This window comes from Petaurus breviceps, unplaced genomic scaffold (assembly GCF_028583685.1).
Source record: "Petaurus breviceps papuanus isolate PSGF00001 unplaced genomic scaffold, PetGlider_PUasm1.0 84, whole genome shotgun sequence".
Taxonomy (NCBI): domain Eukaryota; kingdom Metazoa; phylum Chordata; class Mammalia; order Diprotodontia; family Petauridae; genus Petaurus; species Petaurus breviceps.
Window position 1 is genome coordinate 9,327,022 of NW_027186645.1, and position 102,682 is coordinate 9,429,703.

Below are 102,682 nucleotides of genomic sequence, written 5' to 3' on the forward strand. Positions count from 1 at the left end.
TAAAAGAGTGTCATCCTTTGCCAAAGGCTTTTTTCTGCATCTATTGAGATGAGCACATGGTTTTGGATGTTTTGATTTTTCATATCATTAAGTTTGTTTTCTGAATTTTGAGCCATCGTTGAATCCCTGATCCAAATCCCACTTGATTGTAATGAAAGCTTTCTTGTAAAAATTGCTGAAGTCTGTTTGATAAGAGGTCAAGTTTTTTAAATCAATGGCTAAAAATTAGATTGGACTATAATTTTCTTTCCACATTTATCTTTCACTGGTTTATGTAGTAGTACTATTTTTGTTTTTTAAAAGAATTCAGGTAGGGTGCTTTCTCAATCTTTTTGAGAATAATTTGTAAACTATTAATTGTTCTTTAAAGGTTTTATAGAATTCTTCTATGCATCCATTAGATCCAGGTATTTTTTCTGTTGGTAGTTCCTTTAAAGCTAGATCTATTTCCTTTTCTGATAGCAGGTTGATTTCTATCTGTTCTTCTAATAGTATGGGTATTTTGTCTTTTTGAAAATATTCTATTTCTTTTGCATTTTCAGTTTTAATAGCACATAACTTCACAATATGTTTTGAATAGTCTTTATTTCTTCTGGTTTTGTTGTGATTTCACATTGCTCATCTGCTATTTCATTGATTTGATTTTCTGTTCTCTTCTTTTTAATCAGATTAGCTAAAATCTTATCAATTTTATCAGTCTTTTCAAAGAAGCAGTTTTATATATTTTTTTAAATTTATCATTTGTGTTTTTTATTTACAATTTATCTACTTTTAATGTCTCTTTTGTGTTTATTTTAGGTTTATTTGCTAATTTTCTAATTTTTAAAAATCATATTCATTAATCATTAATCTTCTCTTTTTCTACTTTGTTAATGTATGATTTTAAGGATATGATTCTCCCTCTCACCCCGCCTTAGGACTGCTTTAGGTGCATTCCAGAAATTTTGCTATGTTATTTCATTATTATCATGTTCTTTTATATAGTTATTGATGCTTTTTTCCTAGGATTTGTTCTTTGACTCACTCATTATTTATGATTTCATTGTTAAGTCTCCATTTGGAACATCTTTTACTTGTACCAATGTCTATTCTTATTGAATTATGGTCTCTGAAGGATATATTGACTATTTCTGCCTTTTTACATTTGTTTGCAATATCCCTGTTACTTAATATATAGTTTTTGTAAAAGTTCTAAGTGGCACAGAGAAATATATATGTTCTTTTACTGTCCTATTTAAAACACACCATAAGTCCTTTAACTTTGATTCTTCAGAAATTTGTTTAGTTTCATAATTACCCTTTTGTTTCTTTCTTCTCCAAATATTATTATAGTATATTATATGTATTCAAAACCGATAGAAGGAATATTAAAGTTTCTTGTCACTATTGTACTAGTGTCTATGTCTTCTTGAAGCTCAGATAACGTTTCCTTTATAAATTGAGATGCTAATGCATTTGGAGCATATAATTTTATTATTGTTGTTAGTGTGTTGTGTATGGTTCCTTTTAGCATAATGTAGTTTTTTGTTCCTTTTTTTTAATGTTTGTTTTTGCTTTGTTTGATAACAAGATTGTAGTGCCTACTTTTTTGGATTCACTTGATGCATAGTAAATTTTTTTCTATCCCCCCAGTTTTATTTTGTTTATGTCTTTGTTTTTTTTTTAAATCTCTTTCTTTAAGCAACAGATTGTGGGGTTTTGCTTTCTTATCTCATTTGTCACTTTTTTGTTTTATTGGACTGTTTAGATTTATATTTTCCTTCATCTGTCTCTGAAGTTTTTTTATAAAGTTATTATTTTCCCCCTCTTCTGCTATAAACACATTATGTTCCTTCAATTATTTTACTTGAATCTTTTTTTTTTAAGGTGGCCCTGTTCCCACTGGCTCTCTTCCCCTCCCTCCCTAATCCTTTCCCTTTAGGGTTTTGTTTATTTATTCCTCTCTCCTGCTTTTATCTGGCTATATATTTGTTCCTCTTCTTTTTTCTTGTCATACAGATTCTCCTTCCCTTTTTTCCCCATCAGCTAGTTTTAATCATTAGGTTTTTTTAATTTCATTTTTTGTGCACCTTTCCAAAAACGATTTCTCCCACTCTCTTCATTATCCGTCTTCCCTTTCTGTATACTCTAGACCCTCATTCTATTCATGACCCCTATAATCATCTGTTCTCTCTCTTTTTTCTCTGTATTCTTTATATAATCAAAGCTTCCAGAATATCTCTTCTAGGCTCTGCCTTCCAGGGGCTTTCTTCCACTGCCCTATAGTGCTTAATTATCCCCATAGTTTCAGAGAAGACACTACCTCATGGTTGGTCCCTTTCCACCTACCCCTCACTGATCCATACCCTCCTTTGTTGACCTTTTTTCCCCTTACATTTGCCTGGAAATCAACCTGTATCCATGCTCTTCTATTCCTCCAGGTGCCAGCTGCCTCTTCCCAGGACAGATTTTTCAGGCACCAAATCCCCTAGTTTTCGTCCAGTGTGAAGGTCTTCATCTCCTTTTACCCATAGGATTATTTATTGGTAGAACACCCTCTCACTTCCAAAGTTAGGCCTCCTTTCCTTCCCTAAATCTTTTTTTCAATCTTTTCCCTCTCCTCACCCACTTCCATGTCAGTTCTCCACTTTCTAAAACCACAGAGGTCACCTTCCCCTCATTGCTAGCCCTTGATTGGACCTCAGCTCATCACTTACTCCTATCTCCCTGCTTCCTGTCCCTCCTTTCATATACCCTCCCATGTTGTAATCTAGTCCCACAAAAGGAACATTCATAGGCAGTGTTACCAGGTTCTGTCCAAAATGCTCCTGTCTGCCTCTTCTCTGTTACCTCTATCAGATTTCTACCTTCACTCCTGTCTCTTTGTGTATCATTAGAAAGAAGTCACTTACTGATCTTTCTATTGTTTCTCTTTTGCTATTATCTGCTTTTGCAATTCTATTGTCTAAGGTGTTGAAGAAGCAAGGAATATTTTTAGTTCTGGTTTTCTTCCTAAAATGTTTCAAACTCTTCTTTATTATTGAATTTCCATCTGTTTTCCTGCATAGCTAAGCTTGGCTTTGCTGAATAGGTCATCCTGGGCTGTGTCCTGAACTCTCATACTCTTCAGAACATATTCCATCTGCTCCTCCTTTTTCTAGTGGAAGTAGAATAGTCTTGGGTTATTCAAATAACTTCTCCTTTGTGTTTGACAGTCTTTCTTCTAGTGACTTGACTAACTTATATCTGAATTGAATCTAAGAACTATATTTCTTATAGTTTGAAGCTCTGGATGTTTTTCTAGAGGTGATCTCTGAATTTCTTCAATTGGGATTTCATTTTCTGTGTTCAGAAATTCTGGGCAGTTCTCTTCTATTATTTCTGTCATTATGGTGTTAAGAATTTTTTGTCCTTTCATGTTCTTCTGGGAGACATATGATCATTGGATTGTCTCTATGCATGCTGTCTGAAATTCTAATGTTTTTCTTGCATATTGTGAGCATGTACATGTATGTATACATATACATTTTTAACATTCTTGTGTTTTGCTTCTCTTCTAGGCTGTTTTTCACTTCTGTATGTTGGCATTTCCAATCTATTGTTCTCTTTGTTTCTTTGGTAAGACTTGCCATTCCAGAGTCAAGGTTTTTTTTTCCCCTATGTTTTTTTTTTTTTTTTTTGCTACGCAGGACACAAAATCTGCTCTCATGATTCTAATTTTTCTTTTAAACAGGAACATGGTGTTGTGATTTCCACATTCTTCTCAAATTTGATAGGATCCTCTGTCTCATCCAGTGATGAATTGTTTTCGTTAATTTTGCAGCATGTATCCACTGATGTCTGAACTCATTTATGAGATCTAGAGGCCATATTTTCTTCAGTTGTTACTGTTTTCCTTTGATATATCTGTTTATGTTCAAGGTCTTTGAGATTTCTTCTTTCTGAAATTTTTGTTACTTAAATCTTTCCTCCCTTTATGTTGCCCCCCTGCCCCTTTATTTTCCTTATCACTCACTTCCTGACTCCCTCCCTTCGATTGTGGTTTCCTTGTGGACTGGATCCCAAAGAATCTCAGCCTCATTTCACACTGGGCCATTCACAATTCACCAACCTAGGTCTCTGCTCCACCTGACTTTTGGGTAGTCAGAACTAACCCCAGTTGAACACAGCCCTCTTTCCCTCAGCCTTGGTGGAGTGCTGCACAGCTCCCCCATCCCCAACATGCATGGTATCTTGTCCCTGTAACCTTTCCTACTTTATGCTTAGTTATCTGCCCCCATAACAGCACTTCAGAGCTTTGTAGTACTAGTGCTTCTAGTGTTGTTACCTTACAACACTAGAAGGTTGTTTTAAGAAGTTGTTACCTTACAACTATAGCCTCCAGGAGGATTTTGCCCCTCAAGGGCTGTGACAAATCTGGATATCAAGACCTGAGCAAACTTATCCAGCCTAGAACAAGGTTATCTATGGGACTAGAAAGAGGAAGAGTGGACTGGGTGCAGGGTTGGGTTTTGATATAAACCTTTGTCATGTCCTTGGTCTTCTACTGCAGACTTGCTGCCAATAGTGTGTGTGTGTGTGTGTGTGTGTGTGAGGGAGAGAGAGAGAGAGAGAGAGAGAGAGACCAAGGTCAGGGGATGGGTGTCCTAGATATGGAAACAGCTGAAGTTGATTTACCATTGGCACATAATTTCTGTTCTGGAGAGGTTTGAGAGGTAGTGGGGATTGGAAAGAAAATATTTAGTCTGGATCAACCCATAAATGCCAAAGACAAAGTGAGAGTTCAGTGTAGACTTTGTGGGAATGGGGGGTATGGGAGTGATGTCGGGCCTCTGTCGCCGGAGGGAGAAGAGGCTCAGGTGCAGCAGTAATCACCCTGGGGCTGCTTCAGAGCACCTGGCCTGGAGATTGTAGGGGGACCAAGCCACCAATCTGAGGGGTAATTGCTTTTGCTTTAACCTACTTGGATCTGGATTGCTGTCCAGGGTGGAGGTCCTGTGATGTGTGACCACAATGCCAGAGCCAGTGGAGGCTTCTGAGAGGGCACCCAACTAATAGCTCTGGCAGCTGAGAAAACCCCAGCAATTGGGACAAAGCTCTTCTCTCTGGAAGCAGAGTTCTACTGTGGCAAAAAGCTCAAAATTCAAGTAATTGAGTGGCAACATGAGCAAGCAAAGAAAGCAAAGCAAGCACAGCAGTATAATTTTGGATTCCTTTTTTGGGTACAAAAAGGATCAAAGCATGGAACAGGAGGAAGACAACAAAGTCAGAACTCTTGCACCAAAGGCTTCCAAGAAAAATATGAACTGGTTACAGGCCATAGAGGAGCTTAAGAAGGATTTTGAAAACCAAATAAGAGAAGTGGAGGAAAAATTGGGAAGAGAAATGAGAATGATGCAAGAAAATCATGAAAAAAGAGTCAACAAACTGACTGAAGAAAATAACATCTTAAAAAATAGACTAATTCACATGGCAAAAGAGGCTCAAAAGTCAAAATGAGGAGAAGAATGCCTTAAAAAGACAAATTTGCAGATGGAAAAAGAATCTCAAAAGCTCACTGAAGAGAATCATTCCTTCAGAATTAGATTGGAGCACAATGGAAGCTAGTGACTTTATGAGAAATCAAGATGCTATTAAACAGACCCAGACAAATGAAAGAATAGAAGGCAATGTGAAATATCTCATTGGAAAAATCACTGACCTGGAATATAGATCCAGGAGACACAATTTTAAAATTATTGGATTACCTGAAAGCCATGATCAAAAAAAGAATCTAGAAATCATCCTTCAAGAAATTCTCAAGGAAAATTGCCCTGATATTTTAGAACCAGAGGGCAAAATAGAGGTTGAAAGAGTCCACTGATCACCTCCTGAAAAAGATCCCCAAAAGAAAACTCCTAGGAATATTATAGCCAGGTTCTGGAATTCCCAGATCAAGGAGAAAATATTACAAGCAGCCAGGAAGAAACAATTTGAATACTGTGGAAACACAATCAGGATAACACAGGATGTGGCAGCTTCTACATGAGGGAAAAAAGGGCTTGGAATATGATATTCTGGAGGTCAAAAGAGCTGGGATTAAAACCAAGAATCACCTACCCAGAAAAACTGATTATCATGTTTCAGGGGAAAGTATGGTCATTCAATGAAATAGAGAACTTTCAAGCATTCTTGATGAAAAAAACAGAATTGAATAGAAAATGTGACATTCAGATATGAGAAGCATGAGAAGGTAAACAGGGAAAAGAAATCATAAGGAACTTATCAAAGTTGAACTATTAGGAGTAGAAGCATGACCTTCCCGCGGCTCCGGCTTCCACCTTCCCCAATCCATGTAAAAAGGGGACTCTAAACAAACTTTGGAGCTGCAGAACCCACAAAATGACACAGAGAAGCTAACCTCCAGCTGAGGACAGCCCAGCAGGCCGGCAGCAATCGGCCAGCACAGCACTCTGGCAGCCGAGCCCAGCACCACACCGAGGCTTTAGCCCCAGGGCGGGTCTGACCAGCTGCCTGCCAGAGGGACTCCAGATCAGCAGCAGCTGTGGCCGTTTCCCGATTTATCAATACCTAGACACAAAGGACAAAGTGAGAGGTCAGTGCAGTCTGGACTTTGGGACCAGTAAGTGGGAGTGCGTGGCTTCTACCCCTGGGGCAAGAAACTGCTGAGACTGCCGGCACAGCCAGCCAGCGTCACGTGGCGGCTTCAGCTCCTGGCCTGCAGAGTGTAGGGGGACCAAGCACCAGTCTGAGGGGTAATCGCTCTTGCTTTATCCTGCTTGGATCTGGATTGTAGTCTAGGGTGGAGGTCCTGGGGTGTGTGTCCAGCTTGCCAGAGTGTGTGGAGACCTCAGAGAGGGCACCCATCTAATACCTCTGGCAACTAAGAAAACCCCAGCGTTTGGGACGAAAACTCCCCTGTCTGGTGGCAGAGTCCTACTGTGGCAAAAAGCCCAAAAGTCAAATAATTGAGTGGCAAAATGAGCAGGCAAAGGAAGCAAAGCAGACAGAAGATTCCAACATTACACTCCTATTTTGGGGACAAGAAGGAGCAAGGCATGGAACAGGAGGAAAACAGTGAAGTCAGAACTCCTGCACCAAAAGCTTCAAAGGAAAATACAAGCTGGTTACAGGCCATAGAGGACCTTAAGAAGCAGATAAGAGAAGTGGAGGAAAAATTGGGAAGAGAAATGAGAACAATGCAAGAAAATTATGAAATGAGAGTCAACAGCCTGACTGAAGAAAATAATACCTTAAAAAACAGACTTACTCAAATGGCAAAGGAGGCTCAAAAAGGCAATGAGGAGAAGAATGCCTTAAGAATTTGCCAGATGGAAAAAGAATCTCAAAAGCTCAATGAGGAGAATCATTGCTTCAGGATTAGATTGGAGCAAATGGAAGCTAATGACTTTATGAGAAATCAAGATTCTGTTAAACAGATCCAAACAAATGAAAGAATAGAAGGCAATGTGAAATATCTCATGGGAAAAACCACTGACCTGGAAAATAGATCCAGGAGAGATAACTTAAAAATTATTGGACTACCTGAAAGCCATGACCAAAGTAAGAACCTAGAAAGCATCCTCCAGGAAGTTCTCAAAGAAAACTGCCCTGATGTTTTAGTACCAGAGGGCAAAATAGAGATTGAAAGAATCCACCGATCACCTCCTGAAAAAGATCCCAAAAAGAAAACTCCTAGGAATATTATAGCCAGGTTCCAGAATTCCCAGATTAAGGAGAGAATATTACAAGCAGCCAGGAAGAAACAATTTGAATACTGTGGAAACACAATCAGGATAACCCAGGATCTGGCAGCTTCTACACTGAGGGATCGAAGGGCTTGGATTATGATATTCCAGAGGTCAAGGGAGCTGGGACTAAAACCAAGAGTCACCTACCCAGCAAAACTGAGTATCATGTTTCAGGGGAAAATTTGGTCATTCAGTGGAATAGAGGACTTTCAAGCATTCTTGCTGAAAAAACCAGAGTTGAATAGAAAATTTGACATTCAGATACAAGAAGCAAGAGAAGCATGAGAAGGTAAACAGGGAAAAGAAATCATAAGGAACTTATCAAAGTTGAACTGTTAACATTCCTACATGGAAAAAAAAATAATTGTATTTTATGAAACTTTTCTCAGTAGTTGAAGGGATTAGAAATATATATATATATATATATATATGTCTATATATGAGGGTATATGGGCATATGAATACATATGTGAATGTATGCATATATGTTTACAGGTATACATAGATAGAGGGCACAGGACCAATTTAACAGGAAGGGATGATGCTTAAAAGGTGAAATTAAGAGGTGAGAGGAATATAATGAGAGGAGATGGGGAGAGAGATTGGTGCAAACTCTCTCATACAGAAGAGGCAAGGGAAAATGGTTAAAATGGAGGGGAAGAATAGGAAGGCAAAAGGGAATGGGTCAACCTTATTCCCATTGAATTTGGCTTGAGGAGGGAATGAAATACATACTAAATAGGGGATCTCACCCTCCAGGAGAATAGGGGGGGAAGGGGATGAGAAGGGGGATGATGGAAGGGAGGGCAGGCTGGGGGGGAGGGAAGTTGGAAGCACCCACTTTTGAAAAGGGACAGGATCAAAGAGAATAGAACAAACGGGAGGTGGGATAGGAGGGATGGGAATATAGTCAGTCTTTTACAATATATCTACTATGTTATTGTTTTGCATTAGCCACACATGTACAACCTAAACTGAACTCCTTGTCTTCCCAGTGGGGGTGGGTGGCAGGGGGGGAAGGGAATGAATCTGGAATTGAAAGTTTTAAAATAAAATATTCAAATATATATATAAAAAATTAAAAAAAAAAGTAATGACAAAGTTGAACTATTTACATTCCTACATGGGAAAATGATAATTGTAATTTATGAAACTTTTCTCACTATAAGAATAGTTGAAGAGAATAGAAATGTATGTATGTAGGCTATATAGGAGGGTATATAGGTGTATGAATACATATGTGAGTGTGTGTATATATGTGTACAGATATACATAGAGGGCACAGGACCAATTGAATAGGAAGGAATGATACTTAAAAGGTGAAATTGAGAGGTAAGAGAGGAATATAATGAGAGAAGATGGGGAGAGACAGAATGGGGTAAATTATCTCATATAAAAGAGCCAAGGGAAAACTGTTACAATGGAGGGGAAAAACAGAAAGGCAAAAGGGAATGAGTCAACCTTACTCTCAGTGAATTTGGCTTAGGGAGGGAATGACATACACACTAAATAGGGTATCTCACCCTATAGGAGAGTAGGGGGAAAGGGGATGAGAGGGGATGATGGAAGGAGGGCAGGTTGGGGGGGAGGGAAGTTGGAAGCACACATTTTTTAAAAGGGACAGGGTCAAAATAGAGGATAGAACAAGTGGGGGGTGGGATAGGATGAAGGGAGATATAGTCAGTCTTTCACAATATATCCACTATAGAAATGTTTTGTGTAGGTACACATGCACAACCTATATTGAATTGCTTATTTTCCTAGTAAGGGTGGGTGACAAGGGAAGAAGGGAAAGAATCTGGAATACAAAGTTTTAAAATCAAATGTTTTAAAATATATATTATTATTATTTACATGCAACTGGGAAATAAGATATACAGGCACTGGGGTATAGAGATCCATCTTGCCCTACTGGAAAGTCAGAGGGGGGATGGGGAAGGATATAGGAGTGAGCAGATTGGGGGAGGGGGTATACAGTGGGATCTCTGTTTTAGGGTGGTGGGTAGGGAAAAGACAGGGAGAAAATTTATAACTCAAAATATTCTGGAAATGAATGATGTAAACTAAAAGTAAACATAAAATTTAATTTAAAAAAAAGGAAAATATTTAGTCTGCCATCTTGTTGCTCAGGTAATTCAGAAGTCAGAATTGTTGTTGAGTCATTTGAGTCAAACATGACCCCATTTGAGGTTTTCTTGGCAAAGATACTGGAATGGTTTGCCATTTCTTTCTCCAGCTCATTTTACAGATAAGGAAACTGAGGCAAACAGGGTTAAGTGACTTGGCCAGGGTCACATAGCTAGGAAGTATCTGGGGCTGGATGTGAACTCAGGAAGATGAATCTTCTGACTTTGGGCCCAGTACTCCATCTTGTATCTGCCCCAAGAAATCAGATAATTAAAACAGATTACCTCTTTAATAGGGCCTGTGACACAGGCTTTTAGCCAAAAAACAAATAGTCAAACAACACACATTTCTCTATTTCCTGAAATAGTATATTGTCTATGATTTTTGAAAAAAGTTGATTGGTGGACAAGAGAAATAGTACTTTCTCCCAAGCTACTTTTGAATTACAATTATGTATGTATCTTGGGAGTGGCTTTAAAAAAATTATTTTATGTATTGTATAATTTCATTGTCAGAAATAAACATAACCACATTTAGTTACAATAATAAGGACATACCCAAGGATGTCCTTCTTTGCCTATTTCTAGAAAATAAAAAATAGAGTTGGAAGAGATCTCAGAGGTCATCTAGTCCAACCTCTTTCTTTCATAGATGAAGAAACAGGGACACAAAAATCCTAGATTCTGACCCCAAATCTGGCTTTCTCTCCACTATACCACATTACCTCCTTCTGCAAACTGGTTCAACCCTGTGCCTAAATGGACAAGACATCTGTGATTTAAGGGACACCAAAAATCCATTAGTCAAAAAAAAGAAAGCTGTTCCAAATAGTTATATAAATCATAAGGTCTGTTATGATGCCTGAAATTTCCATACTATCTCCTCCTGGGGATGACTTATGCCCTATTTGTTAAAATTATAAGTGTTATTTGAAAGGAGTAACAGATTATCAGCTATTAATATGTAAGCTGTGCCACTTTCAGATTTTGGCAATTTTGCTAATTGAAAGAGATAAGACAAATGTGAGACTTGCATATAAAAAAAGACTAAGAATACAGTCCACAGAGACAATGCACTAGGCAAAGACTGCCTCACTGCCTAGTTTCCCAGCTGCTCATCTGCATGAAACCAACTGGAGAACTTCAGAGTTAAACTGGGGAGCCCCAAACCCCAAAGCTTTTATGTTATCCTTAGATAAATGGGGGGGTGTTGTTTTTTTTTCCTGGTTATGGCCTGGCCTCCAGAGATGAGGTTTTGGTAAATATATAGTTTGATCACAAATATATAGGCCTCTGATTCAAGAAACCCAATCCTGAAACAGGAAGGTTAATCAAAGACAAGAACTTGGAACTTGGCAGAAGAAAAGGGTGGCTATATCCTAGAGGAGTTGCTTGGTTTAAAAAAAAAAAAAGTTATATTGCTCTCCATTGCTACCACATGCCCAAGATGTGAAAATCTTTTAGAAACCATCCAAAGGACCTTTGGTAAATTCCTGGCTAAGGAATCCTATCAGTTCTGAAAAGAAGCTAGTATTATCCCAGCAGCAGAAAGGCCTGGCCAAGTAGAGGAGCAGAGCAGCCTATGTTAGCAGCAGAGATTCCTGCCCCAAGAGGTGCCATGACCTTCAGTGAGTTGTATAAGGACAATTCCTGAAAAAGGAAAAGGGTATCAAAGACCAAAGTTCTAGGGTTGTAAGTTGCTTCATTACTATGTCAGGGTAAGAGTATATTCCCTATTTTTATGAATACTAGGTATATTTGAGGGAATGTGCGCCCAAGTTTGTAGATGGAATGTTTTGTAAGTATTATATTCTTTCTTTCCCTTTTGAGCAAGAGCCTTTGTTAAGAGTTAATAGATTCACTGGTATCAATTGGAAGCACAGAGGTCTTGCCTGAGAAGCAGGCAAGTGTTAGGAATAGCAACCCACAAAATGGGGTTGCTACTAAATGCTGGGAGTAACAGCAGTCAGCTGTCGGGGGACTCAACTTGGTAACATGGAGGCAATCGGAGAGAAAGAGCCCAGAGAAGAGACAATGAGGAGCCCCACTACAAGTGATATTAGTACTTTACATTAGCTAGCCAATCAACTACCAATAGCCTAAGGAAATTGGACAAAGAAGAATTTTAAGATAAATTTTTATTGGCATCTTTTGTTTTTGTATCTCCTAAATTTCTTCCAGTATCCCTCCCCCTTCCCACTCCCAAAGAGCAATCTCATATAACAAAGAATTTAAGGGGGAAAAAAAAAGGAAAAGGAGGAAGTATCTGGGTGGTAGTTGGGGTGGGAGAGAGTGTTCAAGGGTCATTGAAATGACTCTCCCCTGAACAGGAGCTTCTAGATCCTACTTTGGTTAATGAGCCAACTTGGTTTGCTCTGACATGGGACAATTTTCAAATCTTTATCTCTAGATGAGCAGTAAATGTATTGCAGTGCCATTGTCCCAATCCGTATCCCCCCAGTTCCACCAGTCATACCCCATGTTACATTTGAGATCTTTAGCTCAAAAAACCCACTGAAATACAGCAAGAGAAATATGTACTCTTTCCAATTTTCTGATTCACTACATATTGGCATGTTTCAAAGTCATTTCAAATATCAGTGGTAAATTACTGTTGTTCCTTTGACATATGATCCTCAGTGATGCATATCACAAACAAAAAAGCTTTCTTCTTCTCCTCCGTGGGACTTTTTTTTGTTTCTGCACAGTGGAAAACCCATTCCAAATGAGGAATTGTCAAGAGAAACCCAATTAAGGATGCCATCAGAAAAATACATGACCAGAAAAGGAGGTGGACTGGAGTAGCAGTGAAGGATAACCCATGTAAAGTTCACACACTCAGTTATTAATAGGATAATGGTAAGGGACTTAGAGGAAGAGATCACTGCTGATATTTAGTAGTATGTGACTTTTTGTGACCCTGTGTACCATGCATGCCAGTACTGTGTGTGGAGTTTTCTTGGCAAAAATACTGGAGTGGCTTACCATTTCCTTCACCATTGGATTATGGTCAAGAGGTGACTTGTCCAGGGGTCACATAGCTACTAAGTGTCTGAGACCAAATTTTAACCCGGGTCTTCCTAATGTCAGGCCCAGTATTCTACCCACTGAACCATCTAGCTGCCTCCAGAGAAGGGAAAGACACTAAGTCATAGAATGGGAAGGCCTGGATGCATTATGTTATACATACACACATTAGTGAGATCAAAAACCCATTGCAGATCAAAGACTGAATGTTAAATTTTTCTTTAAGATGTGCGATAGAGCTATGATGGGGAGTTTTCCTATTGCTAACTCAACTGACAAAATATTAAAATTACATAATGAATGTTAGATGTTTATAAATGAACATAAGCATTAAAAGTCAATCCTGGATGGTAGTGGGCATAAAGTTAATAGGGTGGTTTATGTTTTCTGGTAACTTTCCCATCTTTTGCATGGCATGAATTTTCCATGAAAGACAGCCTGTTAATCTGTTTTGTCTTCAGTAGTGGTAATTATTTCCCTTAATTATCTAATAATGTGGTGGGGGAGGGGGGAGTCACAGATATTTCTGCATCATATGAGATCATATGAAAACATACAAGAAATGAAAGAGTATTATTGTGTCAAAGGAGATTAGAAAAGTTAAGGAAATTAAATTGAATTTAACTCAATATAAATGTCCTGAAGGAAAATACTTCGAGCAATATATTGCTTTTTCCCATCACCGTCAAAAGAGTTAACATATTTGTTGTAAGTAGATATTATAGCACTCATATTTTGGAAAAGCATAAAAATAGATTGGATGTCATTTAAAAGCAATATGGCTAGAAGATAACCATCCTGTTGGAAGAATCATAGCCAATACCAGGTTCTTACTGGGAAGTAGTACAGGAGAATTGATTAGCAGGTTTGATGTGCTTTGGCATAAATTAGATTTTATTTAGAAATACAACTCACACTGCACTACTCTTTGCTGGAAATAAATGTGTAAATTAGAATGCCTTCCAATGTAATTACACTGTCTTCTAATAATAAATCATTTCAGAAATGAAAACATCACTCTCAAGTAGGAGTGCTCGCTTCAAGCTGAATTAAAGGAAAGGTCATGAAGAAAGCTGAAAGCCCTATTTTGTGATGACAACATGGGAGAGTATGCAAAGAGTACTGTTTCACCATAAAACCGAGTTTCTGGTGTCACTGTAGTGTGCTAGAGCATTGGCTGAGCTTGGTGCCCTTGTTTCAAGGGTCTCTTTCCCACAGCTTGTGACTCAAGTGATTCCAGAAGGGAAACCAAAACAACCACCCAAGATATAGACTCTTTATTCTCATTCTTCCCCTTAAATATGTAGAACTTTGGCAGCCTCTGTAAAAATCATGGCAGAATAAGATGTACTTAAAGCCTGATTCATTACAGCTTACTAGAGATGGCCACTTGGGGCATAGCAACTTGGACTGATTAAATGATTGTTTCCGAGAAGGCCCATATTTGCTGTTGGTTGAGTCTCTCTTCAGTGTACAATTCAGTTCAACATGAAGTGCAGTTGTGCCTGGCATTGGGTAGGTGGGGATACAATGAAAAACGACACCAGTGGTCTTCCCAAAGTGCATGTCTGAATTTGTGCCTTCCCTAATTCAGTCAAATTCCACTGACTCCTTGTTGCTTCCAGGATGAAAAATAAAATTACCGGTTTGACTTTTAAATCCCTTCATAACCTTGTCCCTTCCTGCCATCACTGACCCCACCTCCCACCTCCTTTTACTGCCACTGTGGCCATGTACTCTTTGATCTGGCATCAACACTGGTCTCCTTGCTGTTCTTTGAACAAGACACTTCATCTCCCAACTATGTGCATTTTCAGTGGCTGCCTGGAATTCTCTCATCTCTATCTCCTGGATTTTCTCACTTCCTTCATGCTGTAGCTAAAGTTCCACCTCCTGTAAGGAGCCTTTCTCGATCTCCCTTTTAATGCTAGTGCCTTCCCTCTATTGATTATCCTCCATTTATCTTGTATACATCTCATTTTCACATAACTGTTTGCCTTTTGTTTGCCCCATTAGAACATAGGTCCCTTGAGAGCAGGGACTATCTTGGGCCTTTCTTTATGTCTCCAGCCCTTAGCACAGTGCCTGGAACATAGTAGATATTTAATAAATGCTAAGTAATTGACAATTTTTACCTTTATTGGGGTACCAGCTAGGTAGTACACTGGATAGAGTGCCAGGCCTAGAGTCAGGAAGACTCATTCATCTTCCTGAGTTCAAATCTGACCTCAGACACTTACTGGCTGTGTGACCCTGAGCAATCCACTGAACCCTGTCTACTCCAGTTTCTTCTTCTATAAAATGAGCTGGAGAAGGAAATGCCAAACCATTCCAGTGTCTTTGCCAAGAAAACCCTCAACGGGGTCACAAAGAGTCAGATATGACTAAAATGACTGAGTGGAGGAAGGCAGAATGCAATATATACAAATGAGTATGATCAAGATAGACTGTGGGGGGATGTGGGAGGAGAGATCTAAGTTGTTTTAGAAAAATCTTAGGAGACATTACTTTCTGTTGGGGAAATAGGGTAGAGAAGTAGCAATTTTATGGAGGATGCCTGAGCTAGGCCATGAAGAAAGAGAATCCAACAACAAACAGTTATTAAGCATAGATTATGCTAATCATTGTCCTGGGCACTAGGGAAACAAAGACATAATTTGCAGTCTCTGCTTTCAAGTCTAATGGCAAAGACATGGATATATTTCTATATATCTGTATCTATCTAGAGATATAATATGTGTGTGGATATAACACACTTACACACACACATATATATTTACAAAAAAAAATAAAAGGTAAATTTGTGTGTGGCACTTGCATGGGGTGGAGGAGGAAATGAAGACAAGTCTCGTCTAGGAAGTGACATTTGAACAGAGCTTTGAAAGGAACTAGGGATTTAAATGGATAAGAGTAAGAATATATCCTTGAGCAAGTTACTTAACCCCGATTGCTTTAAAAAAAAAAAGAGTAAGAATATATTCAAGACATGAAGGAAAGCCTGGAGAAAGAAGATGAATGCTGGGTATGGACAAAAGCAAGAAACCCAGTCTGACTGGAGCATGAAGGATGTGATTGACAGTTGTGGGCATGAAGCCTGGAAAAGGTAGCTCAAGGTCAGGTTGCAAAAGGCTTTTTAAAACAGTCTTTATTTGTGCCTAGAGGTAACATGTAGCCACTGGAGTTTATTGAGCAGGGGAGTGATATGGTTAGATCTGTGCTTTATCAGTTGTTTGGAGGATAGACCGGAGATCATTACTCCAGTAGATTATGTTTTCAGAAACCTCCAATAGAGGAAGAGACCTGAGTCAGGGAGACCGGTCTGAAGACTATTTCATTATTCCAGAAATGAGGTCCTGAACTAAGGTGGCATCTGTGTAAACAGAGAGAAGAGGATGAATTAGGAGAGGTGCAGGTATAGGATCAATGAGACTTGGCAACAGATTGGAGATGTGAGATGAAGGCGCAAGTTGAGGCTGACTATGAGGTTACAGACTTGAGTGACTGGAAGGATGTGATATCCACCACAGGAATAGGGAAGGCCATAATTGAGGTGGGCTTAGGAAGGGAAATAGAGTTCAGTTTTGGCCATATGGAACTGTAGATGCCTACCGGACATCCAATTCAAAATGTCCCATAGACGGTTGGTGAGAACAGAACTAGAGTTGAGGAGAAACACTTGTACTAGATATATAGACTTGGGAATCTGATGCATGGTGATAATTAAACCCATAGGAGTTAATGAGGGAGGGTGTGTGTGTGTGTGTGTGTGTGTGTGTGTGTGTGTGTGTGTGACAGACAGACAGACACAAATAGAATAAGAAAAAAAAGGCATAGGATAGGGCCTTGGGGGAATACCTGAGTCACCCTTGTATGGGTGATGTAATTGACCCAGAAAGGAGACTGAGAAAGTAGGGCAATTATAGGAGACCAGAAGAGAACAATGTAACAAAATCCAAAGAGGAGAGAGTATGAAAGATAAGAGTAGTCAAAGATGTCAGATGCTGAAGGGAAGTTATGACAGACGAATATGGAGAAAAGGTCATCAAAGGAAGAAAACTAAGTTTTCAGAAACCATATAAGAAAATATTTCAAATTACTAATGATTAAAGAAATGCAAATGAGAATAATCATCAGATTGGAAAATATTACACCAAAAAGGAAATAAATATTAAAGGCACTGTCAGAAAATAGGCACATGAATGTATTCTTGGAGGAACTTTGAATTGGTCTAAGCCATTCTGGAAAGTAATTTGGAATTATTTCCTCCAAATAACTAAACTGTACATACTCTTAGACTGAGTGGTACAGCTGCTAGTCCTATACCCCCAAAGATATCAAAGAAAGAGGAAAAGGACCCATTTGTACAGATATATATATATGAAGACATAGTCAAGTTAGAATTCTAGAGTGTTAGGATGTCCAAAGTATAAAACTGATATCACATAGCATAAAGGATGGTAGTAAGACCTTCCATTTCTCAGCTCTGGGTACTTTCTCTGGGTGTTCCCCATGCCTGGAATGCTCTCCTTCATTTATACCATACTGGCTTTCCTAGCTTCCTTTAAGTCACAACTAAAATCTCATCTTCTACAGGAAGCCTTTCCCAACCCCTCTTAATTCTATTGCTTCCCCTCTTTTAATTATTTCCCATTTATCCTTGTGTGTGTGTGTATCTATCTATCCATCCATCCATCCATCTATATCTTATACATGTTTGTTTGCTTGTTGCCTCCCCCATTCAAATGTGTTTCCTTTGAGGGCAGGAGTTGTCTTTTGCCTCCTTTACCTAGCCTTAATCACTGAATGGGTGTTGCCTCAGTCAAACTAAAACCCAGGAAAGACTTAAAAAGGCCAAGGTCTCCCACTGCATCTAGGACCATCTCCCATCATCCTGATTTATATCTTGCCACTGGACTCTAGAGGAGATGGCTCTAGAGGAGGAATTGAGCCTGGTGACTTTGCACAGCCCTCCCTCACTTAAATCTAATCCACTTGCAAGTCCTGGCATCACCTTCCTGATACCATGGTCCTCTTCAGAATGAAGGACAAACAACAATCCCCAGCACTTATCACAGAATCTGGCACGTAGCAGGTATTTTTAAAATGTTTGTTGACTGAGAGCCCAAGTGCTCTCTAGTGCTATCTTCAAGTTGTCAGGAGAAAGCCAGGAAAGCCTCTAGTATGCTGGGTAGACTCCCTGTGACAAATTTATGAAAGGACATGGATGGGGAGATATATTTGGGTTGTAATCTGCATCCTTGCAAGAAACATCTAATTCAGTGAGAACACATATCCAGGCACTTGAGATATAGCTTCATTTACTTCTCTGATCAGATAAAAGCATTTAAGTATTCCCTACTGAGAAGTAAGTATCTGTTGTGGCAAAACAAAATGCATCAAGAAATTTATTTTTAAAAAATTAAATGAATGTATGTATAACCCAAGCTCCAAAGCCCATTGGTATGTGACTTTCTCCCCTTTGATATGAGACTTTGCTTTCCATGGGGAGAAAAAAGTGACAGAGTGACTTTTGTAGTTACAGATGTGTCTAGGTGTATCTTATAGCTTTGTACATTTGTAAGTTAATCAGGCCAGAAAGAAGGAAAAATTAAATTAGAGAAGAGTCTTCTTTGAGCTTTAGGACAAGAGCTGCCTGCAGCTCTTACTTCTCAGCCTCATTGGTCCTTAAACTGTTTGTAGCAAGATTACCTCTCAAAGAGAAACCACTTCAGCTTCCTCGAGTAGTTCTAGTTCTGGTTTTGACTATAAATGTCAAGTTCCTTCCCTTCATTATAAAGGTGGGGCATTATGGGATAGTGTGCATGTCAGTGGAGGCCTTTGTCTTGCTTGATTTTATTTAATTTTAAAAAAACTTTTGTTACAAAGGAAATTTAGGTAGGAGAATAGGGAAGGGAACATTTGGAAATGAATGGGAAATAAAAATGAAAGTGATTAAGAAAAATCTTTTCTTTTTTCACGTAAGTGCCCACTTCGGTGTTTTCTTTGTGAGAGGGAAGGGGCTAGAAATTGGAGAAGGGGAAAAACCCAGGTGCTTGAGGTGATTAAAAGCTTTTTGGGAGGAGGGTGGAATTTTTTTTTCTTCTTGTTTTTAAGTCAACTACTGGCTCAACCTGTGGCCACCCCGCCCTGCTCCCAAGGCCTTTACTGAAGAAGGTTGGGCTTCTGGTAGGGTGAGAATACAGATCCTATCTTTGTGGAGGGAAACAGATTTTCTATACCTTGATCATACACATGGACTTTTACAACAGAATGAGCTTTGCCTCTCATACTAGGTGAATAAAGCCTAAGTCTTTCACTTCAGCCAACTGAATATACCTCATCTTGGTTAGGCAATTCAATTATTAATCAATTTAGCTCCAAGGCCTTTTTTTCAAAGGCTTACTTTAGATATCTGATATTTGCAAAAGGCAACCTAATAGACACCTTTATTGTCATTAAGAAAAAATAATCAAAAACAAACTATCCTCCAGGTTTTTAATCTGTATTTTCTTAGATTATCAGAAAGCAAAAGAACTGAATGGTATTATCTCAGCCAACACCAGAAACCCACTAATCCCTGCCTTTCAGGATCCTTAGTTTCCTTCTGATGGTGGTTTTAGGGATGCAGGGACCCCAAAATGCTGAGGTACTGGGTAAAGTTGCCTAGAAAGAATTTGAGGACTCAAATAATCTTCAGTCAAGTGGCAAAAAGTTTATGGTAATGCTATATAGTGGGTGGAACTTTAGCAGCTTAATAGGGGTGGTACTAAAGCTTACATAGAAAAAGTTCAGTGAGTGGTGTGCCAAGTATGCTAATTAGGTGTTTCTGTACCTTGGGCACAGGCATCATTCACTACTGGCATGGCCTGGTGGGGTCTCCAGAAGAGGCTTATCAGGGGCGTGTTTTTGGTCTGTTATGTCTGTAATAAGATAGCCTTGGAAGCTGATGTCTATAAAATGACTTCTAGATTGTATACAGTAACTGTGGGAATCAATATGTGATAGTTCCGCTGTTACAAGATAGTCCTGTGTTCATACAAGGGAAATTCTACAGAGGTCAGCTTGTTCTTCTAACAGGGAGAGATCGTTTTCGTTCCTGGGGCCCACTCATGAGTTACTGGCAGAGATGGGGTCTTTGGGCTGGGGTCTGAGCATAAGCACACCATCACTTCTAGGCTCAGTGCAGATGCCCTTGCCCACACAAGGTTATTTCAAATCCACCACAGTGATGACTAATCTGTCTTGAAATCATTTTGTATTTAATTTTTTTCTGTGTACATACTGTATGCCCGCAGGATATTCATTGAGGGCAGGAATTATTATTACTTTTATTATTTTCTCCCTCCAGCATCTGGGGATACAAGTGCCTTGGCACATAGTAGGCACTTAATATTTGTTTAATTGAATTATGATTTAATGTTATGCCCATAGCCTTTTTTTAGCACATTGGGAAGAAAACATTCCAATGTATGATTAACATTAATATTCTATCATACCTTATAAAACTTTAATTGAAGAAATTATACATCCTGTTATCCATTATCCTGTATTAAAAAAACATCTATGAGATAAATTCCTTGCACTTAGTTTCAGTTAAGATTTTGCCTCTGTAGGCATTTTCATACTTCCTTTGTCAGACTGTGCATATCATATAATCTAATACATTTGCCTTTTTTGTCTTAAGGCCCAGGAGACAAAAGTGAATTTCAGTGCTCAAAAGCAGCAATTAGCTCATCTCAGGTCCTTGGTAGTATCTACTCTCTTTGATCCTTTTATATAGTGTCTGTACTATTTTTTACTTAATTGTCATAATTTCCATTATTTTTAACTTTACAAAGCCATTCATTCTTTTGAAAGTTAGATACACATTTTAAATTAATTCGTCTTTTCCTTTAAAACAGACACACCGGCAAAATGTCCACAAGGAAAATTATTTGCTACGAATGTGAAAAGAGACTCACATGAGTCCTGTTTGTGTCTATTTTCAGTTTAAGAAGTGTGACTGCCAATGTAGAAAGGGAAAAGACAACATCCATCCCACATATTTACTGTAAACCACAAATTAAAAAAATTCTAATCAGAATGTTAACTTATTTTTCAATTATATACTTTATCCATTAACAGATGAGTACCTAAAAATGTGGGAAATTAAAATATTTTTTTCTTGTATGTTACACATATTGCATTGAAGTTGGGAGAGGCAGGGTTCAAATCTAAAAGGAAGGGAGCCATTAAACCATACAAACTGATCCCTTATTTATTTTAAAAGGATGTTTATTTATGAGAAAATTATTATTATATTATTTTTTTTTTAAGCAATCAGGTTAAGTAACTTGCTTAAGGTTACATGGCCAGTTATTTCTGGGTGTGGTGCTGAGTATCTGAGCCCAGATTTGATCCCCAGGTCATCCCGACACTGGAGCCGGTGCTCTTACTCGCTGTGCTACCTGGCCGCCCCTTATTATTATTGATTGTTTTATATATTATAATTATTACTGATTATTATATTAATAGCCACAATAATATAACAAATTTTATACAGGACCCAAAGATCCTCATGTTTACTTTCTCATTCAAATCCCAGTCTCTCAAAGACATTTCAGACCTTGCCCCAAAATTTACCCCACCCAGAGGATCTTATCTAGGTGGAATTCTTACATAATCCACCCCATAATCAAGTAGTACTGAGTGGAGAATAGATTCTTTTGTATAGATTTGCTGGAGGTGGAATGATCTGAGAGTGCTGACCAGATCAAAGTAGATGCTTTAATCATTGTTTGGCAATGGCTAAATAAATTGTGATACATAAATGGAATGGAGTATTACCCTGTTGTAAGAAATGATGTGTGTGATGAACACAGAAAAGCATGGAAAGATCTATATGAATGGATGCAGAGTAAAACTGGTATAGTCAAGAATACAATATATACAGTTACTACAGTAATGGAAATAGAAATAATGAAACACCAAAAAGTCAAAAGTAAATGTAAAAAAATCAGTCAATAAATCTTAATTGTACCTCCACAACCATTGTGACGGCCTCATGATCAGTCTGTCTAGTTTCTCCTTTACTCCTTCACCCTACTTCCCTGTCAAAGTATACTCCCTAAACCACAGGTCTGGCTATGTTACCGGGCTGCTCAAGGATCATCAGTTACCCTGTTGCCCTTTTGATCAAATAAAAACTTGGCCCAGCATGTAAAAGTCAACCACAAAAGAATTCCAACCCTCAGATTTACTTCATATATGCATATCCCAGCCAAATTTAGTTATTCTTTGGATCAGTTTTCTATCTCCCATGCCATCTGAATTTTTATTTTGTACATATTTATTTTGAGGTGCTAGTGGGCCTCTCCAGGTGGGAATATGCAATTTGACATGCAGATCTGAAGTTTAGGAGAAGGGTCAAAACTGAAGATCAAATTGGGAAATTATTTGTATAGAGATGAAATAAGAATGAGATTACCAAGGCCTTGAGGGCAATGACTATCTCATTTTTATCTTTTTGTCCCCAGGGCCTTGCACTTAGTTGGCAATTAATGTTTGTTAAATTGAATTGAAGGGAGATTATAAGTATAGAGAGAAACCCAGGGTCAGAACTTAGGGAAGAACTGTATTACTGATTTATGAAGAAGGACCTAAACAGAGCATACCATAGTTTAGGGGGCTGGGAACCCTGAAATGTAAGGGTACAGGGGGTCTGCCTCAAAAGAATTCAACCACTCCAGCGGTTAGTCAGAGTAGTAAGGTTTTATTATAACACTAGCATGACAGGTGAGATTCCTAGTAAATCTGCAGTAGTATATGGCAAATAGGAGTGGGCAGAGTTCCTAGTGAGTCTGGGACTTCATGGGGATAATATAGGGTACTTGTATACCAAAAAACTGTGGGAAGATCTGGATGGGATTAAGGGGTGGCAAGTAGCCTGGAGTGGGCCAGGTGCAGACAACTAAAGGAGTTAAGTGGAAGGACAGTGAAAAGGATTATTGAGTATCTAGGTATATGGGATGCCTTAGGTGAACTGGTGACTGGACCTGCAGAAATTCGTGGGAAAGTTCAGGGGCTAAGTTGCACTCAGAGCACTCAGTTGCACTCATGATCTTTTTCTTTTAGGGGTCCAAGTCCCATAACCCCATTAATACCAAAAAAGAAAGGTGAAGCAATTTGGAGGAGAACCAGAAATAGTGTCTTGGAAGCAATGAGAGGAGAGTGTATCTAAAAGGAGGGAGTCATTAGTGGTATTAAAAGGTACAGAGAAGGACTAAGAAAAGGCCTTTGGATGTGGTGATAGTCATTACTTATTCTTCATGATATGTACCAACCTAATAGTTATTGCTGACACTTCAAAATCTGAACATAAAATAAAAGCTTAGGTCTTTGGTACCTTACCAAACTAGAGTTTTAGAAAGCAGTACACATATAAATGCACACACCCCTCATTTAACAACATGATTAAATTGCTTAATAAATACTTTCAGGTAGTTAACTGAATAACATCCAGTTTGGAATCCAGAATGATCCTGTATAGTTTACCCAATTTTGATAGCTAGAATGCCATTTGCTCAATCCGAGGCTCATTTAACCATTCTTTTTCTCACCCCCTCCTTCCCCCGACCCAGTGGGGGGAGGAGCTAAAGTTGTAAAATTTGCAGATCATAGTATCACAGTATGATAAATATAAGGCTGGAAGAGACCTTGAAAATTACCTAGTTCAAACTGCCTTTTTACAGATGAGAAAACCCTGCTTTCTTTACATACATGCACAAATGTATATATGCTTCTTTTTTGAGAAAGGAAATCAAACTTTGGCCCCATCAGGCCTTGCAAAGAAAGCACTTTGCTTCTATTTCAAGTGTTTTTCCTGTGTATTGGTGTAAAGTCTATAGCAGGCACTGGAAGTTTGCTGAATTATATGGGAAATGACCATAACATTTCCCAATCCCAAAGGCTGGAAACATTGCTATATGAATTAAGCGATTCTATAACATAGCATTATTCAGTGATGAAATATGAGGGGTGTACATTGATAGTTCCAAATTTTATTACCTCTCTGTAAATACCCTAGCTTCTGTGTCATTGGGATAGCTGCCCAATTGGCATGTTTCTGTTCCTACTGGGGTGGGCCAATTAAAAGCTTCTATTGCACTATTACCTCAACAGATACTTTAGTAATCGAGTAACTCTGAAATAGATGAATGTCTCTAGACTTTGTTAAAAGGGTGGGGAGGAGGGGAGGTGAAGGGGATGGGGAAGAAGGGAGCAGGAACAGTTAAATGTGGGGGGGGGGGAAAGAATTTTTTTTTTTTTAATTCGGAGACAGCTAAGAAAATTGACCAAAAATTGATTGCGGAAAGACAGGGAGATTGTAGTTAACCTAAGTGTGTGTGTGTATTGGGGGATGGGAGGTGAAGGGGGGTTGTCAAATTGGTAAACATTTTAAATGGTGAATTTTTTAAGTGAAGGGTAGAGGCCTTGATATCTGAAACACAAGAACTTTAGTTAAGTTATGGTTCTAAATAATATTTGTTCCTATTGTTTGAATTAATTATTCTATATGTGGATCAGTCTTTTCCACACATAGAATAACACCTCTTTATGTATAGCACCTGAAGTGCTTAATTTGACCTTTTTGCCAGGTGGTATGCTGGAGACTTTATGGCCCCTTCAGTGGAAAAAAGGTTAAAACCCAGGGAACACTGGCTCATTTTGGAGTTAATTTTGCTCACATAAATGTTCAGTGAAGGAATGTGAAAATATTAATGAATTTATATATAAACAGATGTGTGAAATGACTTGCAGTGAAGTTTCCCCATTCTGAATATCCTATATACATTCTTATTACTTCCTTGTATTTTGTAACTAAGTTCAGTATTGTTTCCCCATATATATGTAAGTCATTGTGTATTTCAAGGTAATGTAAGAGCTATTGAGTATTAATACAATTGATTGGATTAACTATTGAGACCAAATTAGAAATGTTTTTAGTTTGGGGAAAGGAATGGTAGTGTGAGAAGTAGCAAAGGGTTAAGTTGCTATAGAACTGCAAGAATTGCTGAACAAGACTACTGATAAAAAGTAACATAAAGTAGAACCTTGGGAGGAAGTTGAGTTGCCAGTTCCCAGAGAACTCCTAGATAATACTAAAATGAAATAATGTAGAACAAAAGGAGCTGGCAGCAGCAGCAGCAGCAGCAGCAGGTGTATTTGACCAATCAGGAAACAGACAGTAGTCTTGGGGCACCCATGCCCAGATAAGGATGTATCTAGGTTAGACTGAAGGGGGTTCAGTATTCTGAGGTTGTACTATGCTTGCATAATGGACCTAATGTATTATGTATATTACCTAACAAGTTTAGAGCCTCATTAGTAAAAATTAGGTTAATGTTTGGGAGGAGTGTGTAAGCCTTGCTTATTTAACCCAGCTTTAACTTCTGTAGTTAGGCCTCCTTTCTCGCTCTGTTGTCCCAGAGACTGGACCACCTGCTTCTCCAAGAGATTCTAATAAAACTTTCTACCTTCACTCTGAGAGTTTTCTGAGTAGTCAATTAGGGTTAGGGTCTTCATATCCCATACACAGATAAATATATCTGAAACTAAAACCCCAGAACTTTGTGAGCAAAAATGTTTAAATTTTGGAGCTAATTAAAAATACACTAATGTGGACCATAGCTGGCCCAGATGAGACTCTATCATTGAAATATGAGATTCAGAATTTCTATATGAGAGAATACAATTCACATCTAGGCTTTGCCCAGCTGCTTAGGCCCACTTTTTTCCTTTTGCTCTTGAAAGAGCAATTTTCATTCTAAAAAAGCACTTCTGGCTACATAAATATTTGGAACCACTTTAAAATCCTGCTAGGTTGATAAAAAGGGCTTCTCTCAAAAGACTGATTTTAAATTAGATCACTTAAAGCTAAAGCATTCTTGTCCTTATGCAACATTAAGGATGAAAATTTTGCCTTACAGAACACCTTTCTGTTTTCCTTACCATTTTTCATGTGTTCTACACACACACATACACATTCTCAATGTTTGAACTTGCAGATCTCAAACTTCTAGAGAAAACGGTCTCCTGCTTTAATCCAACTATTAGATAATTGTAGTAGTTCTTTTAAAAAGAATTAAGCAATTTATGTGAGGAAATTTCACTTTGGTTGTTCTATGCTCCACCATTAAAATATTAAATACCCTACGTATTCAATCATCAGTGTACCAAAACAAATCTCAATATGGTCAATTCTGTGGAAACAAACCTAGTCAATTACTAAGCTACACTTTGTGGGTAAAACCAATCTACCAGATTTTCTACTTTGCACTCCTTGCTTCGGCATCATGTAAATAAATTGGTTATTCAGTATAACATAAATATAAAATACTTGGTGGCTTGCCTGAATTCTCTCATCAGCTGTGTAGACTTAGTTTAAGAAAAAAAAAAGTGGATTTGTATTTCCTACTTACAAAACTGTAGCTTATTTTTAGTTCTTTTCAATACAGTAAGCTGCCTACAGTCAAAATTTCAATAATGTATAGAAAACGTAAATGAAGACAACAGTATTTTGACCATTTCCATACTTTTGGTTTCATCATTCATTCTTGCAACCACAGCCATTCAAAAAACAAGACTGAATGCTAGTAATTCTGTTTAGATGGTAGATAGCACTTTTCTTACCTTAAAATTTTGTTAGTAATATTCATGTCTATTTTTCTTGTGAGGCAGCATGCATGGTCCAGTGGAAAGAATGCTGGATTTGGAATCAGATCCGAGGACTCTTGTCACTTCATACCTTTGTAAATTTGGGCAAGTGACAACCTCTGGGATTCAATTTCTTCAGCTGTAAAATGAGAGCAATGGACTAGATGACTTTTAGGTCCTTTCTAGCTCTAAAAGGATGATCACTGTACTTTCTTCATGAGTAAGAAAGATTTTTCATGAATAATTTTGATTGCTAAAACCTCTAATTTGTCTATAATTTTCTAGTAGAAACATAATTGAATGTAAAATTCAAAGTCTAATAACAAAGAAGCTGATAAAAAAAGTTTGGACTCCCAATAAATGCCGTTCTACAAGCATCACCTCAAAGTTTTTTTTTTTAAGACATAAGTCAACTTGAACTCATTTTTCTTTTAAAAGTTTGACACTAATAAATGATCGTTATAGATACTGGATTCATTGTCCTTTTATCCACTAATTTTATAATTATGATTTTATTAAATATGGGTACCACAAAATGGCTAGTAGATAATTTCCATGATCTTACCCTGTTACTCTCTGGGAGTATTCAAATGCTGACAAAGTGGAACAAGTGGGGGCACGTGGTAGTGTTAGCAGGGATGTATTTCTGACTGTGTTAGAATTGATACAGGATTTAGATCTGGAAGAGATCTTAGGGGCCATGTAGTTGGAATTCCCATTTTCCACATGAGGAAACTGAGGCTCAGAGAGGTTAAGTTAGGGCTTTGAAGTCACACAGAGATATTAAAGCTCAATTATCCTGACTTAAAGCTGGTGGTCTTTACACCATACCACAGAGAAATTATTTTTTTGGAATACAAAATTTCATTTGTTTCATAAATGTTTATAGTGCCTACTACTTTGTGTAAGACTCTGTATAACTGGGTGACGGGGCTGAAAATATATATAAAACAGTTCATGACCTTGTAGAGTGTACAATCCTATGGCTACAAATAGAGGTGATATTAAAAGTACTGATAGGTCATAATGTGATTCCTTTGAGCCTTTACTAATAAATACAATCAATTACACATTCATATAATGAGCCAATGCAATGGCATGTTTTCAAGACAAGTTTTCTTTTGATATAGTTAATGCTAGCCTGAAGAAATGTAATATAAAACATCACTTCTAAATAAACTCTCAATATGAAAGAATATATATTAAAAGGAAGTATCCAAAACAGCAAATGTATTTTAGAGCAAAAACAAAAAAATCCATTTAATAAATAGATTCCAATAAAGATATTTTACTCAAAACAAAAATCTATCCACTAACACAACATAAAAATTCATTTTTGCTACTAATATAATTTTAAGAAAATGCTGATCATAAAAATGGGCTCTAGAAATAGAAGTTTATCATAGTGTCACATATGTAATAAGAAGAATAACTAAAAAAGCTATTAAAAATGATCCAAGCAATTCAAGGAGGAAGGTTTTTGACTTAAGGGGGGGAAAACACCCAAACGTTTTTTTGAAAAAGTAATTGTACATAAATGATTAAAACATAACTCAAGACTCTACAAATGGGGGACAGAACCCACACTCTATTATTTATCATATATTTACATTGCACATCTTTTAAAAATTGGCTGCAGAATACTTTGATGGTTTTAGAAAGGCACAAACTTTGAGGAAATAAATGAAACCAAATTCACTTTCTATTGAATGAATACATCCAAATTATTTTTTTTTTTGTAGATGTGAAAAATGATTCAATTTCATGGTTCTTACTACAAATAATTCTGGTATGCCCAAAGTAATGATACTGTGGCTAATGAAAGTCATTCCATACACATGTGAAATTCAGTTTCATTACTTTATAGTTATACCATGTAAAATGCCTAATACTAGAAAAACCATTTCATTTTTCCTAAAACTCCCAATCTGGCTGTCATTTAATGGGTCATCTGCAGAGCTCTTTGACATCTAGGATAGCAGCCTCAGAGAAGCTTTCACAAATTCAAAGCTAACTTGGCTCTTTAATATGATCATTTTCATTTTTCCTTTGGTGTTAACAGGTCTCAAAATGCAAATTTTTTTTTTTAGCACATTTATACACAGCTTAAGCCACATTTTTCCTCCCAAAGTTCCTTCTGGGACCCATTTTTCCTCAAAAACAATGCCTGTCCATCAGAAATGGTTAAAAGGGAACATGTATCAAAAATAATTTAAGTTTTGTAGAACTCAACATTTTATTTTTTCAAATTTCTTTTTCATGACTATTTTCTTGATATCATTATATAGATTGAGAAAACAGGCTGTAATTAGTTATATCCCTCTCTAAATTAAAAAAAAAAATTAAATGTGCTAATGAAGCCTCTTCTAGGGAATTTGAAAAAAAGGAGATTTTTAATTTAACTCTTTTGAAGGTATCAGCTTTTAATGCCTACAAAGTTTAAGTTTTTGCTTTTCAGATTACACTAATTCACTAAATTATTAGAAAAATAATTTATGGTTTATATGTCAATATACTTAAAATGCTGGGCAGACTTACTGTTATATATATCAGAATTTGGTAGACTGAAACAATGCACTGTGGACAGTGGGATGCACATATCCATGACGCTTTAGCAATTTATTAATAACTAGATCCTCAATTTTCAGCATGTAGAAAGAGGTAGATGTAAAGGTTTAATTCTCTGGATTGGAAAAATGGCTTAATTCTGAGGAGTTACAGTAACTTAAATCATGTGCTAATAAACCCCCAAATTTAATCCTGTTCATTTCTCAGAGACAGAAATTTAACATTTGAGAAATTATGAGTAAGAGTGGGGAATGAACCCATCCCTCAGGGAATACACTGATCACAGACTACTGTTTAAATATAGAAAACATTGTTATGGTTAAAAAATTTCTTATGTTCTTACATTTTAACAAAATTGTTAATATTAAATATTTTTACATAATGTATCATGTGTATAACAATAAAGAACTTACCAGCCTAAGCTAGACAATGTTAATTTTTTTATTGGGCAAAAAATAACATTTTATGGAAGAACATGAGCACTGACGAGCCAGAATATCCTTTTTTTGCTTAATATATTCTGACTTAAGTTAGACAACTCCTTGAAAGAAAAGACTGAGTTTGTTCGGAAGGTGTATGCATTTGACACTTTCCATCATTAAGAAAATGTTAAATGACCCTGAGATAAGACTATAAAATTGCCCAGTCTTTCGATTCGGGTGTTACCAACAACTCATGCAAAAGTAATTTCTATTTAGCCTGTAGCCTGTTGTTGTACCTACATGGATTACAGCTAATCTAATTTTGGATTCTATGCTGTCTTAATGGTCACAGCAAAGGCAACTCAAGGCACTGGCCTGCATGCTTTGCATATATGTACCTTAAAATTCATTGTAAGATGGATCTTTTCTATTTACAATGCTTCCAATGGTCTCAACTCAGTCTATAATACTATTCAGAGCAAAAGACTTTTTCATAGCCAATTTTTTTTCATAATAGTAACCAAGCAAGTCTGCTTTACATGCTGTAGTTTCTTCCTAGAAAATAAGGCATTTCTGTTCTTCAATGATTATTTCAGAGCAGTCCTGTTTTGTTTTTTTCTAATACATATGAATATGCAACCTTTCTTCAAAGTGCATGGTCATATTTAGTAGATCTTATACATTTACAGAGAATTTTGGTTACAAATGTTATCAAACACACACATTTTAGTTTAAAATAATACAGTTCCCCCTTGCATATACTGCAATTGCTTAAGAAAACAGTGCAACTATAAAGTGGCAAGATATCTTCCACGCACAAAAAATAGCATATAAAAAGTGGCAAGTTAGTCATATTTGATAGTAAAAGATTCTTAGTCATGTTCCATCTTTGGTTCTTAACTATGATTTGACAAGTTTGAAGCCTTGTCCTGTGTCCAGCACAGCAGGAAGAAACCACCTCATTTTTAACCTTTTCAAGCACCTAAAACAAACTTTGCAGATCCAGAAAAGGTTTAGGCCACACAGCCAGTTTGCCAAATGCACCAGAGGGTACGTAATACGAGGGAAATATAACATCCAGTGCTTGGCAACATCACTTCCTGTTGGCAAATGCAGAGTGTAGTCACTCCATCGTTTTGATACACCATACACTGCTTTCACAGCACGCCCCTTTTCAGTCCAGCTGATGTTGCTGTTAGCATTACAGTTGTATTCTACCCAGTCTCTCGTAAAGTCACCAAGCTGTGCAGGGTCAGCTTCTTCAAGGTCCACCACCTTGCTCATCTCGGCTCCCTGCACTGCAATATATTGATCATTAATTTTTCTCACTTCTTTAACCCATGGTATTGAGTTCTCACTATCTAGTACAATAATAAGTCGGGAACAGAAAGAACCATTCTTTTCTCTCCACCATTCCAAAAGTGTGTCGAGCCGTAATGTGTCTCCACCTACAATAAAATGGAGAAAATTCAAGGGTGAGACTGTATCTGGAGATATCTGGATTAAAGAAACTGAAGTTGAGATTTTAGGGAAGGTCTGTGAAGAGATTAATATTTATCAGATCTTCCCTGAGGCAGCTTCATTCCCCTGCACCCACAACATGGGGTAGGCCCAGGCCCCTCTTTCCTTAGGGATCAGACTTCTCTAAAAGGAGACAAATCTGACCCTGGGAGATGGGCTCCAGTTCCCCTACCACAGCTTCCTGGTCACCTAGAGGCATAAAAAGTCCCAGCTGCAATAGCTGAGGTGCCTCTGACTGGGTGGTTTTTGAAGATCATGAAAGTCACAATACTCCTCACCATATTTCCTATGCTGATGACCAGAAGCATTTTCATATGGAGACAATGATGCATGCAGAGAAGCTAAGTAAGTGTCTCTATATGATATGACAGGGCAAAGGAAAAGTCCTTCTGCTAAATGTTCAATGATTTTCAGGTGCTTCATTTCATCCCCAAAAGAACCTGAAGGGGCAAGTTGCCTCCAACAAGGTCACACAATTAGTGGCAAAGCTGGAATTAGATCCTGGTGCTTTTTCAACTATATCATGTTGTTGGTCATTTTATTTAAATTTCAGATTAATAAACTCTAAATTCTTAGAATTAAACATTCAATCTAAAACTAAAGACTTCCTTTACAGGACATTTTAAAAACCAAATTTTAGAACAGTAAAAAAGTTATCCTCTTTGCATTAAAAGTAGATTATGCTGAGACAGTCAAGACACTTGCTTCATAAACTGGAATATAGCTTATTTATTTTAAAAGGTTGATGTTTGTTTATGAGAAAAAGATTATCTTCTTCTTATATTAATAACTAATTTTATATACAGGACCCAAAGATCCTCATGTTTCTCATTCAAAGCCCAGTGTCTCAAGGACATTTCTGACCTTGCCCAAAAATTCACCCCACCCACACTATCTTATCTAGGTGCAATTCTTACCAAAACCCACCACAGTTCAAGAAGGACTGGGTGGAGAATAGATTCTTTTGTATAGATTGCAGGAGGTGCATATGATCTGAGAGTGCTGACAAGACTGAAGTCATGTCCCCCAGACCCTCATTAGAAAAAGCCCACCTCATTATAATATTCATTTTTTTCATTAATTTCATTAATTGCTAACCAATTGTTAACCAATCAGAATTGATTTCTACCCTCTGGGACACCACCTTTTCCAAAGGTATTTAAACATTCAACCATTAAGACTCCATGCTGGATCTTTGGTGGAGAGAGGGAGAGGGAGAGAGTGGGGCAGAGAGAGAGGGAAAGAGAGAGCATTGACCTCTGTTATTTGCTAGTCTAATAAGTTGATTATTAATTACCCAGAAACCATCTCTTGGGATTTTCATTTGCATAATTTAATAAGAAAGATCAATCACTGTACTTAACTAATAAATTACCTTAATCTGTCCTGATTTTTGGTGGGTAAGGACTGAAGGTCTTAATTTTACTACAGGTACTATGAATGATTTTTATTTTAAAAGCTGTTATAGCCCAGAAAAGATAACTACACAAATGTACCAAGAGGACATCTAAAGCAGAGGTATCAAGTACATGGGCAGCCCATAAGCAGCCCTCCTGAGAACTAGATTAAAAATCAGTATGTAGGGGTGGCCAGGTAGCACAGTGAGTAAGAGCACCGGTCCCAGAGTCAGGATGACCTGGGATCAAATCCGGGCTCAGATACTTAGCACCACACCCAGAAATAACTGGTCGTGTAACCTTGAGCAAGTTACTTAACCCCAATTTCTTAAAAAAAAAAAATCAATGTGGTCTACAGGGATCCTTAAGTATAGTTCGATGGCCTCTATTTCTATTTGAGTTGGACACCAATGGTGTAAGGTGTTTAAATTTCAGAGTTTGCTATGTAGTTTCACAATTATCCTTCATTTAACCTGGCATATTAGCACTTTATCTGATACTAAAACTCAGGAAACTACTGGTTTGATTTTTTCTGACTTTTCCATTCTTCCTTCCGGCTAGCTAGGTGCTTGTAGAGCAAAGTCATAAAAATTTATTAATTTAGGGGCAGCTAGTGGTACAGTGAATAGAGTACTGGCCCTGGAATCAGGAGGACCTGAATTCAAATGTGGCCTCAGACCCTTGACACTTTACTAGCTGTGTGACCTTGGGCGAGTCACTTAACCCCAATTGCCTTGCCTTCCCCCCTGCAAAAAAAAAAAAAATTTATTTATCCCACTATGCCAATAGTGCTTACTGTAAGTGGACCCAATACTATTGCTTAGAAATACTTCAATTCAGGACTCAATGATTTTTCAGTATCATCCCCAAAGCAACTATTTCAAATACTTTTCTCTTTCAAGCCCCACCACACCCACCACAACAAATGATCATAGATGATGTACATGCATTTTCAGTGAAAAGGTTGACCCTTTTGCTCTACTCATCTTCCTCTATACTTCAAAACTTTTCAATATCTTTACCTACCCTCTTTTTTCCTTACAGATGAAGTGTCCCTACTCCTTGCCAAAGTGAATTCAATAACTTTTTCCTTCATCCAATTCCTTACCATTTTTTTTGAGGAACTTGTTTGATTGATCAAATGATTCAAATATAAGAAGGTAAATTTGATCTCACAAGTATGAGAAATTTGGTGGGATGAGATCCATGATCAGAATGTATCTCAAGGTAGGTAAGAGAAAATAGGGAGAGAGGAAGATCACATCGTATTTTAAGAAGGTATACACGCCTATGAGAAAATTCAGGTACTAGAGGAGAGATGCACAATGAACAGCATTTCGGTAAAGACTAATGGAGAGAAACAAGAATGACATTGTTATCAGATTTTATTTCAGTCAACCTAGAAAGAGTAATGAGATTGAGTATAGGAAATATTTAAAGCATGGCAGAGAGGTATCGTATAGTAGATGATGAGGGACTTCTGCTGGTGCTTTCCCTCTGCCAAAAGTAGAGCAGTGACATCTTATCTTGGCTTAATTATAACTTATCTTTCAAAAGGCAGAGGACCTAACAGGAAGAAATTCTGTTCTGGGTCTGAGTTCCACTAATAGGAAGGAACTGGCTGCTACTAGAGTGGAGAAGATGGGATCCTTTGGGGAGATGACCACTCCCTCCTAGAGTTTGTGAAACAGAAGGGGAGAGAAGCCACAGGTACTGATACAGCCTAAATTTTCAGAGAAGCAGTGACAGGTGAAATGTGGACTGAAATTCTACAGATGAAGCCAGTCTAAGAGAGATGGGAAACTCGGGAATCAAACTAGGAAGACATGAAAAGAAACTCCTCACCTAAAAATAATGCAGATTATGAAAGGATGCACAGAGAAGAATAGGGAACACGTGGGACAGCACAGGAGGCACAGAGCTAGCTTGGGGTCATAGAGACCTGGGTCTGTGTTTGGCTCTTGACACGAAACTCTCAATAGAAAGAAAATAGAGATGTTTAATTTTTATTATAGCAAAGCTTTTGGTAAAGTATCTCATCCTGTCCTTGTGGAGAAAATGGAGAGATGCAGACTAGGTAATATTAAAAAGAGATTCAGAAATGACTGGATGGCTGGACTCTGAGCGTATGATTCATTATCCACATGACAACTCCCCAGGGAAGTACCTAAGGGATTTCTACTTGGTCCTCTGCTGTTTACCATTTTTGTCAATGACTTGAATCAAGATAATATATGGCATGATTATCAAATCTGCAAATAATAAAGCTGGGAGGGAAAGATAACTTTCTGGATGATCAAGACAGGATCTAAAATAATCCAGACAGGCTAGAAAATTGAGTTGAATTTCATAAGATGAAATTTAACAGGGATAAATGTAAAATTTTACACTTAGGTCCAAGAAATCATAAGTAGAGGATGGGGGAGCTAGACAGCAGTCTAAATGAAAGAAAGCTAGGGATTTGATTATGAGTCAAAAGTATAAGGCTGACTGACTGGATCTTGGGCTATATTAAGAGACACAGTTTTCTTGAATAGGAATATAATAACAGTCCTACTGTATTCTTCTCTGGTCAGACTGTATTTGCTAGTCAGCCAATCAACAAATAGTGCTAGGCACTGTGCTATATGCTGGGGGTACAAAGATACTCGAAAACATACTTGGTCTCTTGCCCTCAGGGAACTCAAATTCCAATATGGAAGAAAACATGCAAACAACTATTTACACCTAAGATACAGAGAGAGTGGATGAAAGAATCTTCAGTATTGTGTTCAATCCTAAGCACAACATGTTAAGAAAAACATTAACAAATTGAAGAATGCATGGAGGAAAGCAGTTAGGAAGGTGATGGATGTGCTGTATGGGGGCTGGTTGAAAAAAACAAGACATTCAGCCTGTAAAAGAGAAGGTTCAGGAAAGACATGTTTGATGTCTTTAAGTATTTCATGTGGAAAAGGGCTTAACCTTTGTTCCTCCTCTGGCCACAGAGGCAGAACTATAAGGAAGAAGGTATTTTTTTCAGCTCTTATTACTTTTCCTGGAATCAACTATCTCAAAATGAATGGGCTGCCTTGGGTGGAAGTTGGTTCCCCCTTACTAAAGGTCTGCAAGCTGTGTTAGGATGCTCCCTTATTGGATATGTTGAGTTGTACTAGATGGCTGCTGAGACTCCTTCCAACTCCAATATTCTGTCACACATTATATATTTTTAAACCTTCCTCCCTTCTATAAAAATACTTAGGACACAACAATTCTAAAAAATCCATCCCATCTAGTTGTGTGTACTAAGTTGTTAATGTCATTCAAAGTACTACTTTTAGAACTCACTGAATTAGGGGAGGCGACCCTGGGTTCTAAAAGGCAATGGCGGTAGAGCAAAAGCTTTGCAAGTTCCAACTGAATTGGAAGGGTTTTGAGTAAAGGTCTGTTCACATCTGTTGTTTGAAGACTAGCCTCACTAAATAAATTGAAAAAGATTAATGATGAGGTTAGGCACAGGTTGATGAATTTTTTGGTCCCAGTCATTCTCAAAAGACCACCTATAATGTTAGAGTTATCCATAGTAAATGGTCCAGAACTCTGGGATTTCACATGACCAAGTATAGGCATGCTTGGTGTCTGGACAATAAGTAAAAGGAACCTACTGGTCTGGATTGATAGAAACATTTCCAACATTTAAAAAGCTTATTACCTGCCAGAGCCCATTCTCCTGTACCATGAGTGTGACCACTATAATACAAAACATAAGTGTCATGTCTGGGTCCATCTGTAGTCCGGAGTTCAAGGAAAGCTTTGAGCTTGGAATGTAGAGTATCTAAAGAAAATCCACTCGTGGAATAGTCACAGCCATATGTTTCAATCATGTGATAAGCAAAAAATCGTTGAATGGCATTGAGCATGCCGGTAGACCTCAAGTTCAGCTCCTGAACATGATCTGGTGGCAGAAGTGTTGGCTGACCATCAGGACTATAAGGAAAAAAAAAAAACAAACAAACAAAAAAAAACCAGAAGGATAAAATAAGTTAGAAGGATCATCTAGGTCACAAGTTCTTAACCATTTTTGTGTCATGGAACCCTTTTGGCAGTCTGGTAAGGTCTATGGGTCATTCTAAGAATAATATTTTTAAATGCATAAAATATCTAGGAAACCAATTATATTGGAATATAGTTATTAAAAAAAAAATAAGCCTAAATTCATGGGCCTCACGGTCACAAGTTTTCCACCCCAGATTTAAGCTAATCACTTCACACAAATGTGTTAACTCTAAAAATATCTCCTTCCTGCCACTCCTAAAACTATGTAAGTATCAGGGTATATATATGAGAATTACAAACAATAACCAAGAGTTTTTTTATATTACCAGTTTAATTCAATATTTTAAAAATGCCATTGTGAAAGACACTAAGGTTATGAAGATGAAATAATGGCAGTCACTGCTTTAAACTTGGGAAATCAAAATATGAGTTCTAAAACGTCTCTAGAAAAACAGACTCTCTAGGAAGAGACACTGCTCTCATTAGCACCTCATTTACAATTGCTGGCCAAAAGAATTCGTTACTATTTCTTAGAAAAAGATTATTTTGATACATATTTTGAGGTAAACTCTATTTTAAAACTGAATGGGGTCAATAAAGAAGATATATGCATTACACGAGTTAAAAATCTCAAAATAAAAATTAATAAACACTTCAATTATCTACTTACTTTTCACATTTAAAACAGGTCCTCATAAAAGTTTATTAACTTTAAACTTAAACTTGGATTAAAGGGAGGTATATGTTTGGAAATGAAGACAATACAAAAGATATTGACCTTTCTTTTAAAAGAACTTTAATTTCAAAGTCAATGAAGAAGCCACATTTCAAAATCTAGAAACAAGTTCAAGAAAATATCACTGTGAAAGAAAAGCCTAACTCAGTGAGCAATAAATGAACCAAAAACAGAGGCATTCTATTCTAATAGATAATAGGTGAATGAGTGATTGATAAAATTAGTGTGCCTGAAGCCCCTAAAGATAAATTATGATTTAGTCAAGAACTCTAAAACTCAATTTAGAAAACCAGTCTTCATAACTGAATAAAAAAGACTACACTATATTAAGATCCCAAAAAATAATGATGAATTTTCTTGAATCTAGAACTCACACTCATGGATTGACAAAAAAAGAAAAATGACAAATGTTGGAGGGGCCATGGGAAAACAGGCACAGTGATGGTAGAGTTGTGAATTGATAATTTCACTCTGGAAATCAATTTGAAACTGATGAAAAAGTTAACAAATCCTCTACTAGGTCAATACCCCTATGAGAAAAATAAAAAGGAAAACGTTCTATATGTTCAAAAATATTTATAGTTAGGCAACTAGCGTTTACTAAGCGCCACTCTAAGTCAGGCATTATGCTAAGCTGCTTTCTTGGTAATAACAAAGAACTAGAAACTAAGTAGGAGTCCAACCTATGGTATGTGAATAGTAGAGTGGAAAAAAACCCAATAGATTTGAAATCTGACAACCTGGATTCAAAACTTAGCTGTGTCATTTGCTATCTGTATGAACTTTCTGGGCCTTTCTGGGTTTCCTCATCTATAAAATGAGGGGCCTGGATTGGATGAATTCTGAGGTTCCTCTGGGCAGTACATGGTTCAGTGGATATAACACTGGGCCTGGAGTCAGAAAGACCTGAGTTCAAATGTGATCTCAGGTAACTTACTAGATGTATGACTGTGGGCAAGTCATTTAACCTCACCTAAAACTGGAGAAGGAAATTGTAAAGCACTGCAGTATCTTCGCTAAAAAAACCCTGAGGACAGTTGGTGCCTGGGATCCTGAAGAGACAAAAACAACTGAACAGTAATGAGGTCCCTCTAAATTTATTATCCTGTGATTTTTATCTTTGTGCTACCTCTTGTATATGCTACCTCTCTATATGTTATCATCATAATATACAGTTCTTTATTACCTCTTTTCTAGACTATTATTATAGGTTCTAGAATAGTCTTCCCACCTAACTCACTCTTCTACTGAATGCATCCTTCCTATCACTGCTAGATTATGCATAAATCTGATCTTGTCACTCTTCTGCTTAAAACTGCTCAGGGGCTTCAAATTTGTCTTCTACAATTAAATGTCATTCTCCCCTTCCAGGCTTAATTCATTTTACTCTCCACCATGTAAGCACTGTACATTGAAGTCAAACTAGGCAATTTGCCATTACCTATACAGGTACCACAATTTTCCGACTTTTTCATTTTAGCTCACACTGCTTAGATTATCCTTCTACTCCTCCTGACCTCTACCAATTGAAATCTCATTCAATCTTTATTGCCTAGCTCAAATGCCTTCTTGTCCATGGAGGTTTCAATCAGTAATGACCTTTTCTATTCCATGGACTTCAAATAACACACTGTACCTCTCTTAAGTACTTATATATTATCTTAGTCTTCTATTTTAACAGCCCTGGACTCAACCTAAGAACCTTGGAAATACCAATGCTTCCGGCCCAGTGCCCTCAAATATTCTGGGAAGCAATTCCTGTGGAAATGTAGTCCTAAGAATTGCTTCTGCAGCTGCTACAGCTGCTGAAAACACAGAAAAGAAAATTCTTCCCACCAAGGTCCTTGGTTAAATGGCTTATCATCAGAAAGGGATATGATTTTATCAGTGGAAATGTTGAAGAAAAAACATTTATATCTACTTTGCCACTACACCATAAGGACCATGGACTTTTTCCATCTGACTTGCAGCTGAGACTTTCCATTATGTGCTGTTTCTCCCATTAGAACATGAGTTCCTTGACAGCAGGGGCTGTCTTACTTTTTTATTTTTGTCCAGAACTTAGCAGAGTTCTTTGCATATGGTACTTTGTTCTTAAGAAGGTTTATTCATTATTTTTATAATTATTACAATTTTCTATTAGATTATAAACTCTTTGAACAACGCATTTAATAAATAGTGGCCATGGAAAAATCACTAGATATGAAATCAAGGAACCTCAGTTGTCTCATCTGTAAAATGAGAAGGTTGGACTGAAGGATCTCAGAAATCCCTTCCAGCTCTAAGACTACAATCCCATGAAATGAAAATGGCTGTAAACTATGTCCCATGCCATTAGAACTTTAGTATGAATTGGTTTTGTTGGTTTTTTTTTGGGCGGGGGGGAATGGGGGAGAATCCGCCACTTGTTATTGAAAGATTACAGACTGTTTCTATTATTCCTAACTCAAAATACTCCTGTGAGGTTCAAATGAGATAAAGTATATAAAGTGCTTTAAAAAACATTTTTAAGGGGCAGCTAGGTGGCACAGTGAGTAGAGCACCGGCCCCAGAGTCAGAAGGACCTGAGTTCGGATCCAGCCTCAGACACTTAGTGTGCGCGCGCACACACACACACACACACACACACACACACATACATACAAACAAACTAGCTGTGTGACCCTGGGCAAGTTACTTAACCCCAACTGCCCTCCAAAAAGCAAAACAAACAAAAAACATTTTTAAGTACTATAAAATATCCATTATTATTATACCTCAAGTTATTTAAGTCTAAAGCTAAATAAAAGCTATATGATGATCCTTTGCATCCCCCTGTCTCAAAAATATAGTTCTTAGTTAATAGGTGAATCTTCTCATTTCCTTAAAAGAAAAATAAATATAAAATTGCTTAGCTAAAATATCTAAAATACTCCATTGCTAGAGCAGCAGCAATATGAACTGCAACTATAACAGAAAATTCTATAATGTGCAAACTAACATTTCCATACAAATTTTATTTCTTCACTGTTATAATTTCCTTTCTGAATGGTTAAAAAAATTCCATCACTTGTTATAGGGTATACCTTTCGAACCTTTTACCTCAAAATATGAACCTGTGCACTTTAAAAAACTTTTCTTTAAAAAAGAGACAATAAGGCTTTTTGAAAGCTAAGTTGTTATAAAGGATTAAAATAATTTAGTTTTAAAAGGGTGTCTCTTATCCCTTTAAGTGAAAAAAGACATAAGTTCTGCAGTTAGAACTTCTTTGTGACAAAAAAATTATTTTCCTCTCAATAAAGAAACTTGCAATATGTAAGCAAAATCAAGATATGACAAATAGAATACATTAAAATCAGTTCTTTGGGGTTAAAACAAACAAACCAAACCTACATCACAACAGCTTCGGAGTAAACCAGGGGTGGGGAACCTGTGGCCTTCTAGGTCCTCAGATTTGGTTTTTTGATTGAGTCCTGGTTTTATAAAACAAATCCTTTTATTAAGAGATTTGTTCTTTGAAGTTTGGATTTAGTCAAAGGGCCACACTTGAGGTCCTAGAGGGCCACATGTGGCCTCAAGGCTGCAGGTTCCCCACCCCAGGAATAAACCATCAACATCATGGATAACTAATTAATACTATAGCCATTTAAATAAGAAATTCCTTTAGAATAAACTCTTAAAGGAATTATTAAACTTTTCTACTTTGGCCGCCAAAATATTTAAATAAATTACAGGTTCTTAATCTGGGGTCTAGGAATGTTAAAGACATTTTTGATACCTCTATTTCAACATAATTGTATTTACTTTATACACTTAAAAACATAATTTTGAGAAGTTCATTAGCTTCATCAAATGACAAATGGGTCCATGACAAAACAAAAGGTTAAGAACTCCTGAAATAATTTAAAATGTTTTGAATGTTATGCTTACTTAGAGCAAGATTTTTTGTAAATTTTTTATGATGAGAGTAAAAATGCAATGCTTATATTTTTAAGTGTTATGTTTCTATTTTTAAAAAAATGTTAATAAGTGGTCATAAATATTCTGATGACTTTCCTGGATCACTGTACCTGCAGAAGTTGGTGGGAATCACAACAGCATATCCAACACATGTTCCTCCTAAACAATTACCCAGTTCATGGAAGAGCCCATGAGCCATGGATTCCAATGGTAAAACAATAAGAAACATGCTCAAGAAGATTCCATTTGTTGGCTAGAAGAAACAAACAAAAAGGCCATTTATCAAATGTGTTTGTTTTAACATTTCAATTAACCTATCCTATACCTGCAAACAAATAAACCCAAATGCCTCTCAAAACTTTTCAACCTAGACCCTTCATTTAAATTCTAGCTCTACTAGCTCCAAGTCCCTTTAACTCACCTGGCCTCAGTTTTCTCATTTGTAAAATTAGAGTTGGACCAGAAACTTTATAATGTCTTCATAAGGATATAAATCCTATGCTGCTAAAACACAGGGTGAGAAAAAATTATCCTGTCATATGACTGGCAGATCTTGACCCAACCTGCCCAGACACAATTATTATTTTGTCTACAAAATAGAGGAGAGTGGATAGCCTCTAAGTCTTTTCTAAATCTATATCAATTATCAATAATCTATGAATCTCCTGACAGTAAATGTTCACTGTGGATGTTACTGATAACACAACCAAGGTTCCTTGATTTCAAATCTAGTGCTTTTTCTATTGCCATTGTTTATTAATTAAATATCCACACATACCTTGATAATTATAGTCTTGATGGAAGCAATTAGGTTCTCTAAAAAAGTATTCCTCTTATAGAAAATTAAGAATTTTATGTGAAATTTCTAAATTCCTATTACTAAAGGAAAATCATATGAAATTTTAGCTGCTGTAGCATACAAAATATATACAACACTCTTCAATGTATTTTTTTTTAAACCAATTGGGGTTAAGTAACTTGCTCAAGGTTACATGGCCAGTTATTTTGTATGGGTGCTAAGTATCTGAGGCCAGAACCAATCCCAGGTCTCCCGACTCCAGGGCAGGTGCTCTTACTCACTGTGCCACCTGGCCGCCCCTCTTCAATGTATTTTCAAAAAGATTATTTACACATTAAAGGCATGTATAGCTAGAGGAAGGAAACAATTATAATTTTAGAAAATCACTGAATAGTAATCCTAAATATCAGATTAATCTTAGACATGGGAAACTAGGGGAAGAATTCCTGAATTGCAGTCTTTTTTTATTTCAAGTTACTAATTTTTTTTTATTCAAGGGGTTAATGTAAATATTTCCTTTTTAAATGTTGTAAAGTCTGAACAGTCTCTTAATCAAGGATACTGGAATTCACTTTGACATTAACTTAATCTTCTTTTTGACATTTTTTTCCTTTATTTTTTTGCCCCACTGCTGAGATTTGTCTTAGACTTATCCTCAACTCTTCTTCCGTCACATCCCCATCCCTATGTGCAATCATAAAGTCTTTGTCTTCTCTACTTCTTGTCAACCTGGGAGAAACTCAGACCAACTAGATAATCAGTAAATAAAGTGAGGCATTTACTCAAGGTCAAAAACCTGCAATTTAGGACAATACACTGCTTTATTCAGACAGGGATGTTCAGGGGAAGGGGGAAAAGGGCATATTAACAAGGCATCGTCATGGGCAGTAGCAGGAGGGCACCAAGACTGGATACACAGAACAGCCAAGCTACAGTAGGGGAATCTCAGGTTAGCTTTGCCAGGTGTTTGAGAAACAAGGACAGTGGGAAACTACTGAGTATGTGTGGGTTTTCTGGAGGGCAGTCAGAAAATGCTGGTCATAGCAAGGTCAGAGCCCCAGAATTTCCCCAGAGTCTGACACTGCAACACCTCACCTATTTAAGTCCTCTACCCCTAGCTCCACCACCACTCTAATTCAGGTCCTGATAACCTCTAATCTGGACCTTTGCAATAGCTTCTCCCCTTTCTAATCCATTCACTCCACCTGCTAACTTTTTTCCCCTAAACCACTGATCACATCACTACTCATGCAGAAATCTTAAGTGGCTCCCTGTTGCCTCTAGGATAAAATGCGAACTTCTCAGCTTGGACTTTAAGGCTCTCACTAATATGGGTCCCATATACTCTCCCTCCCAGTCAAACTGGATTACCAGCTGTTCTCTCCACAACATTCCACAGCTTATTCCTGTGCCTTTGCATAGACCATATTACCCATGTAGAGAATATACTCCTCACTTTCCCTTCTCAGAATTCCTATATTCCTTCAAAGCACAGCTTAGGAACTACCTCCCACAAATCATTCCCTTGTTTATTCCCTTTTTCCTCTACATCTTGTGAATGTTCTTTTTTCTTTTAAATTATTTTGTATTACTTGCTTTGCAGTAACAGCTTTCGTGTAGATGCAGTACCTCCAGTAAAATGTGCTCCTTAAGGACAGGAGCTGTTTTTGTTTTTATCTATGCATCCCTAGCCTTAATAAATTTTTGTTTGTTAAAATGAACAGAAATGATGAAAGGTCTTGATAGGGTAAGCTGCTCATAATATAAAGGACGTATTGAGCATACATTAATAATGGTGACTTGTAGAATATTAAACACTTGTGTAAATAAAAACCCTAAACTATTACTGTGTTTTTAAAATTTTTTTTTCTAAAATAAACTGTCAATCACTTCCACCATACAGGCTTTACTACACAATCTGTGTAACTGCTATTTGCATTCCTTGTTGCTCTTTTTGAGAAACGGAATACCATCAAAAATCCCTCATTTTTCCATTTTGTTTGTTTTCTCTTTCATTAAGACTATAACTTTCCTGTCTTACAGGCTTATTTTCCACAGAAAATATTATTACTATTAATGTTTCTATTTCATAGGAAAGACTTAACTACCCTACTCCAAGATTCCCTAATACATAACTTTATTTTAAAAATACATTAAAAAATCTTTAAAAGTATATGCATGCAACACTTTTACTTTCCTAATCCTAACAAATACATATGTAATAACAACACAGTTAGTACTGTGTAATGTAACTGCTTTAATTAACAAAATATATTACATATATATGGATATACATGTATACAAAATGAAATTGGGGGTAAATACAGGTTTTGCAGTTCAAAAATATAAAGTCATTCATAATATACCTGTGAAATACAGAAAAGTTCAAACTGTTAGCTGATTTTGTAGGTCACTCAAATGGGATGGCTAAATAATTTAAAATTCCAATTTAAGTGTTAACTGATCAAGGTGTATAATAATAACATCCAGTAGTAGTGAATGCAACAATATATCCCACAGCAATAATGAATAAAATATAAGATTTTCAGGAGTTTATTGTTCACAATTTTAGACACCTGCATGCACTACTTTTATTACTAATGAAACATCTGCTTTTAACAGCCTTAAAATAGAAACTTAATGCAGAGTTTCCACTGTCTTAATGTTTTATTGTACTTTTGCAAAGCTACCTTTGAACCTTCAACACTTTTAAAGATAAACACTATCTTTAAAAGTGTTGAAGGTTCAAAGGTAGCTTTGCAAAAGTACAATAAAACATTAAGACAAGGTATTAAAAAATAATACATATCATATCAGATTTTTTTACAAAGTGAGAAAATGACAGTGCTCTAGAAAAATGAAAAAAAAAATCTGCCTAACAGGAGGTTTTTTATGAAAGGATGAAATATAAGTTTACCGGTTCTGAAAAATCACTTGCCACATCTGAAGCATATTTTTTAAAAACAACTGAAAATAGGCCCAAAACTGTAAGTGATTACTTCAGATTATTTCTGAGTTAGTAAACCAGAAATGCTACCATGAATTCTATTAAAATAAAACAAGCCAAAGAGAGGATAGCTTGGCACTACCTAATATTCAAAGACCTGATGGTCATATCCTTAATTGAACAGATGGCAAACACATCTAGGAGGAGCCAACATGGATTAAGGTTATTTCATCTGCTTATTCATTTTCAGAAAGTCTGAATATTACTGGTATGTAAAGCTCTGAACTACAGCCTCTGCCTAGAATTCATCTGTGACTTTAATATGCCCATTCTATTTTAAGTAACTACTCTATTGTCACAGATGAGACAGAGAGCCTGGATGATAAAGATGAAAAGAATTATCTCTGGATGTTTTCTCTGGAATTAGCCTTCCATTTTAGTCAGTCCACTATAAATCTTTAGAACATGTCTGAGTTTCAGGGAGTGGCACATAATGAGTGAAAGAGTAGATAATGAGCTATCTTACATCTGTAAGTAATGACCTTTGTCCAAATATGGGCAATATATGTTAGTACTTTATTTAGAATTTCTTCTTAAAGAAGATTACTATATTTAATTTGTAGCATAAATCCCTATACAAGCATGCAGAAATGGTTAGCAGGTTTCTTATAAGTCAAACTGATAACCGGAAGAATTGCTAATTTAGGGTCTACAAAATGAATCATCAAAAGACTCTGAAAATAAACTGAATTCAAGAATGGTAGAGCTGAAAAAGGCCTTAAAAGTTCAGTCTCCTTTATGCTTGATGAATCCTCTCTATCATATTCCTGACAAATAGCTATCCAAGCTTAGTCTAAAAACCTCCAGCAACAATACTTTCTAAATTCATTTACAAATTTTAGGCTTATGCCAATTAAGCTACAAAGGAGGTCCTTTTAAAAGCTAGCTAAAATAATAAAAAAAAGTTCATTTGGAGGAAAAATATCTAGAATAGAATCTCAAAGGAAATATGGGGGGAAAGTATGAGATGGAATATAGCATTTAGATACCTCAAATTATATTACGCAGGAGTGATTAAAACTACTTGGTACTGGTTAAAAAAAAACAGACAAGTAGACTAGTGAACAGACCAATAAGCAAGAATCAGAAAGAGATAAACTGTCTGATAAACCTTAAAGCACAAATTACTTAGGGAAGGGCTCCCTATTTAACAAGAACTGCTGGGAAAACTGGAAACAGCTAAAGCATATATCACAACAAGCTCAAAATGCATACAAGATACATATACCAAAATATTTATAGCAGTACCTTCTATAGTAACAGACCTTTAACAAAAATTAAATAAAAAATCTGAAAAATATCAAACTGGTTCATGACTATAATTAAATATTGCTGCACCAATTTGAAAAAAAAGGGATAATATGAAGAATTCAGAAAAGCACAGGAAGAGTGATAAAGTGAGGTAAGCAGAACCAGGAAAACAGTATCAACAATGCCTACAACAATGGACAATGTAAACAGGACAACATAAAAGGGAGTTTTCCTGAAAGAAAAGCTGAGTAAATCAGTCTCTGAAGTCTTTACAGCAGATGTGAGGGCCTTTAGATATGGAATAGCATGCATACTTCCAAAATGGTTTATACGTTTCATTAGTTCTGCTGAACAACTTTATTTCGTCTATCTTGAAAACATCAAGAGACAGGGTATCACTTATAAACACAACCCACTTAATTTCTAGCTAGCTTTAACTTGCTAATAAGTTCTCTGTTAAACACCTTTACTCTTTCAAATTATCCCTAGTTTTGATGACTGGGCGCAACCAGAACAAGTCTTTTTCTTTCTACATGACAATCCTTCAAATATTAGAAAATTTATAATAATATTCCCTCTAAGTTCAAGTTTTTAAGAAAATATATTCCAAACTATATTACCAAGTATACCCTAAGAAAGGCTATCTTCTCACTAATATCTCACAACCAGAGCATGACATTTCTCCGGCAAATTCAACTCTTTGACAAGGATTAAATTTCTTATTTTGAGAGTACTTGTTAACTCACAGATGTCCCTTTGTTCTAAAACTGAGGATGGTCCTAGACAAGGTGTGAACTTATTTGGATTTAGGAATTTGGCATCTTTGTTCAAGATAAAGTAAATGGAGCAGAAGCTCTTCCCAGGGAACACCTGGGTAAATTATATATATATGAAGATATTTCCATTTTATCACCTCCAGAAACCCAAGATTCTGAAAGATGAAGTCAACTCAGAAAATCATCATGCTCTGCCCAGGTAACCTCCCCACTCCTACTCCCCACCCCCAACTTTTCAGCTTCTTTTTATGTGTTCTCTCCCTGTTCAGACTGTGAGCTCCTTGAGGGCAAAGACTGTCTCATGCCTTCCTTGCTATCCCTACAGCTTAGCACAGTGCCTGGTACATATTAAGTGTTTAATAAATAATTATTGACTCTCTGTGCATAACCTTCAACCTAGTGATACTACTACTACTACTACTACTACCAGTTTTATATCCCAAGGAGATCAAAGAAATAAGTACAATACTTTAAAATATTTATAGTAAAGAGCTGGAAACAAAGTGGATGCCCATTAATTAAGGAATGGCTAAGCAAATTATGTATATTAATGTAATGGACAGTTACAGAACAATAAGAAATGATGAAAGAGACAAAATTCCAAAATTCGGAGAAAACTGAGAGGACTTACATGAACTGATGCATAGTTAAGTGATTAGAACCATGAAAATAATTTACATGACAACATTTTAAAGGAAAAGTTAAATAAAATTAAGAAGCTACTTAAGTACCATAATCAACACTATGTCCAATTATGATTATAGAAAACTGATGATGAATCACACTTACTACCTCTTCATCTGAGAAGTGATGAACTAGAGATGCATGAGACAGTTTCAGGTATGGCCAATAGGAGGATTTGTTTTGCATAACTATACTTATTTGTTATAAGAAGAGCTGGGGTGGGGGAAGGGCTAAGTTTGGGCAACTGAGAATAGTGACAGTGAAAAAGGAAAAAAAAGTGTAAAGGAATCATTAAAAATACACTTTAATTGCACAAGAAAGTTCAGAAGGGGATATAGACAAGCAAGGCAATATTGGAACTCCCATATTAAACATGAAATATATATAAAAAAGAATAAGGCCCAGGGTCTTCCCTTTTCTTGAATAAAGGAAATTTTAAGGAAGTCTGTACATTTTAAAGAGTTTTCTTAATTCAAAAATTGTTCAAAAAAAAAAAAGAAAGCCTTACTATTGTTTCTGAATAAAGGTTCTGGTTTTGGGTTTTTTTTTTAGGAGGTTGGGGTAATAACTCACATTTATGTTGTACATTAAAATTTACAAAGTGCTGTCCTCACAATAATTGTGTTAGGTATTGTAGTGGGTCAGGTTATACCATATGACACATCACAAATCTGCATGGCCTCAGAAGGGAGAACAGTAATTTTGAAAAACAAAGGTAATCCTGTAGTAGTCTAGGTACTAGGAACCCTGAAATGCAAGGGTATAGGACATGGGTCTGCCTTAAAGGAATTCAACTGAGCAAGCCTACCAGTCAGTTTATTTATAATGTTAATGCAAGCTGGACAGACTCCTAGATAGACTGATTATTTTATAGGGAAAAAGATTGTGGGAAGATTTGGATGGGATTAAGGAGTGGGAAGTAGCCCAGGGTGGTCTGTAGGTAACAGAGAATGGAGGGTTGGTTGTACTGGGTTGGGGCCCACAAAGAAAGAACAGTTGAAAGGATTATACTGGGATGAGCCTGATGCCTCAGGCAAATGCCAGGGATCTTGGTGCAGGGGGCTGAGTTCCTGAAATTCAAGAGAAAGTTAAAGGAGGGGGAGGTTTAGATCCCATACCCTATCATTCCTTTTTGACTAATGTTAGAATGGTTGCCTGCTAGAGAAACAGGTTGTCTTATCACAGCTACTCCACCAAAATCCTTAAGTTTAAACCACACCAACTGTGGATCAAGAAATTCAAAGAGAAACTCTAGTAAGTGACATCTTCAACTCAAGAACTGGAGAAAAAATAGCCAGACACCAATGGGCAATAGAAAAGAGGCCTCCTCAAGCAAAGTGAATACCAACATGACCAGATATGAGATATGCATGTAGCTCATGAAACTATGTGCCTGAGAACAGTAAGTGTGGTGTACTCTCTTAAAAAGAGCTGAAGGTAGACAACCCCAAGAAGTGCACAACATGATTCTAACCAATATCATATCTAAGAGATCAAGGCAGGATAGACCAGCCCGGGGCTCTCAGGTCCATAATACTCATCTTACTAATCTTCATTATACTAATCATCATAATTCATCATACTAATCTTCAGCTGCCAGAGAGGGTGAACTTTATGAACTTTAAAGATCCAAGGGAATAATCCCAGGATGCATAAGTCAGTAAAAGAATCCAGAAAACTGAGTAGGAGACCAAGCAGCACCAAAAAGACCACTCAAGACTGAAGCATGGGGCAGTCTGGCCCTAGCACAAAGACCTAATTCAAGAATTAAAACTGTAGAGATCGGAGCAGCTAGGTGGTGCAGTTAATAGAGCACCAGCCCTGAAATCAGGAGGATCTGAGTTCAAATCCAACCTCAGACACTTAACACTAGCTGTGTGACCGTGGGCAAGTCACTTAACTCCAATTGTCCTGTCTTCCCCCCTCCAAAAGGACCAAAAAAGAAGACAAAAAAAAAAAAAAAACTGTAGCGATGAGTAAATAAAAGAAAACATCAATTAATATAAAAAAATTATAGCAAGTTTAACTCAATGCATGTGAGACCCAACAGAAAAAAAATGGAATTTGCTTAAGAACTACATGAGTACCCTAAAGAAATAAAATATAACATAAAAAATTGAAGAAAATGTAAGATCTAATATAAAAAAAAAATGACCTGGAAATTAGGTCAAGGAGAGATAATTTAAGAATCACTGGATCCTTTGAAAACCATGAAAAAAAAAGCTTTAACACTACATTTCAAAATATTATAAGCATAAACTGCCTAGATCTATTTGAACCAGAAGTCAGGACATAAGGAATCTACCTGTCATCTCTTAAAAGAAACCCCCAAAAGACAAGTCCTAGGAATGTTATAGCCAAAATCTAAAGATCTTTCATGTCACAGAAAAACTACTATAAGTGTCCAAACTTCTTACTTTCTGTGTCATGTGCTAGCTGGCAGATTCTGTTGTTAGAAAAAGAGAGTAACTGCCAAGAAACAGAAGAACTATGTGAACACAATTAACCAATACTTTTCACACAAAGGCAAATCTAAACAACTGCAGAAATATTGATGGCTGATGAGTAGGTCAAGTCAATATAATAAAAATGACAATACTACCTAAATTAGTTTACTTATTCAATGCCCTGCTAATCAAATTACCAAAGAACTACTTTATAGAGCTACAAGAAATAATAAAAAAGTATCAAAAGAATAAAGGGAAAAAAAGAAGACTAGCAGTACCACATCTTAAACTATACTACAAAATTATAATCAAAATAATTTGGTTATTGCTGTTCAGTTGTTTTCAGTCACGTCTGACTCTTCATGACCTTTTCTTGGCAAAGATACAGGAGTGCTTTGCCATTCCCTTTTCCAGCTCATTTTACAGATGAGGAAAGCAAGGCAAACAGGGTAAAGTGTCTTGCTGGGGTTATATATCTAGTTAAGCATCTGAGGCCAGAATCGAATTCATGAAAACGAGTCTTCTGACTCAAGGCCTAGTGCTCTACCCACCGCACCACAAAGCCCTCCCAAACAATCCGGTACTAGATAAGAAATAGAATCGTTGATCAATGACAAGAATTAGGTAAACAATATACAAAAGCAAATGAACACAGTAACCTAATGTTTGATAAACCGCAAGACCTCAGTTACTGGGTTAAAAACTCACTATTGGACAAAAATTGTAAAGTCTGGCAGAAACTGGGTATAAATGAACAACTCACACAATATACCAAGAAGACCTCAAAATGTGTAAATGATATACACATAAAAAGTGATGTCATAAGCAAAATAGTGGAGCATGGAAGAAATCACCTGCTAAATTTTTGGATAAAGAGTTCAGGACCAAACAAGAGTCGGAGAGGTTCATGGTAGGTAAAATGGGTAATTGTGATAAAGCTGAAAAGCTTTTGCACAAACAAAACTAATGTATCTAAAATTAGGAGGAAACCAGGAAACAGTGGGTGGGGGAGAAATCTTTGCAGCAAGTTTCTCTGATAATGATCATATTTCTCAATTATATAGGGACTGAGTACTAACAATTAGAAAAATGCAAATTAAAGCAACTTTGAGGTAGCAACTTACACCCATCTGATTGGCTAAGATGACAGAAAAGGAAAATGACAAACAATGGAGGGGATATGGGAAAATAGGTATACTATTGCACTAGTGGTGGACTTAGTTCAACCATTCTTAAAAGCAACTTGGAAAAATGCTCCAAAAGCTATTAAACTATGCATATCCTTTGACCAAGAAATAGCCCTACTAAGGTGTATACCCCAAAGAGAGCAAAGAAAAAGGGAAAGGGTTTATATGTAGATAAGTCATAGCAGCAATTTTTGTGGTAGCCAAGAACTGGAAACTAAATTCCCCATCAACTGGGGACTTACTGAACAAGCTATGGTATGAGTGTGATGAAATATTATGCTGTAAGAAATTATTTCAGAAAGACCTGGGAAGACTTATATGAACTGATGCAGAGTGAACTGAGTAGATCCAGGGGAACAATTTATACAATAACAGAAAATTTATAAAGAAGACCTACTATGAAAGACAATAACTGACTAATACAATGACCTACCAAAATTCCAAAGGACTCGTGATAAAAAATGCTGTCTACTTCCAGGTGGAGAACTGAGAGCTTCAGCTGGGAAGACTGAGGCATATATTCTTCCCCCCCCCCCTCCTTTTTTTTCCTGGAACACAGTTAAATCAGAAACTTGTTTCACATGACTTCATATTCATGATGAGTTTTGTATTTCTTGCCTTTTCAAAGGGTGGAGGAAAAAGGAGTGGAAGAGAATGTGGAAGTGAGAATAAAATAAAGCTGAATTAAAAAATAAAAAAGAAAAAGGGAGTAAACTCTGTTTGGGGGTTGTAGAATACTTTTTTGCTTTCTCTGGGTAACTGAGGCAAGTACTAGAAGTAATAGGGTTTCTTCAGGGTGGCTCAAGTGGGTTGCTACAAAAAAACCAGCATTAAGCCTGCAGAGAAGGTCAGTGAGTGTATCTGACAATATAAGAACTATTAAGTATTACCTAAGACATTTCTGGAATCTGTTGTCTAGACATCACATTTCTTACGTCCCTATTGTCTAGACTTAAGAAACAGCAATGGGAAATTAAGTGTTTTCTTGCATCTTTGGCCAAAATGTTTTCCTTTCTACTTTTCTGTGCACCAGCTCTCAATACCTCAGAAATGCCTGCATTTCTACAATAAAACCATATAAAAATTCTATAATATAAGGTTTTCTAATTGACGATTTTAAAAAGAAACCATAAAATAAGGGGAAAAGCAGTGTAGTCAATGAACACTGACTAAACTGCAGGAAACAACAGCTGTAATGGAATATTTTAAATTTAAAATGAGGTTCTAAGGGAAACACAACAGAAGTTAATAGGAAAGCTTCAGCTTTTTAATGTAAATTACTTGGAAAGATACTACAGTATACATTTTGAAAACATTACTAAGCTAAACAGACAACAACAACTATTCACAGGAAAAGACATTTAGAACAAAGGGGGACTCAGTCCAGTAATAGAAAAGGGAGCTAGGAGTTCTAATAGTACTCTGGGACTAAAAGCAGGTCAACATTACTGTGCTTTTTAATTTTTGCTTTTTGGAGGGTAGCTGAGGTTAAGTGACTTGCCCAAAGTCACAGGGCTAGTAAGTGTGTTAAGTGTCTGAGGCCATATTTGAACTCAGGTCCTCCTGACTCCAGGACCAGTGATATATTCACTGCGCCACCTAGCCACCCCTACTGTGCTTTTCTAGTTAAAAAGTAAGACTATTTACCAACTATGTCTTAAGAGTAATACAAAGAAAAACTAATATAAAACTTTATACGAATTTAGCCTTCTCTAAATAGGCCAAATAGAGACATGAAATGCCACATATTCCACTGGTTATACAGATTCTCTCAAGTTTCTTACTAGCTCTTTAATATAAGTTTACAACATTCATTTAATACTTTTTTAGTAGACTTGTCTGATATTCAGTTATTCTTCTAGATCATTCTCAATACCTAATACATTTCTTCTCATTTAAAATTTTCTTTAAATCTCACATTCTCTAGAAAGTTATTTATAATCAAATCTTATTTCTCACTATTTCTACCTTTAAAGCAGCTAGGTGGCTTCATGATTAAGAAGGCCAGGTCTATAGTCAGGAAAGGCCAGTAAAAATCCAGTCCCAGAAACTTACTGTGTAACCCTGGGCAAGTAACTTAACCTCTGCATAGGTTTCCTCATCTATAAAACAGGTTTAGTAATAGCACATACCTCCCAGGGTTGTTGTTTAGTTCAAATGAAATATGTGTGAAGCACTCACTACATTGCCAGGCACTTAAACATTAGCTACTATTATTAAAAATCATTTTAGGCCTTTCTTCCTTTAGGATTCCAGTTCTATGGTGATAAAGGAGACCTATTACCTAAAATTTAATTAGTACACTATCAGTGCTTTTTTAAATAAAAGAGCTATCTCTAAATTTTTTTTCCTTTTTTATTTTTTTAGTGTACATCATTCATTTCCACAAGATTTTGAGCTACAAATTCTCCCCATTTTCCCCCTACCCACCACCCCAAAACAGTGATCCCACTGAATATAGCCTCCCCGAATCTGTTCTCTCCCATATCTTCCCCCATCCCCCCTCCGACTTTCCAGTAGAGCACTGTGGATCTCTATGCCCCAGTGCCTATATATCTTATTTCCCAGTTACATATAAAAAGAACATATATATATATATATTTTAAACATTTGATTTTAAAACTTTTAATTCCAGATTCTTTCCCTTCCGCCCTCGTCACCCACCCTTACTAGGAAGATAAGCAATTCAATACAGGCTGTACATGTGTAGCCATGCAAAACATTTCCATAGTGGATATATTGTGAAAGACTGACTATATTTCCCTCCATCCTATCCCACTCCCCACTTGTTCTATTCTCTACTTTGATCCTGTCCCTTTTAACAAGTGGGTGCTTCCAACTTCCCTCCTCCCCCAGCCTGCCCTCCCTTACATCATCCCCCCTCATCCCCTTCCCCCCTACTCTCCTGTAGGGTGAGATACCCTATTTAGTGTGTATGTCATTTGCTCCCTAAGCCAAATTCAATGAGAATAAGGTTGACTCATTCCCTTTTGCCTTCCTGTTCTTCCCTTCCATTGTAACAGTTTTCCCTTGCCTCTTCTATATGAGATAGTTTACCCCATTCTGTCTCTCCTCTCATATTCTTCTCACCTCTTAATTTCACCTTTTAAGTATCATCCCTTCCTATTCAATGGGTCCTGTGCCCTCTATGTATACCTGTACACATATATACACACACTCACGTATGTGTTCATATGCCCATATACCCTCCTATACAGACATACATATACATATATATACATGTATATACACACACACACATATATATATATACATACACATTTCTATTCCCTTCAACTATTCTCATACTGAGAAAAGTTTCATAAGTTACAATTATCATTTTCTCACGTAGGAATGTAAATAGTTAAACTCTGATAAGTTCCTTATGATTTCTTTTCCCTGTTTACCTTCTCATGTTTCTTATATCTGAATGTCAAATTTTCTACCCAATTCTGTTTTTTTCATCAAGAATGCTTGAAAGTTCTCTATTTTATTGAATGGCCATACTTTCCCCTGAAACATGATACTCAGTTTTGCTGGGTAGGTGACTCTTGGTTTTAATCCCAGCTCCTTTGACCTCCAGAATATCATATTCCAAGCCCTTTGATCCCTCAGTGTAGAAGCTGCCAAATCCTGTGTTATCCTGATTGTGTTTCCACAATATTCAAATTGTTTCTTCCTGGCTGCTTGTAATATTTTCTCTTTGATCTGGGAATTCTGGAACCTGACTATAATATTCCTAGGAGTTTTCTTTTGGGGATCTTTTTCAGGAGGTGATTGGTGGATTCATTCAATCTCTATTTTGCCCTCTGCCTCTAAAACATCAGGGTAATTTTCCTTGAGAATTTCTTGAAGGATGATTTCTAGGTTCTTTTTTTGATCATGGCTTTCAGGTAGTCCAATAATTTTTCAATTCTCTCTCTGGATCTATTTCCCAGGTCAGTGGTCTTCCCAATGAGATATTTCACATTGCTTTCTATTTTTTTCATTTGTTTGGATCTGTTTAATAGTCTCTTGATTTCTCATAAAGTCATTAGCTTCCATTTGTTCCAATCTAATTCCGAAAGAATGATTCTCTTCAGTGAGCATTTGAGATTCTTTTTCCATCTGGCAAATTCAGCTTTTTGAGGCATTCTTCTCCTCATTGGCTTTTTAAGCCTCTTTTGCCATTTGAGTTAGTCTATTTTTTAAGGTATTATTTTCTTCAGTCATGTTGCTGACTGTCATTTCATAATTTTCTTACATCATTCTCATTTCTCTTCCCAATTTTTTCTCCACTTCTCTTATTTGGTTTTCAAAATCCTTCTTAAGCTCCTCTATGGCCTGTAAGCAGTTCATATTTTTTTGGAAGCCTTTGGTGCAGGAGTTTTGACTTTGTTGTCTTCCTCCTGTTCCATGCTTTCATCCTTTTTGTCCCCAAAATAGGAGTCTAATGTCGGATTGCTCTGCTTGCTTTACTTGCTCATGTTGCCACTCAATTACTTGACTTCTGAGCTTTTGCCTCAGTAGAACTCTGCTTCCAGAGAGGGGAGCTTTGTCCCAAATTGCTGGGGTTTTCTCAGTTGCCAGAGCTATTGGTTGGTTGCCCTCTCTGAAGCCTTCACACTCTCTGGCAAACTGGTTACACACCCCAGGACTTCAACCCTAGACAGTGATCCAGATCTAAGCAGGTTAAAGCAAGAGGAATTACCCCTCAGACTGGTTGCTTGGTCCCTCTACAATCTACAGGCCAGGAGTTCTGAAGCAGCCCTGTGGTGTTTGCTGCACAGCCCTGGTGCCTCATCTGCTTCTCCCTCTAGGGGGCAAAGGCCGGACTACAATCCCGAATTCCCAGTTCCCAAAGTCCACACTGTACTGACCTCTCACTTTGTCCTTAGTATCTATGGGTTGATAATTCTGGAGAGCGCCACAGATGCTGGTGATCTGAAGTCCCTCCAGCCAGTGGTTGGTTGTGGCCTCCCTGAGGCTAAAACCTCCAGCTCACGTGGGGCTGGGCTCGGCTCCCAACATGCTGCACTGGCCCCTTCCTGCCAGCTTGCTGGACTGTCTTCAGTGGAAAATTAGCTTCTCTCTGTCATTTTGTGGGTTCTGTAGCTCCAAAGTTTGTTTAGAGTTAGTTTTTACATGAATTGGAGGAGATGGAAGTAGGAGCTACAAGGAAGTCTTATTTCTACCCTGCCATCTTGACTCCACCCCCTTTTTCCCATTCTTTAATCCATTTGCCTCAGGCAAAGGTCCTCCTCTCCTCACTCATGGCAACTGCTCAGCATCCATGAAGCTTGTTCCCAGCAGCTCCAGCCCCCTGCAGTCCTCAGCAGCAGTCCTTAGAAGAAATTCTGGCTGGCTCAAAAAAAGGAGTGTTGCGCCGCTGCTGCCACCCACCGATCTCTAAATTTTACTGTTCTTCAAATAAGCCAAAAACATCCCACTAAACACACAACTACCAAGGCTACATATATATATATATATATATATCTTATAAGTAAAAAACTGATTTATCCACTAACATTCTCACCTTTTGACACTACTGATGTGCTATTTTCTCTTCCTTACTTAATACCTACTATATAATGAAAAGAGCATTGGAGCTGGAGTCAGAGGAACTGAGTTCAAATCCTACCCTTCTGACATTTATTTACTATGTGACCCAAGGCAAGTCACTTAACCTGTCAGTCTGTTTCCTTTTCTACAAAATGAGGATAAGAATAGCACCTACTTCACAAGGTAGTTATGGGAACCAAATGATATATAGAACTTTGCAAACCTTAAAGTACTATATGTAAGTGCTAGCTATTATTATTGTTGTTGTTGTTATTACAGCTATGGCAATAGACCTGTCATCTGTCACATAGGAAAGAGTCTGGCAACATTGAGAGAGGCTCATTACCCAAAGGCTGATCAACAGACAATGTCTTTTGTTTTGGCTACAACTCATGAAAACTATCTACCAAAGTGGGGAGATGGTTCAGTTTTCATTAGTACTACTAGCAGTGCCACACGCTGTTGTTCTTCAGTCAATTCAGTTGTGATCCGATTTGGGGTTTTCTTAGCAAAGATACTGGAATGGTTTGCCATTTCCTTGTCCAGCTCGTTTTACAGATGAGGAAAGTGAGGCAAACAGGGTAAAGTGACTCACCCAGGGTCACACAGCTTTTAAGTATCTGAGGCCAAATTTGAACTCAGGAAGATGAGTCTTTATGATTCTAGGCCTGACACGCAATCTACTGAGCCACCCAGCTGCCCCATCCACACGCATAGAAGTCACTTAATGAATGCTTTCTAACTTTGAACTATATCAAGTACTATGTACTAATACGCATGCCTGTACATAATTCATTACCACTACAAACTTAATATATAAATTCTCTGTGTTAGAAGTATACTGGTTAGCAATAAGTACTTTATTGAGAACTTGAGGATTTAGGTACTAACACCAGGTAGTAAAGAAAACAGTCCTTCCCTCAAAGGAGTTTAAAAATCTAGTTAGAATGATAGAGACATGTACATATAACTTTGAAGACAGCCTGTAGGGAGAAGTTAAAGCTTGCAGCTGGCCCAAACAAGGTCCACCTACCACACTGTTCCAATTGAGTTAAAAAAAGAAAATAAATATAAAAAAATGTTGTAAATGCTTATTATTAATGAAACATGTGATCATTATGTGTTATATCTTCTCAGTCCCAGAGAAAAACTTTGGTCAATGCAAAGATCTCTAGACAGAGAGGAAACTGAATCAAAATACAAAATGAGGCAAAAATTGGATGTCCCAAAGTTTTAACAGCTTAAAGCTGCATGAAGTCTTTTGGGACATGGCAAATGTATAGATCTGTTCTGTGTAACTATCTTACTTGTGACAAGAACTGTTTTTATTTTTTCATAGAAGGAAAAGTTAGGAGAGGGGAATTAGCTACAGGACAGCCAAAGAAAAAGGAAAAAGAAAAGCAGATGACTGAAGCATTTTTTTTTTAATGCACAGAAACCCAGAAGGAAACACAAATAGGTCAGGTTTGGAAAATAACATGTTAAATTTATTATCTATATTACTGTTCTTAGAAAAGCAAGTTATACATAATAAAGATTCATAGTTTTACATATAATCATCTTTATGTTCTATTTTCTTTTTTCTATTAGAGGCAGTAGGTGAATGGATAGATTGTTGGGCCTGGACTCAGGAAGTCTTAAACTTAAATCCAGTCTCAGACACTAATTAGCTGTGTAACCCTCAGCAAATCACTTAAGCTCTGTTTGCCTTAGTTTCCTCAACTGTAAAATTAGGATAATAATAGTACCTATTTTGCAGTGTTCTTGTGAAGATCAAATAAGATAATATTTGTAAAAACTGTTATGCAGTAACTGTTAAGTTAGAGTATGCACTCTATTGTGCATACCTCATGCACAGTGCCTGGCATATAGTACGTGTTATATAAATGCTTACTACCTTCCCCATATTTATAAATATAAATGTTCATTGGGGGTAGGGGGTGTCTGTTGATCTTAATAAAAAAAAGGTAAAAAACAAACATAGTTAATACCTACAATGAAGAAAATATTTCATTACAACTTCTGAATACTAAATAAATAGCTTCGATGAGGGTTTAGTTTGTTTTCTAAAGATAACATACTTATGGATAGGAAATATATTGTGTTTAACTAGAAACAAAATAGACTTCTGAATGACTGATAATAATGATGACCTCCTGAGCAAAGGACCAAATGAATATAAAGAATTCTATGTATTTGAAAATGATTTTAAAATGTTGAACAATCTTAATCCTTCCAAAGCATTAATGTGCCTTTCTGGAACATAATGCTTTAATATTTTGAAAATTAAGCATTTAAATTTTTAATTGACTTAAAAGTTTCTATGAAATCTTTCCCAGTCTTAAGAACTGTCACTTGTAACATTTCTACTCTTTTCTAGATTCTGAAAAAGGCTGAAATTTAACCTAACATAATATTACTCAGGTATAACAAATGTGGGGTATAGTGAGAAAACTACGTTCTGGCTCTCATATTTTAAGAAGGCAAAATCATGTAGATGTATAATTTTTGGCAACATGGTAAATTTATTTGCTTCATCAAAAATTTGTGAAATGCCTACTATATGTAAAATGCTGTGCTAAGCATTAGGGAAGACACAAAGATATACAAACATATATATGTATACATATGTATGCATACAATACAAAGATTCTGGGACCAGAGTTCTACTGTGGCAAAAAGCTCAAAAGTCAAGTAATTGAGTGGCAACATGAGCAAGCAAAGCAAGCAGAGCAATCCGACATTGGACTCCTATTTTGGGGACAAAAAGGATGAAAGCATGGAACAGAAGGAAGACAACAAAGTCAAATAAATATTACTTATTAATAAAACACTATATTTTTTATTCATCTACTAAAATTCCTTTTCCTGTGCCTAGCTAATCTGTGTATTTTAATAAAATATTAAAAATTAAAGGATATAGTTTAGTTAAAAAGGATATGGTACTAGAAAACCAAAGTGTTTTGAGAAGACCTAGGCAAGTTTTATCTATAAATGAACAACACAGCCTCAGAGAAAGGATGTTTATTCTAAGCACTCATCGTGGATTTCTTCTGTTTTTACTGGGCGACTTCTAGTACTCCTGCCCTGATCCCACTGCTTTCCCTGGAAATTTCCTTTCATTTACACATTAAATATCTCTTCTAGATGGATATTGAAGTATTTTCTCTCCATAAGAATGTGAGCACTGTGGGGTCAGTGACCACATTTTCTGCCTTTCTTGGTATCTCTATTACTTAGTACAATGCTAATAATAATAATAATAATAATAAACATAATAAATGCTAGTTGGCTGATAGCACCTCCTCCAAGATGCTAAGCTCAATAATGATGAAGATCTCTTTTTTCCCCTTTCCTCAGTGCTTACCACAGTGTAGGAACTGAACAGAGCAAGCATTTAATAAATGTAAAAGAACAATAATAAAATTAACAATAATGATAAGTCAGCATTTTCATATAAGTTTAAAGTTTACAGAGCTCTGTACAACTATTATTTCATTTTAACCTCACAACCTTGGAAAGGAGGTACTATACTATTATTATCTTCATTTTTACAGATAAGGAAACTGGGAGAGAAGTTAAGTGATTTACCTAGGGTTTACACAGTTAAGTGCCTGAAGCTGGATCTGAACCCAGGTCTTCCTGACTCTAGGTCCATCATTCTATCCATGGTCACCTAGCTTCTTCCACATACATACCTCATTGGCCTAGAACTTTAATCACATAATAACATGCACAATAACTACATTCAGTAAAATCATTTGGGGGTACTGAGTTAACATCATTTTAAGCTATTAGTTTCCTGTTTTACAATCATGGACAATTCTCTCACAACAGCCATGGGAAAGGTTATAGAACAAGAAAACAGGAGGGACAAGCAGCACTTGGTATGCCAGAACCTTTTGCCATCGGCAGTTACTCTGGGCTTCAATTAAGAGAAGAGCAGTTTATATTATCATTAACTGGCATTTATATGACATTCCCACTGAACCTTTGGGCATATTTACATATCCAACTACAAAGTTAAAGCTAATAATAGAATCTGAAAATCAACACTTTGGCAAAGATGGAATAAACAGATGGGTCTTAGTACCTCATGCTGTTGGCAAGCATATATAGACACACCAGGGACTGAAATTCCAAAGGCATGGACAATCTACCAAATGTCCAGCCTTAGTATGGACTTTTAGTTAATTAAGTTATTTCATCTATACTGTTTTAGCAGATCCATGTTCCATATGTTAAATATTAGTATATGCAGTGAAATAAATGCCCAATACATACATGCTTTTAGACAAGCAGTTAAAAACATGCTTTAAAAATGGAATTCCAGCAAAGAATTTTAGAAGTTGATAACTTAAAAATAGCAGGTGACCAAGGAATGGGGAGGAACATAATCTGTGACAGTAGAAAGACTACCCACACATATAGAATCATATATCCCTGAAATATTTCATTTCCAAGCATGTGAATTAAAACCCTGACTTGATTCATCCAGTCCTATTAGCTCTTATTCTAAATTTCTACTTCCATTTGTGGCTAAACTCTTTGAGAAGGCTGCCTACAAAATCCTCCACTTCTTTTTCTCTCATTCTCTTATAAACTCTCCAAAGTTACTAGAGATCTGTTAACAGCTAGATCTAATTGGTTTTTCTCAATCCTTATCATCCCTGAACTCTCCACAGCCTTGACATTACTGATCATCCTTTTCTCTATAGATTTTCAGGACAGCAATAATTCCAGTCTAATCTCATCTTTGTCTACCTTGCTGAATATTCATCCTTATTATGCCACTAAGTATCCCATAAGATTCCATCCTGGGCCTTCTTTTCTTCTCCCATTATACTATTTCTCTTAGTGATCTTATCAACTCCTATGCACTCAATTATCATTTCTATACAGATGATTCTCTTGTCTGTATCTGCCTACTGGACATCAAGAATTAGATATCCCATAGACATCTTAAAGTGAGTATGTTCAAAACTGAACTCATTTTCTTTGCCCAACAGCCAACCACACTATCATTTTTCCAGTTACTAAAGCTTACAAACCTAGGTCTTACACACACACACACACACACACACACCCTCTCTCTCATCCTATCTATTGCCAATCTTGTCACTCCAGTCTTCAAAACATCTCGTTTCTGCCCCTTTGTGTCCTTTGACACTGTCACCACCTGGTATAGGCTGTCATCCCTTCATGCCAGAATTACTGTAGTAGCCTACTGGTTGCTCTCCCCTGCCTCAAGTCTCTCCTCTCTCCAGTCCATCTTCTACTCAGCTACCAAGACTGATCTTCCTAAAGCATACCTTTGATCACGTTACCACCATCACCAGTCCCTTTCAATAAACTCTAATGCTCCCTTTGGCTTCCAGGATCAATGAAATCCTCTGTCTGGCTCTTAAAGTCTTCCATTACTTGGCCTCTTAGTACTTTTCCAGTCTTTCACTCCTTACTCCCCTCTTTATACTCTATGCTATCCAGTGACTCTGGTATCCTTTTTGTTCTTCCTAAAAGACATTCCATCTCCTGACTCTGTGTGTTCTCACTGACTATCCACTATCCTTCATGCCTGGAGTGACACCCCTCTTCACCTCTTCCTCCTGTATTCCTTCAGGTCTCAGCTAAACTTTCTATAAGAAGCCTTTTCCAGTCCTCCTTAATCATAGTACCTTCCTTCTGAGACTTCTCACAATTTGTGTGTATCTTGTTTGTAAATAACTGTTCACATATTGTTTCCCCCTTTAGATTGTGAGTTCCTTGAGAGCAGGACTGGTTTCTGCCTGTCTTTGTATTCCCTAATACTTAGCACAGTGTCCAGTAAGTGCTTAATAAAATGCTTGCTCACTGACTAAATTAGAAAGTGGAACATAGGTAGTACTCCCTAAACTAAGCAGAATAATTCAATACTGTCCAAAGATCCTGATATTATGGAGTGAGTCAATGTTGCCCAAGGATATCAGTCACCTTAATTAATGATGATTCAATATTGACCTGGGGTGCCCTGCTGGAATAAGTTATGCTACTATTCCCTGAACTGCTTTGTCTATCAAAGTGGTTATAAAAAAGGATTCTAGAATTCCAAGGAAAATCTTTCCCCTTTTGTCTTGATACTATTAATTTTCCTATGATGATGGATTTCTATTTGGTGTAATGGCAAGCACAGAAGTAGTTCACACCTTGTTTCAGCTACTGAATTAACACCTTGTTTCAGTTCAAGTTTCTTTTGAGCCTTGTATCAAGTCTGTTAAGAAACAGAATGTATGGGGCGGCCAGGAAGCACAGCAAGTAATAGCACCGGCTCCAGTGCTGAGAAGATCTGGAGATCGAATCCCGGGCTCAGACACTTAGCACCCACCCAGAAACACCTGGCCGTGTAACCTCGAGCAAGTTACTTAACCTCAATTGCTTTAAAATAAAAAAAAAAAAAGAACGCCTACAACAGTAAGAGGAGGAGCTAATGACCATACATAAGGAGAATTTCCAGGCTAGAGACTGCAGAACTGAGAAGACTCTTGTGGTGGTAGAGTCAAGAAGGAGAAAACTGGTATCCCACCACTGTTTGTCGCTCTGTCTGTGTGAATGTTTGTTTGTGATACTTTGTACAGAAGCCCTGGGCCCTTACTGGAAGCCATGAAAAAGGATTTTCTGGTTGTATGTTTACAGAAGTCCTGGAGGAGGATTTTGGAGGTCCTAGGACTTTACTGATGATTTGTGCTGACCTCTTGGAACTTGTTTGTGGGTCTGTGTTTATTTCTATGTTGATGATTTGTGTTGAGTTCTCAGACCTTGTTGGTGGGTCTGAGTTGATTTCACAGGCAGATAGTGAATTGATGATAGTGCCAGCAATGTATATGAATATTTTTGTGGCTCTGTCAAGCTTTGTTTTCCCAGAAACAAGAACTGTGAAGGACTTGAGGTGGACTGGACACTGTGAACTTCAATATGGAATGGGAACTGGACAAGGAACTGGGAACTGCCTGCCTTTGAACCCAGGTGATAGTTGGAGCTGGGATCATGGAAAAGAAACCATGGAAGCTGAGAAGAGTCAGGCTGAAAGAAGACTTTACTTGGATACTGTGTACTGATTGAGAAGATTATGATTTCCTGTGACCTAGGGGTGGAGAACTTTGACTTTTGTACTTTGTGACTGAATTAAAGATTTTGTGATTGACTAAATGAATGTACTTTGTTTAAAACTAGGTGACCACTCTGGTGAAAACTATGTGGCCATTTTAGTGATAAGTTGTTGAGTTGTGACATGGTGAATGCTGTATTTTGATTTTCTGTGATAAGTTGTAACATTCTGAATGCTGTACCTTGATTTTCTGTAAATGTTTTTCTCCAATTTGTTACTGAATAAATAGAGAGTTCGCTATACTACATAATCAGAACCTGGAAAGCTGTTCACAGCCGCAGTCTTCTGGAAAGCTGCTCGCACTTAGCTTTACATTTGGTCAATTGGAATTCTTTGTTTAGCTCCAACATACTGAGCTTCAAATATTAAAACAGAGGATTCATCAGCAACAAAACAAAGTCTGCTACAACCCAGATTCACTGGGCTTGTCAAAGGAATTATAGAGGTGTAAAGGCTTTTGAATATCTAATCCTCTTATTTTATGGATAAGGAAGCTGGGATCCAAATAAGTTAAATGATTTCTCCAAAATCACAGGACTGGTAAGTGGTATGACACATAGCTAGAACCATGTGTTTTCTCCTATAACAAGCCGCCTCATGTGGTGGAGTAGTTAGAGGAGGAGCTATAGTTAAAATAGTAGCTCAGATTTTTGTTTTTTCTTTTGAGGGGGAAAGGACTTTCTTTTTATTCCCAGTACTTAGCACAGTGTCTGACACATTGTCAATCAATCAACTGACATTTATTAAGTGACTACTATATGCCAAAAACTGTTTGAAGTGATTAAAAAAATTAGTTACCACTCTCAAAGAGCTCACAGTCTAGGGAGGCCTGGGAAATACATCTTTTAGAAGGCAGGACTTCAGTTAAGACTTTAAGAAAGCCAGGGAAGCCAGGAGACAAAGATGAGGAGAGAGAGCATTCCACGCATGGGAGGAAAGCCAGTAAAAATGCCTGGAGTCAAGAGATGCAGTGTTATGTCAGAGGACTGGCAAGGAGGTCTGTATCACTGGAGTATGTGAAGGAGAGTGAGGTGTAAGAAAATTGGGAAAGTAAGAAGGACTAATAGGTAGTACATACATTTAAATGCTTGTTGATTTGACATTACAGTTTTCAAAGTACTTTCCTAAATATATAGAATGGATACCTTCACTATTCCTAGTTAATTTAGAATAGATAATTCAAATAAGATACATAAGCGCTTTGAAAACTTAATTAATTCAAAAGTATGATGTTATGTTAGTTTCTGGGAAGAAAACTGTCTTGTTATGCAGCAATCAGAATTTGGTGGTAGAATTTAAAATAGAATCACGTTACCCATAAGACCAAATGGAAAAGGTATAAAAATCAACAAACAATACAAAGAGTAACTGTAGCTGTCAACTTACTGACTGTTTACATGTACCTAATACAGAAAAGAGGTAGCTAGGCACATAATAGAGAGAAAGCTGGCCTCAGACTCAGAAAGATCTTTCTTCCTATCTCTCCTATGATACATACTAACTGTGTGGCCTTGCTTGACCTCTCAGTACACCAGGCAATTCCAACACTGATCTGCATGGTCAGATGAGGGTTCAAATGGGCAGTTCTCTACACTGATATCTCTACACTGAAAACAAAATAAAACCCAATATGGAAATAATATTACATGAGTTTCTCAACAACACTTGGACAATAATCAGAAACATCTTCAAATTGAAACAAGGATTAATGAATGAAGATTTCCTTTGTCCACATTACTAAAATTAATTATTCATTAACATTTAAGAGAAAAGTCTTGACAGTTAAGAAGATTAAACTAATTTAGATTGCCAGTTGATAAAAAATTCAGTTGCAATATACCAGGATTAACAGTGTTATCTTTCTAAAATAGGCTCTTTCTTTACTTTTCTCTGTCATTCTAATGATGTTTCATTCAAAAGTATTTCAAGGCAAGTTCTAATTGGCTTTTCATGTCCTCTTAAGTTGTCATGCCTGTGCTAAACTTATTTTATAGTTAAAAGGAAAAAACAAGCTGTACAGAAGAGTTTCATGTATAATTCTTTTTCTACTCTTTGTATACAAAAATGTTCATTTCATTTGGTCTTAAGTTCATAATAAAAATGTTTTGATGCTATGCTTATACCTGTTTGATTAGGTAATGTACCTATGAAATGAATAGGTTTACTATAAGGTGGAGAAATTAAGTGAACTAGGAACAGACCCTTCAATATGCTCACTTTTTTCCCATAAGGTTAAAAAATTCTATTAAATCTGGCACCAAAATTCTTCCTATTTTCTACTTTTAAACTATGAAACAGCCTAGTTGGAATAAGGGTTAAAAAAAAAAGCTTCTGGATCACTCTGTCACTAACTTAACTGCCACCACACCAACTCTCCAAATATATATATTTATCGTTCTCCCACCTACCAGCTATCCCAGAATCTTTTCACAACTTCTGACCCCTTTTGTTCTATCTAAGAGTCAGCTGCTTTTTAGAAAGGTACTAATAACTTCCTTCACACTACTCCCACCAAACACTAATTGTTCCAACTGACTCAGCTTCAGTTACTGCATTTTCTCTTTTGGCTCTGAATTGTCTTTTTTATTTTTTATTTAAACCTTTTTATGGATCACTCATTTCCAAATATGCTTCCCCACCACTAGGGGCCTCCCTCTAAATGGGAAGAACATAGTAAAATAAAACCAACTGACATAGTGATGACCTCTCTTGACAATATACATTTTATACAGTCTTCCACCTCTTCAATACGAGACAAGAGATGTATTTCCTCAACTAGTCTCAGGGATAGGATTGGTTATTATAATTCCTAAATCTGAATTGTCTTTTTAAGAGGCAGTATATAGCAGTGGGCAGCTGTAGTTTTAAACGAATTCTGGTGAATTATTCCTTCCACTTTAGTACCCTGATTTTTAAAGGGTCCAGACCCTTATTCCTTCAGAGAATTCTTTACAATCATACAAAACACAAGTTAAATTAGACTTTTCAACAATTTATATATTTATGAATATTACATAAATAAGTATTAATTTCATTAGCATTATTTCCATTTTTTATTTTTACAAATGCTTGCTTAACAAAGAATTGACTTTCAATAGATCCATGGCAGGTAATTGCTCTGCCAATATGAAAACCTCACCAAAACAGGTCGTCTGAATGATATGGCACCAAGTTCTCTGCCAGATAGCCCTTTTCCCAAGATAGAACATTCTAATAGCTGGCTAGGTCCTACTACAAAGTTACTTCTCAACTAAAATCCTACTCTCTGTAAGAAGCCATTCCCAATCTCCTTTAATACTTAAATGACTTCCCTTTGAGATTAATTTCAATTTATGCTACATGTATCTTGTCTGTTTTACAATTTTGTTTCACACATGTAAGCGCCTTGAGAGCAGGGGCTGTTTTTGCTTTTCTCTGTGTCCCCAGCACTTAGCACAGGGCCTGGCACAGGGTAGCATTAATAAATGCTTGTTGCTATGACTTAATTTCAGAAGCTGAGTGGCTGCCTTAAAATAAAGTTCTTGGTTCAAATTGTGACACGCGATGGTTATGTGATCTTGAGCAAGAGATTCGATATCTCACCCTCAGTAATTCTCAGAAACTGTAAACTGACAATCTGAATAAAAATGGGGTTTCCAAACTCCAAATTCCTCACATCAGTTCAATTAAAACAAAAAATTACTTTTTTCATCAATTTTTGCCTGGAATATTAGGTACTCTAGTTTTTGTCAATATAGCCCCTCCTAGATACCAAAAAAGATGCCAGAGGTCTGGGAAGTGGACAGTAAGCAAATCACTAACACTTTTATTTTGGGGAACCTTCAGGACTGACTGGTTTGAGGGAGAGTAACCAGTTCCAGCTCTGCTCAACTGAAAGTAAGAAATTTGTTCTTAAGGAAGTTGGTGAACAGTATTAATACAAGAGTTTCTGCTACCACTAATTTCCCACCTCCCTCAAGCATTAGGACTTTTAAAATTCTCTCTTTGAATTTCATGAAAGAGGGACATGACCTATGATATGATATTTGATCTTATGAACCTAGGAGTCCCTTCTGTTTTGTCTTTCCTTGGGCACAGGAGATATGAACAGCAATCCTGAGACAGATACTCCTAGTTTTGACATCAATCTCGTTAGTTGAAGGGTCTGAGTCTGGGTACAAGTTTCCCAGCAGAAGGGATTTCTTACGAGTAGAAAATAACTACTTCCAGGAGAATACTTCAGATGAAATGCCAAACCATACCCTGACTTGCCAAAAACTACAGACCTTCTGAGATTTATTCCAACAGTGCAGATGCCACGCACTGCACTGGGCATTGTGGATACAAAGACAGGCAAAAATCAGTCCTGCTTTCAGGCAACTCACAGTCTAATGAGGTAGGCAATATGTAAACAACTATGTATAAACAAGATAGATACATACGTACACATACACACATTGTGGGCAGTCTCAGAAAGCACTAAAATTAAGGATTGGGAAAGGCTTCTTGTAGAAAGTCATACTTTAGCTGAGATCTGAAGGAAGCCAGGAGGAAGAGGTGAGGAGGAGTATCACTCAAGGCATGAAGGATAGCCAATGAGAACACACAGTCAAGAAATGTAATGTCTTATGGGAAGAACAGCAAGGACACCAGAGTCACTATATAGCACAGAGTATGAAGAGGCGAGTAAGGTGTGAGATGACTGGAAAAGTACTAAGGGGCCAAGTAATGACGGACTTTAAGAGCCAAACAGAAGATTTCATATTTCATTCTAGAGGCAAAAGGGAGCCAATGGAGTTCATTGAAAGGGGCTGGATGGTGGTAACATGATCAGAGATATACATTAGGAAGATCAATCTTGGTAGCTGAGAGGAATATGGACTGGAGGGAGGAGAGACTTGAGGCAGGGGAGAGCAACCAGTAGGCTACTGCAATAATTCTGGCATGAAGGGATGACAGCCTATACCAGGGTGGTGAGCGTCAAAGGAGACAAAGGGGCAGAAACAAGGGATGTTTTGAAGACTGGATTGACAATAGATAGGATGCGAGAGAGTGTGTGAAAGAGACGGAAAGACTAGGTTTGTAAGTATGAGTGACTTGGAGGATGGTGATGCCCTGAATAGTAATAGGAATATTAGGAAAGGGGAAAGGGGAAGAAAAAGGTAATGAGTTTAATATATGAAGCTAAAGTGAAATATATTCAGCAGTCCCATAAAGTGTTTCATATTTTAAATATCAACCTCTTTAGGAAAGTATAATAGAAATGACTGGGCACTGTTTCATGTTTGTAAGTACCTATCAAGTACCTATCAATGTATGCTTGTGAGTCTTTTGTGTTGTAAACATTTCTTTGTGGTGGAGATAGAAAGTCATCTTATACATGATCTATTTTTTTTTTTTTTGCTTTTTGAAGGGCGATTGGGGTTAAGTGACTTGCCCAAAGTCACACAGCTAGTAGGTGTGTCAAGTGTCTGAGGCCGGATTTGAACTCAGATCCTCCTGACTCTAGGGCCAGTACTCTATTCACTGCGCCACCTAGCCGCCCCTATTTTTTATATTATATATAAATATATATTATATTATATAATAGCCAATCTATTTTTTATATTCGGTACTTTTCTAGAAGGGATTCTGCAAATCCCTTTTGGGGAAGCCATGAAAATAAGCTATGCTTTAGGTTTGCTTTAGAGACTTTCTCTAGGGGTCTACTCTGGAATGTAAATGTAAGAAGCCAAAAAGTTTAAGAATAGCCCAATGCCCTCTTTTCGAGGTCAGACTTTCCCAGAACTATATCTAATCAATATGAGCCCAGAAATGGAGTCCTTTAGGAGAAGAAGGAACCACTCTCACAGATCTTTACAGGTCACTAATTTTTTCCAGGTTTAACTAATGAAACATATCTGGCTAGAGTTGACGATTTACTACATCCTCTGCCCTGGAAATTCTTCATACTCTTTCCTCCCTTGGTGTCATTGGTATCCTCCTTCCTGGTTCTCCTATCTAACTGCTTCTTAGTTTTCTTCTCTGGTTCCTTTTTCTCCTTTATCCCACAAAGTATGAGTGGGCAATCCCCCAAAGCTCTCTCCATGGGGACCTTTTATATATATACTCTCCTCTCAATCTTAACTACCACTTTGGCTTCAATTATCTCCTCTACATGAATGAATCTGAAATCTATTTCCACATCTACTTTTCTTCTTATTTCCAAGTCCCTGGTTTCTAATTGTAAGCTGAACATCTTCATATGAATGTCCTGCTGACATCTCAAACTCATGTTCAAAACTAAATTTGTTTTCTCCCCTGAAACCTGACCCTCTTCCTAATTTCTCTAAGTTATAAGATTATTATTCTTTCAATTACCTAGCTGAATAACCTGTCACCTTTCTTAAAACAGCTGTCATGTCCTTTTTTCTACCACTACATTGCCTCTTCCACACTTACCACCCTAGTTCAGACCTTCATGACCTCTCCCACCTGTACTCTTCAAACAGTCTCCTCACTGTTCTCTTTACTCTCTTCTTTAGTCTTTCCTCTCTTCAATAAAACCTGCACAATGCTGCCAAAAATAATTTTCTTATTGCATAGGCCTGGTTATTTGACTCTCATGTACAAAAAGTTTCAGATACCTCCCCATTGCCTATAGGATAAAATGTCAACTCTTTATCCTGGCATTCAAAGTCTTACAAAATTTGGCTTCAATTCATCTTTATAGATTGCATGTAGTCAGCCAAAGTGAACTATTTACTTACTAATTTATAACCCTCTCCTGCTTCTGTGCACTGAATCTCCTCCAGGCTTGGAAGCAGTTCCCCATCCCTTCCCTATTAGTAGCTACTCCTTCTAGTCCAAAGCTTTTAGGCCTCTCCCATGCAAATAGCACCTTCTATATACAGGCACACCTCGTTTTATTACATTTGGTTTTATTGTGTTTTACCTATATTGCATTTTTTACAAACTTACAGTTTGTGATAATCCTTCACTGAACAAGTCTATTGGTGCCATTTTTCCAACAGTATGTGTTCACATCATGTCTCCATGTCACATTTTGGAAATTCTCACAATATTTCAAACTTTTTTTTTACTTTACTAATTTTTACATTACTATTATATTTATTATAGGGAACTACTGATATCAGTGGTCTTTGATGTTACTATTGTAACTGTTTGGAAAGCCACAAACAGCACTGTTATAAGATAGCGAAATTAATCAATGAACATTGTCTATGTTCTGATTGTTTCACTGACTGGTTAATCATTCCTCATCTCTCTCCCTCTCTTCCAGTTTCCCTAATTTACTGAGATACAACAATATTGAAATTAGGTCAATTAATAACCCTACAATGGCCTTTAAGTGTTCAAGTGAAAGGAAGAGTCAAATGATGAAGTAAATTTTATTATTGTCTAACTTTAAGAAATTGCCAATCACCTCAACTTTTAGCAACTATACCCTGATCAGTCAGCAGCCATCAAAAAGACCTTCCACCAGCAAAAAGATTATAATTTGCTGAAGGCTCAAATGATGTTTTGCATGAATTTTTTAGCAATAAGGTATTTTTAATTAAGTTATGTACATTTTTTTAGACATACTACTGAACACTTAATAAACTACAGTATAGGGTAAAAACGACTTTTACATGCACTGGGAAAGCGAAAAATTCATGTGACTTACTTTATTGCATATTCACTTTATTGCAGTAGTATAGAACCAAACCTGTATTATTTCTGAGGTATGCTTGTAGTTATTTTTGTATGCAATATATCCTTCTACTAGAGTCTAAAGCAGTCAAAACTGTTCTTTTATTTTTTACCATTTTATCCACAAAATCTAGAATGTAACAGGTACTTAATAAATGTTCAATTAAATTGTTTCTTTTTCTCACTTAATACAGAAAAGACTTCATGACAGAAAGTATGTAAGTCAACTAAACTAAAGGAAGGTATTTTTGGTAAGTTTTCTCTTGCATCCAAAAATAAACTGAAAATTTTTTCTGTTAAGGATGGTAGGTAGTGAGTTATCCCAGGGCCTAATGGGCAATATCAGACTGACCATTTGGAAGTTTTTCAAGAGCCATATTGAGAAACAAACATCTGCACAAAGAATGACCCCTTTAAGAGTATCTGATAGATCACCAAAAAGATCTTATATTCTGGCTTGATATTTCACCACAGCAAATGTTTTTGACACACCACTATCTATAGCAACATAAAATAGAAATTTATGTTACCTTCTTCTCCCATTAGAATGTGCTTTTACTCATGGCATAGCATCTGGAAGATAATAAGTATTCAATAAATGCTTGTTGACTGACTAATGCAGCACAAACAGGTACCTAATGTATACTGATGTCCCACTTCTGGGAAAAGTCCAGCAAGCTTTCTGTGGCAATAGGTCAATCTAAATGACATTTGCTGTCACGTTACATTAAAGTAAGCTGTAGGTCCAAGAAGAATCATAGTATTTCGCCACTGAAACTTTTAAAGAAGAATGTGGGAAGTAAAAATCAAGTACAAGGCACCTATACAGTTTGAATAATATTGCTTGTTGTTTGCTGAAAAACATGCTGAATTACATTGTCAAGATTTGTTCCTCCCATTCTAAAACTAAAGTTAGGTCACAGAAAGTCAGAAACTTTTACTCTACAATTCTTAATTAACTTAGTATTACTACCTGCTTGGATTATTATAATAGCCTTCTAACTACTTTCATAATCTACTCTCCTCTAATCAATTCTTCACATTATCGAAGTACTAATTATAACAATAATTACTATTTATATAGCATGTTATAGGACACAGAGTGCTTTTACAAACATTACTTCACTTGAGCATCACGATTCTATGAAGTAGATATATACACTACCAATTTTACAAATGAAACTAAGTCTTAGGGTAAGTGATTTACTGAGGGCACATATCTGAAAAGTGCTAGAGGTAGGATTCAAGGCCAGATTTCCTGACTGCAACTTTTCTGATTCTTACTCTACCTACTACAGTCTAAGAGTCTTTATCTTCAAAACCTTTCAACTGCTTCCTAGTGTCTACTGAATAAGGCTGTTGTTAAAGGCCAATGCAATGTTGTGCCAACTTGTTTTTTCAACCTTATTTTATACTACTTCTTTCCAGGTAGCATATATTCCAGTCAAACTGGAACACTTATACCCTACTTTCCCCTCTATGTACCTGTGCAATACATTCTCCTCTCTCCTTCCTGACTATTGAATTTCTACCCAATTCAAAAATCACCTTCCACAGGAAACATTCTCTGATTGCCCCAGTGAGTATCACCAAGTTTATACCTTTTATGTAGTTATGATGTATTATACTTGCTCATGTTATGTATCATAGCCTCCTATTAGACTGAGGGCAGGAATTCTATAATTTTACATTTTTATGGGTGATTAATATTTTATTGAAATTAAACTGCTGAAACTATCATCTTATCAAATATAATGCTAAAATAATATAATTATACAAGAGGAAATAGATATTCACTTACCTGCCAGGACACTGCACCAAAAATTGCTGTTGCAAGAAGACTAAAGAAAACTAGTTGCTCTGAAATTAAGCAAAAATGCCGCATTCCTTTAGATGCCATTACTCTATCAAGGCTGTTATTATCTGCCCTGTGAGTATAATAGACTTTATGACAGTCATTTAATTTGGTATGGAACCCCCAAAGAGTTATAAGAAAAATAACATGGCAAATCATCCAGAAAATTCCAAAAATGGAAAACCCTGGTATTACAAAGTACCAGAGATAAGAGTCCCCAAGCTTAAATGCTGAAAGAATAAAAAAAGTAAGCTCAATCAAGCCAATGGAAATGACAGAAAATCTTCTACAAATTCTTCCACGAAACAAGTAGGGTTTCCACCTTTCAGTAACTGAAAGTCCACTAAAATAGATGTCAAGGAAGGGATCAGTAATTAGACAGATAAAAAAACATGCAAAGGCAATTGGATTTTGAGGTGTTTCCAATGAAGAAAAAAACAGTAAGATGCCAAAAATCACCAAATTTGGAATTGCTAGAAATGACTTCATTCTTAGGTCAATAATCAGCATCGCCAAACCTACAACAAGTAAGATGGCACTCATAGACTTTTCAACCAGCATGGTGGTACTGGCAATGGCAAACCCAACCAGCTCAAGGAACTCAACTGTGGTCAGCAAAGTGGGTCGGTGACGGATGCAACCACAAATTCTCTCCACCAAAGCACATAATATCCTCAAAACTATGGAAGTCAGGAGCAAATACTTAGTTACTTCTTCTTTTACATCCTTTTTAAAAGGAGTATTATCTAGGAAACAGAGGAGACCAAGCAAGAATCCAAACCAAAGGTTAGAGAGGCTTAAACTTGCTGCTTCCATTGAAAAGTAATAATAAAGAATACTGGCAATCCCAAGAACAAAAAGCCCAAGTATAAAGATGACCAGAATTAGGGAATCTGCTGTCTTTTCCCATCTTACGTAAAGACCTAGGCATATTGCTACCAATAAATTGATTCTGGCTAAGTAGCCAAGATATCGAACTGAAGAATGCATGTTCACTTCTCTATTTACTTCTTCCAGTCTTGTCATTGCTGTATAGAGACAATGACTAATACAGTAACGCAGTGATCTACACATGTAAACTGGCAATTAAGGCTCTTTCTCCACACTATAAAAATTTTCTGCACTGTATCCAGGAAATTCAGAGAATCTGCAAGCTCCTAATTTGCCATTTCCTCAGGTGAAATCTTATTTTCAGAGACCTAAAAGAAAAAAAAAGATTTGTATTAATTTTAAATTTATCTTCAAAGTAGTTTTTACATTGTACAAAATGATGTAAAATAAATAAAAATGAATTGCTGTTTCTCCTGTAACATTATTTTAGCATCTATTTATATTTTTCATAAAGGAAATATTATCAAATTTATGTTAGTATTCTCCTCCAGCAAAGTAATACTTTGATGCCTCATCAGGGTGTGGAGATGACAACTCCTGAATACTGTCACAGTAAAGTACAAATTCTGCAAGGTCAATAAATGAATAAACATTTATTAGGCATTTTCTATGTGCCATGCACATTGCTGAGTCCTAGGTATACAAATACAGAAAAATGTAACAATCTTTCCCTAAAGGGGTTTATGCTGTAACAGAAGAAAACAATAGGTATATAATTAAGTATATACAAAATAAAGGGGCAATGGGAGAGGGGAAGGTACTACCAGCTGGGAGAATTAGGAAAGGCCTTGTAGAAGGTTGCACTTAAGCTGAGTTTTAAAAGACATGAGGAATTCCAGAGAGCAGCAGGGAAGGCTTCATGTAAGGTCCATTCTAAGGCCATCTGAGAACCAGACTAGCTCATCAGCAGGCTGGCTGTGATATTACGAATTCTTTGGCCACAGCATCTCCCAAAGATCATGTACCAAGGATTAGAAGGATTTTAAAACGGTCTGGAGAGAGTATCCAGCCCAGCAAAATCCTTGAAGATGATGGTGAGCATTTATATAGAACTTTGAGTTTTGTAAGGCACTTTGCATATGCTGTCTCATTTGGTCCTCACAACAACTCTGTATTGAGATAGGTGCTACTGTAATCCTCATTTTACAAGTAAGGAAAATGTACTAGCAGCCGTTAAATGCTATGTCCAGGGTCACACAGCTAGGAATTGTCTGAGGCTGGTTCTGAACCTAAGTCTTCCTGACTCCAAGTCCAATACTATCAAGCACCTGCCAATTTCAAAATACTGCCTTAAAGTACTGAGATATATGGTAGTACTCAATAAAAAGAGATTAGTTATTTAAGCACTATGGAAAGGTTAGCTATTATTATTATGATGATGATATTTAGCTAATACATTCTTTTTTATACATAGAACAACTCACAGAGGTAGGTGTGCTATTATTATCCCCATTTTACAGGTAAGAAAAATTAGTTAGGCAGAAGTTAAATGACTTGCCTATGACAACATAGTTATTTGGTGTCTAATGCTGGATTTGAACTTGGCTCTTTCTGACTCCACTTTGCCAATTTTATTTAAATAAAACATTCTGCCTATATGTAGATTATTATATTACTGGCATTTACCATTAGTAAGGCATAAGCTGTGAATTTTTCTACCTGTGGTTGTAATGAACTGTCCTCATCCATCCACTCATACTTCTAATATCAGGTACTCTCTAGAAACAACAATATATACCTGCAAGTCAGTTTCCCTAGGTTAAGGTACCACTTATGGCTATGAGACAGAACAAAGTTTATAAGGAAAGACTGACATCATTATTCTAGTTTCACAAATGATTGAATGTTTTTTCAATTAAAACATTTTATATTAATAGTAGATCTTCTTAAAATCACACTGTTTTCATGAAGTCTCTTGAATTCTGTGCAATTGTAGACTCTTAAAATAAGATTTATATCAACAAAAATACAAAAAGTAAAGTTTTAATATAATAAATCCCATAAATTTGTTCCATAATTTTCTTTACAATTGTGACTTTACCACAACAATCTCCTTCAATCACCAAAATCAGTTTCCAATTTTAAATGAACAACTCTGTGGCAATGTCTCCAAGCTGCCTAAATCATTTCTGTTATAAAAGCCAATAAATTCTATTTCCAATAATAAGCATTTTCACCACCTCATTATTAATTTTTTCAATACAAAATTAAATGCTATAACCTGAAATGCCTTATAAGCTAGAATTCAAATTGGCTAGCTGTGAATTTAGGATGAGTGATTGAAAACTAATTTAAACATCTGTTAGCAATTTAAAAAAATTTAAGATTGTTTCATAGGAACAGACTGATAATAAATAGGATAGGTTTTTTTTTTTTTGGCTTATGGTGACAATAAACCTACAGAGACCCCCATCAGTTAAAAATTTAAAAGAGGAAATCCTCCAAGAACCTAGTTTATGATCAGCATATATCTGAAATTCTCTAATAAGATGGACACAAAAAAAGAAACAGCAGGTCATCATGTAATTAGCAACCCAGAGTCAGCCATTTGGCTAAGAGAAATGTGCCCACCATGTGACATAATCTGTTAAGCCTGGATTGGTCTCATCTGTCATCTTTGGATGCCAGCTATAAAACATTCATGGAAATGACAAATTTGTCCAAGAAGGAATTGCAGATGTCTCTCAAATAATCATTTTTAGTTACTTTGCTTTTGTATGTTCAATTAGGATTTTAAGAGGCTAAATATTTATCTAAATGTTGCCATTTTATTTGTTTCAGTACAAAATGCATTGAGCTCTTTTAGTTTTCTAACCACACTACTTCAAATAATCCCCTAATTATATATTAATGTTTTAGTCTTTTTCTTGACAGACAAGAAATTAAAACACAATGAAATATTTCTATTTTTCTTTGATTTATAGCAACAAATATGAGAGGTGGTATGGTACAGTTGGCAGAGTTGTCTTTGGAGTCAATAAGGCTCATGTTCACATCTGGCCTCTCAATCTCATTCAGCTGTGTGACCCTGGGCAAATCACTTAACACCAAGTGAACCCAGTCAAGTCACTAGAACTGCATGCTGTACAGCATGTTTCAGTTTTCATTGGTAGAGGGTTTCCTCTCTTTAAGTTCCCTAAATCAACAAAATCATAGGTCCAGACCAAAAATGCACAAATACACACACATTACATATGCATGTATATGGCAAAGTTCTCCAGATATTCTTGTTTTAAAGATGATACTGTTCTGATTTATATCAAGCCCTAGAACTTTATAAGGTCCCCAATATGACATTCCCCACCACTTAAAAGTTTGGCCTAATAATCCATGAAGGAAAAAACAAGTTAGATGAAGACAATCTATTATATACAGTTGGATGAACTTAACTGGTCCATCAGTACATATGTCTTACACAGATACTGCAGATGGATAGTGAATTGAACTTGATATAGAATAGGTAGATAATGGACTGGATTAAATTTGGGAAACCGTGAACAGCCCCTTCAGTGACTCCAGGTTTCCCCTGAAACAAAATTCATTCTTTGGATAGCAATATTCTTCCAATGTTGTTATGTGGCTTGAAATCACAGAATACCATAATCTCCAAAGAACCAAAATTGCAGGCTAACCAAAGGTCAATGGAGAAATTTATATTAAGCTTAGGCTACAATATATTACCAATGCCCCTCTGCATTTAGCATAGTGTACTGGAAAGAATAATGGATTTAGAATCAGGTTTTCAGTTCAAATCCTGACTCAAGCCAGTGGGCAAGTCCTTCACTGTATCCCAGTTTCTTTATCTGAAAATGACAGAACTATACTACACAATTCCTTCTAGCTAGAAATCCTGTAAGTCAAGCCCTCATTATCTTTTGGACAGATTATTATGTCCCTACCTCCAGATGCTCCCCTTCTCTAATCTATCCATAAAGCTGCCAAATAGATATTCCTAAAGCATAGGTCTCACTATGTCACTCTCTTTCCCCAAAAATCTCCACTGGCACCCAATTGCCTCTGGGATAAAATGCAAACGTTCCTGCTTTTCATTTAAAGGCTTTTACAATCTGGTTCTGGCCTATCTTTCCAAACTTACTGCAAGGTACAGTCTTTCACATATCCTATATTCTTGTTAAAACTGCCACTTGTTCTTCATAAAAATATTCCACTTGTTTATTATTAATTACACCACGCATAGAATGGAGTCCCTCCTCAGCACTGCCTCAAAGCATCCTATTTATCCTAATGTGTAGTCACTTTTTGCCATACATGGTTTGGCAATAAAAGTTTCTTAACAGTAGATACTCTATAGTTTTTGTCTTTGTATACACAGTGCCTACCACAGTGCCTGGAACATGGTAGATGTTCCATAAATGTTTGTGAAATGAGTCTGTGAAGATGGTGAATATATTGAACTTCATTAGGAGGAAGGGAGAATGACCTAGAAGCCTGTAGATAGGTAAGAATACTAACTGGTTATATAAATAGATGATATGATGCTCAAAAGAGGAAAGGTTGCTAAGTGATCGTTGCCGAGACAGGATGGATGTGTCAGTGAAGAGTAAAGAGTATGCCCACTCCTTCTTCCTATGGATCCAAGTTTTCAGGGGTTGTGAAGGATGGAGTTTCCAGCACTTAGAAATGGTGGCCATGGATGCACAGTCTCCAGGAGGAAGTCAAGTTTTCTAGGGCCTAAGTAATCAGAGCATGAAAGAAAAAGGTAGAGGATGTAGGGAAACTATTACAAACATAATTAAATGGCCATGATGAATATTGCACATACATTGTTTCTCAGTTCTGACTTTTTTTTTTTAACATTTCTAGGTGGGGGTAAATTTAATATCTTTCTTCATAAGTCTGTAGTGGTCAATGTTCAGTCATTATAATCGCTAAATAAAACCTCTGCTTGAAAGAAAAAAAGAAGAGAAAAAGAAAAGAAAGAAGAAATTGCAGAGAGGCAAATTTAGGCTTGTGTCAGAAATTCCTAACAATTAGAGCTGTCCCAAAGCAGAATGGACTGCCTCAAGAGGAAGTGAGATCCTCCTGGTTGGAAGTCTTTAAGCAGAGGCCAGGCAACCACTTGGTAGGCACGTTATAGTGGAGACTGCTTCTGTCTATATGTTGAGCTACAGGACTACTAAGGTCATTAATGACTCTCAAATTGTGTACCTATGGTATGTTGGACTGGGTGCCAGAGCTCTAACTAGAAATCTCAGTTTCTGGGATAAATTCATTTGAGGATGGGGAGCTGGAAGAGATTGGGAGGAAGAAGGGAAGAAAACAACCTCCAGATAGAATGTCCTGGGCCTTAGTTGGAAGCTAAGGATGAAAGGGCCCTGAAGGTCTGTCCCACCAATACTTATAATTTTAGAGGGATAAGGAGCCAAAATCTTCTCCCTCATGACCTCCAGTTTCAGCTGCCAGAAAAATACCCATGCCCAACCATATCATCCATCATTTGGAGGTCTCTAAAATCTAGAGGCCCTGAGATACAAAGACAAAAAAAAAAAAAAGTCATTGCCCTAAGACACTGGCTCTCAAAGTGTGGTTCATGCTCATCAGAACCTTTCATGGGTCCAAAAGGTCAAAATTACTGCCCTAGTAATACTAAGATGTAATTTGACTGTTAATATACACTTTCCCCCTTTTCCAACTACATAACTGTGTGGGGCTGGATTTTTTTCATGTACTTCAAACAAAAGAACATATTGCAACAGACTGAACGATAAAGCAGCTATGAGAATCCAGCTGTCTTCTATTTAGCCAGACATTCAAGAAACTTGTAAAAATAAGTACATAATGCCACTCTTCTTACTTTTTTGTTTTGGAAAAGTTATTTTTCATAAAAATAGGCTTTTTGTATAAACATGTAAAGGGTAAATGTTTTAACAAATAGGCATTTAAAAAGGCGTATCAGTTTTAATTTCTAATATAAATTATGTAAATATGGACATAATCTACTCAAACAAAAGCTCTGTGGGTTCCTCAATTTTTAATCGTGGGTCCTAAGACCAAAGAGTTTGAGAACCTCTGTGGTAAGACATGGATGGATAGATACAGACAGATAAGTGGAAGAGAAAGTCAGAATTTATTCCTAGTCAGTGGTGGGGAAGCTTCCTCAGTACCCGGGAGGGGTTTCAATTTACCAACAAACCTAAGGCGGTTCTCTCTAGTGAAAGTTCCCCAACCCAGAAAACCTTAGCATCCTCCTTGTCGTTAAGCACAAGGTCTTCCAAAGTCCTAGGGCAGCTTAGCTATAAAAGCTTCGCGGACAAAGCGCAGGGAAAGTGAAACCAAACGTCGCACAGCTCGTATACTGGCACCGACACAAGGGGACGCCAGCTTTTTCTCCCGAGCTCTTTTTTGGGGGGAGGGGAACTGGCCACCCTCTCAGATGAAGTGAGAGGCTGCAAGGTCAGTTGTTCCTGCCTAGACGGGAAAACCCAAGGGGTTCTCTCCCTTCTTCGGGGTCGGCAGGTCCCACATTTCCAACTTGCACGGTTCTAGCAATCACGTGCAACAGCACTTTTCTCAGCAAGTGGTCCCAAGGTTAACTCCATTTCCCGGACGCAGAAACTGAGGCTAAGTGACGGCGTCTCCGGGATCGAGACGAGCTCCGGCTCCCCATCCCGGGACTCTTCCCCCAGTGCCTCGCCGCCTCAGCACGTCGGGGGCCGTACGGTACAGTGGGCCGCGGCCTTGGGGATGAGGGGGACGGGAAGCGTCAGGCGCAGCCCGCGGGCCTCTGGGGCCGGCCTGAGGGAGCCGCCGCCGCCACCGTCACCGCCACCTCCGGAGGCGCGTCCCGCAGAGGAGCCGGCGCCGCCCGACTTCCCCCTCGCCGCCACTGCCGCCGCCGCCTCTTCCTACCTGGCTCTGCAAGGGCCGGCCTCCTCCACTCGCTGGGGCCAGGGCGTCTTGGCGTTCGGGGGACGTAAGGAGGTGGGCCCAGAGTGGGGCCTGCGCCGCGGAGGGCGGGGGCCGGGCCCGCAGCGGGCGAGGAACTAACACGGGCCTGACCGTTGGAAAACTTTCTGCATTACCAGTGGGGTGGCTGTGGTGGCGGCCATGTTCCCGCCGCCGGCTCAGCGGGCGGTACGGAGCGCGGACGGGGTCAAACCGCGCGGCACCTCCTTCCAGCTTCGCTCAATGAGCCGCTGCAGGCCCGGCCCGGGATCGCTGCTCCCCCGCGTCCCGCCCTGCGCACATCCCACGGTCCCGGGCAAGGCAGGCGGCGGCCGTCCGCGCTTCTCCGAGCCGGGAGATTGGGGCGGCCTAACTCCCGGATACAAGCTAGCCACGTTCAGGCTTCTTGGTAGCTCCATCAGGATACTATGTTAGAAAATGCCCTGACCTGGGTTCAAATCCTACTACTCACTACTTACCAGCTGTATGACCTTGGGCTTAATCATTTCACCCTGTTTCTTCTTCTGCAGTATAAAGGGTGTGAATTCCAGGTTTGGGTCTTCGACCCTATGGCAGAACAGCCCCAGTCACCAGCATAAAAGGTAGGGCTAGCTGAGACTTCCCTTTTTCCTCTTAAGGCCGGGCTGAGGGTCTGGGGAGCCAAGGCATAGCAGCCGCGGTCCCGCAATTTGGCTCCCAAAGAGAGTTTCCTGGGCCGGAGCACGTTTAGTGTTTTATTTTAGGTAAATAGTCTGTAGGCGTCGGGGGTGGGACTTAACCGCCGAGGGCTTTCTGATGCCGAGGCCAAGTCCATCCACCTGGCCTGCCTGCCTCTCTGGTCTCCCCTTAATGTAAATCCAGTCGTTCCCTTGCGGTTCTGACCTCGTGCCTGGGACGCAGACGCTTGGGCCAGTTCCCTGCCCTTTACCATCCCTGCTGTCCTTGGACGGCTCAGTTCAAGCGCCACCTTCTTTCTCCAGGGGGCATTTCCTGATGCCCCATACCTTCCCTGCTCACATAGCCGTGTCTTCATTTTGTATGATAATTCTCGGTGAGGCCAAGAACAAATCGTAGAAACACAGAAAATTTCATCCTGACATACAGCTAGGAGACCACAGTGCCTGGTGTTTAGTTGGCAATTAATGAATGTTTGAATTATTGACATATCAAAAGCTTTTGGATGCAGATGAGCGGAAGCATTCAGATTTGTAAATGCTTTCAAGGGAAAGAGAACAGATCTGTAAATGAGGGTGCTGCTGGAAAAAAAAAAAAGAAAAGCAACAAATCAAAAAAACCCAACTGAACATTAAATTGGAAATTCTGAAAATCAAGTGAGAGATTAACAAAATTGAAAGCAAAAAAAAAAATCCTCCAAAAAGCAAACCCACAATGAATTGATAAGTAAAAAGAGAAATTGATTTTTAAAATAATTAAATGAACATTTAGCTAGCCTGATAAAAAGAGAAAGGAAAATCTAATGCTTGGTATCAAAATGAAGGCAAATTTACAACAATTGGTGAAGGAAGCTATCAGAAACTTTATGCTCAATTATATGCCAACAAAACTGATAATATAGATGAAATGGATAATTATTTACAAAAACTTAAATGCGTATATTAAGGGAACAAGAGATTAAATAACCCAGTATTAGAGAAATTGAATAAGACAAAAAAACTCTCGGGGGGAAAAAAGCCCCTCCCCCCCACAGGGTACCTTACCAGTGAGAGACCAAACAAAAAGAACACCATCCTAAATTTTCCCAAACGAATATTGATTAAAAAATATTAAGTAAAATATTAGCAAAGACTCTGTAACACCATATTTCTTAAAATGATACACTATAGGGGCGGCCAGGTGGCTCAGTGAGTAAGAGCACCGGCTCCAGTGTCGGGATGACCTGGATCAAATCCGGGCTCAGATACTCAGTCAGCACCACACCCAGAAATACCTGGCTGTATAACCTTGAGCAAGTTACTTAACCCCGATTGCTTAAAAAAAAAAAAGATGCACTATGATCAGAATATATTTGTGCCAGGAATGTGGGACTCATTTGTACATTGTTTTTTAATGCATGCAGTTACATCAATAGAAGCCCTAAAAAGCAACACTAGGAAGTATAGGAATAAGGGATTTTTCCTAAATTTGGTAAATAACATCTTTGTATAAAGCCATGAGCCAGCATTATAAATAATGGTGAAAAGCTAGGGTCACTTTTTAAAACTAAATTTTATTTTAAGTTCCAAATTTTCTCCCTCTCCCCATTGAGGAGAGAGAAATATAACAATACTAGGTCATTTCCAGTAAGATCAGGAGTAAATAAAAAATGTCCATTATTACCACTATTATTTAATACAGTGCTAGGAATTCTAGCTACAGCAATAAGACAAGAAAAATTGAGGACATAAGCATAGGTAAAGTAGAAACAAAACTATCACCTTTTGCAGATTATGTGATGATCTCTAAAGGTCAACTAAAAATTAGGGAGACATTAACATCATCAAAGTTGTAGGATATAAAATAAACCCACATAAATTATCAGCATTTCTGTATATTACAAACAAAACCAGCAAGAAAAGATAGAAAGAAAAATATTTAAAAAAAACTATAGAACATATAAAGCTCTTCCACTTGGCCTTGAGTAAGTTTCTTAACCTCTGTAAATTTCACTTATCTGTAATATGGGAGGGGGTGTATACTGGATGATCTCTCAGGATCCTTCCAGCTCTTAACCTAGGGTCTCATGTGTCCAGCACTATTTTGATAGTGTTAGATATGGCATATTGGGTTTTTCTACTTATAAGTCTAGTACTAATACTAGATTGCAGGAACAATGTCTCATTTAAATTACTTCATTCAGCACACGTTTATTAAGCTCCAACTATGTGCAAGGAACCACATGGGTTTCCAGGAAGACAAAGACAAAATCCAAATAGTTCCGCAAGAAATTCAGTGAATATGAGGACTTCAGAGAAATATGGGAAGATTGATAATTTGTGCAAAGGGAAGTGAGAAGAATCACCATGATTAAAAATAGTGAAAATGAAAAGAATACAGAATTGGTAGCTGAACTCTGAACTGTAATGATCAGTCTTGTTCCCAGTATTGAAATATATGTGAAGTGATAATGAAATATACATTATAGGAAGTTGCAAGCCCTGTCAGACATGGTCGATGCATCAGTTCACAGGATCATATATTTAGACCTAGAAGGTACCTTACAGGTCATCAAAGTTTAACCCCTTCATTTTACACATGAGGAACTGAACCCCAGGATATGACCATAGGCATATGGCTGTACATGGTATACAGCCGTGATTTGAACCCAAGCACTCAGACTCCAAATCCAGCCCTCTTTCCACTTCACCATGCTACTTGTTTTTGCTTAACTATTTTTGATTTGCTACAAGGAAGGGTTCTATGGTAGGGAAAAGGTGTGCCTATAACCTGATGTGACTATGACATAAAAACAAAAAATAGCAATAAAACTTATTTTAAAATTAAAAAAAACAACAACCATGATTCCTGACCTCAGTGATCTTATGTTCTACTTCAGTGCCCAAGACAGGGCTCTAAAGAAAGTAGATGATAAAATGTAGGATTGAATTATTCATTTAATCTCTGCATCACCATCCTCACTTTATCTTTTCTGTTGAGACATACCAGCTTTTCTGTTCTCTTGTTAGGGTTATCATTCCTCTTTTTCCTCATTTATGCCAGCAGACCTTTCTCAGCCTCTGGTTAGGGTATATAAAGCCTGGGAACAATAGCTAAGTCTAAGTAGTTGACACTACAAGAAGCTTTCAGGGATGTAGCAAAAATGGTAGAATTTATATAAATTGACATTAAATGGACAATGGGAAAATTAAATGCAAAGATCTGTCCAATTTAACATTTTACTTTGGAATTAGCAGTTGGGAATGTGGGGGCAGCTAGGTGGCACAGTAGATAGAGTGCTAGGCCTGGAATCAAAAAGACTCATTCTGATGAGTTTAAATATGGCCTCAGACACTAGCTGTGTGACCCTGGGCAAGTCACTTAACCCTATTTTGTCTCAGTTTCCTCATTTGTAAAAGAGAAAGAAGTGGCAAAATACTCAAGTATCTTTGCCAAGAAAACCCCAATATGTGGTCATAAAGAGTTGGACATGACTAAAACAACAACAAAAACTCAGGAATACAGAAATATTGCCCCCTACCCTACTTTCACAGTACTAGATTTTCTGAAACCTAGTAGAAAATGTCTTGAGAGACGAGATGGCCCCTTCTCCTCCTGCTTCTTTGCTAGGTCTTGTTTCATGTTTTGAAGTAGAAGTAGAAGTTCTGAGATCTCCAGGAGCAAGAGGGCTAAAACATTGTAGTACAGTAAAAGGAGCACTGACTCTGGGATTGGAGGACCTGGTTCAAATATTGCATTTGCTACTTACTCTCTATCATTTAAGCTCCCTGGACCTCAGTTTCCTCATCTAAGAGAACTGAACTAGAGTGCTTTGGAGGTCCCTTCTAGCTATGAGCCCTGAAATGGGGATACAGAAAATGTGGTAAAGATCTCCTAACTCTGTGGCATCCTCCGTTAGGTAAATGAAGCAGAAAGTGATGACAGCGTTAATAGCATAAAGGCACATGTATCTGAGTAGTTTGCTGTTCTTGAGTATGAGTGGGTGGATATATATTTACATCAACATTTTTGATTCCCAGTCACTCAGTTAAATGAAGCTTCCATGCTTCTCTCAATCTGCTATTACTACTTTGTAATTTCTTTTCTTTTTTTTTTTTTTCTGTTTTTGGTTTTTGTTTTTGCTTTTTGGAGGGGGGAGGGTAGGGCAATTGGGGTTAAGTGACTTGCCCAAGGTCACATGGCTAGTTTTTGTGTGTATGTGTCAAGTGTATGAGGCCAAATCTGAACCCAGGTCCTCGTGACTCCAGGGCCTGTGATGTATTCACTATGCCACCTAGCCACCCCTACTTTGTAATTTCTTAATTCTACTAGCACTGACCACTGTTTGATCCTGCCTGGCATTCAGAAAGCACTTGGGTATGCCACTGAAGAGGATTGAGGAATATGAACACCAAATCTAAGTTCTAACACACAACCATATCTTGTAAAGGTGCAGTTAATGGGATAGAAGAGCTTCCCTGCTCATTAATCGGCCTCAGGTGCAGCCCCTTAAGGGAAGCTTGCTGAGGGGAGGCTTGCTTGTAGGAAGACTTTCACACCTTTTGCTAATTTCTAATTAGGCACTGAGACAAGAGGGTTGTGATGCCTTCTGTCTGAGAAGTGTCATATACTCTTGAGTTGGTATTTTGCTTTGGGGACTCACGGTCCTTAGGATCGTATGGTTCCTTGGTCAAGATTCTGAGTGCCCAGACGTAAAGGCTTCCTCCATCCAGTTGGTCTTTATTTCTCTGCTTGTATTTTCTCTGAAGTTTAGGGTGCTGACTTTTCCCCTGAACTGTTGAATGTAATTAAAAAAGATTGTTGACCCCTTAAACAGCTATCTTTCCCAGTAAAGCAGATCTAAGAAGCTGTGCCATCCTGCCATCCTGGATATGCCAGTGTGGTTCCCACTACATAAGGTCACAATGGGAAATTATGAAAAGATCCTAAATAATTCCTGTTTATTCAAATAAAATATTTCTTTAAAACAACAACAACAACAAACCCTTAGCAGGATACCTAGCACATAGTAGGTACTTAAATAAATGTTTGTTCCCTTCCCTCCTTTATGCACAGGGAGAAGGTCTAGATGCAGCTGCCTATGTGGCTTCTCTGCCTAAAGCTCCCTTTATTAAAATTAGAACTGTCAGGGCAAATTCCTGACATCTGGTAAGTCTACCTGAGCAGCTGGATATAGGACAGTCACCAGGGGACCATTGCAGTGACAGGAGATTTCAGCCTGTGGTTATTAATGACAGTATAATGATCATAATAACCAGAACATCCATTCTTTTCCACCTGCTTCCATGCAGGCAAGACCTGCGCACTCGACATAAGCAGTACTCCACACAAGGTTATTTCACCCGCAGGAGATATTTCAGACTAGGAACACCTGTTGAAAGTGTATAATCATGCTAATAAAATCAAGAGAAACTCTGAAGTGTCAATGAGAGTGAAATCAGGATAATTCTATTATAGGGATAGATACAGATCTCTCTGGCAAGGAGTGACATAAACCAGAGAGAGAAAGAAAGGAATGTTTTTTTTTTTTAAGGGTCTTTTGTTTTCCGTTTTCTCACTTGCCCTTTAGTCCAGGGATTTTTAAGCTTTTTATATGTGTCACCAGAACTCTTTGGCAGTCTGATGAAGTTTATGTGGAAAACAAAGATCCTTTAAAAAAAAAAACAACAAAACCAACCCATTCCCTTTTTTTTTTCTCTTCCAGTCTGTGTTGCTCTCACCCATTCAGAGTCAGTTATTTATTCTTAGTGTTCAGCTCAACAAGACCTCCATAGAAATTCTCCTGAACTTCTGGAGCAGCATTTTTTTGGTCAATCAGGAAAGCAGCAAAAGGACAGAAAGGGCAGTTGTCTTTGCCCTCAATTCCACTGTCTTGTCACTGACTCATGAAGGGGGGAGGAAAGGAATTGGAACAGTTTTCATTTCACCGGATCTTCTTAATCCGACAGCTCATTACTGGTGATGGGTACAGGTATTTTTGCCTCTTCACTCATGCTGTTCACCTCAAAGTAAAGAGGATAGCTAGAGTTCTCTTTGCTTCAATCTCTTCAGCTATACTTTTGGGGAATCTCATTGACACCTTTGTTCATCATGTTAGCCCTGGGTCCTTCTCCCTTCTGAGGTCTTATAGTCTTGTGAAAGGGCCTCAGCCCTTGGCCTATGTGTGTGTTTGTTTTCTGTGTCAGGTGAACAGATTGGAGCCTCTGATCATGTGAATTTCAAAAGGTCAGGAGAATAGGCGACAGTATCCAAGTGTCATACTGGGTTTTGCATTTAGCCCAACAAAAATGCCCCACTAAGGAGTGACCCATAGGCATGACCTCTGTCACCCATGCTAAGGCAGCATCCGGAAGTCAAGTCACATTTGGACATGAACTTGGCAGGACCAATATTATATAGAAATTAAGCTGAATGTATCCCTAGGTGTTAGGGGGAAATGATTGCTTATTGAGAAAAAGAAAAGAGAAAAGGAGAGGGGACAAGAGAGAAAAAAAGAAAACTCACTAGTGGGAATAGATGGATGGACAAATGTAGGAATGCACATGAATATATAAGTACATCTGGGTGAGTCTAGGAAATCCAATACTGATCAATAATGTTTACAGGATAGAGAACCAGTCAATGGAGGTAATTTTGCAAGGCCAGCTCCTTTTTTCAATGTTTCTGTGTCACAAAGAGAGTTTTTAACTGCTGCTTATTACTTCCTTCCAAGAAAACCTCCCCAGACTTGAAGCTTTAGAAGCCCAATTAATTCACTTTTCTTGTAAACACTTTATGAGGAAATTTCTTGGTGACACAATCTCACAACATTCCCACATTTGAGGAGATCCCTAAAATTTACTTAATTCACCTCCCATAAATGTTAGGGTTGCCCCTGTAGGTGTGTGTGTGTGTGTGTGTGTGTGTGTGTGTGTGTGTGTGTAGGATATGGGAATCAACGTGGAAATGTACTTTAATGCTTTGATGAGTCTGTGATCTTGATGTTGGTACTCCCTCCAATGTTGTGAATTGCAACCCTTTGATGCCATTTCATCCTGTGAAGTTCTTCTTGCCCATGGCCTCCCATAAATCCTCCACAAGAGGTTCACTCAACATACTGGGAACCTTCATCCAGGTAATCTAGATCTTTTGACATTGTGTGGAAACCAATAAAATGCATTGTTTATTGGTTATCCCTTACTTTTATTAACATGACTAGTCTATCTCCTTTTGTGGGCAAACCTCTCTATCTTAAAAGCAAGCTAGGCACATATTAATACAAGACTGAGGTATCACTTGACTTCATAAGATCACTGGTTTAGAACTGGAAGAGACCTTAGAGATAATCAGAGACCTTAGAGATAGAGATAACCTCATTATCAAATTCCACTATTTTTATATCCCAAGGATATCATCAATATTCATTTCCTTCTTTATACTCACCCAGCTCTACTTCAAGTTCTTATTACCTCTTCCTTTGATTATGCAACAGCTCTTTACAGATCTCCCTACTGCAAATCTCTCCCCTCTACAATTCATGCTGTATAGAGTTGTCAAATGAATATTCCTAAATGGTTGATCTCACCACATCATTCCCTTGTTCAAAAATCTTCAAATGTTCCCTGTTGCCTCTAGGATCAGATCTAAGTTCCTCATCTTGGTGTTTAAAGCTATTCACAATCTGGATCCTAAGTTTCCAGACATTTCATATATTAAGTCCTAATCACATACTCTATATTCCAACCAAACTGCCGTACCAGCTGATATATGACCCAGACGATTTTGCTTTTGCACAGGCTACCATCTAGAATGTACTCCTTTCTTACCTCTTCCTGGTAGAAAAATCCCTAGCTTTATCCAAAGCTCAGCAAAAGTGCCACCTTCTACTCAAAAGTTTTTAAAATTGTATGTGTTTTAATTACGTATGTGTTAATGATTACTGTATGTGTTGTAATCTCCCAGTAAAATATAAGCTCCTTGAGGGGAGGAGCTCTTTGCATCCCTATCATCTAGCCCACATATCATGCCCACAATAGGTACTTTAAAATGTTTGGTGAATGTAATGAGGAAAGACTTACCTGTACAAAAATATTCATTATCATCAATATTTGTAATAGCAAAAACGTATGTAATCAAATAGTGTTTTCTCACAATTGGGGAAAGACTAAAAAAATTATGGTATGTGAATATAATACTATACTATAAGGTACAATGAATGATGACTTCAAGAAAACAGGAGGCTTGTATGAAGTGTTATAGGATGAACAGAGCAGAACTTTAGGGAAAAAGAAAACAAACAATCCAACAAAAAATACAATTGCTCTGTCTTTGTAAATGAAGATAACTTAACCAGAAACAAAAGCCATATCAAAATCAGTGAGCAATTTTGTTACTAACACATAAAGCACACACCTGTTTTTTTTTAAATATTAAACTCCTAAGGAACAAGTTTGTATGTACTATCAGTCATAATCATTCACAATCAATATGCCTTACTTAAATGTTTTCAGGTATGTTCTCTGAAATTCATCTGGGAGTAGCATAATGTGTTGAAACAACATGTATTATTAAAAATAAAAGCAAGCTAAGTGATACTGCTTAGAAATGGAACAGATTGAAACAATCTAAACTAATAAATGAAAGAAAATGGAGATGTCAGAAGAGGGAAATGGCATAAATTAAAGGCAAAACATGCAGTATCTGCAATAAATTGTTCTCTTTGCAACTGTGGACGTGTAAAAGTGTATTAAGAATATTAGAATGGAAAAAAGTAATAATTCTGGGAAAAATAGTGGTGTTAAACTTCAGCTTTCCTACTGCTATTGAATTCAGAAATACACTACCATGGAGAAGGTCAAACTAGGTATGGTCATTTAATATTTACTAAAAAAGGATGTGATCTCTGTCTTTGTGATGATACTTAGAAGAGCTGAGTATCCACAGCTGAATGGAGAACATCTCCTTTGTGTTACCTCCTTTGGTAGACACAATCTTCTTGAGCAGTTGTAACCCACAAACATCTACTGTGTCATAAATGTATGTCATTTATTTGGTAGCAGTAGGACATTAATGGATGAGACAGTGTTCTGATGACTTCTGTGGTGACTGAGATAGGAAAGAGAAGTTAATATATTAGGAGCCTAACAACCCCGCTTCTCTTCCCATCCACAATGCCTTGAATTAACCACTAATAAAAAACAATGGTAGTAGTAATTCATGTTAATCACTATTGTGTTCCATATTCATAATAGCTCCATCAAAGGTAGAGATATGGTAGTAGGGACAACACAGCCAAAAAGAATGGACAGAAGGTTGACAGCCTACAGGAATGTAGCATTTAATGAGACAGAATAGAAAAATTCTGAAGTAGGTGGGTGATTTGTATGTGTATATGGAAGAGGGTGTGTGCCTTTATTATACACATTTGCAAGAGGCTGGTACCCCAAGAGTGAGGGGATTGGGAAAGTGTTTGTGAAAAGGAGAAGAATCTAAGATAGGAGTTCTTTGTGTGTGTATGTGAGATGGACTCCTTTGGCAGACTGGTGAAGGCTGTGGATCCCTTTTCAGAATGTTTTAAACTGCATATGAAGATATAATTTTCTTTTCAATACAAGCTCACAGCTGCCCTCCCCTCCCTTCTCCCCCACCCCCAGTCTATTCACAGACCTCTTGGACATCTATGGAACCCATGTGAAGAACCCTTGATCTAAGCTCAGGCCAAATAAGAGATGATAAAACACCTGAGTAGTCCCAATATGAAATCTTAGAAATTGGTATTTGAAACTTTGAATAAAGGGAGGAAAATTGTTTTCTGAATGCGAAATACAAAAAGTAGCTGGGAGTCAGGGTTGAGGCATGAGAAAGAAGAGATTATTAAGGGGGTGAGGCATGAGAAAGAAGAGATTATTAAAGATGATTTGACTAAGAATGTAAGCAAACTTTGTGAAGGCAAGGATTAATTTTTGTCTTTGTATTCCTAGCACTCAGGACAGTGCTTAGCAAGTATTTAAGGAATACTTGTTGATTGACTAAAAAGGCAAAAGCAGAGGAATAAGGATGATATATCCTTTGCATTTACTGGGTAATAAATGTTTATTGAATTGAAGAAATTGCCAGATACAAAAATCCTATGACACTTAGGTTGTAAAGTGGAGGAGCTCCCAAATTTCCTATTAAGAATGATAATACTGCCTTATATTTATTTAGCATTTACAAAGTGCCTTCACATGTGTTATTTCATTTGATCTTCATTACAAGTCTATAGGGTAGATAGAGGAAGGATCTCCATTTCATCACTGAAGCTAAAAGCAGATGCAAAAGTGATGTGCACAAGATTTTAAGTGGCAAAGTCAGGACTTGAATTCCAAGTTCAGAATTCTTTCCATTATGGAAGAATAAAACCGTATTTTTAAGGACAAATTTATGGGCATTGGACCTTGTATTTCATTCATATAATGCTTAAATTATATATGTCTTTTCCTGAAGAAGATTTTAATTTCCTAGAAGACAAGGACTATGTTACTCATATTTCTTTATAGAGTGCCATCTCCCAGTCTATCCCCACCCAAGTGTTCAGTATAGTTCTCAATATTGTTGAAAGAAGGTGCAATGAGGTAACTTTGTTTTGTTTCATGTTTTCCATTGATCACAAAAGAACAATACATGTATGAACAGCACACATGCAATATCAACATTTCATCTATTATTGTAGTGTTTGTTCATATTTGAATTTCATGCTATCCTGGTGAAAACCAACTTGGTTTCTAAAAGCATCAAAAGCATTCATAATCATAAGATCTTTTCAATGACTATGTAATTAAAATGGTGTTTTAACCATAACCTAACTAGTGTTAGTACCATTCAAGAACTATGATACCTTAACATAAAGGTATAATGGTAAGAGTTTCAGTCACTCTGGCTGACTTCTCTAATCTGTTTTTTGGCAATGGGTCTTTTGAACCTCCTTGTAATACACTACTATCCTGCACTGGCTTCTGAACATTTTAGTTCAAGTATTCCTAATGACTCAATAAGAGAAACTCTTAAAAGATTTTAAAGAGGAAAATTTTTTAAAATTATTAATGGAATTGTAGGTTTTATGAGCAAACCATGGAACAAAGTTAAGACAATTTAAAAAACTTATTGGTTGAGCTGAAAGTCCTTAGATGTTTATAAAATATATCTTTGCTTGAATTTGCCTTCTGACACTTTGAATACAACCAAATTCATTTTAAAACATAGGAATTTATGGGAAACCTTGAGGAATCTGGCTATAGTTGCATATTTTTATTCTTTTTGCTTAGTAGCAGCTGGTAGAAATTGCTAAAGGGTCGCACTGATTTAGACAATAAAGGGTTTGAGCATCTATAGACTCAGGACAGATGTACTCCCATTGCCTTTATTTATTTGTATTCAGGACAGCAGTGTAAACTCATCATAAGATAACTGACTGACTCTTGACATATCCTTGATTTTTGTCCACAAAACAAATTCTCCCATATTCCAATCCTATGACACCATACCCTAGGTCAAGAGACATAGGACTCATGAAATATTAGAAAAAAGAAGAGTTTACTAGTTATAGAGTCCAACATCCTCATTTTACATATTGAAGCAACTGAGGCCAAGAGAGGTAGGGCCTTGCTTATGACTAGAATGATAAGTGGAAATATAGAGAATGAAATTCTTGTACCCTATAGTGTATGCTTTTAGGAGGCCACTGAATTTATTGGATTAGAGGACTGTAATTTGCATATATATGAAGTAAGGAAAAGGGGGGAGGGAAATGAATACTATAACTTCCTACATATAGTGTTTCTTCTTACAAAATCTTTGTGGAGTGGTAGTGCAAGTTACAGCATGTTCATTTTAAAGTTGACAAAGCAGTCTCACAGAGGATACATGACTTGTTCCAGTTCAATACAGCCCCCAAACCAAATTCATATATTGAGTCTAACGTTCTTTCTACCACATGTGGTGGGAAAAAGCACACTGTTGTGAACCTTCCTCTCCAACATTCAAAGCCATTTTTCTCCCTGGGAAGGAAGATTTATATGCAACCTCAGACAGCAGGCAGCTACTTGGCAGTGTTTTGCCTGCTAGGCAATGATTCCCCAAATCATTTTTATGGTACATAGTATTATGACAAATCAATGCCAGCCTTGCAGCTGCTTAGCCATTAAAGACTATGCATGGAGATTGATCAATACCAATGTTTGGGACTTAGCTCCTTCCAGTTATTTTTCCTTTAATCTAAAAAAGTATGAAAATCTGCAGATACTGTGTAGTATTTTCAATATTGATGGACCTATCTTGAAAATTCTGATTACAACAGGAAAATTTAGCCAAGACATTCTTACTTTTGATTACTACACAGATCCTTTTTGAACATGGTATCATGGAATTTAAGTTCAAAAGGACCTTAGAGGCTACTTAGTCGGACTCATACTTTAATAATATCTAACAAGTAGTCATTCAGCTTTCTCCTTAAGATCTTTGTGAAGAAGTAATATTCCTCCTTGGGCAATCCATTTCACTTTTAGATAATTCTGTGAGAACTCACACCTGTCTTCCTCTGCTAAATCGACCCAGTGCTATTAGTTCTTCCTTCTAAGGCCAAGCACAAGACTAATCCCTCTAGCACAATAAGTCTTCTAATATATCTTTTCTACACCCCAATTCATTTAATACACCCAAATATGGCATGATCTTGAAACCCTTCATCATCTTGCCTGTATTTCTCTGAGCCCTCATCAAGTTTATCAATGTTCTTCCCTAAAATGTCCCCAGAACTGGGAAAACAAAAAATCTCTCACAGATGCAGTCTGACTAGGGAAGGAAGAGTAAAGGACCATCAAATCCTTAAACTTGGAAACTATGTTTCTCTTTATTGCAACCCAAAATTGTATTAGCTTTCTGGTGCTATATCCTATCTTCTTGATAGGCCTTATCATATGAGATTCATTAAATTTGCAAGCCACTAAATCCCTGGATCTCATTTACATGAATTGCTATCTAGCCATGTTGACCTCACTTTGTATTTGGGAAGACGATTTCTTTTAAACCAAGGATAAGACTTCATGTTTATCCCTATTAAAATAAACTTGATTAGACATAGCCCAATGTTTTAACTTGTCATCTCTTTGAATCCTCTGTCATCTAGCATGTTAGCTATCTTTCCAGTGCCATATCATCTGCAAATTTAGTAAGCAGGATGATTCTTTTAAGTTACTTAAATTTGTTTGTTTTTTTTTTGAAAGGACCTATTATATCATCAATGTTGGTAGATTCCAATGAAGAGCTTTCTCTCCCAGTACACAGATCAGCACCTTCTCTGCAACTTAGTCATAACCGAATTGCTGGGGGGCACCGGGAGATTTTGATTTACCCAAAATCACACAGCAAAGTATGTGGAAAGGTGGGACTTAAATCTGGGTCTCCCTGATTCAATGGAAGGCTACACACTACTGAATATTCCCTCTTTTTATCCAGTCATTCATAAAAATATGGAGCAGCACAAAGCTATGAACTGATCCATGACCCATCCCATTACAGATTTTCTAAGCTGATGCTGAGCCATTAAGGACTACCTTCTGGATGTGGCCCTTCAAGCAGCTCTGAATCCACTTATTTGTACAATTTAGCTCACATCTCTTCATTTGTTTAGAAGAAAGGCATAAGAGCCTGTCAATGCTTTGCTAAAACTCTAACTACATCTAACGCATTTCTCTGTCCCATCATTTTTTTTTGTCTTTTTGGAGGGGGGAAGGCAGGGTAATTAGGGTTAAGTGACTTAACTCACGGTCACATGGCTAGCATTAAGTGTCTGAGGTCAAATTTGAAGGTCCTGCTGTCAACAGGGCCCATGCTCTATTCACTGCACCACCTAGCTGCCCCCCTGTCCCATCGTTCTTGACATCATACTTTGTAATCACTTCTTCCTTTTCGAGATGTTCTCCAACCATCTGTTTAACAATACACTTTAGAATTTGGCAATCGGCCAAGATGGCGGAGTAGAAGCACGACATTCCCGCAGCTCCAGCTTCCACCCTCCCCAATCCATGTAAAAAAGAGACTCTAAACAAATTTTGGAGCTGCAGAACCCACAAAATGACACAGAGAAGCTAGCCTCCTGCTGAGGACAGCTTGGCAGGCCGGCAGGAATCCAGCACAGCGCTCAGGGAGCCCAGCCCAGCCCCATAGCGAGGCTTTAGCCCCAGGGCAGGCCTGACCAGCCACTGGCCAGAGGGACTCCAGATCAGCAGCAGCTGTGGCTGTTTCCAGATTTATCAACACATAGACACAAAGGATAAAGTGAGGGGTCGGTACAGTCTGGACTTTGGGACCAGTAAGTGGGAGTGCATGGCTTTTACCCCCAGGGCGAAAAGCCACTGAGACACCGGCACAGCCAGCCAGCTCCACGTGGCAGCTTCAGCTCTTGGCCTGCAGTGTGTAGGGGGACCAAGCACCAGTCTGAGGGGTAATCACTCTTGCTTTAACCTGCTTGGATCTGGATTGCAGTCTAGGGTGGAGGTTCTGGGGTGTGTGTCCAGCTTGCCAGAGCTTGTGGAGACCTCAGAGAGGGCATCCATCTAATACCTCTGGCAGCTGAGAAAACCCCAGCGTTTGGGATGAAAGCTGCCCTGTCTGGTGGCAGAGTCCTACTGTGGCAAAAAGCCCAAAAGTCAAGTAACTGAGTGGCAAAATGAGCAGGCAAAGGAAACAAAGCAGACAGAAGATTCCAACATTACACTCCTATTTTGGGGACAAAAAGGAGCAAAGCATGGAACAGGAGGAAAACAGTGAAGTCAGAACTCCTGCACCAAAAGCTTCAAAGGAAAATACAAGTTGGTTACAGGCCACAGAGGACCTTAAGAAAGATTTTGAAAACCAAATAAGAGAAGTGGAGGAAAAATTGGGAAGAGAAATGAGAACAATGCAAGAAAATTATGAAATGAGAGTCAATAGCCTGACTGAGGAAAATAATACCTTAAAAAACAGACTGACTCAAGTGGCAAAGGAGGCCCAAAAAGGCAATGAGAAGAATGCCTTAAAAAGCTGAATTTGCCAGATGGAAAAAGAATCTCAAAAACTCAATGAGGAGAATCATTGCTTCAGAATTAGATTGGAGCTAATGGAAGCTGACATTATGAGAAATCAAGATGCTGTTAAACAGATCCAAACAAATGAAAGAATAGAAGGCAATGTGAAATATCTTATGGGAAAAACCACTGACCTGGAAAATAGATCCAGGAGAGATAATTTAAAAATTATTGAACTGCCTGAAAGCCATGACCAAAGTAAGAACCTAGAAATCATCCTCCAGGAAGTTCTCAAAGAAAACTGCCCCGATGTTTTAGAACCAGAGGGCAAAATAGAGGTTGAAAGAATCCACTGATCACCTCATGAAAAAGATCCCAAAAAGGAAACTAGGAATATTATAGCCAGGTTCCAGAATTCCCAGATTAAGGAGAGAATATCACAAGCAGCCAGGAAGAAATAATTTGAATAATGTGGAAACACAATCAGGATAACCCAGGATCTGGCAGCTTCTACACTGAGGGATCATAGGGCTTGGAATATGATATTTTGGAGGGCAAAGGAGCTGGGATTAAAACCAAGAGTCACCTACCCAGCAAAACTGAGTATTATGTTTCAGGGGAAAATATGGTCATTCAGTGGAATAGAGGGCTTTCAAGCATTCTTGATGAAAAAACCAGAGTTGAATAGAAAATTTGACATTCAGATACAAGAAGCAAGAGAAGCATGAGAAGGATTTTAAGAAAATAAATCAGGACATAGTAGTACAAATCTAGATTCTTGGACAGGAGTCATCATGATGTCAAGAGGAATTAGAACTAATGGGAGGAACCATGAGAAAGAAGAGACAAAACAAAAGAAAGAAAAAAAAAGCAAATAGTATGCTTCCATCTGCATTCAGACTCCAAAGTTCTTTCTCTAGATGTGGACAGCATTTTGCATCGTGAATGTTTTGGAGTTGTCTTCATCCTTACATTGCTGAGAAGAATTAAATCTATCAGTCATCCCACAAAAAAAAAAAAAAAAAGAGGAAAAGGACCCATCTGGGTGAGGAAATATTGCAGCTCTTTTTTCAGTAGCAAGGAATTGGACTCTAAGGGGATATCCTTCAACTGGGTCGTGTCTGAATAAGTTATGATGTATGAATGTATTTGGAATGCTATTATGCTCTAAAAAATGATGAAGGGGATGGTTTTAGAGCAACCCAAGAAGATCAGTATGAAATAATGCAAAGCAAAGTGAATGAAACCAGAAGAACAATTTGCATGATAACACTACTATTGTAAAGACAAAGAACTTTGAAAGACTTAGAAATTGTGATCAACATAATAACTGACCATAAGTCTGGAGGACTCATGATGACTCCAGGTTATCTAACTCCTTTATGAATTCAGAGTGAAAATTAAGGTTTCCTTTTGAGGGAGTTGTTGGGAAATATCGCCAATGTAGGATGCTGTTTGACTCTACATGTTCTATCCAATAGGGATTTTGTTGTTGTTGTTTTCTTTCTCAAAGGGGTGAGGGGAGGTAGGAGGGAGAGAAGGCAGATTTTTGTTGACTTAAAAAATGTATTTTAAAAAATAAACAAAATGAAATGAGGGGGTGAACAAAACCAGATGTGTTAAACCTGGCTGCAAAACTCCTGAGTGGGCCTGAACAAGATTAAAATGTAATTGGAAAATGTTTAACAAAATAAATAAAAATATACTACAACATAAAATAATTTGGCAATCGTAGGCCTATTTTGTGATTTTTATGCTCTAAGTGAAACTCAGACATTTGTCCTTTAGTTCTCTGGCAGGTTTTCCACTCCCTTATGTCTCAAAGATCATCAGTGAACACCTGACAGTTCTTTCAGTAACCTGGGCCTAGAAACTTGGAAGAGCAGCTACGGCACTGGAATAGAATCTAACTTTTCTTGGGTTTCAATTCCTTATTAGCCATTTTCATCCATTATAGGCCAGGTCAGTTGATCTGATAGAAAAAATAGTAACAGGAATCAAATAGTTGTGTCTCCTTTCCATCAATCATCACCATTGTCCCATTTATACCAGAACTCCTATATAGAAACTGAGATAATGTATAGGAAATCAAAACAGTATTTAATAAGCATCATGTGCTAGGCACTGTATTAAGGGCTTTGCAAACTTTAAGGTGATAAATAATTGTCAGTTATTATGCCGTGGCTTTCTTCTTTCTACTAATATGCCTTTAAGTGAAAATCCAAAAAAGGAATTAGCTATTCTGCATTTGGCATAAAGCTCCAAAAATTGTCAGGATAAGTTAAGGCCTTCATCAAATTCTTATCATTTCTCCATGGCAGAATGGAAAGGTTTCCTCACCTCATCTATCTTGTCCTGGTAGTGGGGAGTGTACTCTGAGGTTTAATTCTCCTTGTTTTAAATTAAAACGAAGTTCCCCAGCATTGATAAGTTGTGTCTCCAGGACAGGCTTGTTTTCTATTCTCCCATCTATTTTCTTAATTTTCATGTGGTCAATATAATAGTCAATATAAAAGTCAGAATAACATCACTTGTCTTTGCTTCCATTTATCCTGACCCAAAAGCATTCTACCACCCTTCCCCATTCTGGTTTTAGAATTTCCTCACCAGAGTTTGCCTTCTTAATCTAATACAAAGGAACTCCTAGTTTGTTATACCTGATGTGAGTTCAGCTCCATTCCCATCAAGACACAGTAAGGGTTATAAGGTCACATTTTCCTGCTTTTGTTATAATCTTTTAGCCTATTTTGTTATTCAAACTTTGTGTATATGTGAAGACACTGGAGACTGGATTTCATTGCTGGTTTCTTTATTTGATTTTGTCTGTGAGTTTTCCATTGTTTCTGTATTTTTCCTATGGAATCTAGTATTGTAGACAGGAATGTAATTTTGTTCTTTACCAATTTAAACCTTTTATTAGATCTATAAAACTCTTGGGAAAAAAATGTGTGTGTAGATATAGGTAGACAGACAGACAGATGAATAGCAAGGTTATCAGTCTCAGTTTACCTATCTACACTGCTTGTACTACATTCCTCAACTGAGCAATAAGTGAGTATGAAATAATAAGGTATATAAAACTTTAAAAACTAAGTCACTATAAAAATGTTGCTAACATCATTAACAATAAGTTACTATGAATGTAAAATGGAAGTACAATATACAGACTGATTTTCTAATGCAGATAAATCAGTAATGATGAAAGGGAATTTAAGATAGACTAAGATAGACTGAAAAGAAAAGGAAGTCGAGCAATGTTTATAGTAAGGATCAGTATTTAAGCAATGGAAAAATATTATACATATTAGCTTTTTTTTCAAGCATTTGTAAGTTACTGCTTGTTAACTGAGGAAGGAATGTATAACAAAATTCATTTTGATTTACATTCTAAACTTGTGAATTTTAAAAACCTGATTTGAAGTTTATTTGGACAAGAACCTATCATCAAGGGGGCGGAGTCAAGATGGCAGGGTAGAAACAGGACTTCTATGCAGCTCCTCCAATTCATGTAAAAAATGACTTTAAACAAAACATTGGAGCTACAGAACACACAAAATGACAGAGAAGCTAACTTCCCGCTTAAAACAGTCCGGCAAGCCGGCAGGAAGGAGCCAGTGCAGTGCTTAGGAAGCTGAGCCCAGCCCTGGGTAAGCTGGAGGTTTTAGCCTCAGGCAATGTGAAATATCTCATTGGAAAAACCACTGACCTGGAAAATAGACCCAGGAGAGATAATTTAAAAATTATTGGACTACTTGAAAACCATGATAAAAAAAAAGAACCTAGAAATCATCCTTCAAGAAATTCTCAAGGAAAACTGCCCTGATGTTTCAGAACCAGAGGGCAAAATAGAGGTTGAAAGAATCCACTGATCACCTCCTGAAAAAGATCCCAAAAAGAAAACTCCTAGGAATATCATAGCCAGGTTCCAGAACTCCCAGATCAAGGAGAAAATATTGCAAGCAGCCAGAGAGAAACAATTTGAATATTGTGGAAACACAATCAGGATAACAGGATCTGGCAGCTTCTACATGAGGGATCATAGGGCTTGGAATATGATATTCTGGAGGTCAAAGGAGCTGGGATAAAACCAAGAATCACCTACCCAGCAAAACTGAGTATCATGTTTTAGGGGAAAATACGGTCATTCAATGGAATAGAGGGCTTTCAAGCATTCTTGATGAAAAAATCAGAGTTGAATAGAAAATCTGACATTCAGATACAAGAAGCAAGAGAAGCATGAGAAGGTAAACAGGGAAAAGAAATCATAAGGAACTTATCAAAGTTGAATTATTTACATTCTTAAATGGGAAAATGATAATTTTAACTTATGAAACTTTTCTCAGTATGAGAATAGTTGAAGGGAATAGAAATGTGTATATATGTGTACAGGTATACATAGACAGAGGGCACAGGACCAATTGAATAGGAAGGGATGATACTTAAAAGGTGAAATTAAGAGGTGAGAGAGGAATATGAGAAGAGATGGGGAGAGACAGAATCGGGTAAACTATCATATAGAAGAGGCAAGGGAAAACTTACAATGGAGAGGAAGAACAGGAAGGCAAAAGGGAATGAATTCTCATTTAATTTGGCTTAGGGAGGGAATGACATACACACTAAATAGGGTATCTCACACTACAGGAGAATAGAGGGGAAGAGGATGAGAGGGGGGATGATGGAAGGGAGGGCAGGCTGGCGAGGAGGGAAGTTGGAAGCACCCACTTTTGAAAAGGGACAGGATCAAAGTAGAGAATAGAACAAGTGGGAGGTGGGATAGGATGGAGGTATTATAGTCAGTCTTTCACAATATATCCACTATGGAAATGTTTTGCGTAGCTACACATGTACAACTTATATTGAATTATCTTCCCAGTAAGGGTGGGTGATGAGGGAGGAATCTGGAATTCAAAGTTTTAAAATCAAATGTTTAAAAAATACATATATTGTTATTATTATTTTACATGTAACTGGGAAATAAGATATATAGGCACTGGGGCATAGAGATCCACCGTGCCCTACTGGAAAGTCGGAGGGGGAATGGGGGAAGATACGGGAGAGCAGATTGGGAGAGGGTATATTCAGTGGGATCACTGTTTTGGGGTGGTGGGTAGGGGAAAAATGGGGAGAAAATTTGTAACTCAAAATCTTGTGGAAATGAATGATGTAAACTAAAAAATAAGAGAGGGAACAAAAGAACCTATCATGGTACCTATCTATGTTTAAGGCTAATAGGAAAATGCATTGCAGAAATGCACATCTACATAGTGAAGTTATTCAAATGGGGTTAAACCTAATACTTGAATTTCACTGCAAAGAAAAGTGAGAACTTTGAACTGTCACTTAACTAATGTTGTCTATGATTTATATATCACACATAATCAATTCCCAAAGAAGCTTTTTGGTCCCTCTTTTTAGGAAGACTTACTCTTATACTGTTGTAAATTATCAAGGGAGTGGGTTAATTATTTTTCACATTTACATTACAAATTGTATATGTATGTTTAAAGCAACTATAAATTTTCAGGAATATATAAATTACTTTAAGAGAGCAACCTATAGGGGATCATGGCTCTAAAGTTAAAAGGGACAAAAGACATCATCCTAGTTAAACCTCATTTTATAGAAGATCCCT

General features: G+C 37.4%; 1 protein-coding gene across 2 annotated transcripts; it reads right to left on the reverse strand.

Moving 5' to 3' along the window:
• Positions 1-27,757: 27,757 nt before the first annotated feature.
• On the reverse strand, positions 27,758-82,766 carry TMEM168 (transmembrane protein 168). Of its 2 annotated transcripts, none has more exons than XM_069107046.1 (5): positions 81,835-82,766; positions 73,505-74,757; positions 41,307-41,449; positions 36,178-36,452; positions 27,758-31,016 (listed from the first exon to the last, which is right to left on the reverse strand). In XM_069107046.1, exons 2-5 carry the CDS (start codon positions 74,630-74,632, stop codon positions 30,469-30,471), a joined length of 2,094 nt encoding a protein of 697 aa, XP_068963147.1. In that variant the 5' UTR covers positions 74,633-74,757; positions 81,835-82,766; the 3' UTR covers positions 27,758-30,468. The 2 variants fall into 2 exon arrangements, with proteins under 2 accessions (XP_068963147.1, XP_068963145.1); XM_069107044.1 differs by lacking the exon at positions 81,835-82,766 and adding an exon at positions 81,320-81,577.
• Between the last annotated feature and the right edge of the window lie 19,916 nt (positions 82,767-102,682).

What these genes read in the sequence shown, in the direction of transcription:
- TMEM168 (XM_069107046.1), bottom strand. Translation starts at nt 74,632, where the DNA reads ATGTGTAGATCACTGCGTTACTGTATTAGTCATTGTCTCTATACAGCA. An exon ending in TTGGTGCAGTGTCCTGGCAG is followed by an intron (nt 41,450 to 73,504) that starts GTAAGTGAATAT and finishes TGTTTCTTCTAG; the next exon opens with CCAACAAATGGAATCTTCTT. An exon ending in ATTCCCACCAACTTCTGCAG is followed by an intron (nt 36,453 to 41,306) that starts GTACAGTGATCC and finishes TTTTCCTTATAG; the next exon opens with TCCTGATGGTCAGCCAACAC.